Genomic DNA, 144,179 nt, shown 5'->3' on the forward strand with positions numbered 1-144,179 from the left:
TACATGTTTCGATGATATTTTTATGACAAGCGCGGTGCACGTTTCAATGATATATGCATGATGGGCGTGGTACATGGTTCGATAATATATGCATGATGGACGTGGTACAAGTTGCAATGATATATGCATGCCGGACATACATGTTTCAATGATATATGTACGATATGCGTGGTGCATGTTTCAATGATATATATATGTATGCCGTACATGATGGTACATGTTTCAATGATATATGTCAATGGGCGTGGTAAGACGCAGTTTTTATGTGCTAGTCTGCATGTATAGAATAATGAGCTCGTTACAGGGTGATCCTAATGCCAAATCCGGTACCATCTTATTGCGTTCATGATATAAAGGAAGCGATAACTTGTTCTCTTTACCAAACACTGTACATGTTTTCTGGTCCGTAATAATGCAGAGTGTTATGTTATCAGTTAGGGCCATAGTTTTGATATGTTTGCCGGACGCGATACATGTTTCCAGTTACGATAATGATTTGTGGGGGATCTTTGCCGACGTGAAACATGGTTTGTTCATTGTAAGCGCTATTATAGAAACAAAATGTTTACTTACCCCAAATTAGTTTAAACAGATTATTTTAGTTCGATTGTGTAGCAATACGTGAAAATTTTCTGACGGGGGTTTGAACCCACGCGGTCGGCAGTGCTTCGAATACTAGCCCAAACCGCCAATCACTTAGCGACGACGTCACTCACAACCCGTAATTGTTTATTCCAATCTTTTATATGGAAAGTACATTTTGTAATCATATCAGCATTATTTTTGTACATATACATGTAAGTCGAAAGCGTTGCTGGTAAAATTCAATGTTCACTTTATAATAGGATTTTTGTTTTAGTACTAAAAAACAATGGTAATTAAAATGTAGCTCGTATTAAATTCTTTGACAACTCTTGTTCTGTAAACATCATGATCGTTTATTTCATATTAACCTGATATCACGTAACAAAATACAAGTCGCGACAGATTGATTTTTGAAGTAATTACTGCTTTCAAGTAAACCGCGTGTGTTATATTACACGTGAAATATCCTTGTCGCGTAGAAACATGGCTAGTTCAAAACTTTAGTAATTAATACCAGTCAGGTTTTTAAAATAGAAATAAAGCTCGTCAAAATGGCGGAAATGAAAGATGCAGTTACGCTTTCAGTTGTTGTTGTTGTTGTTGTTGTTGTTGTTGTTTGTGTTGTAATTCATAAAAAGTCCGTGCATGTATGATTTGATTATAGATTTATTAATATCGTTCCAACTGGTTTTTTATCGAAAAATATAACTTTAAATATAATTGATAAAAATATAATAATAATTAAGCTAGAAGAGTCGTTAGTTCCCTAAATATGGTACAAATGGTTGAATTAACGGGACTTTTGTTATTTGTAGGTTACAATGTGTCGGCAGACTCTCTAGGCAAATTTTGTGGCAGAGATAACCCGTCGTTTGTCAGCACGGGCAACTACATGGCTGTCTCATTCAAGTCGGATTATAGTCTACCAGCAAAAGGATTTAAGGCACGCTACAAGTCAGGTCCAAGATGTAAGATTTATCATTTTAATATTAACTTTTGTTAGGTTTATGCACAATTCAATGGTAACAACGCCCCGCCATTAGGAAAGCGAAGGAAAATAGCTAAGTTGCACACGCTTGCAGGGTCAATTGTTTTGTTTTATGTCCAGGTAGCAGAAAGTGTTCTCAGTGTGAAAGCAGAGGTTTTATCATCTCCCCTTTAACAGGGGTTTGATATCAAAGTACAGCCAATTTCCCGTGTATTTGATAGCCGCCGTTACAATTGACTCGTGTATTATACAAATGAGCGGAGTCAAGACAAAACCAACATAATGGGTTTGCGACCAGCATGGATCCAGACCAGCCTGCGTATCCGCGCAGTCTGATCAGGATCCATGCTGTTCGCTTACCAATTCTATTACAAGTATAGAAACTGATAGCGAACAGCATGGATCCTGATCAGACTGCGCGGATGCGCAGGCTGGTCTCGATCCATGCTGGTCGCAAACCCATTATGTTGGTTTTGTCGTGACGCGGCTCAAATGTGAAGTAAAATTTAACTGTTGGCTAGGTTTTTACTCGCAGTCATGATTTTACCACGATGACATGATAAATGTGACGAGTGTTTTGGTCTGAATTACATGACTTTAATTGGTGTTGTTAAAAAGTGTTCGAAATCAAGATTGAAGCTAATGACAAATTCGAGTCGGCTTATGAGATATTTGATCCACGTGGTACAAGTGGCTTTCTTGTAGTTTATGCTTACACAAGATCGAAGTACTGGAGTTTGTGTAACTTTGATCTCCAGCAAGTAAGGTGGAGTTGATCCTCGGTGTTGCATTAAGTGTGTTACACCAGGCTAGCCAAAATTCCATATGCCCCTTAAACAGCAATGTAATGACATATATATTTGCACATAAATAAGAGATCCAAATAAGAGTGCATATTCGTGGACGCGATTTAGAATTCAAATCTTTTTGTATTTTCATTTAAGATTATATTGGTATTTTTATACAATGTGCTGTTTTGATTAATTAGATTTTGTTAATCATACATTATGTGTATAACATCTACACAATATAGTTTATAGCATTCTCAACAATAATAATGTACTTTAAACTTCCACCGTTTCAATGATTTCAAGCAAGGAAATAATTAAAAAAATAATTTGCTTATCTTATGACTTCAACGGATAAAGCATTTTAGAGTTCAAAACCTAATCCAACCGTCAGTTATTGTATAAAGTAGAATTGCAAGAGAAAACATTGAAAATGATAACATTGTCAAATTCGAATAATATACACAAATACTGTTCCAAACTAACCTAAATTGCTCACAATAAAACCAAAAGAGCAGATTTGAATTATTTTCTCCGCTTATGTTAGTTTAAGCTTTTTTAAGTGTTAAACTATTGATATTTATATAACATTGTTTTGTATATGAGTTTTATGGAAACATTTTACAATAATAAATGACTGGACTATAACCATTTGACAAGTTTATTTATCATTTGGAAAAGAAGAAAGAAATTTTATTGTAAGGCATAATATAAAGACGGCATAACATACTGATAGTATTATTGTAATTTCAGCAAGTCTACTTGACAAGGAAGATGATGAACAACAAGTCAATATGCTGGCCATTGTTGGTGCTTCTATCGGCTCTGTTGTTTTTATCATTGTTGTAATGACAATGGTATATACCTATATACAGGCCAAGAAAGCGAAAGAGATGCGGAGGAACCCCCATTTACACCGTGGTATGGCACGTGTCGAGCCATTTAGTTTTGGAGGTGGGTGGAGTTACCTTGACGGACCGGCTCCTCCAGCTTACGGGGAGATTTATTCATCCCCAATGTCACCCCCACCACAGTATAGTGAAATAGATCCAAATGTGAACCCCTCTGAACGTCTACCAGGTCGCCGGGAATATATGGCTGATAATCAGGCAGCTGAAACAGAACAAACTCAAGGAAATCAACGGGAGAGAACAGATACGATTGCAAACACACATTTTATGATGACAAGTAGCTTACGTAATATACAAGCAATCACTCATTCAGCCGGCAGACGGCCAATATCTGTAGCTCAAAGTACAACTGATTCCTTACAAACTTTAAACCCGGCTTTACTCAATACTGCCGGAAATAGTTCGGGTACCAATGACAATAATGCTGGTATCAATTTGCCAGGCCAAACTGATAGTCTTCCTTCAGCAGTTGCACCGATTTCAACTACTTCCTCTGATAGAGTTGGGGTCACATCTAACATTTGTCAAAATAACACACATACTCAATCTCAAAGGGAAACAACTGATGGCTTGTCTCAGTCCGCTCAAGATAGCACAGTTACCTCCCGTAATCTATCGGCGGATGGATTTGTCTCCCCTGGACCTAACGTGCAAGACATCGATGATAATATCTCAGTTGTATCAGAAATGTCACTTCCACCTTTACCTGTACAGGATACTAACTAGAGTGATTCAATGTTTATGTTTAATTCAGCGAGATCCTAGTTTAGACAGAAGCAAGATAAGCTTTGTTTTATATGGCGATGATGCCGCCCTTTTGCATCTGATACCATTTTAGAAAATTTTAATTTATCTTAAACACGGTATATTGAAGCAATTACATTTTTTTTTATCATCATTTTAAAGTGAAATAATTAACAAACAGACACTTTTCATGTCATTTTAAGAAGTTGTATTTCTATATATAAAGGTTCATTAATTAAGAAGTTGTATTTTTATATAAAGGTGAATCAAATATATCAGTACCAATTGATATATTACACTGGAATCAATACAGTGTACAAATTTTTGTGAATGTTATTGTGCCCATTATTTTCATTTAAACATTTTTTATAATTTTATTGTTCTGTAAATTTTCTTCGCGTGCTAATCATCTAACGTGCTCCAAATCTAATAATGAAATATGATTACAAGATAGTATCCTTCCTTCAGAGTCAGATTTGTTATAGCTGGTACCTGTAAGCGATATTAGATCGTTCTGTCTCATCATTAAGATATTTTGCAGACACTGTATTTTAAACCGCGTTTTATAATTTTTCTATGGATTGAAATTGCAAGTTTGTATATTCTTAAACCAGTTATGTGCCTTTATTTGTTATCATATTTTTACTTATTTCTACTATATAATCAAAGTTTATAGATTTGCATAGTTCTAAAGTGACTGACGTATTGATACATGTTATATTAGTTCTTACACTTGTTAAATGTTTTCAAGAAGTTTTACATGTTGTTATTTAGTATTATATATGGGGCTTTAAAATAATGTTTCATAAATGTAAGATTCAGAGTTGGTGTAAAGTATTAAGCTTTTAAGAAATCTACTAGCGTCTTCCGAGTGCTAAGATTTGACTTTTGTTTAAATATTTTATCATTATTTTAAGAGAATTTAGTGAGACGTTAATATTTTAAAAAGAAATTTAAAAAGCTATGAAGAAATTTAAGTTGAGCACTACCTTTATAAGAAATTTTAATTGCGTATACGAATGTATAAGAAAATGTTTTAATGTTTATACAGTTTTTAAGGTTGAAGTTAATATGACGAAATGTGCTTTTAATGTTTCAGATAACATTGTTATAGATGCTCTATGTTTTTAATATTTATTATGTTTTTATAATAACTCAAGTGTATGATGCATTGTTATGTTGAAAATAAATCAAAATGATATAATATATTCATCATGCTATTTTGTCTTTATATGTGAAGGTGAAGTTTGGCTGTTACATTAATGCTGGACACTTATTTTTCTCGGGCAACAGATTTTCTGATTAGACTGCAGCAGTATTACCGCATTTGATATATTATATTACTGCCTGCACCTGAATTATAACACAAGCTAATAATGTCGCCATTAACGACAATAGTATCTATATTGTTACTGAAACATTGTATACAGTTGGTGTAGGTAATCAAAAACATCTTATGAAAAGAGTTTTGGCTGAAATGATCTAAAAGTAACATGCTATATAACTAAAACCAAAACAAACAGTTTTACGTTGATGAGGCGCATTTATTTGGGTAACATGGAATCAGTAAATGCAATGATTCATTATACTGCTTTTACAAAACCTATTGAGATAGCAAATAGCTAAATTCATTCATTTTGATAATAAAGGACACAAAACATATGTAGTCTGCTGCTATAATCACATATTATCTATATGTGATAAGCTTGATTTTAATTTGTGATAACACGCATCACTGACAAGAGTATATAAAATTTGTCGTAATGAAGTTTAAATATTCTGTCAGAAAAACAGAAATTCGAATCGAATATCAACGTGCAAAAAGATATAACGTAATGCACAGCCTCCATGCCATACGTTTTTTGAAATAATTGAAATAAGTCAAACCACAAAATGATATGAGGAGTAAGAGCATTTGTTCCAAGGAAAGATATGGTTATTTCAATTAACTAATTAGTGACGTGAACGCGACAAAAGTACCAAACGAACATGTATTTTCTGCATGGTCACTATTTTTCTTTTTTTTTCTTTTACCTTAAGTAAAACTGAATTAGTTATTTCTAAAGTTACAGATAATAAAAGTTTTGGCTCGGTGAGATCTGAGATTTTTTATATATTTTTTTATTTGTAACGAATATGGGGTTCTGAATATAGTCACAATATTGAATTAGTTTGTAAAGACTTTTGTCGAAAACTTTAATTTGTAAAAATAACAACCCAAAAACTACAAATTCAGCTATGGTTAAGGGAGGATATGGTAGATTGACCTTAAGTATTTCGTATATGACAAACTGCATAAGATGTTTTGAAACCTTTTGACCATACCTATATCTAGATATCTAAAACAGTGTTATTTAATGCTGAATTCTCTAGACAAAGTAGCTCGAATATGTTGGGTCACTAAAGTAAAACATGTTCTGTGTAGGTATGGTTTTGAATTTGTTTGGATACCTCAGGAAATTGGTGGCATCAAAATGTTTCTCGAATCCTTTAAACAGAGACTTATTGACTTGTGTACTTCAACAATGGCAAGAACATATAACGAATTCTAGTCAGTGTTTCCACTTTAATAAATTTAAATATAGAATGATCGATACCTATTAGTAGAAATACCATTTAAACATAGATAGACGTTTTGTAATGATAGTTGTTACAACCATAAACTAGGCAGGCACAATAATAGCCTATCAACGTCTGTCTCCAATTTCTCCTTAAAGATAACATATATAGATTGTGACTTCCATGCTTTCTTAATATGTAAAAATGCAATCATATTCGCGAACATTAGTTATTCATTTTATATATTTGCGAAAAAGAACTGCATGGTCTCTATGTATTAATTTATAATACTGCACGTTTGTAACGTCACTTTTCATTCGATAATCGTGACGTTTATATTATTAGTTATAAAGTTTTAAATACACGGCTGCTATCAATTTATGAAGCAAACTCACTTTTTTCATTAAAAAATGATGCTTGCTCAATTACAAATTCGTTATAAAGATTTTTGACATGTTATAAGGCCATATATAAACAGTTGTTTGAAATATAACCCTCGACTAGCGGTTCGGGTTATATTTACAAACAACTGTTTATATAGGGCCATATAACCTGTCGAAAATCTTTATAACTAATCATGTACAAGTGACATAACCACAATAAAGAAGCTTGTGTTTTATATATATTTATTAACGGAATATATAAACAGTCATAAATATTGTTTTGTGACTATATTGGTAAAATTTTTGTTTGTATACTATGTATTGTTTTTTTGCTGAATACCTAAGAAAAAAAAAATATTTGACTTCGGACCTGTGGCGGCAACGTGCACTATTCCTCAGTTCTAAAGGTTGCCTTGAACAGCCTATATGTGCGCAGACACCTACCCCGCTTCTATTTCTTTCAGATGTAACATAAACATTCCAATTAAATATATAAATATTTGCAATTGCATAGTTCTAGATACATACCTTTTTTCTATAGCTCATTATCAATATTACAAAAAAATGCTGTACACTCAAGATTATAACACCAGTTTTTACATCTTGTAATACCAACTGAATGAGAAAACTTTATAGATTCTCCTAGACCTTGTCATCTTACACAATATGTGCCACTTATTATCTGTCGACTGAAAGTTGGTTGCCAGCCCAAATCGCCAGTAAGAGCTGATGACAGAAAAAAATTATATGTGCATAGGAAAAGGCGTAGCCGAGGGTAACAGTATTTTTACGAGGGATAACATTTTTACTGTTACCCACAAACCCATGTGTTATTTATTTTATTACCCCGAACAAATACTGTGATGATCTGAATTTGTAAACTAAATTAAAGTCTAACTGTAATAAAAATAAACCAAGAGTAGCAATAACTAAACTGTCCTTACCTTTCAAGTTTTAAGTGTGCTGTAGGCCTACTCGAGAAGCTGTTTTTCTTTTATTTATTTAGCAAGGGATGATATCTACCAGTCATAAAACATACAATAAGCGGTGTTTTATTTAGAAAACAAAATACTAACCCATTTATAAGGTTATGATCTGTGAAATCTGATCCTTCCGTATCCAGAATATTCTGCGCATGGTTTTTGACAAAGTGCATTTACAAAATAACGATGATATCCTACAGATGTCTGTCAACCATCTCTATCTGTAACGTTTCACTGGTAAAAAAATGTTAAATAATCCTTTGTTGCATGCTTTAATCGTTCCAGTTTAACAAAAAAATTATTCACATTACAATAACTTCCATTGAAAACGGATGTTTACTTTTTGAATATTCAACAAAAGATATTTAATACGCGAAAAGAACTCTAGGGTGCAAAGAACTCAATTTTAAGAGAGTCGTAGTTACTTTGGTGATGCCCTAGGCCCTACCGTCGAAAATAAGAATGAATCAAGAGAAAAATGGCGGCCATTTTATTTAGAAAATAGACCACGTGACCAGATTTTATACTGTTAGAAATACTGTTACGTTACCTATTTAACAGAACAAAATTCTTAGTCACGTGGTACACTTGCATTAACAGTAAGAATAACTCCCAGAGGCCTATGGGAAATTAATATTACGAAAAAAGTGAGGGGTAATAACACAGACTGACATGAAAAATAAAATCATATTTATCATCCTTCAATACGATAACTCACAAGACTAAACAAAGCTTTCATTTTGACATCATAATTTTACTGAAACTCCTAGCTAGAATTCCTCAATTATATCATATTCGACACATATTGTCATCAATGGCTACGATACGAAGAATAATATCATATTAACAGCAATGTCATCTATGGCTTTACTGGAGCATTATCATTTTCATAACTGACATATTATGTCATCAATTACTAGACTGGAAACAATATTATTATTATTATTATTATTTCTTATTATTATTATTATTATTATTATTATTATTATTATTATTATTATTATTAAGACAACATTCTTGCTGTTATGAAAACAGATTATTAGAAGGTCTTCAATGAAGTAGGCATTTTTTCTTTGTTGTGTCATTCTTTTTATATATGATACTATGAAACTGGTGAGTGTACTGTCTCCTCCGATATATATTTAAAAATAAATTCATATAAAGCAAAACAACCTTCATAAAACTGTAAAAAAATCATTATCATAGATAGTCCTAAAATGATCCACATAATTATAAGTAGGTTGGAATAAAATCTCTTTTTAAAGGAGTTTTTTTTTTCTTTAAGTTTGAGCTCCGGTTAACTGTATAATACATGGTTTGTATGTAAGATTGACCTTAATTCCACAAATAATATATATTTTAATGGCATGCAGCCTGTACATAAGATTAATTGCGATTATTAGGTTTATGCTAACACTTTTAAAAAAGATTAACCGAAAATACATTCAGGTGTTTAAATGTGTTGTGGAACATTTAATGTAGGTGAGTACATAATTATATATATTTGTTTATTCAGAATACATAAATATCATTTAATTTTATACCTATACGTTTTCTTGTCACTTTATCTGAAGAAAGTAATACAGAATGGCACTTCATACATTGTTTTGCTCAAGGCGCGATGTATGTTAATACACATATCCTTATAGTTCAAATATTTTACATCTTATAATAAAAAAAAGATCACACGAGTGTACTATTCTCTATTCTATTGCAATGAATTAAATCACTTTGGTTGATTTTGTTTTATTAAAGTTGCGCCCACACTCATCTGTGGACTTGTTGAAATATAACTCGAGCAGTTTTCCTCTTCCGAAAATCATACGCATGCGGTGCTTCATTTTGTATAGTGTCTTATAATGTTATATCGGGGACAGGACTGGTAAATAATTTGAAAGTAAAATAACCTATAAAATGTCATTTTGTTTTAATTATCACATTATTAAAACAGTTAAATATATATCTTTATCATTTACATATTCCTCTTAAATATAATGGAACGATTGAACATAGAATAAATTAAAGTGTGAAAGTTAACGGGTTTGTATTATTACGCAGAAAAAAACAAACTCTCTTCTCATGGACCTTTCTGTCAAGATTGCTACATTTAGTTACAAGATGAACATATGATATATGAATATAAATTTCTCGTACTTTGATCTGACCATTATATACCTTTACTATTCTTGTGTAACGCTTTATTGATATTCTAAATCGGGCACATGTTTTTGTTAACCCGATTTAACTTAATCGGGTTTTATTCAAATTCTGTGCTTGCTTTCATCGTACGTTTTAAAATAAATAACATGTATTTTACGGATGTCCGATGTTTTTTTTTTGTTACAGTTATTGTATTACTAAGACCATATAGTGTCTGATAATGGTCACTCATGCCCTTCAGTATATCATTCACATTATTAATGCCCTGCCCAATCCGATGGTATAAAACGGAACAAAAAATGTGAAGAATTTGTTGACATAAAATGAACGTACATAAATAATACCAACAGTGATGATTTATTAACACCTAATTAATATATAAGCATCCCACGTGTTCATTTTAATATTGCATCGAATATATATAATCGATTAGTAAAAAATAATAAAAGTACAATATAAGAAACATAAATGAGAGGAGGTCGAGTATTGAAAACAGCGAAGTTGTTATTGTATTTCATGTTTGACAAGTCTTTAACTTTCGACAAAGGTTTGTTGGTATAAACAGTACGTGTACCGTTCACCGATCATTATATTGGCTGATAAGTTTTATACATATTTATCCCTAAATCTGTAGATCTATATATTTGTTTTCATTATATATGTATCATGTTCAGCTGACAATATGCCGTATTTGATGTTTTATTTCTTATGTTTAACTTTTGTTAAAAATCATGCACATATGCTAAATATGTTTTATTGTTTAAGGTGACTTATAGGCCCATTAGGCCGGGTGTTAACTGATTGATTGGTTTAAATTTTCAATAAATACATATATTGTATGATGTGGCACATACCACTATAATAAACAATTTAAATGTCTACATTATGAAAAGCATAACAGTGGAAAGTATTATAATAATTATGATACTGTAACACGAAACAAAGAAAAGGATAAATAAGTGTGATTGGAATCAGGTTATTACATAATTATATGGAATCTTTATAAAAAAAATTAAAGCTAGTATTTCTCTTTGCATAGTTCATTCTCTGTATACAATAAACTTGATTTTCTATCATTTGGTACTGATATCGATATTGATATTGATACATGATGACGTGATAAAATATATTTATATGTATGTGATTGATCCAATATAAAATATGTTATGTTTCGTCCTGCTCTCTTTACAAATGCTTAGTTAATATGTTTTAATTTCTTATTTTTATAGTATTTACGACTTCAAATAATTTATAATCTTTAATTTTTCATCTTTAATAAATCTTGGTACACAGAACAAAATTCAGCTTTGTCACTCATTCAGTTGTACAATGACATAACTTCCTAGTTATGTATAAAAGCTATATTGAAATATATCTATCTATAATGACATATTTTGTAAACTAATCAAAATACTGTAAATTTATCATAAAAAATAAATCATTTATTAAAACTATACGAGACACTCGGATGAAACAATACACTAACTATTATTGTCAGGATTGCTTTGTTTACAGGTATGTGATGACAGTGATCAGTACCAGGGGTCTCTAGAGATTTCCTCGTCATGATGACGTCAACAATACTACTATACCTGCTCGTGCTCTCCATCACTGTTACCACAGGTACATCCTCCTTATATAACTCAACACCTATTTGTTCTAAGTAAATTATATTTATATACATGTATTATAATAAAATGATTGTCTGAAGTCATACACGTCGAGCGAGTCATTTATTTATCACCACTGTAGATTGTAGCCCGTCATGGGACTTAGGTTTTCCAGGTTTGGAAGCTAGTCCGCATCGGTAGCTTGTTCTACACCGCTATACCTCCTGGAACCTCCTGCCTGAAACAATGCAAGCCGGGACAGCTAGGTATCCCCGTCGTTTAAGTTGGTATATGACCTTTATTATGCAAATGTGACTCTAAAATATCAGCATGTGTCACTATATGTTTTCTGGAAAATATTTAAGATTCACATTGTTTGATTTTTATTTTCGTTTGCACTTCAGTGTATAGCCAGTGTGGTGGAACAGCTCTTGTCTTGACTGCAAACAGTACATACCAGAACTTTACATCTCCTAACTATCCTACATCTTATAGCAAGTAAGTTTTCATCGTATTATTATATATATCACTCACATAATATATACTCTCATACTGTTTTTAATCAATCTTTTATTATTTATATCTTAGATCAATAGGGACAGCATCGAAATGGTGATACAGGGTCAATGGTTCGATCCTAAGGCGAGGCGTAATTTCTTTGTGACTATTGACCTCATTCATTGAGTCTAATGGTTATGTGTCTCATTGCTAATTCGGTAATTATGAGGGTTAAGTCATCATTCACTTGCGAAGAAGCTCGTAACTACAACTTAGTTATCAAGGAATATTGGTTAGGTAGAAGGACAGTCGAGATATGACAAAAATCAAACAGCATTTATAACTGATATATGTTCATATACGATTTCGGCAACGTACAAAAGAAAACCATATTTCATTGGAAGATGGATTATCCGTCATCCGAGATTGCACATAGATATAATTGAGTCGTGTCATGACAAAACCAACATAATGCGTTTGCGACCAGCATGGATCCAGCCCAGCCTGCGCATCCGCGCAGTCTTATCAGGATCCATGCTGTTCGCTATCAGTTTCTCTACTTGTTATACAGTTGGTAAGCGGACAGCATTGATCCTGATCAGACTGCGCGGATGCGCAGGCTGGTATAGATCCATGCTGGTCGCAAACGCATTATGTTGGTTTTGTCATAACACGGTTTATATGCATGTAACAACAACAACAATTGTCTATTATTTAAGTCAACAGTCGTGTGAATGGCGTATAGAAGCAGACGACAGTAGTCACGCTATCAGACTGGAGGTTTTTGAAGCAGATATAGAGTATCATGCCAAATGTGTCAACGACTACGGCGAGGTATTCGATGGTAGGTCATATCTGCTGCTGATATAGTAATTGTCCTGTCTTGTTTTTTTTTTTATCTAAATTGACTGCCGTAAAAGCTGCAAAATCATTCAAGTCCTGTGAATAATAAAGTATATAAACAAAAAAATTAACAAAGGGGTGGGTTGACTTTGAAAGAAGCGTAGGATTAGTAAGCCATTAGCTTAGTTGAAACATATTTACTGACGGTCGATAGTGAAACAAGATTTTGAAAATTATATAATCACTTCTGAGCCAGCTTCACGGAGCGAGCCAGTACTGTTGTCATATGAAAACCAAAACTTGGGTAGGTCTCTATAACACTGCTGTATGGAATCAAACGCACTTTTGGGTCCCACAGCAAAGTGTGTAACGTACTTAGGGGTCCAACACCAAAGTACGTCAATTTTAACCACAAAAACGAGTTACACAAGTTTTCAACATCGGACAAACGGCCGCACTGTGGTCATAAAATCTAAATAAATAGAAATGAATGAGATTTATGTCAATGGTAAACTAAAAAAAAGAATAACAATATATTAAGTCGGATAACAATAGCAGATGATAGTAGATGGACCCAAAGTTCGTTTGAACCTGGGATGCGTTGTGACAGATTTCGAACCAGTAACCCATTGGTTGAGAGGCAGACATCTTAACTACTAGGGCACCGCTCCCCTTAAAATAGAGAAAAACAGAATCCCTAAAGAAAGCCCAACACGGCAAAATTGTTAAATTAAGTCATTCTTATATCAACATATTTAATATAGTTATACCTTTTTATAATGTATGCTTTTATAGGTGATAACGTAAACGCTACGTCACTAGGAACGTTCTGTGGTACGTCTACCCCGAATTACGTCACTACTGATAGCAACATGACTGTTACCTTTATCTCGGATTATAGCGTCACGAGAACTGGATTTGCAGCCAGATATATATCCGGACCAAGATGTAAGACTTGTAAATCTCTGTTACATCCTATTTCCTTTTGTCGGTAATGTTTGATAAGATAACGGTCGTTAGACAAATAATCTCAATGCAAGCGGTGAATAACGTTTCTGCACAATTGACAGTTAACTCTGTAGCTAAGTTCAAATGCCACTAATTTTGATAATCGCCCTTTCTGGTGAATTTAGTAGAATACTATTCTTTTGTTTAAATGTTGAGTTTTGCTGAAACTGGTGGTAAAGGAAAGTAGCTTGCACCACGGGATTTAATTGTAATTAAAGTCCGTGCTTACACTTACTGCATAAATTGATAGCCAGACTCAATCGAACCGAGCCTTTGATGTTGAAAATCTCAATTTGTTTGTACACCATTATTTGATATGTGTCCGGAATTTTATCGTAGATTTTACAAGATGAATTGCGCACGTGTACAATGATACGATATAAAAATGAAATATCAACAAAACACAAAATCATATCGTGTTCCCTTTCTTTTCCGTTTTTATACGATAATGTATTTGATTTATTAACTTTAGTTATAGACACATCCAATCGTCAGGTAGCTTTCATCATATGTGCTAGTACTTATGATGGACATAAGTATAAAACATTTTTCTCATTCAGAATAATTATACCCCCGCACAACAAAGTTGTAAGGGGGTATAATGGAATCAGCTTGTCCGTCCATCCGTCCGTCCGTCCGTCCGGCTGTCCGTCGGTTTTTTCTTGTCTGCCCAATAACGTAAGATTCCTTTGACCCTTAGTCTTCATATGTGGCATGGAGGTTAGTCATAATTAGTAGATGACCCCTATAGATTTTGAGGTCACTAGGTCAAAGGTCAAGGTCACAGGGGCCTTGACTTCAAAAAGCTTGTCCGCCAAATAACTTAAGATACCTTTGACCTACAGTCGTCATATTTGGCATGGAGGTTAGTCATGATTAGTAGATTACCCCTATTGATTTTTTTAGGTCACCAGGTCAAAGGTGAAGGTCACAGGGGCCTTGACTTCAAAAAGTTTGTCCGCCCAATAACTTAACATTCCATTGACCTACAGTCTTTATATTTGGAATGCAGGTTAGTCATGATTAGTAGATGACCCCTATTGATTTTGAGGTCACCAGGTCAAAGGTCAAGGTCACAGGGACTTTGATTTCAAAAAGTTTTTCTGCCCAATAACTTTAGATTCCTTTGACCCACAGTCTTCATATTTCGCATGGATGTTAATCATGATTAGTAAATCACCCTTTTGATTTTGAGGTCACTCGATCAAAGGTCAAGGTCAAAGGGACTTTGACTTCAAAAAGTTTGTCCACCCATTAACTTAAAATTCCTTTGACCCAAAGTCTTCATAATTGGCATGGATGTTGATTATGACTATAAGGTGACCCCTATTGATTTTGAGGTCACTGGGTCAAAGGTCAAGGTCACAGGGACCTTGACAAAAAAGCTTTTCTTCTCAATTGCTAAAGAATGTCCTGTCCGCAATGTATTGATTTTGACATTTTCTCATTTGAAGCACGTAGAATACATAACTTAGCAATGCACTGGCTTAGTAACCTCAGATTTGGCAGGGAGGTTGTCCTTGAGCTCTAAATGGCCACTGTTGATTCTGACAAAGTGGTATGCGGGGGTATTCACGCCTTGATAGTGGCAGTGCTAGTTATATCATAAATATTTTATATCTTTTCTTTCTTTGCTTTAATTTAGCTAGTCTATTAGATGACGAAGAGGAAGCAAAGGGGATAATGTTGTTTATCATAATTGGCGCAGCATCGGGTGTAGTTGTTATTTTAATTGTCACTCTGATAGTTTGTCACAAATGGAAGAAATCTAAGAGAGCAAGAGAAAAACAAGCGTGTCAAATTGAAGTACAACCGTTCCATGTAGCCAGCAAATGGAGTACTCGCAATCGTGGTATCGATGCCCCACCTATGTTTGGAAATGGAGGAGTTTCAACGCTTTCCCCGCCTCCACGATACAGTGACGTTGGGCTACATCCGACACCAGGAAATGCAGCAGGACAAACTGATGGGGTACCAAATACACGTTTCGTCGTTCCAGAAAACTTTCGAATGGCAACAACACAAATAGGTGGCACCACTAATGGAGTTCTTCCAAACGGAAATGCTGGTGTTGTTACGACGAATATTACAAGTAACACACAATCAGACCCCTTGCCGAATGACAATAACAGTCCTGAAAATCCAACCGTCCCACCTCTGAACCTGGCGGGCCAGTCGAGTTCCTCACCTGTACCGGCCCCAGCACCGGCACCTGTATTAACAAATCAACAGCCGCCTCTCATGCCACGGCGTAATGTTCCTGGTCAAACTCTCAGTGAAGCTCTGTCTAGTAGTGATGACGATTCAGATACAGATTCTGATGACTCATTTGACTATATAGAAGCATGAGAAGTTACTTAATCCAGTTTTGTTTATATTCATTATTACAAGCCTATCATACAGCTTAAATGGATTAACTTTATAATATTACGGCGTTATGCCCCATGACAAATCTACATTTTATTCAATGAAAATACAGAAATAAAATAATCTATATTTCGTTTCAAAGAAAAACTATCATTGACTTGTTATCATATGCTCTTAGTATCATTAAGAATCTTTAACAGTGAAACCAGTCTTTATCCTGCTATTGAAAATAGCATGTGATATCAGCTGATATGTGCTGGATTACGCCTTTCCGGATAATCCAGCCATTACTTCACATGGTTCAACAATGCGGATGAATATAAACGAAACTATTTTTTTAATATTTCTGTTTTTGTTGTATGTTAATGTGACTGTCTTCTTTAATGTACAATATAATAAAACAATTGTCTGTGTACGAATTTTAGCATGCAAATGAAGACCATGTGCAGTGTTTAACATTTAGAAGCACTACAAAATATATATTTTCCCATCTAATCCGGGTGTGCAAACAAACTTTTACCGTAATAGCTTCACGGTGCATCACAAAAGAGTAATCATCTTATAACAGATGATACATTTTTTTTATAAAAAAAGCCATCCGTGATGTAATTCGGCAATTTACTGCTAAATTTGGACTGCAACTTAAACCAATGTTTATTGATATTCGGATGACCGAAAGACCGAGTTAGTCTTGTAAACAGAATGTGTACTTTCGATATCGCTACAATTAGGTTGCAGACATTTACGATTTTTACGCTCATTTTTGATCGTGTAGAAATCAAAATAAGAACATAACTATCTTTCATTACTCCACTGAATAAAGAACAGAGCAATAAAACAAATATCACACATATTTACAACTTACGAAAATTCAACAAATATAATGCAATAGCACATGTATGCCAACAAACTATTTAAAGATCCTGTATGTTGTAATTAAGGATGTGACAACACTAAAGTGAAATTTTATATTTGTAAATAATTATTCTTCTAAAAAAATTACCAAACATCCAATAATATGTTGAATATGTACTGCAAATGTTTATTCGCATTATATGTAATCATTAAAATCTATGCATTCATTTGTTATTGAAACATTTGGCTGAGACTTTATCTGAAATAGATTTCTATAACCTTTTATTTACATGAAATGTAAATTCGAAAATATCTTTGGAAATAATGTTTTTTTTTTTAATTTTTGGTCATTTGGATTATAGCATCAATCATTTTTTTAATGGGAGTTAATGGTTTTTCAAATGCATTCCTTTTTGTAAAAGCCTACATATAGCAGGGGTGTTCAATTATGAATGTAACGAGGCTAATATCTCGCTTTTTAGCACGTCTTCCACGAACAAGGTGTATGTATCACATAGATGTAAGCTGTCATTTTATACAATACATGTGTAAATCATTTCAGCCAAGCTTTGACAATAGCTCGATTAACGCTATCTTCTCGTGTATACTAAAGCTAAAATGGTTGGGAAAAGGTCTCTTCCACTAACCAAAGAGGGTCCTATATCAAGAACCGCTGTATTATTGGTATACAGGTGAAATACATATTAAATGAAACATGTCGTGTTTATGGAAACAATGCACATTCATTTACATCTGTGACACAGTGGTGTAAGAAATTTAAAAGTGATGTGGATTAAGTAAAATATGATCCTCAAAAACTACAACTTTGCCAAAAATGGATGAAAAAGTAAAGGATTTGATTGCTTCTGATGCAAGATTTACAACAAAGTACAAAGCTAAATGCGTTGGTATCTCTGTAGGAGCCTCTCATGCAATTCTCAGACGTGATTTAAAAACGAGAAGGATAAGTGCCATATGGATATCCCATCTCCTTACAAAGAGCATTTCCTTTCTCGAGTAAGAATCTTCGAACAATTGTTAAAACAGTTCCCTTAATGCAACAATCGATCTTTCGCAAATATAATCACTGGCGATGAGACATGGGTTCACTTTTATGGCCCCAAGCGAAAGATACATGGGTAATATTACACCTTGCCTAGAAAAATGATCCATGAGCGTCAAATAGTTTACCAATCTCAAGGTCCCGCCATTCAAATTGCCGTATTAAAAGGTAAATCTGTAATGCCCAGTTTTATAAAGATAAAGTCCTTCGAAAATTAAAGAAATATTCAAAAGCCGTCGACAACCAACTGATCTCTGTGGTGTTAGGTTGTTGCATGTCAATGCTTCGTCACACAAAGCGCCCATTGTACGAGAATATATGAAACGCCCTCTCGCCAGATCTTGCCCATAGTGACTTTTTCCTAATTCAGAGGTTCAAAAACACCTTGCCGGAAGAAAATTTCAAACGCAAAAAATCTCGGTTCGGCTATTTTCCAGTGCCTGAACAGTATACCTCGAAAAGATTATGAAAACGCATTTAAAATTTGATTAAAATATTAAAACTAAGTATATCACATGGTGTAGAATATTCTAAAGGATTGAGATAATGATTTTGGCACTGTTTGTTAAGCATTTCTGAAAATTGACCCTGTTGAATTCATATTTAACACCTCTCGTATCAGATGCAAATCTCAGGTAACAAAAGTCAAACTTCATATTGTATCTAATAAGTCTGTTATTAAACATGTTTTTTGCTCAATTTCGGTAAGAAAGCCGACATGCATATGAATAACAAATATTAAACATTGACTGCAGACCATTTGAAGAGAATGATATAAATACCATGTCGTCTGCTACTGTGGGTGAACCTAGATCCACTCCGTACATGCAAATACCTAAACCACTACCCTATAATTCGTTGGTAAGTCCATTTTGTACGCAAGCTAAAAATTCGACGAACATTTGGCCCCCTGTCTTGTACCTTGAAGATCATCAAGCCATCTTGTTTTTTTATACAACCCTGCGTGTTTGTATACAAAGAAACAACGTTGAGTCAATTCGGCTCTTATTTAAAAGTTTAAACAACAACTCCGAACGCGAAACACCTTTTTAAAACTACCACTTCAAGAACTTTCATAACTACAGAGGTCAATATAATTGCACAGTAGTTGTCAATGTTGTCTTCTCTTTAACATCTCGTTTCATGTTGTCGGTGACGTAACTTTAGCTAGAATAGGAGACATAACGCCACTATTAGTTGTTCATATTGTAAATTGTCATCTCCACCCACTTTTCCTCTAGGACATGAACTAATGGCATCGTTCACAACTTCCTGCAAGACGATGACATCCAAATCCGCAGTTGACTGAATTTAACGACCAACCAAGTCTTCCAGTCTTTATCAAAAATTTTTTAAGGGGGGAAAATTTAAAAAAAATCCTCTTTTCCCAAAATGGTTCACTAGGTTTTAACTACATTTTAACCCTCAAAATCCATACATATAGTTTCTTTGTTTACCCGTCAACCATTTTCCTTTTTTTGGAAAATGTTTGATAAGAGTTGTTACAAAAAAAAACAATGGGGGACGCATTCATTTTTGACTCGGCATTATTTTTTTATGACTCGGCATTTTAAAAAAAATTATATAACAAAATCTACAGACTTTATAGTACAAAAAGAGTTTGTAAGTGATTATCGTATAAATGAGGTAGTACGTATGTCAACAAAGCAGCAAAGAAAACGTCAGAAGGTACAGATTGGTTCAAATTCAAGTGACACTGAATACATAGAAATAAAAATGGCGGCCAGCGCCGATGTAAACAATAAAAAGGGAGCGAAATCTAATTCACATTCACATTTCCATCAAACTGCATAACTTCGAACCCGTTTGGGGTTACTCGTGATCATCACGTTGGTGCCCAAGCACAGCATCCCAATCATACAGACCCACATAAGCTCTATCATGACTATATATCTGCTAAACTCGATTATGTAGTCAGTAAATTATCCAAACTTGATTATATAGATTATATAGAAACAGATATTTCCACAAATAGAATCCAAATTTTCGAAGCAAAATCACAAATCCAAGACGTTATTACGAGTTAAACTCTCGTCAATGACAAATATGACCCCGTCATGTAAACTCAATAACACACGATAAAAATATCCAATGTATACAGGGTGAAATAAAAGTGCTGACAGGCAGAAATATGACTTTAAGTAAACAATTTGCACAACTTCAAGATGATATCACAGATCTCCGGTGCCGTTCTATGCGAGACAATATGGTAATTTTGGGTATCTCTGAACATCCAAAACAGCTGCAAGATTCCATTGGCGGAGCCCCTTCAGTCCCAATACACCCACAACCTGAACCAATCGAGGTTGAAGAAAGTGGAATGGAAACATCTCTACCTACAATGGTCACAACTCCGAACTCATATGCAGGGGTTGCTGCTCCCGAAAATTGCTCTGATAAAGTGTATGTGTTTTGTGAGAAAGTTTTGAATATCAAAGACGCTAGATCCTGCATTCGCATTAATCGTGCCCATCGGTCTCCGAGCAATCCCATTACAGGCAAAACAAGGCCAATCATCATTAACTTTGACACTGACTCAAAAATCTTAGTTAAGGTTGCCTTTAAATCTGTTAAACTCAAAGACACCCCATATTCAGTGTTTGACCAGCTCCCGAAAGAAGTTCAAGCACGTAGGAAGCAGCTTATCCCGAAGATAAAGAAATTACGCGAAGCTGGAAACACAGCTTATCTTGTCAGAGATAAGCTGTACATTTACAATGTGCTTTACTCTCCCGATCCCAACCATACTACGTAGGACGGACGAGAAGAGTGTACCAACACTATAAAGTGTTTAGAATTGAGTACCGCTCAAGCCGGTGCTAGGGGGCGTGAGGGATGTTGCACTTATTCATTATCCCTCATGTACAGACTTAATCAAACCGAGTCTGCAATTCTTATGTTATTTTGTTGTGATTAATGATTTCGAGGGATCACTTTGTTTCCAGAATTTTTTATCAATCCTATCTTGGAATGTTGAAGGATTAAAGCAATATTTAACGGACAATGAATTCTTAAACTTTGTCACAAATTTTGACTTCATTTTTGTTAGTGAAACGTGGCAATGCATAAATGATGAATATTGTATTGATGATTATGTTTCGATATGTGTGCCTAGGCCTGAAAGTGTAGCATCAAACAGACATAGTTATAGAGGTCACGGTGGTGTTTGTCTTTATATTAGAAACATCATACAAAATAGCATTACTGTTCTTGAAAAACACACAGCTGGTTTTATAGTTGTCAAAGCATGTAAAGATTTCTTTTGTCTTGAAAATGATATTTGTATATGTTTTGCATATATTCCACCAAATGATTCCCCTTATTGTAGACTGCATTAATTTGGTTATTTTGAACATTTAGAACATTATATTAGAAAATACAACGATCTTTATAAAATGTGTGTCATCGGTGATTGAAATGCCAGAACTGCAGATAGAAATGATTTATAAGTGTCATCGAGTGTGTTTGATAAATATGTTCACACACTTGACCAAAATACGGAAGAGTGTCCATTACTTTTAAATATTAGGAAAAGTGAAGATATGATTTGTAATGCGTCTGGATTGAAATTGCTTGATATCTGTCGTACTTCTGAATTAAAAATTGTTAATGGACGAATTGGTGATGATGAGGGAATTGGTCGTTTGGCTTACTTGTCCAGGGGTAAGTATCTCGAAGCTATCGTTAGCATAACGACTATCGTATACCTCTCGTTAAGGTTTTCACCGCTATCTCGACGCTCTCGTAATTAACGAATAATCGTTTACATGTCCAATTATTAACGGATGCCTAGAGGTAGTCGTAAGGCTCTCGTTACTATCATTTTGACACAAAAGTAAGAAAGGTGCGATTTTAAAGTACATAAAAAATGAGAATTATATCATTTTATTGATAAAAAATGATGAACCGACATAAATATAGTATTGTATTTCTTTTTCTCATGAATTTTCACAGGCCCGTTATAGATTTTATTGTGTAAATTCACTTAAAGAACTCTTTAATACAGTTCCATAAAAAATATCATTGATTATTTGAAAGAGATAAACTTGTTTCAATGGATCTAATTGGCTCATTTTTTATTGTCATTTACAAAGTTTTACATAACATTTTAAGCCTATTTAGCATTCGGCACGATATGGCCAGTTATGAGTTGACGACCCGTAAAAATCCAAACAAACAAATTTTTTCTCACATATCAAACATATGTAAACTGTAAAGCCGTAAAGGTTCTTTACAGTTTAATTTAAGACTTATATTTGAATGCGGATGAAAGAAAAACATATCATAACTTAAACAGCGAAAGGAATAATCTCCGTAATGTGTAATTTTGCACAAGAAAATATAAATAAATATATGCATACATCATGCTGAAAATTCAACAAAATTCAAACTTGTTACAGAATTATATTTTGAAAAGTAAACTGTGACGTATTAATTACATCATGAAGAAAAGTGCATCACATCAGCTGCAAAAATCGGTACCAAAAAAAGGGATGTAATATATAGAAATGTTGTTTGTTTATCATTTCATAGTAACAAATATTTCACTCGCGAACACAAGTTGTTATAATTTAACTCGTTATATTTTAATTTATAATACAACAAACATCCTTTGTTTAAAACAAAATGAAAATTTATCCATATTGATTAACAGCAGCCATGTATATATTTAGTAAAACAGAGTTTTGACAGGTTATATGGCCGTATATAAACGATAACCCGATCTGCCAAGTGAGAGTTATATTGCAAACAAAATTATATCGGCCATGTATCCTGTTAAAAATCTTTATAACGAATTTACAATACTGCAGAAAAAGAGAGATTTCTTGATAAATTGACAGCAGCTGTGTATATAAACTATATAAACGCCAATTAAAATTGACTTACCAAACTTGCATTAACAAACGTGCAGTATTATAAAAGATTTTACTATACTGCACGTTTGTTACATCACTTTTCATTGGAAAATCATGACATTTTTATAGTTTTATATACACTGTTTCTGGCAATTTTCTAAGAAATCTCACTTTTTTTTCTCAAAAAAGGGAAGTTCGCGGTTTTATGAATTCGTTATAAATATTCCTGACATGTAAAATGGTTGTAGGCAATATAACCATCGCCTAGCGGGTCGGGTTATATTTCCAAACAGTCGTTTATATAGGGCAATATTACCTGTCAAAAATCTTTATAACTAATAATATAAACGTCATGATTATTCAATGAAAATCGACTTTACATATTTAATATATATTTATGCTTATGAAGTCATTGTTTTGCTCATGGCGTCTATGTTATGCGCATGACGTCTTTGCAGCTGTGGGATTTTAGAAAGAGTTGCTGTACATATGTTTGTCTAAAGGGTAAAATTTTATTATGTTTCGTGAAAATATAGTCCACATTTCAGTCAAACAGAGCGACAATGAAAGCAATATTTTCAAATTTGAATATTGACAGTATACTTACACCCAAAAATAGCCTGAAGATGCCCCCAGATTTTTTGACTGGTATTGATAAGAAAAAATCCGCCAGAATATTGGCTTTAACTATGTAAAGTGTTTAAAATATCTGACTACACTGGCAGCCGCTGCTGCTTTAGATCTTCAGTCTCTGCGGTTTTATATACAGTCGTTCTTCCTCTGTTTCTAGTATTGCAGTTTCTATGTTAAGTTCCCTCCCCGCCCCTCAATTTAAATCACGCCTGTTTTATTGGAACTTTCAACAGGGGTAGTTCCATTGACTGTTCTCTTTTTAAAGGAACCGTTTTCGTAGGTTTACCACTATCACAATTGATATTATCAAGGCAATCGGGATTTTCATCGCGAAACAAGTCTATATTGTTAGACGACAGACCGGCGGCTCCTGCACGTGTCGTGTGATTGTGTTCCGGTTTAGCATGATCGTAACCTTATATTCACCTTCGTCTACGCAAAATAATGATTCGGTGAATATTAACAAGAGCTGTACACAATTTTCGCGGTACATGTATTCAAATAACACAACGCAATCGTTAATAACTAACGAGTAAGCAACGAACGATTGCTTAACTACTGCTTTCGAGATACCCGCGCTAGTCTCTCGTTAACCAACCCTCCGTCAATCGTTAGCACGTTCGTAAACGCAAATATAACGATAGCTTCGAGATACTAACCCCAGTAACGGTAAAAGTGCCATTGATTACGCTATTGCATCATTATACTTATTTCATATCATATCTGACTTTATTGTACATGATTATTACACATTTTCACAACATGTTCCTGTACAGATAAATTTTAAAGTTAATTGTATAAAAAAAGATAAACATGTTAAATACAATAATGTACCCAAACTTATTTTGGATAATGAAAAAGTTAATGACTATAATAATGTTCTATTAGATGCTTTTAGTAAACTAAATAACATTGTTAACCAAATAATTTCCTCAAATATCACAATTAGTGAAGATGTTGATAATTTTGTTAATGTACTGTATAATGCTGTAATTTTGGTAATGTAAAGTATAATGCTTGCGTTTCATGTATTTGGTGTAAACAAACCTGTGTACTGTAATACAATAACAATTAATAAAAAGCATGATCATCCGTGGCTCACGAGCGATAGCAAAACTGCCCGACATGAGTTAAATAGAGCAAATCGTTGTTTAAGGACAAATGAAAATTATCTTGTGGTTATTGATAAACGGAGGTATTATAGAAAGGTAAAACGCAAAGCAAAAATTTTGTATGAGAGCAAACAAAAAAGTGAATAGCATAATGCTTCAAAAAGTAGCCCTAAGAAATTTTGGGATCTTGTACGTAAATATAAGAAGCTAATGATTTTTATGAACATTTTAAGTCACTGTTTTCAGATACTAACATTTTTAGCGACCAAGATGTGGAAAATACTGTTAATGATGAAACTTTTGTACATGCTATAGAGCAGTTAGATTGTGAATTTTCAGATGATGAATTTTATAAAAACGTCAGAAAAGTGCTGGTGAGGATATGTTAATTTCCGAAATATTTTTAGACTCTAAACATATTATTGCACCTTTGTTATGTAAATTGTTTAATTATATGTATAGTAATTGTGCGTACCCAGACTCGTGGACCAAAGGCATATTGGTCCCTGTACCTAAAAAAGGAGATCCAAATATCGCTGATAATTATAGAGGTATTATGTTAACCAGTATATTTTCTAAAATATTTTCTCAACTTTTAGATACAAGGGCCAGAAGTTTTATTGAAAATAAACAATTATTAACCGATTGTCAATATGGATTTCGTCAGAATCGTAGCACTATAAATTGTATATTTGTTTTGCAAAGTTTGATAAATAGAATTTTACATCAAGAAAAAAGAAACTGTATTGTGCATTTGTAGATTTTAACTAGAAATGTGTCCATAGGACACGGGTGCCCCCACCGCGCCACTGTTCTGTCAATTTTTTTACTAAGTCAAGGGAAATAACTCTACAAATATTTGATAAATCCACAAACGAAACCCCAAGTGCAAATCTAAAATATGCTGAGCAACCTGCCCATAAGGTTTAATGACTATGTCAAATCCAAATTGAAAATTGCAAAAAATTTCTAAGTGAAGGGCAATAACTCTAAAAATACTAAACGAATCCAGACAAAAATACCTGGTGCACAACTGCAAATGCTGATCAATATTCCTGTAAAGTTACATGACTCTAGGTCAAATACTTTTTGAGTTACGTGCGACACAAGTTGAAAATTGCAAAATTTTACTAAGTCAAGGGCAATCACTCTGAAAATACTAAAAATATCCACACGAAAATACCCAGGTGCACAACTACACATGCTGATCAACATTCCTGTAAAGTTTCATAACTCTAGGTCAAATACTTTTTGAGTTACATGCGACACAAGTTGAAAATTGCAAAATTTACTTAGTCATGGGCAATAACTCTGAGAATACTAATAATATCCAGACGAAAATACCCAGTTGCACAACTACACACGCTGATTAACATTCCTGTAAAGTTTCATGACTCTAGGTAAAATTCTTTTTGAGTTACGTGCGACACAAGTTGAAAATTGCAAAATTTTACTATGTCAAGAGCAATAACTCTGAAAATACAAAAAAAATATCCACACGAAAATACCCAGGTGCACAACTACACATGCTGATCAACATTCCTGTAAAGTTTCATGACTCTAGGTCAAAAACTTTTTGAGTTACATGCGACACAAGTTGAAAATTGCAAAATTTTACAAAGTCAAGGGCAATAACTCTGAAAATACTGAAAATATCCACACGAAAATATCCAGGTGCACAACTACACATGCTGATCAACATTCTGTAAAGTTTCATGACTCTAGATCAAATACTTTTCGAGTTACGTGCGACACAAAAGTGAACGGACGGACGGAAGGACGGACGGAAGGACGGACGGACGGACGTACGGACAGACGGACGGACGGACAAGGGTAAATCTAAATGCCCGCCACTAACGTGGGGGCACAAAAAGGCATTCGACCTTGTGTATAGAAATGGAATATGGTTTAAGTTGTTGAATTATCAGATGTTGTCTTAATTTATTAATATATTAAAAGCTATGTATCGATTAGCTACAAGCATAATTAAACGAGAAAAAGCATGATAAAATGCATGCTTGTCGGGATTGAGAAGGTTTATAAAGCTCCGCAAGATAAACTTTCTCACTAACCGGATAAAACTTCCTCATTCCGACATCATCCATGTATTCTCTATATAATAATGAAAACGGGCCCTTGTATTTACACCAACAGTATTGAAGACGGGCCCTTGTATTTACACCAACACGATGCTAGTGTGTAATGTCTTAAGTTTGACACCGTCAAACCCTTTGCTCCTAAATATCTTTTTGCAAAATATTAAGCTATGATTTTCGGAGTTAATTGATTGAGTAATTTAAAGTCTCATCAATGTACCCACTATAACAGTGACTTGCATTTATATACATTTCTAATCCAAATAAATTACTAACATCTCAATATTATGATGTACCTTCTTCGACATTGAAATTACGACAGAAGTCCCAAATATCTGAAAACAGTATCAAATAAGAAAGAATAATGTATGACAAAAAACTGCTCTGTTTACGGCAATAAAATATTCAGTCTGTCTGTCTTCTTTCAAACGAGTCTAGTGTTGGATTAGAAATGGAAATCCGTATAGTGGCCTCGCAAGTTTGTTTTGTTTGTTTCATTTTACGCCTTTTCCAAACAGTATTTCAGTCATATAGGCGAGTAGTTTCCTAACCATCATTCCAGGAGAGTTACACCAGTACTAGACTACCTTCCTCCGTGCTAAACTACCAAAACATTTCCCGGGGAGCGAAGCACGACAGAGAGGAACCTGGCAAGTAATCGGACGAATGGTTTTTCAAATTCTGAAAGCAACCGTACATTGAAAAAACTCCAAAAGTGTTAATTTCAGTGTCAATTTTTCTTAACCAATGTGCTCTAACCGAAATTCCCTAATTTTCTAATACTTAGAAAGTTATTCTTCAAAGAGTCATGAGGGTATTAATCGGTGCTAGAAGTCGACGTAATATGACATTTTTGAGAAACCGAAGTGAGAAATTAAATTATTAGAAAAATATAGTTTTTTTCACAAGGACCATACCGAGAAATCTTTTCATGTAAGGCCACCTCATAAAGATAAACATTTCTTCAAAGAGCGACTTTTACTGAACTATTTTACCTGTATTTAAAACTAAATCCGCGTAAATTGCCGTGTATAACTTGCTTGCAAACGGAAGTTATAGTGGACACTGGTGTGTATACTGTTCTATAACTATCCTCATCCAGAAATAATTAACACTATACATGTACTTTTATAATCTTACCAAATATAATTATGCTATTAATTGTATTTATTTTATGAATAATTTTTATACATTTCTTGCACAGAAATTAATTTATTCAAGTGTCCCAATTATCAAAACATAACTACTTATGATCCCCGTAGGATTAGGATGAACAAATTCTTATTAAATATCTAAGCTCAAGGCCATTTAACTTCTGATAAGCAGATTTGTTTTTATAGAAAATTGTTACTTAAGTCATGTTAACCTGACCTACAGAGCGGACCATTTTATTTCACTGTTCCTTCTTTTAAACAAAGACGTCGACCAGGTCAGGTTACGCATCTAATTATCTAATCTGTAGACATAGTGGCTCCTTGCTAGAAGATTTCAGGAGTTTACGATAAGTAGAGCCCAGTTGTCAGGCTTTGAACAGTCATATAAGTTGTGCAGTTTTCAACCATTTGATTTATATTTCATTGTTTTCTTTAGGGATTCTTATTTCTCTCTATTTTATCGCCACATCAGCGTTGTTTGTGCCGTGTGGAGGCTGTAAAAAGTCGCCCCGTACATTCAATCAGGGATGTTATATTTCCGATCCTTAAAGATCGTTCAGCACAAGATTATTGATGTGCTTGTGGTATTTTTAGTTTCAACTTTTAGGCATTTTCTAGTTGGGTGGTTCCAATATTCCTACTTGAATAATGTTGAATCACCCTTAGGATATGTTGCCTGCTTTTTAAATTTGTCTTTTGGCGTCTTATCTGTGATACGCAGGCTTCATAACCTCTGATCCCCTTTCAAAATTCCATTTTATTTAGTTCCGCCCATTGTTTTCTCGTTTAGGGCACACGCCTTTTTTTACTTGGGGACAATACGCCGCTTTTCATTGAATGGCACGGAAGAAATAAGAATCCCAAAAGAAAGCCCAACACGGCACAATTGAAAATGTTGCAGGCTCGGTTTGATTGAGCCTGTTCATGGACGGTACTGTCAAGTGCAAACTACCGACCACGCCCCCTAGCACCGGCTTAAGCAGAATTCAACATTTAAACATGAAATAGTAAAATTTTGAATTTAGAAACATCCGCAGATGTGTTCATACGGCAGTTATCATGGAACCTTCAATGTGACACTTCCGTGCCATTCAATGAAAAGCGGCGTATTGTCCCCAAGTAAAAAAAGGCGTGTGCCCTAAACGAGAAAACAATGGGCGGAACTAAATAAAATGGAATTTTGAAAGGGGATCAGAGGTTATGAAGCCTGCATATAAAAAGCAGGCATCTTAGCCTAAGGTTGATTCAACAGTATTCAAGTGAGGAATGTAAAATTACCATCGGATAAAGATCATTAGCATGGATCATGATATGCATTATAAAAAAAACAGATGTTTTACCTTAACCCCTTAACAAATGAGGTATCCATGCGATCAATATCTGTGGATTTGTAAGTGTACCAAAATAGCCATACTTTAGATGTATTAATTTTGCAAATTATCATACGTTTTATTGTGGCCTATTAAAATTACTTTGGCAAGGCAAATGTTATATCTTGGCCAATAAGAAATTCGTTGGAAGTGTCAAGTTATAATTAAGTGTCAAGTTATAATCATTAAATTATACTAGAATCTGACAAGATCAAACTTTTAAAACTCAGGACTTGAAACCTAGTTTTAAAAAAGGCACCAAGGCAATTACATTATTAACAGCAATACAAAACAAAAATACAAAACAAACAAAAAACACAAAAAAAACCCCAAAAAACAACAAAAAAAAGAGAGAGAAAAAAAGAAGAAAGTAAAAAACGAAAAGGGTAAGAAAATAATAAAAAAAACGGACGCAAACAATTAAATAAATACGCCGCAGTTCCTAAATACCTAATTATGTCAAATTATGATACAAAATAATCAAATCCGCTTTTCAGCGATTAAAAGGGTAAAATCTTGAATAGGCAAACGGAGTTGCAAGAAGAAATAGGTAATTTTGGTGAAGATAAATATATATGTAAGGAAGATGTATGGAAAGAGATATGTACAGTGTTAAGGGGTAAGTGATATTTTGTACAATAAAATGACTTCAGAATTTAAATCTATGTGACTGAATTATTTACATGTTTAAAAGTTATGCAGGTTTCGTGAACGAAATCATTGCGTTGAAACTCTTAGTCTTGCTCAGCATAAATTCAACGACATTATAACATAAAATAAAACAAAAATAAACAATTGGTTACAAAGATATATAAAGTTTTATTGGTGTTTATAATTAAATGTTATTAAAAGCAGGTGACTGTTTTATCATTTAAATCATTTAAGGTAGGGGCGTGTGTTAGATGACAGAGTGATTATGTCTCAGTCAAATATTCATTTCTACACATCATGCACATACTTAATATTGATAAAAGGCTGAGTTTAGTGAACTTAGCTTGCCTTATAATCTCCTGATGTCTCTTCTTTTTTTAAATACAATTTCATGTTAAATGTTGTTTAAGCGGTCGTAGGGGGCGTGTACTGCTAACAGCTTGCACATTTCTGTACCGTCCATAAACAGTCTCGATCAAACCGAACCGGTAACATTTTCAAATTTTCAGTCGTTATTTCCCTTTTCTCAATATTGTTGATCTTCTTTTTTCTTTTTTTTTTCTCTCTTAATTTCAGATTCATAAGATGTTTGGTTAATGTATGAATTATGAACATTTTAACCTTACGATGGTGAGATTATTCTTCACGCAAGATCAACTCATATATGTGATTCTCTATCATCTGATAGTGTGTACACATTTAGGTTTGTAATTTATTTCATCTCTATCATCTGACATTGTATATATACATTTATTTAGGTTTATTCTTTATTTCACGTCAGTCATAAGTTTTAACAATATTTTATTTATAATCCATACATTTACATAATAAAGTACATTAAATAAATGTTACGGATTGAGTAGGAAGCTTGTAAAGCATTTTTTTTATTTCATCTAAATCATTAAGACAATGATATATTGTAATTTATTTTATGTTTGTGCCATTGTGTTAGTGATCATTTACTTCTTAGATCTCATAATAAATTGAAATGTATTGTTTCATACAATATAGCAAATACTGTCTTAATTTTAACTACTTAGTTCACAAATATAGATAAATACCTTGATATGCTTTGTAGTTTTCAATATTAATGCATCTGTTTATTATTGTCACTATATTACTAACATGTTATATTCACTGTATAATCTTAGTTTTAACATTGTATTTTAGTATGGAGCCAGTGCACACCTAATAATTATGCGAACGTGTCGACAACAACAACTTATCGGGAGTTAACCAGTCCTGGATATCCATCAAATTATCCAGCGTAAGTATCTGAAATATTGATTTGTTTGATAAAATAATATAATACACGTACATAAAATCGTAAATAGTCTTCATTTTTAAATTTCTTATCAATAAAGAATAACGATTGTTTAGACAATTGAAAATGCTTAGATTATTAAAATTGTAAAGAGTTGAATTCTACAATATGTTTCAGGAATCTGGACTGTTTGTGGTATATAGAAACAGATAATAGTTCTTACGTTATAAGACTAGAATTCCTGGAATTTTCTACAGAGGATACGGGTTATTGTTTAGAAGATAAAGTTGTAATATATGACGGTATGTGCTATATTACACTTGTAATTGTTATAATGAAAATTGTGTCGTATTTATGCGCTTCATTACACCACAGTGTCTGTAACCGTGTAAAGATGTGTTTCTATATGATTACATTGTCATGATACAAATATAGCAGCTGGGATTGTTAACCTTTGTAAGGGGAGAAAGGGTAGGCAGGCTTGACCGTAGCTTGCAATTACCCCTCCAGTTTATACCTTGTGACACTTTAAGGCTTCCGTTTTTATCTATTTTGACTTTCTCCTAAACGTTAGCCACTTTTATCTTCATAATACCGATTTAACTGGTACGAAATAAATAAAAGTATGTCAAACAAGTAATTTGAATAAACATCTTATTATAAAAAGCATCATCTTGTTTATGTATATAATCTAATCCGTATGCTTTATTGATACAAACTGGATAATTATGATTTGTTTCTTATTTTGAAGGTGAGCCGCATTATTCGAATTATTTAGAGACATATTGTGGTAGGAAGATACCAGATCCAATTGTCAGTATAGGAGTATTGCTCACTATAAAACTACAAACTGACTCCTCGAAACATTCTACAGGCTTCAAGGCGAGATATATAGCAGGGCCCGAATGTAAGTTGTTTTTTATTTCAGTTAACCTATATACATGCATTTACGTGTGCCTGTAAATGCACCTTTCTTTGGTTTGTAAAACATTAGTTTAATAGTTTTCTTACCTACATGTTTTCCTTCTTCACCTTTAAAGTTCAATGAATTAATGTAATGTTCAGGTTGACGCCAGTTGTCCAGCAAAATTACATGTGACCGCCTAACTATAGACGATTTCGCAAAATATTCATTATATAATTTTATGATTTCTTTTCTTCAGTCGTAGGGATTACAATAGGCAGTTTACGGTCTGTATATATTTGAAAGGTTGACACAGTGGTAAATTTATTTAATGCTTGGAGGCACTCGGCGCTGTGTACTTTAACTTATATGTCGAACCGCTAAAATTTAGTTGTGTTGAATATTATCAGTACATTTAACATGAAATGTTACTGTTTGAGCAATATAAATCCTTTCCTTGCTCGTAGAATTCCTTCCATTTTGGTTTAGTAAATCCCGGTGCAATATAATAAAAGTCAGCACGTGGAACGTCACAGACTCGTAGCGATCTTTTAGTCCGCAAAATGTTTGTTGGCCGTTATAATTTTTGATTGGCAGGGATTCATTTTATTTACCCTTTGTCGTATCACAGTAACGTGTTATGGCTAAGAGTGTTGTTTTGTGTACTATTAACAATCCCATTAGCGTGTTTGATGCTGCCTGAAAATATATGTCTTTTTTATTGCTTCATGTAAATTTTGTGACACCTTTTGTGTTCCTTCCTGATTTATTTTTCTTAAACGGTAAATATCCTATACCCATAGTTATATTTATTAATTTTTCCCCTTTCCCAACTTATCCGTGTGCCGGCCCGTTTGGCCTTTCCTTATTTTGTTCTATGCCCTGCTTGGAAACTTGCTGGCGGTCCTTTATCACCCGTTTTATTAGGGGATGCGTTCATTCGATGCCGCATTACCCTTGTTGATCTTTCTTATATCCTATAGATCTGTCACTATAATATATAATTTTGTACTTTTTCCGGAATGTGTACAGAATAGCAGACAACTCATAAAAGCAATTTCGATAGACCAGATTACAAAATTACAAGCAAAATATGTATTGGTAGCATTAAGATAAAAGACAACTATATAAGTATAATTGATATCTTTCCTATCTTCAGGTTTTGCACACACAAAAACTGTAAAAAAAAGTTATGTTTTTGTATCGACAATAATATTTCACAAATTTTCAACATTAAAGTTTGTGTACATTTCAGCGGAGTTATATTTTGACGATGATTCATCAGATCAGACAACTACTACTGACAACTCCGTGTACGTGATCCTCGGTGTTACCACAGGGACGGTGTTGCTGGTTGTTATAGTGATAGCTGTTGCCATTAACGTGTACAAGCACATGCAAGCTAAAAAGCTTCATGATTCGCCTCAATCTCCATCTAACAGACTGTTTTCAGACGCTCGCGTTCATCCTCTTGTTTTCAATGGTCAACAATACAACGATAGTAATACCAACGCATTCAACACTGATAGCCCTCCCATATATTCGGAATTACCGCCTCGTCCAATGTCACCGCCTCCAAGATACACTATGTTTGACACAAACACATTCCGTCGTTGACAATATCCAAAACGTGCAACACGGAGAAACATGTTTTATGTTATTCATTCATTTAGCTAATGTCTGTATGCATGTATATTTGACTATGACATTTGAAGATTTGCATTATATGAAACTGAGCAGAAGCGTCCAACAGATATGTTGTTACATTCGATAAACTAAACAAGATAATCTGGATTATAAATTGATTTCTAAAAATACAAAATAATGATTGACGACAATTATTTTGAAAATATGGATGGCTCACGATATTACATGCATATAAAGGGTTTGATAAATTGCAGTCAATTTATCTGAGATGTTTGAACGACTGCCTTGCACTTAATTTAACTTCTTTAATATTATTGGGTAAAGAGAGCAACATATTAAATCTAAATACATGTATATGTATATGTGATACTAGTGGCTCAAAATATTTTATAAGTTTGTCATAGTGAAAACGACTGTGTTAGACATTTTTACAGATAAAGATGAGCGCCGGAGTAAAAATTGCTTTGCTCTATAATTTTTTGTTTCTTTATGAATAACTTTGAAAAAATAAATCATTACAAATACGTTTCTTCTATATCACTAGTAGATCCTAGAAACCACTACATCTATATTACAAAAGCGGCTGTCTAAGGATGTAAAGTCCACACGTATTTTTTGCCTGCTTTCTAGCTTAAAGTATCACATATGAAACAAACAGAATCAACATTATGTGAGCCAGTACTTTTTTGGAAGTTTGACTTCCTGTAAAATATATAGGGTAGAACTAAATATATGAGGCATTTCTATTGGTCAATTTAAAATTGGTCGTTCTAACATTAGTCAAATAATGTTAAGCATCTTCCTTTACATCATTCAGCATCTTCCTGAAACGTAATTTGTCTAGATTGCTGAATGATGTAAAGGTGTTTCTAATTAAAATTCTCAGATATTTGAGATCTATGAACCGTGCGTTCTCTCTTTAAGCATTTTACATTTTCAACTGCTTGTAAAATGTCATTAGATCTCTTGTACAAAAGCTTATTCAACATTCGAATTTACCGATTAAAATGTCATTAATAACTCGGTAAATTTGAGATATATTAATATGTACACGGATACGTCAGTAAAAATACCTGAACACGACAGTTATATTAAGAAATACATTTTGCAGTGCTTCCCAGATTTAACCATATCTTTCTTTTGATTGTAGCAGGAGTATTTTAACAAAATATGTTAATAAGAATGAAGGCTACTTGAAACCTTAAAGTGCCCCACATCAAAGAGTTTAGTATATCGACAAAACGTTATTTGAAAGAGAAAAAACAACAACATAAACTAGTTTTCTAAGCAGACCAAACAAATACTAACAGTATATTGTCTTTAATCAGCTGTCGTCGTCGTTATTTATCTGTTGTCTTGTTTTCCGTTTGTTCATCTAGTTTATATACTTTTAGATATATTTGCAACGCGCCTGTGAGATCTATTAAAGACTTGCTGTTTTGTTGGGTTTTTTAGGTAAAAATTTGATATGGTTATCATATGTTTTTAGTCCCTCACATATATTCATGTAATTTGGCGGTAACGTCTGTACACGTGTCAGTCCGGCAATTCGGGCCGTCCCTTGTATGTTACCCAGAAATAGTGAAAAACAGAATCCCTAAAGAAAGCCCAACACGGCAAAATTGTAAAATGTTGCAGGCTCGGTTTGATTGAGCCTGTTCATGGACGGTACTGGAAAGTGCAAGTTACCGTCCACGCCCCCTAGCACCGACTTAAGCAGGATTCAACATTTAAACACAAAAATGGTGAATTTTGAATTTAGAAACAGCCTCAGATGTGTTTATACGACATTTATCATGGAACCTTCAATGAGACACAGTAGTGTCATTCCATGAAAAGCGGCGTATGGTCCCCAAGTAAAACAAATGCGTGTGTCCTAAACGAGAAAACAATGGGCGGAACTAAATAAAATGGAATTTTGACGGAGGATCTGAGGTTATGAAGCCTGCATATCACAGACAAGACGTTAACATACAAAATTCACAGCCCGTTCAATATAGAACAGTATGCAGAAACTAGGTCAAACGTAGCGGATCCAAATCTCTTCATTATGTAAAACTATGATAATAAATAATAAAAAAACGTTTCTTTTCGTTAAATCCGCTTTTAAGTGATTAAAAGGGTAAGGTCTTTAATCGGGCAAAGAAAGTTGTAACAAAGACACGGGTAATATCTATATAAATGAATATAAAAATAAATATGAAAGATGTATGGAAAAAAACATACAGTGATAAGTGGTATGCGACTTGTCTGATAGTAAGTTCTTAGTCTATGAAGTGAGTCCTATACATGTTTATCATTTTCACTTTACGGCATTTAAGTTAAGGTCGATACAGATATTTGAAAATTTCAACATGGTGAAAACTATGCAAAATACCATTATCAGCACTCTTATAACGTGAATAGAAAGGAATAAAAATAAAACTTACTTTCAAATGTGTACGTATATATCGAATATAAAAGTTTAATGACATCAATTATTAACTTTACCTAAAATAGATAAATACAGAATCCCTAAAGAAAGCCCAACACGGCAAAATTGAAAATGTTGCAGGCTCGGTTTGATTGGGCCTGTTCATGGACGGTACTGGAAAGTGCAAGTTACCGTCCACGCCCCCTAACCCTAAACCAAATGAATATATGACTATTATATATTGTATTAGAATTTACCTAATAAATTTCTGTTTCTTTAATATTGATCTTTTTTATCCTGTCTCCTATATTTTAAAGTCTTTATGACTTGGGAAAGATGCAAAACTTTATATCACTACATAGCCGTACAAACTGATGACTACTCTCTCAAACACATCCCTGGGTGACAACACTTAAATTTCTGTATGGTGTTTTGTCGACTCCAATATTTTTAATATTTATATATTTACCGGGCGAATGTGCACATTATAATAATATAAAAAATAGATAAAGAATAAAGGGTATTTTATTCATTTATTTATATATGTTAGTCATCACTCAAAGATTAGTTTATGAAGTTGTCATAATAAACACGACTGTTACTGTCTAAGTAAACAATTCTAAAAGTTAAAAAGGATCAAATGAATACATATCAATGGTGAAAATATCCCGCGTGGAAAGTTTCATCGTCTACAGCTGCACTTTTGACATTCATAAGACAAACATAAATAAAGATAAATCAATTTTTTAGGTAATATTTGAACCTTGTAATTTACAACTGTCATTACTACATTATTAATCGTCATGGATGTCGTCAGAAAAGAACTTGTTTTGTTCTATAAAAAATATCGCCAGACGCGTTATTACAAATGTCTTCTCTCTTCACCAAATAAAAGAGTCATGTTATAGGGACCAGAACGGGCAGTTATAGAAACCATAGTTACTAGGCAGTCGTCCAAAGATATAAAGTAAAAACCTTTATTATGTACTGTTAATACATGAGGAATATTGTAAAAGTGTTTTTATTGCACATCGTTTAGGAAATATACTACGGAACAAGTCCAGCTCAAGAATCCAATTATAAAGTTATCGATAGACTGCATCATTTCACAGTGCGCTTTGAGCAACAGCAAATATCGTATACCTGAATTACACACAATTTTGATACGCTTTATTAAAGTGTATACTTTTAATAATAACACAAAATATCTGTTGTAGTTTCTCAAAGTATACAGACATTTTTTTCAATTTTACATTGTATAATAAGGAAGAGTTATTACTGTTCAAACCGTTACTTCTTTCAGCTTTTAACACCTGGATCTCATAAACATGATATAAGGAAATCTTTGGTCTTGACAATATGATATGATTAACGGAATACCTGCAGGTGGAGGGTTTTTGATGAGTGTTACCGCTATTCTTGCATTAAAGTATATTTCCGCGTTTCGTTCTTTGTTTTTTTAAATTCCGCAATGTTTTGATTATAAAGTTAACGGGCTGTCATTGCAGTAGGCTATTTTGGCAGCCTAGCAGCCTAGCTGCCTGAAGTAGTCACTCAAATCACCCTGCAAAAGTCGCCCCATGGGGTTAATGTTTTTTACTCCATTAATGTATACCTGCGTTTGCAGTTTTTATACAAGAAATCTTGAAAATCGCCCGTTGTCAAATTTAATAAGTATTTTACATGCATATAATTTTAATCCGAAATGATCTGATAGCAGACGAAAGGAAACCTCCAAAATTCTCCTACGGTTATAAAATACCTACATTGAAAGTCGAATTTACTTGTACAAAAATTGTCTTTACTATTTTGTAGTAAGTTATTACTTTCACAGGTTATAGACTACAACATAGTGCTCATTCTCAAATAATTTTAAACTCACACGATTTGCATGTCTTGAATACCTATGTTGGATGAAATGTGTCTCTTTCTGAAATGTTCACTGTGCACCATTTTCCAGTGTTTAAAATACTTGTCGTTTTTTAAGGTAGACATATAATTTCATACATTAAGCATAAAAAATCATATTTCATATAAGAGGGATGCTATTCTAGAATAAAATTCAATGAAAGGAAGTTTCAGTTAAAATGTATATTGAATTACAGTTCGCAGCAGGTGCAAACCTTAGCCCTAAAACTACCATCATCATAATAGCAGTAAGTCTTGTCTTTAAGTTATTATATGGGTTCATATAAATTGGGCGTACCTTTTATAGTGATTATTATGTAATTTTCTTTTAAGATCGACAATAATGTTCAAATTAGTGATTGTAGTCTTGATGTGTGTGGGGTTTTTTGTATCGTCAATATAACAATGACGACTTGCTTTGTTTGTTATCGTTGTCGACTTGGGAGACGTTTGAAAATATTACTTTAACGCGATATATAAAATACTTATAGAGACGCAGTAATCGGCTTTATACAAAAAGATGTTTAATCAAACAAAGCAGAAAACATAAGCCGTTACTGTTCCTTCGTTGATGTAATTGAGTACATAAATCCGGTCATGACAGTGTTAAATTCCGTTCTTACTTTGCCTAAGTCCCTGCAATGGTTTAAGATGGCATTAGTTCCATCAGAATAAATAGTTTTATGTTAAACTGTTTGTTTTGATAAGATGCCTGATACTTGGACATTGTTATCATCATTCAATCATTTAGGAATAATTGATGAGCATATAATCCTGGTTTAAAACATTCAGTACACTTTCAGTACACTTACCTTAACATTTATAAATTTGACGGATAAATTGTTCTAATTATTTCTGGACGTGAAATTCTACATCCATATGCTACATTCATCTAATTGTTTATACTTAATCAAGTTGTGTGCGAATCCTCATCGGATATTCTGAAATTATATATATATACATGTATTAGATATATATAACAAAACTAACGACAAAAGTAGGAAGATCATCTTAAGTTAGGAGAGCAATTCACGATAGAAGATGGAAGTGTCAATAAATATTTGGCAAGGAAGGAACATCGGCAGACAATTCTTATTATTTCTTTTTATGTTGTTCGCCTTTTTCGAAACAGGTGAGGTATTGGTTATTTAAACTGTCTTGGTTAGTTAACGACTGTTTGTTTATTTTCAAAATTAACCTAGTCTCAAGTTTTGTTTCAAGATCCTCTAATGATATAGCTCCTATATGTATAGAGTAGACATACATGAAATTGTTACATTCAAAATTGAATCCGTTTTCCTTTACAATACTCTTCTTCCTCGATTGACTGTTCACACTGTGAATAGAAATATGATTGATGTTCATAACCATACTGTTTTCTTAGCTGTAAACAATAATATCATATAAATTAATTATGCATATACATACTGGTATATATGAAAATTTGAATTACAGTAAACTGTCAATGTTTCCGGAGTTTGAGATTTCTGACAGCTTTCCCGGACAGTGACCAGTTCTCCTCGCCCGGATACCCTAGTTCATATCCATCGTAAGTCGCTTTTTACCTGTTTTACCTGTTTCATACACAACGTCAAACGTTTATTACTAAATCATATACATGTTTATACGCTTATAATTACAAACTTGCCTCGAGACTCTCCACTGCCCCCATTGTTTCTTTCCCATTAAGGTCAGAGACAATGTTTTACTTGTGGACTAAACGCCGCTTGTAATGGCACGGTACGATTTTGGCGCAATTTCCGCCGCATGAACATACCTGCGGATGTTTCTGAATTCAAAAACTTCATGTTTAAATGTTGTATTATGCTAAAGCCGGTACCAGGGGCGTGGACGGTAATTTGCAATTACCACTGTCTTCCATGAAAAGGTTCCGTCAAACTGAGCCTGTAAACTTTTAAATTTTGCCGTTTTAAGCGTTCTTTAGAGATCCCGTTTATCTCCTTTTTTGTTATTATTGTAAATCTTATAGTACTTCCATTATTACTTTTTTCTATTTCAAATTAAGATTTTTCAAAAAGAATTACAAAGGCAATACAAAGTATAATCACTATCATTTTCAAAATATAAAATAATTAAGTACAATATATATAGTACGCAGTTCATGTTTTAATGTTTAAATCTTAAAGGCCCATTGTGCTTTAGACATTTGCAATCATTTTTATAAGTCAGATTGTATTTATTTTTGGTATGTTGTTTCAGTGTCCGAAAATTTAGTCATTGTGCCATATGTTGCTTGTTTTGCTCTGTTCACAATTGTTTTTTATTGCTATAATAATAGTTAATTAGTATTTTGTATGGAAGTTAAAATACTATACTATGTTTACATTTTGCTACCTTTATGACAGATAACTGCACGTTCAGTGATACATTCTTCAGTTGTTAGATATCTAATATTCTCGAAATCCTTTATTTAAAGATTATTAAACACATAAAAACTAAAAAAAAAATATGGATTTCTGAAGCAAAATGTGCCTTTAACAATTATCATTAGTTTTTGGGATGAAACAATGTATGATGAGGTCAATACATATTTAGGTAAATAAAATTAATGAAAAAAAAATCCACACAAAAGTAATATTTGCAAAATACTTTTTATGGGGTTTTAATTAAATTTATATTTTTCAGTCGATCCTCCTGCCAGTGGAGACTTTATGCTCAAAATGATTCGCATGCAATTAGGCTTGAGATATTTAACACTGATATAGAATACGACCCATTCTGTTCCTTCGACTACGGCCAGGTATTTGATGGTACGTGTATAATATATATGTTTGTATGCTGATTCCTGATCGTTGCTAGTTTTTCGAAGACTTTTTCTATATATAATATCTTATTTCTATGGTGGCTGATTTATGCCATGTCGATTTTTCGCCTACGCCCCTCCCCCATCCCGGAAAACACGGAAAATACGATAAAGTGAAAACGTTGTCGTACTTTTGCGATGCGTCTAGCGAAGCCACGAGGATTGTCGTGTTTTTTGCATAACGCCCCGACAGAGTAGTAGCGAAAGGCGAAGACATGATAATACGACTAGGTAATAACTTTGTCGTATCAATCTGTTTTCGTCTTGAGCCCCGTGGAGCCAAAGTTATACAAAGTTTTACTACGTCGTATTTCTGTGTTTTCGTCTGGTACAAAATATGACATGGCACAAATCAGCCACAATATATTGCATTTTGTAAAAGTGTAGAAAACAGTTTGAAAATATTGCAAACACGATGCCATTTATGATAAATGTTGTACACGAGGAGAGAGGCAAGCGTAATAAAGTAGTTTTGTTGGCTAGTTTGAATATACATATTTAGCTTTACTCCCATGTCTTATAGAGGCTAGATAACCTGCAGAATACATGCTTTGAAAAATGATTTTATGAAGTATACAATATACACACAGAAATATCAAATGAAACTCCTCAAAATAAGTATATGTTATGCTGTTATGGTCACGTTGATGAGTTATGTTGTTACTTGGAGAAATGAAGATATATTTCAAACCATTATAGATCCATTTTCTTCTAATATTACTTACTTGATTTTACACCTTATCTTTTTATGTTAGGTTCAGCTCCATTGTATTCAACTAGCTTGGGAAAGTTTTGCGGAACACAGACGCCAACTTATGTTAGTACTAATAGCACAATGACGCTGGTGTTTGTGTCAGATTCAAGTAAAACAGCACCTGGGTTCCAGGCCAGATATTACTCGGGATTAAGAGGTAAGTTATCCCGATATTATTATATACTATGGTGATTGTATCCGTATACTTCAATAATGAACGATCTCATTTTAAAAACAATTTTCAATGATCTACTTACTGAATTATCCAAAATAATCGTGAGTATAATAATGAAATTTGAAAATGACATGTAACTTTACTTCCCCTTTCTCCTAGGATAGTTGCATCCACCCCCTCCCCCAATACATTTGTATACATAATATTTGAATACCAGTAAAAGATCTGATCTGCTAATCATGACGTCGAATAACGATCGATGAATTATTAAATCTGTGTACGGTTTATAGTGTTTTAGAAGAACTTGTATTCAGCATAACAGTTTTCTCTTTTTATTACAGATGATCTTTTAGACGATATTGACACTGAAGCTAAATCGATTGACCTCGCAATTGTTTTAGGTTCTACTCTGGGATGTTTGGCATTTTTAGTATTGCTCTCAGCAATATTTGTCCTGGCATACAAATATAAGCAAGCAAAAACAAAATCTCAAGTACGACAGCGTCCACGACTTCCTCGACCTATATCGTCAATTCAGGTACGACCTTACAATGACGATGACCGTTGCTTTATCAATCGTCAAATGCCTCCAGCTTACGAAGCAATACAAGGTTCTTCCAGCAGCGAACCACCTGGATACACATCCGGCAATAACTATGAACGTTCTACTCAAAACGATTCCTACCCTACCAAATATTCTGACGAGAAGATTCCCATGAAGAAAGTAGCATTTGGAAACAGTGATGATATGACTTCTAATGCCATCACTGGAAATACTTCAGGTGTCCGCGGAATGCCAGGAAGTAAAGGGAACGTTGTATCGAGTGACATCTCCGCAGGAACATCCGGTACGTTACAAATATCGAATCATAAGGCCTTAGACATAGGTAATGGTGACGGTGGCAAACGTTCCCTGGATGCTGGCCCAATACCAGAGAAGATGAAAATACAATAACTAATTCATGTCAGCACTGTTATCCCTATCATAGAAACAGCGAGTGCGTTTTAATGCTCATTATTATATTTGTGAAAGCATTTTGTTACAGTAAAAGTTTTTGCAATTAAACAACGAATTACATTTGTACTATAATCAAGAGCACTGACCAGAAATTCCGAATCTACATGGTTATCAATAAAGGAAGGGATTTATACTGAAATCGCAACAGAAACTGGCAGATACTAGCCTCAAAAATACATTTTACTTTGATTTCGATGTCATCCTAGCGAGTTATTATTAGGACAATGAACTTACAGATAATCCTAGTCTCAAGAGAATTTAAATGCTTTCATTTTCGTCGCATATATGCATATTGGCTTAAACTATTTTAACAGGTTTTAGTTACAATTATTTTTGTTTATCTTAAATACTAGGGGGAAATAAGTGCTAAAAATGTTATGAATATGACACATTTGTATGCATTATGTTAATTGACATGTGTAATGTATATGGATTTTTATATACGTTCAGTCTGGCTCCATACTTATACTGCATTATACTTATGAACTATTTCGCTTAGTGACGGCGTGGCCGAGTGGATAAATTTGCTGGCGGTTTGGTTCAAACCCCGTCAGTGGCAAGCCGCTGTTTCCGCGAGCAAGAAGCTTTACCCTGCATAGCACTGGCTGGTTCGTGAACACAGCTGAAATTGTTTCAATAAGCTTATAGTTTCCAGCAGAATAGAACTCAGATAAATTCATATAAACACATTTATTGCTAATGTTATATAGTCTTGTTGGAATGAAAGGAAAGATTCGCTCTGCCGGCACAAAAACTTAAACAATGAAATGTTCGTACCTTCGCGTGTTAAAATTTCGTTATTTCGCCTAGAATGTTTCGTATTTTTTGTATCTACGTCCCGAAAGGCGAAAGTCGAAATAACGACAAATAAGTATGTTTTCGTGTCTTCGCCTTTCGACTTTCTGGGCGAAAACACGAAATGGCAGAAATCAGCCACTATAGAATGTAGATATAGCTTTAAACTGGCTATAATTGCGGCTAGCCCATACAGTTTAGAGGTTGAGGTATTTCATCGTCTTTTATTATTATCATTAAAACTTGTATTAATTATCATTACAATTAACGATATGTAATGATTTAGAACCACATGTAGATGCTTTAAATATTATTGTGAAATATCTATATGAAGTAAGAGGAGTTGAGCTGAAATAACATCAAACCAACTTATTCACTGTCATTATTTTGTTGGAATTAAATCTTTACAGAGAGTGCTATTTTCTATTACCTCCCTTTATTAAGGCAACATATCTACATTGTATTTGTTTTGCCAAATTTTTTATTTCATCATAGTGGAGAAATCAGTGTAGAACGGTAAAATATAAAGAAATTATGCACGATTTTTTAAATAATGTTGTACATGTATCAACCGCTATTCACCTTTCAAAATCATGATTTGGTAATATATTGGATTGCTAAATTTAAAACAGGTTACGAACACGTCAAAGATGCTGCTCCTGCAACAGTTACAACCAATAGTAACATTGTAAAATCCGCCAAATCTTACAGAAAGACGCAATATATACCGTGAGACAATTGGTTCGCGTTAGCACGTGTTTCTGGTATTTATTTTGAAGAAAAAAATAATCTAAAGTTAGGAATGATGACAGCTAGGTGGATACCTCATTTGCTTACCGATGATCAATGATAATGCAAAGACATTATTAAAACTGTATCCAAAAAATACCTAAAAGAGCTTTGATAATTTAGTTACTAGCTGGTGATGAGTCAAAATATTTGAGTTCTAACAGAATCTAGGCATCAAGAATGCAACCATTGATATGATTGCTTATATTTTATAAGGTGTGAAATAAATTTTCATATTACGTAAGTGAAGTTTACTGTGTCGTTTATGAAATTAAAAGGCTAGTTTACAACATAAAACATGCTGTTTGAGACGATAACGCGTTTTGTGAAAAATTTACAATAACACGTCACTTCATTTTCACGATTTCATATTGAGTTTTAAACACTTAGAAGAGAATTGAATTACATTTCATGTCAATAAAAATATTTGATTTAATTGTTACTTTTCACAAATTGATTTATCTCTAAAGGTATGATAAATATACTTCTATTCCGTTTGTTAACTACTCATATTATTGCATATTTTAATTAGATTTAAAAACGGTCGAAAATTGGAAAGTAAATAAAGACCCAAACTTGGCGACATTATAAAACAATGAACGTGGCTGATAAACATGAACTCTCCCTTTATAGCAGGGCCCGAATGTAAGTCTTTTTTATACATATATAAATGTGTGCGTATTCATGCACTTTTCTTTAGTTTTTAAAACATTAAAATAAAATAGTTTTCGTTACCTAAATGTTTTTCTTTTTTTACATTTGAAGTTTCAATGAAAATAATGTAATGTTCAGGTTGACGTCAGCTGTCCGTTAAAATAGTATGTTTCCGTCTAAGGATATGACCGTAAAGACGATTTTGCAAAATATTCATTATATAATTTGATTTCTTTCGTCAAGGGGAGAAAACTATGCAGTATTCAGTCTGTTAAATGTTTTGAGGGTTACTTTAGTGATGCTGTGTACTTATGCTAATATATCGAATTGCTGATTGTGTTTGAATATTTTCAGTACTTTTAAGTTATTGTTTTAGCATTTTTATCCTCGTAGAATTTATTCCGGTTTGGTTTAGCAGAGTTGTAGTGACCTCATAGTCCGATGGCTTCGGCCCGTGACATATTTGTTGCTTGATATAATTTTTTCATTGGCTGGTATTAATTTTATTTACACTGTTTCGAGTCACAGGAACATGTTGTGGCTAAGAGTGTGGTTCTATGTACTATTAAACGCTTTAAAAGTTACAGTAGCGTGTTTGCTGCTGACCGTTCCAAGGTGGTGGCCTTCTATGTTCTTTAAGATGTAACAGTAAGAAAAAAGTTTTCTATGTTTGTATCGGCAATAATATTCTACACTTATCAAACATAATTGTTGTGTGTACATTTCAGCGGAGTTGTATGACGATGATGATTCATCAGAACAGACAACTACTACTGACAACTCCGTGTACGTGATCCTCGGTGTTACCACGGGAACGGTACTGCTGGTTGTTATAGTGATAGCTGTTGCCATCAACGTGTACAAGCACGTGCAAGCTAAAAAGCTTCATGATTCCCCTCAATCTCCATCTAACAGACGGTTTTCAGACGCTCGCGTTCATCCTCTTGTTTTCAATGGTCAACAATACAACGATAATAATACAAACACATTCAATACTGATAGCCCTCCCATATATTCGGAATTTGCGCCTCGCCCAATGTCACCGCCTCCTAGATATACCATGTTTGACACAAACACATTCCGTTGACAATATACACTACGTGCGACACGGAGAAACATGTTATATGTATTCATTCATTTAGCTTATGTCTGCATGCATGTTTATTTGACTATGATATATATATATTTGCATTACATGAAACTGAACAGAAGCGTCCAACAGATATGTTGTTGCATTCGATAAACTAGACAAGATAATCTGGATTATTAACTGAAAATACAAAATAATGATTGACGACAAATATTTTGAAAATATGGATGGCTCACGATAGTACATGCCAGTAAAGGCTTTGATAAATTGCAGTCAATTTATCTGAGATGTTTGAACGACTGCCTTGCACTTAATTTGATCTATCTTCTTTTATATTACTCGTTAAATGCGCTGAAAAAGAAAGCAACATTTTTAATCTAAATACATGTGTATGTATAAGTTATAGTAGTGACTCAGAACATTTTATAACTATGTCATAGTGAATACGCCTGTGTTAGACATTTTAACATATAAAGATGAGCGCCGGAGTACGGGGTACATATATCCCGCATAGATAGCTTTTTGTAATGACTTGACAAGTTTGTATTGTCTTCAACTGAAATCGTACAGTAAATAAGTGTAAAATAAAAATTGTATTGCTCTATAATTTTTTGTTTCTTTATGAATAACTTTGAAAAAATAAATCATTACAAATACGTTTCTTCTATATTACTAGTAGATCTATAACAAAAGCGGTTGTCTAAAAATGTAAAGTCGACATGTATCTTTTGCCTGCTGTCCAGCTTAAACATATGAAACAAACAGCATCAACATTATGTGAGCTAGTACTTTTTTTCGACGTCCGTCTGAAAACAGTTTGACTTCCTGTAAAATATACAGGGTATAACTGAATATGTGTAGCATCTCTATTGATCAATTTAAAATTAAAAACTGAAATAAGGGAATCTCATTGGTCATTCTAAAATTAGTCAAATAATATCAACGAAATACGTCTATATTGCTAAATGATGTAAGGGAGTTTCGAATTACAATTCTCAGATATTTGAGGTCTATGAACCGTGCGTTCTTTCTTTAAGCATTTTACATTTTCAACTGCTTGTAAATGTCATTAGATCACTTTCAACATTCGAATTTTTCGAGTTATAAATGACATTAAAATGTCATTAGATCTCTTGTACAAAAGCTAATTCAACATTCGAATTTAACGAGTTTTAAATGACATTAAAATGTCATTAGATCTTGTTACGAGCCAGGCGTAACGAGAAAGAAAAGCCAGCAACAAACTTGTAACAATAACAAATTTATTACAGAAAAATTATTAAAGAAAAATAAAATAACAAATTATCTTTACAAATACCTGAAGTCCAAATAAAAATTACAAATGTCTAGTCTGATCCTGGAATAATCCTTTTTCAATAGCACAGTTAAATCCAAGTTAAATCCAAGAACACTTTAGAATAAATTCCCACAATAAAATCCACAAGAATAATTAATAATCCAAGCTCCAATAAATCACTTAATTTCCAAGTTGAATAATACTCCAAATATATTGATGACTTAAAAGATCACTGATGACTAAAAAGGTAACTGATGACTTAAAGATCAGATTAATGAAAAATGTCTCCTTATATATATATTAACTAAGAAGTTTCTAGAATAGTCTTCCATTTACTACAGTAATCATAATCTAGCAACTTCAACAATAAAGATCATTCCAGAAATTTCTATCTAAATATAATGCATGAGTTTTCCACAACAGTTAAGAACTTTCTAGTACATACATGTAGTTTATGTTCTAAAAATAGAACAATGACAATATTGGAAATACCAACTGGTCAGATATAATCTATATACATGTAATATGTTGCATACATAACACTTCCCCTCTTCAAGAAAAAGAAATATTAATGAAATGAATATTTCTTTTACATAATTTCAAACAATGTAACTTACAAATAACATAGGAGAAATGTTAACAATTTTATACATTCATATATATGTGTATTACAAACAATAGCAAACAACAACAAAAACATAACCAATCATATCATATAAATGCTACTACAAACAATAGCAAACAACAACAAAAAAAAAATAATCAATCATATCATATAAATGCTAAATTTAAAATACTGCAAATAACAGTTTTAGACACGTGAAAGTGCATCAGGGATCAAATTATCTTTCCCTTTAATGTGTCTAATGTCAAGACTATATTCTTGCAAAAATAAGCTCCACCTCAACAACCTTTGATTTTTGTTTTTAAGTTTATGCAAGAAAGTGAGGGGGTTGTGATCACTAAAGACAACAACAGGCAACTTTGAAGAAGTTAAATAAACTTCAAAATGCTGAATAGCAAGAATAAGAGCAAGGCACTCTTTCTCTATAGTAGAGTAATTTTTCTGATGTTCATTAAACTTTTTAGAAAAGTAACAAACAGGATGGTCAACACCATTGTTGTCTTCTTGGATCAATACACTTCCAGCACCTATGTCACTAGCATCTACAGCTAACTTAAAGTTTTTATTAAAATCTGGTGCCAAGAGAACTGGTGCACTCTTAAGTATGGCTTTCAGGCTGTCAAATGCCATTTGACACTTGTCATTCCAAATGAATTTGTTTCTTTTCTTTAGCAAACTTGTCAATGGTTCTGCAATAACCGAAAAATTATTACAAAATTTACGATAATACCCTGCCATACCAAGAAATCGCATCAGTTGTCTTTTACAAGTAGGCACAGGAAATTCAGAGATAGCTTTGACCTTAGCTTCTATTGGTTTAACTTTACCCTGTCCCACTACATGTCCTAAAAATGTTAAAATTGCATGACAAAATTCACTTTTTGCAAGATTAACTGTCAATTTAGCATCACTAAGTCGGTCGAAGAATGCTCGTATAGTTTTGAGATGTTCCTCCCATTCATCAGAGTAGATGATTGCGTCATCAATGTATGCGTCACATCCGTGTAGACCAGATATTACCATGTTTATAAGCCTCTGAAAAGTTGCTGGTGAGTTTTTCATACCAAATGGCATAACTTTATATTGATACAAGCCGTCTGGTGTTACAAAGGCTGATATTTCTTTAGCTCTATCAGTAAGTGGAACTTGCCAGAATCCTTTTAGAAGATCAAACTTTGTTACATACTTTGCTTTTCCAATTTTGTCAATACAGTCATCAATTCTTGGTATAGGAAATGAATCAGTTTTTGTTACAGAGTTCACTTTACGATAATCTGTACACATTCTATATGTTCCATTTGATTTCGGTACAAGAATACATGGAGAGCTGTAATTGCTTTGACTTGGTTCAATAAAGTCATTATCCAATAAATACTGAACTTCTTGTCTTAGGTACTTTTGTTTTATAGGATTCGTTCTATATGGATGTTGTTTTATTGGTTCAGAGTTTTCAAGAATGACGTCATGATGTATTTTGTCAGTCCGTGTGGGAATATCAGGAAATAAGTGTTCATATTCATAAATAAGCTGTTTCAGTTCATCTCGTTTCGACGGTTCTAAGTGAGCAAGTTTTTCATCCAGATTTTTTAGAATATCAGAGTTTTCAAGCTTTGCTGAACCAGGATCAGACTTTTCAAAATTTTCACACCTATTAGATTCAATTGAACATTGATTTTGTGGAACAGAGTTTACAAAAGATATAGGTTTACTAATTTTGCTATCTCTGTCAAAATATTCTTTTAACATATTTATATGACACATTTGCTTTTGCTTTCGCCTCCCAGGAGTATTAATAATATAATTAAGGTCACTGACTTTCTTTTCAATAGTATAAGGACCAAAGTATCTTGCCTGTAATGGTTTTCCAGGTATAGGTAAAAGAGCAAGTACTCTATCACCAGGGTTAAAACTTCTTTCCTGAGCATTCTCATCATACCTTGATTTCATTTTACTTTGTGTTGATTTTAAATTAAGCCTAGCTAACTTACATGCATTAGTCAACCTATTTCGAAAATCTGATACATACTGAAGCAAATTTAAAGATATGTCATCTTCAGACAGGAATTTCTCTTTAAGAAGTTTTAAGGGTCCTCGGACAGTGTGACCAAATACTAATTCAAAAGGGCTGAAGCCAAGAGATTCCTGAACAGATTCTCCTACAGCAAATAACAATAAATGGATGCCTTCATCCCAGTCTTTTTCCGTGTCAAAACAATATGATCTAATCATATTTTTCAGAGTCTGGTGAAATCTTTCTAATGCACCTTGACTTTCAGAATGATAGGCTGAAGACCTATATTGAGTAATTCCTAACTCATGCATGACCTGCTGGAAAATACCAGACATAAAATTTGACCCTTGATCAGACTGTACTGATTTAGGTAAACCAACAAAAGTGAAAAATTTCACAAGAGCCTTAACAATAGTTTTGGCTTTAATATTCCTTAAAGGAATAGCTTCAGGGAAGCGCGTAGAAGCACACATAATAGTTAATAAGTACTGAGAACCTAATTTAGTTTTTGGTAAAGGACCTACACAGTCAATAATAACTCTACTAAAAGGTTCATCAAATGCAGGAATAGGCTGTAAATGTGCTTTAGGTATTGTCTGGTTAGGTTTTCCAACCATCTGACAAGTATGACAAGATTTACAGTACCTAGATACATCTGCTTTAAGGCCAGGCCAATAAAAATGACTGAGAATTTTATGGTAGGTTTTATTAACACCTAAATGACCTGCCATGGGTGTTTCATGAGCCAAGCTTAATATTTCCTGGCGATATGATTTAGGGACCACAATTTGGTGATTAACTGTCCACTCCTCTTCAGCAGGGACATCGGGCGGTCGCCATTTTCTCATTAAAATCCCATTCTTTTCATAATAACAAACAGGGACTTGTAAAGCTTCATCTTCACTAAAAGCCTTTTGATAAAGGACTGAAATCTCAGGATCATTTTGTTGTTCCTGGATTAGCTGTGACCTTGACAGTGTATCATGACCTTGATCTTTAGATCTTGGTGTAGAAAAGTCAGATATTGAAAAATCTGTCTGAGTTTCAGGCAGAGTAGGAGTGAGAGAAAAATTTATTTCATTATCAAAAGACTGACCTATAAAAGTATCAGCTAAGTCAATATCTGAACAATAATTATCTTCTTGAATGGCCTTCTCAACCATAGCTCGAGTAACTGCACACGAAGGATAAAGGTCAGGAATTTCCTGCTCAATGGGGTCAGGTATCTGATCCACACAAGGAGTGTCAGTTACAAGTGGATTAACCACTACCTTATCTCCAGCTAAGTCATTACCTAGCAATAAATGAACACCTTTAAAGGGTAAGAAAGATCTTATACCTACAGCCACCGGCCCAGTTACCAAATCTGAGGACAAATAAATATTATGGAGAGGGACATTAGAAAAACCACACTCTACACCCTGAATAAGGACACTAGATCCAGAAGAAGACTTCTCAGAAAAAGGCAGTGTATTTGCTAAAATAAGAGATTGAGAAGCTCCTGTGTCTCTTAAAATCTTAATAGGAGTAGGTGGGCAAGTATCACCGATAAGTGACACGGAACCTTCCGAAAGGAATGGTTCATAAATCTCCATTATAGAATCAGACTTGGGTTCTTTGACCTTCAAAATTGCATTGTTATCAATACAAGACTGAGGTTCAGACCTTGAAGTGGTAAGACCTGTGGGTTTGGCCTCATCACGTTGCTGTTGCCTCCTTTTTAAGGTAAAGCAATCAGAAATAAGATGTCCAGTTTTCTTGCAATAATTGCATGTAGGACGAGATAAGGGATTATGACCTTTATGTTCATCAGATGACTTTGGTTTGGGAGTATTTGACTGACTAGATGAGCCAGATAAATTACCAGAACTGAACTTGGAATTAAAATGTGAGGGTGTGGACTTCCCTTTATTTATAAATGAGACTTTGTGGGTTAAAGAATAATCATCAGCTAGACGGGCAGCTTCTTCTAAAGTTTCTACCTGTTTTTCATCTAAGAAAGATTTAACATCAGAGTGAATACAACTTTTAAACTCTTCAACTAACATGAGCTGTCTGAGCTTTTCATGATTTTTATTTATTTTCTTAGATAGACACCACCGATCAAAAAGTTGTTCTTTTTCTCTTGCAAATTCGACATGGGTTTGACCAATTTCTTTCTTAGAATTTCTGAATTTTTGCCTGTAGGCCTCTGGTACTAACTCATAACCTTTCAGAATTAATTCTTTTACATTATCATAATTAGAGCTTTGTTCGACAGTAAGTTGTGTATAGATTTCACGAGCTTTACCAATTAAGACGCTCTGTAAAAGTAATGTCCAGTGCTCTCTTGGCCATTTTAAATTTTCAGCAACCTTTTCAAAATGAAGAAAAAACTTATCAACTTCTTTTTCTTGGAAAGGTGGAACAAGCCTAATATTTTTAGTGACATCAAATTTTGAATTGATTCTATGTTCAAACTGATTTGCTCTCTCTTTGATTTCTAATTCTCTCATTTTAAACTGAAATTCTCTCTCTTCTCTTTCTTTTTCAAACTGCCTTTCTTCCCTTTCCTTTTCCATCTGTCTTTCTTCCCTTTCTTTTTCTAACTGTCTTTCTTCCCTTTCTTTTTCTAACTGTCTTTCTTCCCTTTCTTTTTCTAACTGTCTTTCTTCCCTTTCTTTTTCAAACTGCATTTTTTCTAGTTCAAATTTAAATTGTAATTCAAGCTCTTTTATTTTTATTTCAGAAATTTCAGAGTGTTTTTCAACAATCTGAGAAAGTGCATCTTCTCCAAAAATATCTTCATCCACAAAATAATGAATCAGAAGATTTTTAATTTCTTGTTTACGCATTGAAGATTTAATTTCTGATAAATTATACTTTTTTGCAAGATCGAGCAAATCAGTTTTCTTAGCCAAATCTAATACCTCCTGGGAAGGTTCAGCTACAAACTTTTCTAAATTAAAAGACATGACTGCTTGTTGCTGGTTTTAAACTCAGAAAGTGATGTGTTTCAAAAATTTCAAAATGAAAGGTACACTTAATAGAACAACTATGATATCAACTCAGATGAGTAAATACGGTAATAATAAAATGTAAAATAAACAGTAATAATTTCCAATATAGTAGCCAAAAAGAAATATTCATTCCCGGACGAGCCCCCAATTTCTGTTACGAGCCAGGCGTAACGAGAAAGAAAAGCCAGCAACAAACTTGTAACAATAACAAATTTATTACAGAAAAATTATTAAAGAAAAATAAAATAACAAATTATCTTTACAAATACCTGAAGTCCAAATAAAAATTACAAATGTCTAGTCTGATCCTGGAATAATCCTTTTTCAATAGCACAGTTAAATCCAAGTTAAATCCAAGAACACTTTAGAATAAATTCCCACAATAAAATCCACAAGAATAATTAATAATCCAAGCTCCAATAAATCACTTAATTTCCAAGTTGAATAATACTCCAAATATATTGATGACTTAAAAGATCACTGATGACTAAAAAGGTAACTGATGACTTAAAGATCAGATTAATGAAAAATGTCTCCTTATATTAACTAAGAAGTTTCTAGAATAGTCTTCCATTTACTACAGTAATCATAATCTAGCAACTTCAACAATAAAGATCATTCCAGAAATTTCTATCTAAATATAATGCATGAGTTTTCCACAACAGTTAAGAACTTTCTAGTACATACATGTAGTTTATGTTCTAAAAATAGAACAATGACAATATTGGAAATACCAACTGGTCAGATATAATCTATATACATGTAATATGTTGCATACATAACAATCTCTTGCAAAAAAGCTTATTCAACATTCTGATTTACCGAGTTATAAACGACATTAAAATGTCATTAATAACTCGGTAAATTTGAAATTTTGTCCAGAATAACTAGATCACCAGTAACGCTCACGATCCCTCCCCGGAAACTCATGTACATGAAAAAAGAAATACCCGAACTTATTTTGATGCAATCAATAGATTACGTTCGGAGTTCATGATATTATTTGACTATTCATTTATTCAATAGTATTGATTTTATTATATATATGCATATTGATGAAGCATATATTAATGTGTACAAGAATACGTCAGTCTAAAGTAAACATACCTGAACACAACAGTTATATTAAGAAATACATTTTACAGTGCTTCCCAGATTTAACCATAGCTCCATTTTGATTTTAGCAAAAGTATTTTAACAAAAGAAGTTAAAAAGAATGAAGGCTACTTGTAACCTTTAAGCGCCCCACATCAAAAAGTTTAGTATATCGACAAAACGTTACTTGAAAGAGACAAAAACAACAACATAAACTAGTTTTCTAAGCAGACCAAACAAATATTTACAGTATATTGTCTATAATACAACTGTCGTCTTTGTTATTTATCTGTTGTCTTGTTTTCGATTGTTCATCTAGTTGATATACTTTTAGATCTAACTAGAACTGCCACTATCATGGCGTGATTACCCCCGCATACCACTTTGTCAGAATCAACAATGGCCATTTAAAATTCAAGGACAACCTTCCTGTCTGAGTTTACTAAGCCAGTGCATTGCTAAGTTATGTATTCTACATGCTTCAAATGTGAAAATGTCAAAATCAATACATTGCAGACAGGACATTCTTTAGCAATTGAGAAGAAAAGCTTTTTTGTCAAGGTCCCTGTGACCTTGACCTTTGACCCAGTGACCTCAAAATCAATAGGGGTCACCTTATAGTCATGATCAACATCCATGCCAAATATGAAGACTGTGGGTCAAAGGAATCTTAAGTTAATGGGTGGACAAACTTTTTGAAGTCAAAGTCCCTATGACCTTGACCTTTGATCCAGTGACCTCAAAATCAAAAGGGGTCATCTACTAATCATGATCAACATCCATGCCAAATATGAAGACTGTGGGTCAAAGGAATCTAAAGTTATTGGGCGGACAAGCTTTTCGAAGTCAAAGTCCCTGTGACCTTGACCTTTCACCTGGTGACCTCAAAATCAATAGGGGTCATCTACTTATCATGACTAACCTCCATTCCAAGTATGAAGACTGTGGGTCAAAGGAATCTTAAGTTATTGGGTGGACAAGCTTTTTGAAGTCAAGGCCCCTGTGACCTTGACCTTTGACCCGGTGACCTCAAAATCAATAGGGGTCATCTACTAATCATGACTAACCTCCATGCCAAATATGAAGACTGTAGGTCAAAGAAATCTTAAGTTATTGGGCTGACAAGCTTTTTGAAGTCAAGGCCCCTGTGACCTTGACCTTTGACCAAGTGACCTCAAAATCAAAAGGGGTCATCTTCTAATCATGACTAACCTCCATGCCAAATATAAATACTATGGGTCAAAGGATTCTAAAGTTATTGGGCGGACAAGCTTTTTGAAGACAATGTCTTTGTGATCCAGTGACCTCAAAATCGATTCGTCCGGTCACCTAATGGTCATGACCAACCTCCATGCCAAATATGAAGACTGTAGGTCAAAGGATTCTTAGGTTTTTGGGCTGACAAGCTTTTTTAGTCAAGCCTCTGTGACCTTGACCACTGACCTTAAAATCAATAGGGGACATCTACTTATCATGACTAACCTCCATGCCAAAAATGAAGACTAAGGGTCAAAGGAATCTTAAGTTATTGGACGGACAAGAAAAAACCGACGGACAGCCGGACGGACGGACGGACGGCCGGACGGACGGCCGGACGGACGGACAAGCTGATTCCAGTATACCCCCCTTACAACTTTGTTGTGCGGGGGTATAATTACTGCAAATCGGCTCTTACTCTGCAGTTATTAGTGTAGCCGCTTTTTCATGAAGAAACCAGTGCTGATAGTGAAAATTATTGTGATTGGCATATTTTAATTAGCCAGGTCAGGTGTTTCTAAAAGGCTGATAACACTGTAGCAATTTGAGGATACATTCAAATTTATTACATAGATAATGCACATGGAGCTCAGCTTGCAGAGACACAGTAACTTTTTGATATCCTTTTAACTCTAAGAAAAATGTCAATTATTAATTGCTGACTGTTTATATTTTCTAGAAAAAGTAAGCAAAACATTATTTTGTTTCATATGACAGGAATGAATTGCATTAACAATCCTAGGTACTGTTGAAAATTCATTGTTTTACATGCCAGATTAAGTATTTGGACCCCATCCTTGTTTGTACGTGACTGCTGGGGAAAAATAATGTTATGCTTAATTAAAGAGGTGACACTTTCTTTTTTTTTTATCTGATATCGAGTTGTGTTGAGCCGATTTGCAGTTATGTATGGGTAAGAGTTCGTATTAAGACGACCGTAGGGAGTCTTATCGAACTCTTACCCATATAACTGCAAATCGGCTCTTTCGGAAAATATTGCAAACATGATGCCATTTTTGATATATGTTCTACACGTGGAGAGAGGCAAGCGTAATAAAGTAGTTTTTTTGGCTAGTTTGAGTATACATATTAAGTTTCACTACCATGGGGCTGGATCACCTTTACAATCTACGCGTAGAAAAATGAATTGATTAATTAAGTACACATATGAATATCAAATGAAACTATTCCTGTAGGAAAGGATAATTTACATAATTACATATTATTTTGTATCAGTTAAGTGGATTAGTCGAATATAAATTATTGCAACATAGAGAAATAAAGAAATATTTTCAATCGTTATTGATCCCTGTCCTCGTAATATTACTCTGTTATATTTATAATCTATTTGACACATTATATTGTTATGTTAGGTTCAGCTCCATTGTATTCAACCAGCTTGGGAAAGTTTTGCGGAACGCAGACGCCAATTTATGTTAGTACTAATAGCACAATGACGCTGGTGTTTGTGTCAGATTCAAGTAAAACAGCACCTGGGTTCCAGGCCAGATATTACTCTGGATTAAGAGGTAAGTTATCCCGATATTATTATATACTATGGTGATTGTATCCGTATACTTTAATAATGACCGATCTCATTTTAAAAACAATTTTCAATGAATTCAATGATCTACTTACTGAATTATCCAAAGTAATCGTCAGTGTATGGGTATAATAAAGAAATTTGAAAATGACATGTAACTTTACTTCCCCTTTGTCCTAGGATAATTACATACACCCCCACCCCTCCCCTCCCACAATATAGAAGATCTGATCTGCTAATCACGGCGTCATAACGATCGATGAATTATTAAATCTGTACACGGTTTATAATGTTTTAGAATAACAAACTCAACCCTTTATGGTTGTATTCAGCATAACAGTTTTCTCTTTTTATTACAGATGATCTTTTAGAAAATATCGACACTGGAGGTAAATCGATTGACCTCGCAATTGTTTTAGGTTCTACTCTTGGATGTTTGGCATTTTTAGTATTGCTCTCAGCAATATTTGTCCTGGCATACAAATATAAGCAAGCAAAAACAAAATCTCAAGTACGACAGCGTCCACGACTTCCTCGACCTATATCGTCAATTCAGGTGCGGCCTTACAATGATGATGACCGTTGCTTTATCAATCGTCAAATGCCCCCAGCTTACGAAGCAATACAAGGTTCTTCCAGCAGCGAACCACATGGATACACCTCCGGCAATAACTATGGACGTTCTACTCAAAACGATTCCTACCCTACCAAAAATACTGACGAGAAGATTCCCGTGAAGAAAGTAGCATTTGGAAACAGTAATGATATGACTTCTAATGCCATCACTGGGAATACTTCAGGTGTCCCCGGAATGCCAGGAAGTAAAGGAAACGCTGTAACGGGTGACATCCCCGCAGGAACATCCAGTATGTTACAAATATCCAATCATAAGGCCTTAGACATAGGTAATCGTGTTGGTGGCAAACGTTCCCTGGATGCTGGCCCAATACCAGAGAAGAAGAAAATACAATAACTAATATATGAGCCGCGCCATGACAAAACCAACATAGTGCGTTTGCGACCAGCATTGATCCAGACCAGCCTGTGCGTCCGCGCAGGCTGATCAGGATCGATGCTGTTCGCTTACAAATCCTACAACAAGTAGAGAAACTGATAGCGAACATCATGGATCCTGACCAGACTGCGCGGATGCTTAGGCTGGTCTGGATCCATGCTGGTCGCAAACGCATTACGTTGGGTTTCGTCATGGTGCGGCTCATTTGTCAGCACTGTTTCTTCTATCATAGAAACAGCCAGCGCGTTTAGTGCTCATTATTATATTTGTGAAAGCATTTTGTTACAGTTAAAGTTTTTGCAATTAAACAACGAATAATTATCATCAAGAACACTGACCAGAAATTCCTAATCTACATGGTTGTTATCAATAAAGGAAGGGATTTATACTGCAATCGCAACAGAAACTGGCAGATATTAGCCTCAAAAATACATTTTACTTTGATTTAGATATCATACTAGGGAGTTATTATTAGGACAATGAACCTACAGATAATCCTAGTCTTAAGAAAAAGTAAATTCTTTCATTTTCGTCGCATATATGCACAGTGGCTAAAACTATTTTAACAGGTTGTAGTTACAATCATTTTTGTTTATCTTAAATAGTTTTGTTATTCAATGCTGGGGTTAAATAAGTGCTAAAAGTGTTATGAATATGACACATTTGTATGCATTATGTTAATTGACTTGTGTAATGTATATAGGTTTTTATATACTTGCTACACACTTATACTGCATTATACTTATAAACTATTTCGCTTAGTGACGGCGTGGCCGAGTGGATAAATTTGCTGGCGGTTGGGTTCAAACCCCGTCAAACCCCGTCAGCTGCAAGCCGCTGTTTCCACGAGCAAGAAACTTTACCCTGCTGAGCACTGGTTGGTTCTATCAGGGTCTTTCAAAGACCCTGATTCCATGAAGACATTTGAGAGTGCTTCAATAAGCTTATAGTTTCAGAATAGAACTAAGATAAATTCGTATAAACTAAATTATTGCTAATGTTATATAGCCTTGTTGGAATGAAAGGAATGAAGATATATCTTTAAACTGGCTATAATTGCAACAAACACATACACAGTTTTGAGGTTGAGGTATTTCATCAACTTATAATATCATTTAAATTTGTATCAATTATCATTACAATTAATAATTTGTAATGATTTAGAACCACACATAGATGCTTTAAATTATACATGTGAAATATTTATATGAAGTAAGACGAGTTGAGCTGATTTAAACAAACAAAACAACAACAAACCAACGTATTCATAGTCATTATTTTGTTGGAATTAAATCTTTACATAGATTGCTAATTTTCTATTACCTCCCTTTATAAAGGCAACATATCTATTTTGCCTTTTTTATTTCATCATAGAAGAAAAGTCAGTGTAGAACGGTAAAATATAAAGAAATAATGCACGATATTTTTTAAATAAGTTTGTACATGTATCAACCGCAATTCACCTTTCAAAATCATGATTTGGTAATATATTAGATCGCTAAATTTAAAACAGGTTACGAACACCTCAAAGATGCTGCTCCTGCATCAGTTACAACCAATAGTAACATCGTAAAATCAGCCAAATCTAACAGAAACACGCAATATATACCGTGAGACAATTGGTTCGTGTTAGCACGTGTTTCTGGTATTTATTTTGAAGAAAAAAATAATCTAAAGTTAAGACTGATGACAGCTAGGTGGATACCTCATTTGCTTACCTATGATCAATGAAAATGCAAAGACATTATTAAAATTGTATCCAAAAAATACCAAAAAGAGCTTTGATAATTAAGTTACTAGCTGGTGATGAGACCAGAGTCAAAATGTTTGAGTTCTAACAGAATCTGGGCATCAAGAATGCAAGAATGCAAACGCTGATATGATTGGTTATATTATATAAGGTGTTAAAATGAATGTTCATATTACGAAATGACGTTTACTGTGTTGTTTACCCGCCCCCCCCCCCCTTCTCCCACGAAGTGGTGTGGCAGGACTGGTCTATACGGTTTAGCATACAAATAACACTCTGCTTCAATCAAACATTTATTCACGGTTTTGTACATCAAAATGACATTCTATAGGATCTCTAATATTTATGGTTCTGAAAATATATAAATATACATATATGAACAGAAAATATATATTATCAATTCAGTTCATCATATTATTAATTATTACATATATTATTATTATTTACATAAAACATATGCAGGTCAGTGGTCCCTTTTAATCATAATTCATCCATATTCATTTATCAAAAATATAAGATATGTTATCAAAATACAAATTACATAACTTTTTTTTCTAGAATTACTTTTTTACACTATCCCAACACTGTGCCTGGTCCCTTTGACTTACACACGTCTCTATCATACATATCTTTACAAATTACTCAGGTTCCTCACCAAACTGTAAACCTTTATATTTATCTTTCTATCACACATATCTTTCTTCTCCAATACTAAAACTGGTGCTGTTAAACAGGAACAAATTAGATATTAAGTATTATGCATTTAAAGATTTGAGATCCGAAACTAGTTATATTAGTTAAATTAGAAGAAGAATAAGAAGTTCGGTCATTGAAAATGCCATCTCAAAATGTCAAACATTTACAAGGTATAAATTTAAATAAAAAGCCAAAATAAGTGAACATTAAAATACAGGAATGATTTAGCAATACAGCATAATATATTTAATGTAAGAAATTATCCTTTACTTAAACATTTAACTACATGTAAAGATAAATATCTAACCCACGCCAAAAAAACCGCCTTTTCCTCACGCTGACCAAATTCCCGCTCTACCTCCAAGTAGAAGAGTATTCAACATTAATAAAAATTAGCGCAAAGATACGAAAACATCAGAAAGTAATAAATAACAAAAAGATGTATTTCGGACCCTACTACAGTGGCATATTGTGAACTTATGTATTCCTTTAAAACAAATCAAAAATTCAAAATGAATGACGTGAAGTACTGTAGTTTTTTAGCTTGTGATAAAGTTATTGTGGTTATTCTTTTATCTTCTTCATACAACAAGCATGGGAACTTTGTTAGCTTACATAAACATTTATAAAACGCCGTCAAAAAAAATAAGAAGCTTGGTATAAGTTTTCAGCTCGAAAGTGAAACATAAAAATAAAAGATATTTTGCTCTCTAAAATACATTAATTATGATGAAATTAAAAGGCTAGTTTACAACATAAAACATGCTGTTTGAAACGATAACGCGTTTTGTGATAAAATGAAAAATTTACAATAACACGCCACTTCATTTTCACGATTTCATATTGAGTTATAAACACTTAGAAGAAAATTGAATCACATTTCATGTCAATAAAAATATTTGATTTACTTGTTACTTTTCTCAGATTGTTTTATCTCTAAAGGTATGATAAATATACTTCTATTTCGTTTGTTAACTACTCATATTATCGCATATTTTAATTAGATTTTAAAATGGTCGGAAATTGGAAAGTAAATATAGACCCAAACTTGGCGGCATTATAAAACAATATACGTGGCTGATAAACATGAACTCTCCCTTTATTCCCTATTGTTATAACTAAAGCTTTTCTATTACAATTTGTCTGGTCGATGAATTTTCTTTAAAAATCAATTTTTAACCAATAATTGTTAATGTTTATATACGTATGAATCTAAGTAGTTTATTGTTTCATATAAGTGGGCTTCCGAAGAATCAATTCTCTCCTCCAATCCTAACAACCAATCAAAACGTTCCGTTACAGTCACGTGATATTATAATTCTTTCAGCGTTATATCATTTGCGATAACAAAATTAAGAACTACAGTTTTTGAAACTGTGAATGTCATTGATTTAGCTCTAACAGGAATGTTTTAAAGGATTACTATATTACGAAGGTATTTCCTTTGTTATTCTTAACTGTTTAATATAATACAATTGACTATTATAATTTTGATTTTAATTAAATTCAGACCATATTATTTTACAGATAAAAAACTGTTAAGTCATTTCATTATTGTCGAAGAGATAAATTAAAATTTTGATATCAAAATAAATTAAACATAGTGGACATTAAAGTTGTAAAGTAACTTACGAGTGTGAAGATATTGAATAATATGTAATTGTCAGAAATAAATAGCTGTGTCTATGTATATATGGTTATAACACAATTTTTTATCTTTATATAAAAAAGCTAAATATTGTACACATTTTTTTTGACGTTTTGTGAAAATTAAGTAAATCACAGAACAAATGATTAAATAGAACTGAAAATTTAGGGAAACAAAAAGTGGAAAATGTATCGGAAAACGACAGGGATACAAGTTGTTGTCATTTTCATAATTTACCCTAAGTGGATTAGTCCAATGTTCTATAATTACATTACGATTAAGGAAATATTTCATGCGGTAAAATCTTATTTACGGAAACGATAAAGGGCCTCCATTAAGTGCGATCATGAGGTTAAGACGACTGATTTTTGTTCGATTTGTTCAGAAGTTTTTACACAAATCTATTCATTTTATTTAGAAACACTAAACTATATTTTTCATTCTCAGTCACTTTTCTCAAAATGCTCGAGGTTTACGTCAATTTGTATCACAAAGGCAAATGTTTTACAAAAAGATGAAATGATACCTTTTTGCCTAGACACAATCTTCAAGCGTATCGAGAAAAGATTCGGCCTTTTTTTAATCTTTGTGAATAAAATAAATTGATTTGTGTTAAAAGGTATATTTTAATCGAACTTAAATCAGTCGATTTACACTTCATTATCTCACAAATTGGAGCCTTTTTAACATTTCCGTACTTTATTCAATAAATAATAAGGTCTTGCAGGATGCATAGAAATATTTCAAGATCTAAGTCTATATGCTTCCTACACTATCGAACTATAATAAAATTTCTGTATAAACAAAGATGTGAGTTCTCGAAATAAAAGTTCAAATGGATTTATAACCATATGGTGACTTTTGTTGCTTATTCGCATTTATAGGGTTGATGATGATCAACCATATGGCTTCTTCACATCATAAAAGTTGCTATATTTCATTTAATTTCATGACTACACTTTGTATAATCATACCTGAAATAAGTTTGAAAATACTTTAATGTCACTAATTGGCCAGTTCTAACATATATGAGCCGTGTCACGACAAAACCAAAATAATGGTTTTGCGACCAGCATGGATCCAGACCAACCTGCGCATCCGCGCAGTCTGATCAGGATCCATGCTGTTCGCTATCAGTTTCTGTACATGTAATAGGGTTTGTAAGCGAACAGCATGGATCCTGATCAGACTGCGCGGATGCGCAGGCTGGTCTGGATCCATGCTGGTCGCAAACCCATTATGTTGGTTTTGTCATGACACGGCTCATATAAGAAATGCTGGAATGTTTTCATACTGGCAGTCTACTGTAAGCAATGTTTTGGTTGTTCAGTGTCATCAATTCAAGTGATAAATAATGATAAGCCGGTGCCAGGCAAGGGCCGTGGTATATAGTGCATCTGTCACTTTTTATTATGAACAGACTCAGTAAAACCGATCCTGCTATCCCTTGGTCTTTTGCCATTGCTCATTAGGCATATCCTATTTCCAAGTCCCAACATCTTCCCAGTGTTTGTGATTTGTATAGCTCTACATTTGTTATGAAGTATGTGTTTTGTATAGGTTTATATTTGCTATGTATGTAGATGGAAAAAAGACTAGTATATAATCAAACAATTATCTGTGGAGTGATTTGTTTTTTCTTTCAAGCCTTTATTTTGTCTGAAATTTTGCAAAGCCTTCTTTAAGATAACCTTTAGTAAGTTATAACCTATACCGTGGTACATTTTATTATCGTTAAAATATTTAAAGTAAATGTGTTTAATATATATAAAAAGGGGACCGTCATTTTAAGTTCTAATTAAATGGATTGTTTGAAGTAACGTATGTGTTTGCTCTACATTCACAATGGTCAATACTATGTTTAAAAAATGCAGCGTTTTAAATCTTGTCATAAGTACAATAAGTATTGTTATTATTTGTAACATCAATATTTATAGCCTTCTTGGCCAAATGGGTAAGGTTGTTGTCTTCAAATCACTAGCTTCATGCCACTGTGTGTTCAAATCCAGTCAGGGTTCGAATTGAGTCTTTTATGTAAGGAAGCTATCGAGCTAGCTTACAGAATGTCAGTGGTTCTACTCGGGAAGAAATAATGCACTGATGGGAACCCCCAGTAAAACTGGGAAGTTGCCATTAGATCTTTAATGTCGCTCTGACTTACGAGGTCACAAATAAAACGGCCGCCGCCCGATTTAACGATATTTACAAAATCGTCGGTTTTAACGATTTCGCGAACGTCGGGCAATTTTGAATCTGATACCTTGCGTGGTCATGAATGAAACTGTCGCCGGGCGATTTTTTGCCGATTTGATTTTACAGACATCATCGGACGGCGCCTGTGCGATTTATGAATGGATCGGACGGTCGCCGAGTGGGCGCCGGGCGTAAAGGCGTGTCATTTTATGATATTCTCAATCAGTCAGTGGTCAATATGCCAGCGAAGAAGACAATTAATCGAGACAAGATGAAGACCAAGCAAAAAAATGCAACAATTGTTGTTTGCCTAAACCTTAATACTAATCCGCGTAGACCTTCTTGCTCGACCATAAAGTTCATGTTAAATCCAAAAGAATTCATTGATACATTTAGGTAATTACAAAAATCTGAAGTCGTAATTACAACAAACTCAAGCCGCACGATCGCCGTACGACAAAACGGCGGGGCCCGGGCGATGTCCATCCGGATGCCTTGACAATCGGACGGTGTTTTTGTATCAAAAACAATCATCCGATCAAAAAAACATCGCCCGGGCGTCGCCCGGCGACCTGGCGATCACTGCCAGATGACTGTTTCAAATATTATTGTACGGCCGCTGTTAGCTTTTAAGTAGTAATTAAAACACGACGGCCCGCCCGATGACCAAAATTTTCAGCTACTGCCGTCCGATTGGCATGGTGGCCGGACGGACATCGGCCGATATTACGATAGTTTGGAAAAATAGACGCCGCCCGGCGGCAGTTTGTCATTTGTGACTTAGGCATTATTATAAAGTTATTAATTAATAACTCGTTAAGAAAATATCGTTATTAAAATATATCAGTCCGTTATTTTCTTTGTTTTAATTAATTTGTAGTATGCAAGTTCATGAATCAAATACTAGCTGAAGTCACACCCGGCTTAAACATTTTATCGAAACTCGACAAAGTTCGAGCCACATATTCGAGACCGTACCAGAAGCAAGTGTCTTGTAGCTTTAAGGTTGAGCCTATTTTTAAAAATAAATTGATCATACATTAAAAAAAGATATATTTTAAAGATTATTTTTAGAATGGTGTACCATAACGTTTATTTTATGAAAATTGAAATTTAGTGTATTGGTAACCAATATACTAAACAATGCGTTTAACGTAGATAAATAAATGAATGTTTTTATTTGTAAAGTTGCCCATATTGACGCGCGGTATGGTGGGATTATATCGCCATTGTTTGTGTTGAAATGAAACATTGATTATTGTCTTAACATTTCTTTCATTGAATATTTAACACGTATTTCTGCCGGCGTTAATAAAAAGATAAAATAAAAACGTGTCTGTAATTCAAAAATAATTCACTACTCTATTGAAATAATTGGAAAAATTCAATTCTAAACGTTTTTTGTTTGTTTTTATTAGAGTAACTAAATAAGTGAAAACCAAAATGTATTGGTCGGTCATAGTAGACTAACAATAACTATATAAACTGATGAATCATAACAATAGTCTATCCATTTATACTGAAATATAAGATTTGATAACTATTCCTTAATTTCAGCATGTTGTTCAATCTTAAATTGATCTACTAATCTTTAAATCAGGTTATGTTTTCTCTTCAACTTCCATTAAAAAAATCAAGCATAAAAAACGAACATAATAGAACAAAATACAAAAAAAAATAGCTGTGATGAAATAGCTTTAATAATTCTGTGCAAAATCATGTTTTATTTGCCATTTTTTGTTTTATATTGATTACTGTTTTTAATGATATTTACATTTGACAACGCGCGCGAGACTTACGGCATGGTTATTTTCCATCAAACCATTTAACTACCATTGATTTGAGAACTTCATGATAAATATTGCAGTTGCAAACATATCATTGATTTATAGTTGTGTATTGTTTTCAGACACTTAATGGATATAAAAAGTTTATATGGGTTCAAAAACTTCCGCACTTGTCTCATACAGAATTTCGCGGCTTTTATATACATTAGGGAAAAAAACCAATTAGAACCGGGGGGGTTCCTCTATGATAGACATGACGGAACCATAGCGTGTTTAAGGTACAAGTCTGGTTACCTCTTGTAATGTACTAAACTATATCATTTGAGTGCATGATTATATCTTATGTGTCCCTAAACAAGTAAACAAATGATCCACTACATTATGTTAATAAATCAAAATTGTAAAACATTGCAGGAAATGAAAAAAATAATGCTTGTTTAGACACCTACTGCTGGTGTAATCGCTCGGTGAGAGACCTACTGCGGTTATTGACCTCGCTATCTCAATTACCTAGTGAGTGGTGTTGCTTTTCGCTCGGTTATTGACCTAGTGGTTGTGTTATTGCTCAGTTATTGACCGAGTGGTGGTGTTATTGCTCAGTTAGTGACCTTGTGGTGGTGTAATTGCTCAGTAAGTGACATAGTGGTGTTGTATATCGCTCGGTTAGGGGCATAGTGGTTGTGTTATTGCTCAGTTTGTGACTTTGTGGTGGTGTTATTGCTCAGTTAGTGACCTAGTAGTGGTGAACTCGCTCGATGGGGACCTAGTTTTGGTGTAATTGCTCAGTAAGCGACCTAGTGGTGGTGAAATCGCTCGGTAGGGACCTAGTGGTGGTGAAATCGCTCGGTAGGGACCTAGTGGTGGTGTAACTGCTAAGGTAGAGACCAAGTGGTGGTGTAATTGCTAGTTAGGGACCTAGTGGTGTTGTAATGGCTCAGTTAGTGTGACCTAATGGATGGGAAAATGCTCGGTAGGGACCTAGTGGTGGTGTAAATGCTAAGGTAGGGACCTAGTGGTGGTGTTAATGTTCGGTAAGAGACCTAGCGGTGATGTAATCACTTAACGAGAGACCCAGCTCTATTTCAGATCTACGTTATGTTTACACATGTATACATAGATGTATGAAAAACTATCTAGTTAAGAAAGTGACATTCGGATCCTATATGAATCCATATATCAAATGGTTCTATTTTTGAGTCGTTATTTAAAAAAAACTAAAATATTTTTGCAGTTTCAATAGCCAAAAGTATGCATAAAATAATATGTAAAAGTTTATGTAAATACAAATACGCATGAATATAAGATTTAGAAGATTAATATATAAGACAGTATGGACAAGGTGAAGTTACAACACTTTTATCTCCGTCAGCAGGAGATCATACAAATGTTCATTAACACCTAAAATACTGTTTATTGTCAATAAATTACAACATGCAGACAGATTAATCACTCCGTCTTTTTGTCTCTTTCAATGTGCGTGATTATACGAGAGAAAAAGTGTGATAATGATTAAGGATCGCAAAATTTAAGATTGAGAAATATGCACATACAATGTTTCTTGATACATGAACGATTTAACTTGGAAGTTATATGTTTTATCCTGTATCTGATTAAATACGTAGATTAGCAGGCCACTGTTAAATTTGACAATGTGTTCTAACTTATAGGACAAAAAAGATGTATTTAGCCAAGCTTAGATACTGTTAATAAATATCATTATTGAACAGATGTTGCGTATTTATAAAATAAACATGCACAAATCCGTTCAAAATCATCTATCGATAAGAAGACCATTTTAAGACTAATTTAACTAAATATATGGATTTCATACGGGGAACATGTTCTCCAGAATATTTAATACATTATATTTTTAATTATTCCATTATGAAATAAAAATAAAACGTGTGGTTTAACAGTACTTTTTTTATAATCTAATAATCCAAAAGTAATGATAGCTCCAGAGGAACGTTTTATGCAATGACCCCAAATAACCGTTAAACTTAGAGAATATTGTCAAGTATTTCTTTAAATAAATAACGATCTTTTTTATGGCATTTTTGGAAGCTTATCATTCAGGTTTGAAATTGGTAAATGTTAGTTTACGGCGGCTTTTATGCTATTGTATAAAAAGTTGTTTTTTTATTGTGCATGTACTTTTGACATAAATGATTTAAAAATGATATTTTATGAAATCTTATTGGTTTAACCTAGCGAAAATCTGTAAAATATTTTAACACTTATTACGTATTTTGCGGGTTTTATTGATATGTTACACAAAGTAATAATTATGCTCAATGTACTATAGAATATACATTAGCACTAATCCGTTAAAAGATTAATTATATTGCTGACGAACACCTGTTTGCACAATACAGTTCCGTTTTGATTGGGTTTTTTTTGTAGCAATAAGTCACGCAGTCTGAAGACCAACGCATGCTGTTATACATTTGAAGTTGTCTCACTAGTTTCTCATATTGATATCGCGTATGTCACATAGATAAAATTAATGTTATATAGTAGCAAAAGTCATCCAGACACATCAGACATAGACTGCACGTGTCTATTTACAAACCCACTTTGATGTTTATTGGATTATCACGTTAAATATTTCTCTGTTAAGGAATTTAAATTAAGTAATATTTACTTAATGATAAAGTAAATAGAAAAGACAAACGATCAATTTAAGTCTACATTTTTTTCACACATTAATTTGAATCATTGTATTTTTTCCCCCTCTTTCTCGTATGAAAGATTAGTTATTAATGTATTTGTAAAACGTCTGATGTAATCTGTATACACGGTTATTAAACTGATAAGCCTTCGTTTGTCTAAACATTCAATTAGACAGGCAATTAAAGGCGGCGAGAGTATTTGTTTTCTTCAAGAATCGACTCAAGATGTTTAAACTTGATTTAATCGATAAAGGTTTCTTAGTGTATTTCATTCTTACAACAGTCTAATTGTTGCATAATATCTTGTATACTCCTGAACATGTAAATAATGTATAGCATGCGGCTACATGATAAACATTTTAATATTAATACTGTAGTTGTATTTAATGATTTTCAAAAGCGAATGAATTGTATATTCTAGGCATTAATAAAAAAAGAAAGAAAATTAATCAGTTAAAAAACTAAAACCGGAAGTCGGCAAGTGAATGTACATGTATATGCTATTATATTCATTATATTTGACCGTGTAAAGATATCAGTATAATTAATACATTTAAAGAGAGAAAGTCCAGTCTTTATTCAAATAATTAATATATATAGATAGTTTATTCATATGAGACGTGTACAAAATTCACATGGTCACAAAATATATACATTCAAATAAAATTAATAAACATCATGCACGTAAAAATCAAATTTTACATTATTTCGTAGCAAAGTGTCATACAATTATACAAATACATCTTTGAATTGTACTAATATATTGGTATTAATTTGTTTCTCAGGTCGTAGTAGTATTTGTATATGATTCTAAATTCCTATCATCTTCAATGTCAGTACCAAAAATATATAACGTTTAAGTTGTGAATTCATGCGTGAAGTTGGCGTTGTGAATTCAGTAAGTTGAAATCGTGAATTTATGAAGTTGAAATCGTGAATAAGTGAAGTTGAAACCGTAAACTTATGAAGTTGAAATCGTGAATATTGAAGTTGAAATGTCCTCACCGGTCTTTCGTAGAAATAACATAATTTTTAATTTTCGTTAATGTCAAAAGATTCTTTAAACAAATTCTGCGACGACACGCGCAATATAGTTATGCTATATATCGTAATTGAAAAGTCTTTATTTTAACTAAGTATTAGTATAACTATTTAGCCAGTGTCTGTTTGTATAGTGAAATTAATTCAAGGCACGTTAAAGCCACCTTATGCCACAGCCATGAATAAAGTTTTCATATTACAGAAATGACAAACATGAGTTATATAATGATTTTAGACTTGTTACATGCTTATCATCTGAAGAAATTAGCGCTGAATGTGACATTGTCTGTATGAAATTTGAAAAATGTAAACAAGGTAGTTTTTTTGACAACTGTACTAAATACAATAGATTATAACTGTACGCAACATAGACAAAAGATAGTGCAGGTTATTAGTCAATTTCGTTAACTTAATTGATATTTTCGTTATATTCAATTTGGCTCATTGAGGACAGAATAGAACAAATATTTTATTAGATTTGCATCAAAGTTACATCATCTAAATATATTTACAAAATTGATACATTTACATGTATTATTATACAGTCAAATGATAAACCAGTGTTTATAAGTATCGAATCGCAATAACACATACATTACATTAACACATTTACATTTAATACAGTAACATGATATTTTAAGCATTTACATAATATCTGTCATTTTCTATTCTTAGAGTATTTGACAACCAGTTTTTTATTTGTTTGGGTCGTCAGACAAATAAATAATGGTAGCGAAATTTCAGACACTGATGTGCTTATTTGCAAAAACCGATAGTAGTCCAAAATCCTGTGTGTGTGTTTGGTTTATTTACCCTCGCCACAGGAATGAACCATGTGGGCGAGCATAATTATACTTCATTTAAAACGTACTATATTTATATGGGAACTAGTATTAATTAAACTATAGTTTTATCGGTACATGTGTTACCCAAAATCCTCGAAGCGGTTACTTCCCTTTATATGTACACTAACGCCGAAAAATTAAGGGGAGATCACTGCGTAAAGATTGTCAAATGACAGGCGCATTAATTTTCAAGCCTTCTCGGGAAAGAAAAATAGTTCTCGATTGGTTGAAGATTTCTAATATTGTGTTATTCTTTATAGATATAAATGCTTATATCAAGCTCCATGATTATTTACATCAGTGTAAAACAAAAAATATCGAAATCAATAAGGGTTTCAAACCCTAATTTAGAATAATGTGGTTTTCTTCAGGCTGATATATCAATCTTCACCGTAGCCGAGGGGTTTAAACACTCGCTTAGGTAGCGAGAGGTCAGGAGTTCAAATCCAAGTTTAAGGCAACTCATTTTTTTTAATTGTTTAAGCAAAATAAACATTGAATTGAATATCAGTGCTGAAATTAGTCTTATAGCCAATTTACTACAGTTATAAAACTGGAAACACTTTACAAAAACAAATCGGTTTATAATCTCACAACCTTCACCTTTCCGGCATTCTGAGACCCAAACAAATTCAGCGCCTTCTGTGCTTTGATTTCTTTCCCATTAAACAATCATCATATATTAACCAAGTCTATACGCATGCTGTATTATTATATATCTGTTTTGGTCAATTTAAACCAATATTTGATAATTTTATCCATCTCATGATTATAAAGAAGATATAGTGCAAGTTCACTGCATACAGCCGTTGAAGATTTCGTTGTGTTCTTTTTATTCCCCTTATTCTTATTAAGTCTTATTAAGATTTATTCTTTCAATGTCCTTTGGTTTACCGAATCCCTATATTTCGGATGCATAATTAAAAAAAAGAACCAACAAATGATTCAAATAATTGACAATTAATTTTATACTTGCGACAATTAATAAGTAACACATTTAAGGCTTTCAATGCTTTACCAACTAAATGCTCCGGATTTAGAACAAAACTACCTGTATAATTAAAAAGTGTACCCAAATAGTTGAAATTATTTAAATTTCAAGTCTTAAACATTTACATAGTTACTTAATAAACCACCGCGCGTCCTAAATACAACTTTTGTTTTATCGGTATTTACTTCTAGAATTCACGATTTACAAAAGTACATAAAAATTACATTCCCTTGCCTTAAGAAAAATGTCAGAATAGTAATGAGACAGTCTAACACAATACTTAGAGTGACATTATGCTCATATTTTCATAGTTGAGCTGATTGACTTTATATTTTTTTAAAAAATGACTGTTTAAATGATGTTTGACCAACTGTTTATAATATCTGGCTTTAATATAAAAAGACTGCCCCACTTGTTTTTATAAATTGAACGTTATAGGTAAATTCTAAATAATATTTACATAAATTTCGTTTGGATCAGGTCGCTATTTATTGTTTATGCAAAGTAAATAATTAAATCCAAAGGAATTATGGCAAAATGAAAAATTATTTTGACTCCCACCTGTTCACTCAGTATGTACCATTAGATGGGCATAATGTCACTCTAACTTTTTAGAAAAAAAAATAAATTTGTAACGCAATATTATGTTGTAATTTACTTTTGCTCTTAAAATACTTTTAAAACTCATTCGGCTTAGAATAGCGTTCATTTTCAATACGCTTTATATTCTGTAATTCATACATATTTCTTTTCTTTATATGCACTTTTTCATATTTGTCGTATTCATATAGAGTATTAAACTGTAGACTGCCATACAAAATACTAGATCACTATGACTGTACTAATTGCCAGAAAGCAACAAAAGAAAGATAGTTCAGGTAATTGGCCAATGAGTAACATTTTAAATACAATAAAAGTACACCAAAATTAAAAAGCATTTGAGAAATAAAAATAAAAGCATTTATGAGGCATAATTGGCCTTTATGAGGATTGAAAAGGACACCTTGAGCTGTTTCTGGGAAAACAATTATTCACCATAAAGGTCCCGCATAACAAATAGAATATGGTCGGTAAATAAAAGTTCCTTGAACTGAGAGAAACTATACACGAATTGCAACACTGATAGTATAATTTTCCTTTATTTTTTTCCATTTTGTTTAGCAATATTAGCATTATACTTGTTACTACTATGCTGTGCCTACGATACAAACGTAACCAGTTTGTTCAGCAAAACTAACCGGAAAACTGTGCAAAATTTAAGTGAATTCATACATCTTAAAAAATGTTAATGTTAATTACTCTAACACGACCAGCGTTTTTCCCTATTGAATATAAAAGAACCAAAAGTGTGTGTAATTAAAATAAAATCACAGTTGATTAAGAAATAATTTATGTCCCAAACTGTGATTTTACCGCTCAATAGAATCACTGTTTTGAGTTCGGATGCGAGGATTTTTTGTAAAATATGTACAGAAACAAACCAGGCGCAATTTAGCTTAATGTCAGCACTTATTTGATTAGAAACTGTTTTTGTAGCATGGACGTTTTTTTTTTAAATGTCCTAAATGTCATTTGGTTGTAGGCACTGTAAAACTCGTTCCTGATTAGCACTAATGAAAATTTTTATCATTATCAAGTGCCTGAAATGATAGCAAATAAATTTAAAAAGCCATCTTAAGGCATTTTATTCTGAAATGCTAATTATTTGACGTTGCGAGGGATGATCCAGAATTACACGGAATTTGTTAATAATTCTGATAAATTTCATGTTGTCTTCATTAGATTTATACATACGTTAAGTTGGATGCTCATCTATTTAATTGCAAAATATCATTGATTTAATAGGGTCCAGTTACCGCTTTAAATAACAATGGAAATACCACAGCGGCGCAGCTCACAAAAGACACTGGTATAAAATTAAATCTAGTCCGAAACAATGTAATGCTTAGATATTACGTCATTTGAACATACGATACACGTGGAATCAAGTTTTTTTTATCCGAAAACATTGAAATAAAGGTGTCCAGAAAACGTTATAAAATATCTTAATGTGACAAAAGGAACCCGCCACAAGTATGGTGTTAGTAAAACAAAAGTTTTCGAGATCTAGACGCTTTTTCAGAAAGTTGGACTAATCTTAAAGATCCTGTATGTTTTAATTGAGGTTGTATATACCACACTTAAGTGAAATTATATAAGATTTAAGATTTTATTCCAAATACATGTGGGTATTATACCCATGAGCACACAGCATTTATACAAACATACATACATACAGAAACATAATATCAAGGTCATTAAACATATATAACATATATTTAACATTTATATATATATTTGAGTCATAAGTTTGCTTTAATATGAACAGAACAACATATTACAGCAAGGTTTAAATGAAGCACAGGTTTTGCATAATGATATCAATTAAGTACCATTACATTTACCTTCCTAGGTACTATAATTTACAAGTATTCAACATTTGTTCTTAATTCAAACATTTAAAAGATAAACATTGATATTTCTTTTATAACATTATCATTCTGAAATGTTAACAATTCAATAAATATAGGGAAATTTGGTATATACATTTTTATCCATATTTTTTTTTCTCAAAACATTGTACAGTGCTCATTCTAATAATACATGAAATTCATCTTCTAGTTTTAAGCAAATATTACATTTTCTTTCATTATAAGGAATCGCTTCAGGTTTATGCCATCTACCAGTTTGTACTTTTAATCTATGCGAAGAAGTCCTGAAACGTGATAAAGATTTCCTAAATTTTTCAATATTAACCATTGACAGATATGATTTAAAACCAAAATCACAAAATAATACATAACTTCTTGCTCTTGGTGAATCTCTTAAAGTTGCATACCAATTTTGTATAAATGTATCTGTTAATCTTTGTTTTACTACTGCTAAAAATAATTTTTTTCACCAACGCCCTGATTAATCCATACTTCATTGAAACCTAAAGATTGTAACAAAATCATAACAGACTTAGCCCAGGACATTGAATTCGGTTTAAGTTCTAAATCTCTACACATACGATGATATACAACTTTGACATATTTTGTACTACTTAACTGAACAACTTTTAACCAGTATTTTATAACATTAATAGCTCTAATTGTTTTTAAAGATGTCCTTCCAAGTTCACCATAGATACAATTGTTTTGTGTTTGTCTTTTAACTCCCAACAACTTCTTACAATACTTTAAATGTATATTTTCTAATACATGACTATCAAGTAAACCCCATATTTGTGATCCATAGTTAAGAATTGGTAAAATAAGTTTATCAAATAAATCCAGTTTATGTTAACTGACATACAAGGGAATCTTATCAGCTCTTTTCAAGTTTAAACAATGCCTTCAATGCTTGTCCAGAGAGTGTTTCAAAAGTCATATTAAAAGATCCACCAACAGAAAAAACAATGCCTAGATATGTAAACTTTTTAACTATTTCAATTGACTGACCTTTATAATAAAAATTCAAATTCTGTCTAAGTTTACCCCCTTTTTTAAAAATCAAAACCTTTGTCTTTGTACAGTTAACACTTAATTTCCACCTATCACAATATATTTCCAATAATCTTAATCCTTTTGCAGATGATATAGTGATTATGTCTGAAACAGAGGAGGGCTTACAAGCCATAATCACTATATCATCTGCATACAATAATAAAAATATCTTTAAAATACCTAAGTCAATACCTTCAAAACCTAGAAAATAAAAACGGCGAAAGGGATTCGCCTTGTCTTACTCCCAAGTAACATACAAACTCTTCACTAATAGTATTATTGTATTTTACTCTTGATCTTATATTATCATACATGGACCTAATAATATCTAACATTTTACCTCTCACTCCAAATTGAATTAATTTATACCAAATAACATCTCTTACCAAACAATCAAAAGCTTTAGTGAAATATGTATATTATTATGCTTACAAAACAATTTTCAAACATCGACGAATATGTAAAATATGTACTGCAAATATTTGATCATAGTATATGTAATCATTAAAATACTTGCATTCATTTCTTATTGAAAAATTTGACTTAAACTTTATAGAAAATAAATTTTTATTACCTCCCTTTATTTACTTGAAATGTTAAATTCGGTAATATCTTTATAAATAATGCTTTTTGGAACTTACAAAATTGATAAATCTTAATTTGAGCATCATATTTATGACAGTAAACCATAAAAAATTTGTGTTACAGGATCTTTAAAGATGACATATATAGTTTTCGGGGTAGAATAATGCGCATGACGTTAACGTTCTCAGTCTTTGTTGCTCTAAAAGACAAATGTGCTGTCGCGTGCCGCTAGCAGAATTTTAAAGCGATTGTTCCAAAAAATTATAATTATGAATTGCATATATCTCAAACTTATTTTAAACTATTTATTTTACTTATCTAAAACTTATGATTGAAATTAAGTAAATCAAAATCGATAGATTCATTTTCTGTCTAATCTAGGATTTGTCTTAGCATGCACATTTTTTATTCAAATTTATTAATCTTGCTGGACTACTTTCTTTTAAATTATTCCCGTACACAAAATTTAGGGGAAAGTCTTTTCAATTGTAATGTCAAAAAGAGGAAAATGTATATAATAAACAGTAAAATCAAGTATTTTTTCTATAAATACAGGATTTTTTATCTTGTGGTATGAAAATTATCATATTTCACTGGTGGCTACCGCCGCTCATGAAATATTAATTTCCATACCACTTCCAGATATTGAATAACCACTATTTATTTGAAATAGGGCACACTTCTTTTGAAACAAACGTGCGTTATCAGAGATAAGCGCTATGTAATATTACCAATAAAGCATGTGACTGGCACAAAATAGCCGAGGATCATCAAAGATTAATCAACGTATCACGTGATATTTAATTAATTAATATACTGAATTCAATATAGTTTGTCGTATCAAAAAAATATTACCATGTCTCACATTATTATGGTCATAATTGTATATTATAACTATAGTAACTGTTAGAGATTTGACAGCAAAATCTCCTTTAATTTACCACAGATGTGGTGGATATGTATTTATCTTTGTTACATCCATTTCTTGTATAATTTTATGCTCTTATTACATATTTTTTATGCATGCATGTACAATCGTATTGTTATTTCAATGTGCTGTTCACATATGATTCACTAATAAACGTTCGTTATGTTAATGTTATATGCTGTGTAAAAATAATGTTAATGTTATGTTAATATTTTGTTATGTTATTATTTTATGTTGATATTAATGTAAATTTTCATGCTTATGTTAATGCTTATGTTAATGTTATATTATGTTATGTTATGTTAATGTTATGTTTATGTTATTGTTATAATGTTAGTGTTTATGGTTATGGTTTTTATTAGTTTGGGTCGTCAGACCAAACAAATAATGGTAGCGAAATTTCAGAGTCTAATGCTGTTAATTGCAAATGCTTAAAGTAGTCCACTTTTTTGAAGCGGTTACTTCCCTTTATATGTACACTAACTCCGAAAAATCAATGCGTAAAGATTGTCAAATGACAGGCGCATTAATTTTCAAGCAAAGTAGTTCCCGAATGGTCGAAGATTTCTAATATTGTTTCATTCTTTATAGATATACATGCTTACAGTAAGCTCCATGATTATTTACATCTGTGTTAAACAACAGGTTTAGCGTCGAAATAATAAGTTACAAACCCTAATTTAGAATTATATGGTTTTCTTCAGGCCGATAACATATAAGTCCACCGTGGCCGAGGGGTTTGCACGCTCGCTTGTGAATCGAGAGGTCTGGAGTTCAAATCCAAGTTGAGGCAACTCATTTTTTTTTTAGTCAAATAAACATTGAATTGACTATCAGTGTTGCAATTGGTGTTTTAGCCAATTTACTGCAGTTAAAACACTGGAAAGCATTGGTGGCACTTTACAAAAACAAATTGGTTTAAAATCTCACAACCTTCACCTTTCTGACATTCTGAGACCCAAACAAATTCAGCGCCTTCTGTGCTTTGATTAATGTTATGTAAATGTTTATGTTATGTTGTGATGTTATGTTATGATGTTATGTTATGTTATGTTATGATATGTTATGATATGTTATGTTATGTTATGTTATGTTATGTTATTTAAAAGAGCATGTATCAAATGTATATTGTTTTCAGTTGAAATGACCATTAGAAGTTAAAGTGGAAGTATGAAGAGCAACGATCAATGTTTTTACCTGTTGATATGGACAGTTACAGCAGCTACACTTGTTTTAGGTAAGTTATACGTGATGCAGTTATAGACCAACAAAATATCTACAACATGCATGTATATTTTTTGTTTTCAATTCATTACAGTTAGTCCGTACCAATTACAACTTGGAATCTTAATTATCAACCATTCAGCAAATTAACGCAGACATTTGTTTTACTCTCTATCCTATATTTATACATATAGCTCAAACTATGACCAGTTCTGAATTAAAATTCTTTTTTTCCCCCACATTATGTTACTGCCTACATTAACCAAGATTATACATGTATATTGTATAATTATGATGTCACATTTCCGTGGCAATGTGTGTTCTGTATATAAACACTGTTTTCGAATAGAAAGAGTACTAAGTATAGGTTGAAGTTTATTAGTACGTTTTTACAAAATTAAATTGGTCAGGCGCGTCCAATTTAATTTTGAAAATTTTAACCAGCTATTTCAAAAAGGCTGTTTCAAAGTTGCCGATTTACAAAAGTAAATGTGTTACGATTCATTTGAAATACTGCAATCCTATTGGACAAAAATATTTTCAAACACTAAATGATTTTAATCAAATACATAATACGAAAGTTTAATTACAAAACTTAAGTTGCGTTGATAGTGTGTCAATATTACTAACTACAGTTTCACTTTATTAACAATTATAAACTCAGAACATTTCACATTAAATAAGATTGCTTCCTGTGATATATTTACAAATATTAAAAAAAATCATTGTAATAATTACATGTCATTATTTAAATATATAGCCCCGCGTTTTGTAATATTGATCTCTGTTCGTTTTCATATTTTATTTTTTTAAACTTCTCCCAATAACAGTTTTATCACGCTTGTATTGATCTTGTTTATTGAGCATTTTTATTTTTCATTTATTTAATTCAAAAATATAACTTTCAATCATTTTAACATTTAACAACATTGAATAGCCCGTATTGTTTTAATTGTCAATACTTTCTGAGTGTGGTAGAAACGTTCGTGTTACGGCTATTACCTCATTGTTTATTTATTGATTACAGTATTAGACTATATAGAAACACGTCAATATATAGTGCTAGTCCATTGTTCAGCTATTTAAAATCCACATTTACACTGATAAAGCAAATTAATAACGCATATTGACAAAGTGTTAGCCATTCTATAATTATGAAATTCAAATCAATATAGAAATGACATTTCACATGATTTTGTTTGCGATCAAAAGAAACAATAAACAAAATTATACCACTACAACGTTATAATAAACGTATGTTTTATGTTGTCACGTGATACGTCTGTAGATGCTTAAACTCGTCAAGATAGAAAAAGTGCAACAAAAGACAAGTTTATAATAACTTAATGTTTTACAACACAAGTTACATGTAAATTCCGTTTCTAGTTGCAATTTTTTAAAGGCACATTATACCTCAAAATGCTTCTGTGGAAAGGGTAAAGATGTGTTTATTATGTAAGATGCCTGCTGCTAGATAAAAATAGTTCTGAATGTGAACTACTTTCTCATAAACGTAGCAAAATGTAAACAAAGCAGTATTTTGACTCCCATACAAACTAATAGCTCTTTAATTGTACTAATTGTGAAAAAGCAAAATAAGCAAAAATGATTATGGTGATTGGTCAATAGATACAGATAAAATTGATGACACTGTAACAAGACACCACAATAGAAAACCTTTTGAAAGATATAAAACAAAAGCATTTTTGGGGCATAATGGACATTTAAAGAAAATATTCCCAGAGCTTATCAAATATTCTTATAATTGTATTTTGAAATGTTGCGATGCCGTATGTTGACTTTGATTAAAGCACTTAAAAAAAATAATAAATATTATAGACTTTATCAATACTTACAAACAAATTAAATCCTTACTTTAATGTTAAAATTAAACAAATTTTATATATATATATATATTCGTAGACTTTTGTATAATGAATATCAATATATAAACATGATTTCGTTAAATATGTCATTATTTAATACATTCTTTTAATTATTACAGGACAACATACAGTAAAGAACGCAACATTGATAGCGTCCGATACACTTTTCTCGTCACCGGGCTATGTTGATTCTCTAGAATATGGATTGTAAGTATATGATGAACTGACTATACGTATACATGCACCATGTTCCGTCCAATCATTTAACTTTTGTCATCACTGTTATGCAGTGAAAGAACAAAATAATTTTATACACAATTTATGTTATATGCCCGAACAAAATCCGGCGTATAATGTTATGCACCTGGTCGTTCGTACTATACACAGCTTTTTTTTATCCAGTAGGAAAATACATATGTACTTAAGAAGCACTGACTATGTACCCACATATTTACTTCTTGATATTTAAGTTCAACTACAATTTCGACAAAAAGTATGTTTCAATACATGAAAATCACCCTGAGGTTACAATAAATGAGAATTATAAGGTACAAAAAGTCTTCATTGTGCTTTATTGCGGCATCTATTGTTCCCTGCGGTCTGGAGACCGCAGGGTATTGGTACGCGTTTAACTTTTGAGGCATGGAGGAGCACGTGACCTGTTTTCGGTACATGGAGGAGCATGTGAACTGTAAACCGTACATGATTGGTTACTTGACCTTTTTGAAACCCTAGCTAAATATCGTTTGCCGGTACGTTACGGATTTACCTCTAGGGAATTAGTCCGAATTGCACCTCATTAAGAACAAAACACTATTACGTGATATTTCTAATTTTCTATAATTATTTACCGTTTAAGGTGGAAAAACTTGAATGATGTGTTTGAAAATTATCAATGTTTCTTTAATATCTATCTCAAATTTTACAAAAAATAAATTGTTTATACTGAAAATCTACAAGATTAAAATATACGTAGTGGCATCTAATAAATAGAGATATTTTATGCGTAAACTTGTGTGTTCACTTTTTTTTGCTCGGAATTATTCATAAAATGGTAGGCTTATTTAATAATTTTCTTAAAATAAATAATTGTTTTATGTTCGACCTTCTCCGGTCTTCAACGGTCACCATCACCAAAGACCTTCTTCTATATTGATCGATTATTGTCAACTATATTCCTGATGTAAACGTTTATTAACCCCCCCCCCCACACTACAATGTTGAAAATAGTTAAATGAAATATCTTTATATCATTAAAAATGTTCCCCGCAGCAAACCATTTTACTTGTATCTGTATTACAGATGTGTAAAATGGTTAACAAGGACTGGCCTGAGTTTACCAAATATAGATACAACAACAATAACAAAAAGTTATATAACCTTTTTCTGTGGTCTTAAAGGCCTTGATATATAAATATAAATATCTTGATAGGCACTGGCTAAATATAATCAAGGTACAGTTAAATAGAGCAGAAAATTACAAAACCTTAAAGCACAGAAATAAAACAACAAAAAAAAACTAGAAATTTGGATGCCCCCGCATGCAGCCAAAATGTCAGAGGTTATAATATTTTGTTCCAAATTTGTTTGCACAAAGCATTTTTTTCATTTTAAGTTCAAAGCCCTAAAAACTTTTCAATGTTAACACAAACCATTTTCATACAATGTTCAAGGCACTGAAATTATTCAGTCTTAACCTTTTGAAAATAGCATATTGCATATTTGCAAATAATGGCTACAAATATTTCCACAAAAGTATGAGTGCTGAAACTGAAAATTCAAAATTTTTCCAACATTCAGGAAAGAAAAGTTTGTCCAAAATCATTGAAGCACGACCAAATTCAAACTCAAACTGCTTATTCCTAAGATGTATCTATATTATTTTCAAAGTGAAAGGGACATAACTCTGCCAAAAAATCATCGAACCATGACCAAATTCAAACTTGACCTGCCCATTCCTTTGACATATCCATATGTCAAATTTGAGTTGAATATGTAAAATATGATAAGCAAGAGCCCCCACCCGACCCAGTAACAAGAGCCAGTGGCAAGGAGCCTAAGAGGACCCTTGTAACACTGATGGGTAGATAATGGACACAAACTGTAAATTTCATATTATATTCAAAGTAAAAGTGGCATAACTCTGCCAAAAATCATCGAACCATGACAAAATTCGAACTTGACATGTATTTTCTCATGAAATATCCATATGTCAAGTTTGAGTTAAATGTGTTGTACTGTTGGGGAGATAATGGGCGAAACTGAAAATTTCATATTATTTTAAAGTAAAAGGGGCATAACTCTGCCAAAAATTATGGAACTATGACAAAATTCAAACTTGACCTGTATTTTCTCATGACATATCCATATGTCAAGTTTGAGTTGAATGTGTTGTACCGTTGGGGAGATAATGAACGGGAACTGAAAATTTCATATTATTTTCAAAGTAAAAGGGGCATAAATCTGCCAAAAATCATCAAACCATGACGAAATTCGAACTTGACGTGTACTTTTAAATGACATATCCATATGTCAAGTTTGAGTTGAATGTGTTGTACCGTTAGGAAAATAATGAACAGAAACTGAAAATTTCATATCATTTTCAAAGTAAAAGGGGCATAACTCTGCCAAAAATCATCGAACCATGACCAAATTCAAACTTGACTTGTATTTACTCATAACATATCCACATGTCAAATTTGAGTTGAATGTGTGCAACCGTTACTAAGATAATGAACGGAAACTGGTGATGACAGAATGACAGAAGGACGGAAGGACGGAATGACGGAACAGGGTTACACTATATGCGGCGGGGGCAAAAAAATTGAAAATGCTGCAGGATTGACTTGATTAATTTAAGGCATTTTATGGACGTTTTTGATAAGTGCACGCTTCAAATATCACAAGCTTTTAAAGCATAATTAAACAGTCAGCAATGGAAATATTGGAGTTTTGAGTTAAAACATATCCGCAGATGTGTTCATGGGGCTATCATCATGGAACCACCTTTCTGCTTGGATGCATTTATCAAGGGCTTGTAGAAACATCACAGTTAAACCTCTTGGTAGTTCATTTGTGATCCTAGTTTGTGTAGAGTGTTAGACCCTCGAATACAATGCTCATGATAGAAAATTGAATACGCGATATCTCTCACGACCCCTAGCACCGGTTTATCAAGTCGTTAAGTACTGAAATGAAATATAGGACAGAAACAAGAAAAACATTGATGCAAAGGGCGTAAAAGCAAGAAATGCAGCAAGTGAAGATGGACTAGTAGACATCTGTTGACCAGATATTCTTATAAACTTTTCAAAAAGTTAATTGGTTTTTACCATAATTGTATATCATTTATGAATGGGCAGATAAAAGTCATTGTTCATCATGAACTTTGGTAGGCATGCTAGAGATTAGAATTCTGAAAGTTTTTTTTCCACAGGAACTTAAAATTCTATCAATATTAACGATACTATCCAAAATATACAGGTCTATAATATCCAAAATATACGCTCCTATATGGTATAAGTTTATTTATATTATAAAGAGGCTGTTTTTTTTTGATATTATCAATAATATTTGTTATTTGTTAGAATTTCAAGTTCATGTGGTATTTTCTTTGGAACATAAAAAATAGAAGTCAAAATGAACAAAGTCTGTTAATTGATTGAATTTGATTTTGAGGTCAATGTACTATTTTAATAAATTACTTTAAAAACCTCGTCTGACCCACCCAGTGTTTACATTCCTATCAATAAACCCACAACAACTCAGAAAGTTCCTTGTCACAATATTCGGCAAATGTATATTCCACTCAAACTACCCTTCACAGTTACCTAAAGATACTTGAACAGCGAATAGGTTTTTTAGTATACTACTGTTCGCAAAACGTCAAAATAAAAGCAACATGTAAAGTTATGAACTAGGTCTATTTAAATATTTACGGTAAAATGTCATAAGTGAAATCAGGGCCGTAAAAAAGAAAACCGGAGAGACCTACGGAAAAGACAATTTCAAAATAATAATACTATCATACAATGACCTACATATTTTTTTCTATAGATTTATAAAGAGTGCAATTAATTGTTTGAATTTGTTTCTGCAAAATTCTCCAGACATAGAAAGACACGAATGACCGTTTCGTTAAACTAGAACTACTTCTATGAATAGATTTTCGGACTTTCACAATGTTAAGGTCATCATTCTATTTATACGTACAGCAGTGACATACGTAAAAACCCATTTGATTAATAAAAAAACACAAAGAGCGCGATTAATTGACGGATAAGATAATTTTATTTGAATATGTATACATTGCGAAATTATCCAGTTCTATTCATATCGCGACATTTCATTTTTCCTCAAACTAATCGTCATGATCGGCTTTTATGACAGACGAAAACGCCCGAGAAGTTGCAATTGCCCTTTCACAAAATCTGATTTCATTCCATAAGAGGCGTTGCGCTTCGCGCGTACGCCAAAAATATAAAAAACACTGTAAACCTGTACTCCTTGGCCGTTTTACACGAATAATATCAATCTTGAATAATAATACTTTAGGCCTAATCATAGCATTCTGGTGTGGGTATTTGCTATGTCTGTTTATACATGTACATGTTAGTAACTGAAATGACAAACACTTTGAGAGGCAAAGTCCAATTTTTTCTTTTCGAAAAAATATTGTTTTATTACAATCTGCATTAATATAAATAATTTTAACTTCAAAAATACCGATCTTGGGAGCCTTAATATTTTACGTGTACCTTTCTGGCAAAAATATAAATTGATCTCGTTTAGTCACGTCTTGATGAAGAAATCTTGAATTCAACTATACACATGATCAAACCTGCATAAATAACAAACTAAAGTCATAGAATATGTCGCTGTAACATATAAATGAATGATTTTATTTTCAGTAATACAACACGTGACTTCCGTTTCCAGACATATTATCCTAACCATACACTACTTTTAACGGTTGTTGAATTTGTACTGGAAAAAGAAGATAAAAATAAAGCATGTCTGTACGATAAAGTCACCTTATATGACGGTAAGGTTTTTTTCCCCCTGTATGTTTCTTGCTTGCTTTAATGATACACATGGACTTGATTTGGAGCTTATTCTTATAAAACTATGGATTTTATTTTTTATTTAAGTTAGATAATTTGTATCTAACCGTCAACATTTAATATCTATAATTGTGACATTTAACATTTTATATTACTAAGGCGTTTTCAACGCAACATGGAAAGTAAAAAATGTAGAATATCTGATATACATGTAATAAAGAAAAATTGATAATTAGGTTGCGTTTATGTCATTTAATTAGACCTTAGAGTCGAACAATTTATGTATATGTTTGTCTAAAAATTTATTTCGGACATTGCTCATAATGGTCAGTTGTCTCTCACCGCACATTCAAATGAACTAGACAAAATACATATTAGAAACTTAAAGTTACATTATGCCCATCCAAGGGTATATAGTAAGTGAACGGGTGAAGATCAAAAAAAGTTTTCATTTTGCCATAATTCCTTTTAATTTAATAATTAAGTTCACATAAACAATAAATAACGTACAGATATAAATTAAATTTCTGTAAATGTTCAAGAATTAACTATAACGCTTAGTTTATCAAAAGAGTTGGGCAGTCTTTTTAAATTTTAGGCAGATTTATAATTTTATCCTAAACAGTTTCCAATAAAATTGTTGGTCAAACGCCGTTTTAACAGTCAATCGTTTGAAATATAAAGTCAATTCAGCTCAACTTTCCTATAAAAACATGAGCATAATGTCACTTTAATGATATTTGTAACATATAATATTCCATTTATTCTTTGTTCTAATTTTATATATTACAGTCTACGACGTTTTACCATCTTGAGTATAATCAATGCCTGTTATTTCTCTTAACGTAATTACTTTCTGTTTACATAACATTTACATATAGGTTATGATGACACTGCACCTGTTTTGGCAATATTGTGTGATACCATACCCAGTGGAACCTCATACTCGACGACAGGTGACACGGTGTATGTTGTATTTTATTCAGACGGTACAAACACATTTAAAGGTTTTCAAATGTCAGTAAAGTCTGACGGACCAACTACAACAACGTCTACAACTACAACTTCAACCACGTCGACTACCACACCAGCCACCACTACGGCGCCGCCAACAACAACTGCAGGAGCGACCACTTCAAATTCACAAAACAACAATTCCGGTATCTATACTGTTTACATAAAGTATTTTTCAACAAATCCATTTAACACTTGTATAAGCAATTAATTTTAGATGCTAATTAAGTCCATATTGTGGCCACAAAAAAAGGCGATTTCAAAATCATACAGATACGAGTGCCAATTGGTGTGTTTTTTTTTTATTAAATTAGTAAATATATATAAGAGTGGCATGTGTATGGCCATTTACAAACAACGAAAATAAATAATTTAACATGACACCTGGCCAATTAGACCTAAAAGTATCCTTAAACATATATAGATTATAAATGTGACATTTAATTATAATTGTACTATACACATCATCAATATAAATGATGAATAGTCATGTATGATAAAAAGCAAGGTATATTTCTATATTGAATGGAATTTAAATTAAAGACTGAATCTTTAATATAGTCTTTTGTTATAAAGAAAAATGATTTTCAACAATTAAACCAAGAATTCTATGTTGTCAAAATTACGCATTTTCAAGGCGAAAACTTGAGGGTACCACACAATCAGGCAAAAGGACAAAAGCAGATTTGCTTTTTTGTGGTGTTTTTTTTTCTTACGGTATTATAATCCTGCTTTTTCATTGCATTTACATTGTTGAAGTTTGCGCTTTGACGCTATACTGAATTTTGAATAATATTGACATTTATTTGCTATTACATATTGCAAGGTTTCTCCATTTCTATTGATGTTCGCATGCGCTTGTACAACTGGAGTGCGAAAATGCAACAAAGCAAAAATTCTACAATACGAAAAAAAAGGAAATAAAAATACTAAAATGTTAATATACGACACAAACTTTGACTTTAGCCATTACATGTTTAAATATTGAATAATGTTTAAGTCGGTGCTAGCTAAAGCGGGCGTGGGCAGGTTCAGGCACAATCAAACCGAGCCTGCAAAATTTCCAATATTGTCATTTTGGACTTTCTTTAGGGATTCTATTTCTCTCTATTTTATCGCCACTTCAGCGTTGTTTATGGGGTGTCGAGGCCGAAAAAATCGCCGCATGCATACAATCAGGGATGTTATATTTCTGATCATTATGGATCGTTCAACGCAACATTATTGTTTTGTTTGTGGTATTTAAGTTCTTTTAATTGTTTTTTTTTGTGCTCGGGTGGTTCAAGTATTCCTTACTTGAATATTGTAAAATCACCCTTAGGATTTATGGACTGCTTTTTATATTGGCCTTTTATAAGCTTTTCTGTGATATGCAGGCTTCATACCATCTCAAAATTCAAAATTCAAAATTCCATTTAGTTTAGTTCTGCCAGTTGTTTTTCTCGTTCAGGGCACAAACGTTTGTTTACTTGGGGACCATAGCTACTTTTCATGGAATGGCACTTACGTGTTACATTGAATGTTCCATGATCATAGCTGTATGAACAAAACTGCGGATGTTTCTTAATCAAAATTAAAAATTTTACCATTTCATGTTTAAATGTTGGCCTTTTTAAGCTGGTGCTAGGGGACGTGTTCAGTAGCTTGCACTGTCCAATATTGTCCATTTATAGGCTCGATAAAACCGTTTTGAGCTTGCTTTCTTAAAGGATTTATTTCTCTGTCTTGTTGAATTTTCGTAGTTTTACAATTTTGCATTTTCTCTGAGAAAAAGACACTTCATATAAAATGTAAGAACATATCACATGTGTCGTACTGTCGCACGCCCTCCATTTGCCTCCTTTTGCATTGAGACTGTCATATCTTCGTATTTTTGCATTTTCGTTGCAAAAATAAGACACCGTTTGATCTAAATTATAAACAACCTTAATAAATTGTACAGTTATGCCTTTCTGAGTTATATGAGGTTGTAGTTTGTTGACAATGCTCAGGTTGTATATTATCTATATTTCAGGAAAAGGTGGTGATTCTGAAGATTCAGGAAGTGGTTTCATGATTTATGTGATTGTCGGGTGTTGTGTGGGCGGGCTTCTCCTGATTATTTTAATCGTTATTATCGTATATTGTTTGATGAAAGATAAAAGGCCGGTTACACCGACACCTGGATCAGGTGACAACGTGAAACGCGTGCTCTGGAGCAGATCAAATACAACAATAGTTCAGCCGCTTGATGTAACAAAAACCAGGGTTCCACCTGGAGAAGTCGTTCAAACAAATATCTTTGACCTTGAGCTTCCGACAGCAGAAGGAAAAGCGAATCTTCTACCACCGCTGAGTTCGAAGATGCAGCCCCCACCGAAGGCTATTTCCTTTGGTGGTAACGTTGAGTTAAGTTAAGATGCGTGTTGTAAATGACTTTCCAGGAAATGATAAAGACTTTTTTTTCTGTTTTTTAGGAACACCAGTTTGGATATATATTTTTTTCGGAAAACAATTGCACATTGATAATAAGGTCTGCGTGGGAAGATAGGTTATTTTTTGTGTTTTGCATCCATTCTTTTGCTCATGTTTTGGATTTTTTGTTTTGCTTTTGTTTTTTGCCCAGTATTAACACAATTTCTACATTTTTATTCAAACCAAGTTATCCAATACTTGTTATACATTTTTATGTATATTTTTTCTTATAGTTTTTTGTCTATGATGTTAAAACGGACATAATTTTCTTTATCATATTTTATGCTCACAACCGTGTTTGTTTGGTGCCGTGTGGCGGCTGTTAAAAAAGTCTTCCCCGTACATTGCAATCAAAATGTTGTTATATTTTCATCCTCAAGGATTGTTTCGGCGTTCAGTTGTCGGTGTCCCCTCAAAGTGTCCAGCCTTCATAGACTAATGGTTTATATATTTATTTCCACTTTTATTTTAATTTTTATACCCAAATTTTCTTTATCATATTTTATGCTCACAACCGTGTTGTTTGTGCCGTGTGGCGGCTGTAAAAAGTCTCCCCGTACATGCAATCAATGTTGTTATATTTTCATCCTCAAGGGATTGTTCGGTGTTCAGTGTCGGTGTCCCCCTCAATGTCCAGCCTTCATAGACTAATGGTTTATATTTATTTCCACTTTATTTTATTTTTATACCCAAATTTTCTTTATCATATTATTATATATCTGGGCATTCTTTAGTGCGAAGTATCTTTCTGTGATAATTGATATTGATCATGTTGATAAGTCTGTGATATCTTGACGTCTTACTTCAATTATGTCTGCAACTCCTTGGGACTGTAGTTTTTATGTTTGTATTTTATTGATTGTGTCTAAACATGTAAGTGTATGCGCTCTGTGTGTATGCTAACCACATAAAAAATTGTTTCCGATTATTAAGCCAAGCAACAGTCACATAGGTTTGTCTCCGGTAAACTTGAAACATGAAAAAGAAAATATTACATTGAACTACTTCGAGGCTTTAAATGAAAAAATATAAAAAGATGATAATGAAATATTCTAAATAGTAATTTTTTTCTATTGCTAAAATGATTTAAGCTAACAACGTTTCAACCGTTTTCATTTGTATGCCAATTGCCCAATAAATGATTATTCTGAAAAATATGTATGGCTTGAACGAATGATCTGAAATATTGCAGAGAAGAATAAACCTACATTAAATAGTAAACCCAAGGAAATTAAATATCTAAGTCGCTGCATGTATTTACCTCGACACGATAAAAGAGGAAATGTTTCTTCATGTTTGTGCCAATAGATGATTATTTATTTGCATATGTATTTATGTTATAGTAATATTGAATGGATGTATAACATGTGTTGTTTTGATTGATGCATTTTGTTTTTTCCCTTTTTTTATTGTGACTGGTGCGAACCAATTATTACTAGGCTATGTAGATGGTAACGCTCAATAGTTTGGTTTGTTCTTTATTTTCAGTCTGTGATATACTTGTACATAAATTAAATGTTTTAGTTTTGATTTGATGTTAAGATTTTTTATCACATATCACAATTTCGCTTCTAGTGTGGTACCACGGTTTTTCAACCAGATTGTTATGTTTTGTTATTTATTCATTGTTTTATATATGTGACATTTATCAGCGAACTTTGCTGACATTCAAGCATAAAATGTGTAGCTCAATACAAATCGATTTGTGAATTAAAGACAAAAGGTAAAGGTTAATCTAAAATGATAAACATCATTGTTTTGTTTACTCAAATTATTCAATATGATACATTGCAATTAAACTCACTGTCTTACCAGCAAACAATAAATATTATACTTAACATTGGTTTTACGCCATGATCAGTTTGTTATACAGTAATATCAGCAGTATAGTTTTTTACTGCCCTTTTAAAACTTTTACTGAAAATAAATATTTATTTTTGGTTTTGGGAGTAAAATATTGGGGAATAATTTACCTGGAAATTTTTATACCCGAGCCGTTTCCGAGGGGAAATTTTTATCTTGCAGGTTTTTTAAAAAACCCCAAATCTGTAGGATTAGTTGTAAATGATTAAAACGTCGTAAAATTTTTTGATATTTTGAAATATTTTAAATTTTGTTTGATTTCAAAACATTAAATAGGTAATAAAACTGTTATTTCATGGGTATTTGTTGAAAAGTAATTTGTTGTCCCGAGGCATCAGGGATGACATTTGGAACTGGCAACTGGCAACAGTTCCAAATGTCATCTCTGATACCTCGGGGCAACAGTTTGGACTGTTCCACAAACACCCATGAAATAACTGTATACTGTCAATGTTTGTTTATTTTTAAAGAAAAAAATATTTTGAGCTATTTTATTTTTTCCCCATCAGTTTTGGTTTGTATATCAACTTGTGTGAGTTTAAAAGCATTTTGTTTTTTTCTAGCGTGTGAATATAAACGAAATAAATCAGTATTTATTCACATCAACGTGCTTTTATTTTCTTTCACCTACAACAATGAGATGTCATCATCGTTTTTTATCTGTTATTTTTAAAGATTATACGATGAAAGGAAATGTTTTCGAGAAAACCCCATTAAGAACCTGCTTGTTTTTATGTTTTCTGAAATATTAAGCTGTCTGGCTCAAAAAGTTGTATGTTATGATAAAACATCACAGAATGAAAAGAGAACCTTGCATGATATAAACATGCTAAAATGCATAAATACTGAAAACATACCTTAAAAGTTGATAACTTGAAAAACGGACAAAGCCCTTCCGGACGGGACGAAAGCCCTCACATTTAAAAGTGACAGAGGGACAAAAAAATTATGTAATTTAAATACAAAGAGCTTACATAAAACAAAACCTCCTATCCCCGCCCTTTTCCCCTTGCAATTTATAGAATATATTCATCAGGAAAACATCAAAGGAAATACTGCTAAACTAATGCTATATGATTAGTAATAAAATATGAATAAAGTAATTGTACTTACATTATTTTACCAGTGTTTTTATGTTTTTATGCCATGAATATCATATCATTTATGTTTCAATCAATTACCGACAAACAATACTGATTTGTCTGACCCTGCATTTTAAAACTTTATCTTTTGATATCCTAGTGGCCTCACACAACATAAATTGGGGATGGGGCGGGTTTGTCCTACCAGTTCGTGGGAGAGCTTTTCTCTTACCTGAAAATTTCATCGGAGAACGTTTTCTTTCTTACTTGCATGTTTTGTGCAGAGGTTTTGTCCAGTTTGTCATTTTAGATAGGAGGAATTTGGGCCTGCACATGATAACTTAGATGAGCTGAAGGATTGCTTGTAAATTGTGAGCAATCTAAATAATGCGATTAAAAGTTTAACGATCGGTATGTTTATATATATACTATAGTAGATAGTAGTATGTCCAGTTACGTTGATTTAGACTGTCATCGTGTGATGTATCTCCAAATTACGGGTTTTTCTTGTGTTTCAAGAAAGACTGTTATAATTAAACATTACACTGATGCCAAATTGGTATGGGGTACAGATTGCCGGAACGTTGAAATGGCATATTTATGAGCCAGTTACAGCCTACATTAATTAAGTGCTTTTCTTTACTTTTATTAACTTTAAGTCACGTTTAGAACATCTTAGTATTTTCAGCACAAAATATTGTTCTTTACTACTTGAAACTATTCGAAAGACAAAGCAGTATGTATGAAACAAAAGCAAACACTCGTTATTTCTCCTAATCTATTTGTGTGTATTTTTATTTACTATTACCATGTAAACATATTTTACATGAATGACCATACTTATAGTTTGATAATATTACTAACATGATATAACAGAACAGGAACGTGTCCAATTTTGCAGCACTCCTGAGATAACGCTTTCTCCTTAAACCTTGAAAAAAACGCTTATTATCAAGAAATGAGTACCTATACTATCATAAAGTAGATCTTTTGAATAATGAACTGATTGATAAATCTTAATCTCTTCTAAAAACAGCAATTCATCTGTAAGCAAGAGACATGTCTATTGTACTTGAGAGCATATTTAAACTATTTAAGATATGCTCAAGATGTTTAAGAGTTCTGATACGGTAAGATGTGTTTGTACCTGATGAAACTAAATCAGACTGAGCTTGGAGTATTTCGACTTGGAGAACATACTGTAAGTATTTATATCTCTTAAAGGTTCATTTGTGAATTCGAAGTAGACTGATACAATCACTTTGTGTGAGATATTGGAGGAAATAAAGGTACAATGTATTTGTGTCTTAAATTTTGTCGACGAAGCTTAATTAAAAAACGACACATGTTTACCTATATTTGTAAACAAAATAAAGCAAATGATACTAGTTTACTGAATTAGGATGTTTAACGTTTGATAAGAGATTACCAGTGAAAATGTCAGGACACTAATCAGAACATATGTTTCTAAAGGCAAATTACCTAAGAATGTAAATAATTAAACATAACTTTTTTATAACCAAAGCACTAGAACCAACGCAGCTAATTCGTCACGATCCCGGATCTTGATTACCCGCCAACACGTGTTACTGCATTTATCAGCGATAAAAATTTCCGTAGAATTAAAGAATTATTAATACACGAGCTATGTTCACTTTAGTTACCATGTCAAATCTTTGTGTGTGTGTCGGCCATTATCAAACTCTGTTAAATCTCTACTTTTCAGTTGATGAATTATGGAGATGCACTACTCATGTCTTCTCTTAATATTGTCCTTCCAAATGTTAACATTTGTGGCAGGTATGTATTTTGAAAAGAAATAAAACTTAGAATATGATTTTAAAACTTTGGAAATAATGATTTATCACAGTTATCACAAATGATTTTTTACAAATATCTATATCTGAAATTTAACAAATTTTTACACATTGTATTAATTCATGTCAATCGTATGTCAAGTAAATTGTTATATAAAACACATTTAAGTATATAACTTTTAGATAAACGAAAATTGCATTTGCAAAATTCATAATTGTCTTTGCTCAGCAAGATGTCATACACAAAAATCTGTCTATACCTAATTAAAGCAACATTGCTATTTTATGTATATAACTATAACAGGACAGTATACAGTAAAGAACGCAACATTGATAGCGTCAGATACACTATTCTCGTCACCGGGCTATGTTGATTCTCTAGAGTATGCAATGTAAGTATCCCGTTTATTGAAAATGATCCCAGTTTATCTGATATACCTTACAATTAGGATAATCAATACCTCATGTTATTTTCGTGTTCCTTTTGTTTGTCTTAAATTAAATGATTCACTTCATAATCTTTTCAAACTTTACATCATAATTTAAGGATCACACTATTATTCTCGTTCCCTTATTTTTTTCACAAAAATTATTCCTAACCGTTATACGCTGCTAAATGTTAACAGTCCGACAAAAACATAATAAGGCAGTCACTATACTTTTTTCTCTGACCGCTGTTGTCATCGTGAATATTATATTATTTAAAGGTTCGCTGACCGTTATAAATGAACAGAACAGCACTGTTCTGTTATAAATGAAGAAGGAACAATATATGTAAGCTATTGTGCAATTCATTAAATCTTAAAGTAAGAAGAAGTTAACTTAGATAGGTTATTGAACTTCCTACGTTATTTTTTATGATTATGGTTACATTATTGTGTAGCCCAGCAAACCTATCAGTTACTTCATATTGTTTCTTGTTTATTTTTTTATTTTTTTTATTTTTTCTGGGTGAGGGGGGGTATACAAAAATACTCTTAAAATATGTACACTTGGTGAATAATAATACGAATTAACACTGTGTTAAGTTTCAAAGAAACTTTCAAAAGTAACAACAAACTTGTTCATTCGTTGTTGTATTAACTAATTCAATGTTCAAAAGGTTTTTGTTTTAATATACTAACCATACACTGTTTCTCACTGTTATTGAATTTGTATTGGAACTAGAAGATAAAAATGGCGACTGTTTGTACGATAAAGTAACTTTGTATGATGGTAAAAATATTTTTTTAATACATTTCCGTGTGTGTGTGTGTGCGTGCGTGCGTGCGTGCGTGCGCGCGTGTGTGTGTGGGTGTGTTGTACTAGATGATGGAAAAGTAATCTGCAAGGTGCTGCAGTGTGGATAGTGTTTTTTATGTTATATCTTAGTGTCTTAAAGTTTCACTGTGTTTGGAGAATAAGGATGTGAATTTTGACTTTTAATTGTTTTTTTCAGTCTGATCTTTGAACATTAAGTCACCTATCATAATAATATCTATCATTTTATATAATCCTAGGTTATGATAGTTCCGCGCCAGTTCTAGCAGAATTATGTGGAACTATACCTGCCGGCACGACATACCAGACATCTGGTGATACGGTGTATGTGGTATTTTATTCAGACGTAACAAAGACATTTAAAGGTTTTCAAATGTCAGTGAAGTCTGATGGACCAACAACAACAACGTCTACAACTACAACTACAACCATGTCAACAACTAGCACAACTACAACGCCTACAGCCACGACTACAACTAGTAGCACAGCTACAGCACCTACAACCAGGTCAACAACTAACACAGCTACAACACCTTTAACCACGTCATCAACTAACACAGCTACAATACCTTCGACGACTAAAGCAGAGAGCAGCCAGACAACTTCTCCTAAAACTCTATCAACACCTTCTCCAACGTCAGTCCCATCGACATCACCAATCATCTCAACTAAGGCTACTGCTCTAAAAGCAACAACTGCACCAATCAGCCAGGCTTTAATGGACATATCCCAGCAACAAAAGAAGCCTGGAACTTTACTATTACTTTTATTAAAATTAAACGAATAGATTGTGTGAACTGTAAAGAGTAACGATGACTGAAATTGATGAATAAATATATGATCATCAGACATGTTCGCAATTAAATAAGGTTTTATTTTCTTTCGGATTAATACTTACTAACTTAAATATTGTGTTTATAGATTACATCAATACATACGCTACTTAAGGATGAGAGTTTGTCTTTAATGGTTCAGGTATAAAAAAAACCAGCCGCCGTTTATCACTGTGTGTTCTTAAACGGCGACTAAATGGGTTCGAATAAACTATATGGGGTCTATTAGACTCTTAGCTCCAGGAGGCGAGGTGGTTTTGACGTGTTGCTTTGAAGTTTGTAGCACCCGAGATTCATCTTTCCTGTTTCGGTGACATATCCCGTGCACCGTAAAACCAACCAACAAAGGGAAAACAGCAATACATAGGGAAAAGTCTAACACAGATTAAGGAAATATGCACAAATTTATGTGTGTTCTCCTTTAAATAACATACTACATTTTAAGTCCAACTTAATAATCAAAGTTGATGTATTTCCTGCAGAAATGATATTAAGAAGACAATCATCTATAATGTCGATATGTTACATCTTGAGTTTTACGGACAATATGTTTGATTTCCTTGGTTTAACTTTAAAAAATGACTTCCATAAAGCAGTGTTTAATTTGGCTTAATTTAAGAAATGTAATTTTAAAAATTAGATTATAGGGAGATCTTATTATTGTAAACTGAGAAAACAATGTTAGTGCACCACAATTATCACGAATCACACTCCAGACACACAGTGATTTTTATGATCGTGTTGAGTTTTTTTTTTCAAGATATTTTCTCTTTACGAGCGCATATGCCACATATATCTAATCAGGAACACGTATCACTGTATTAGACTGACAATCTAGCCATTTTTAATCTTACATGTGGTGTTCTGGCCTTCGAAGAACCAACACATCCTTGTCTCCCTTCATGTGAGAAATATTAATGTAATTATTTCAGTATACATGTATAAACTATAATGAAGATTAGGTCTGCAGAATAATAATGTTTCACCTATGGTTATGCTATCAACATTGGTTAATATGTCTCTTATTTTTACAAATATGATTAACTTTTAGTCTTATAATTATAAAGTATGATGAATGTGCAAACACACTAGTACATTGTGTTGGTAACTAGTGTAACAAATACCTGTACCTTAGTCAACACATTGTGTTGGTAACTAGTGTAACAAATATCTGTACCTTAGTCAACACATTGTGTTGGTAACTAGTGTAACAAATACCTGTACCTTAGTCAACACATTGTGTTGGTAACTTGTGTAACAATTACCTGTATCTTAGTCAACACATTGTGTTGGTAACTAGTGTAACAAATACCTGTACCTTAGTCAACACATTGTGTTGGTAACTAGTGTAACAAATATCTGTACCTTAGTCAACACATTGTGTTGGTAACTAGTGTAACAAATACCTGTACCTTAGTCAACACATTGTGTTGGTAACTAGTGTAACAAATATCTGTACCTTAGTCAACACATTGTGTTGGTAACTAGTGTAACAAATACCTGTACCTTAGTCAACACATTGTGTTGGTAACTTGTGTAACAATTACCTGTATCTTAGTCAACACATTGTGCATTTGAGCCGCGTCATGACAAAACCAACATAATGGGTTGCGACCAGCATGGATCCAGACCAGCCTGCGCCTCCGCGCAGTCTGATCAGGATCCATTCTGTTCGCTATCAATTTCTCTACGAAATAGGGTTTGTAAGCGAACAGCTGCATGGATCCTGATCAGACTGCGTGGATGCGCAGGCTGGTCTGGATCCATGTTGGTGGCAAACGCACTATGTTGGTTTTGTCGTGACGCGGCTCATTTATTGCTATACGACACACCTATAACTGACACATTTTCAATACAAAGGTTTCCTAACAATTATACAATTCTTAACTTAAAGAAAGCGTTTTCTCTGACGTCAATGTAAGAAAAGGGTTGTTCATAATTGAAAAAATGCGTTATGGCAAGTTAAACCCTCACAAAAGACATTAATAGTATCGGGACCACTGCACTGCGTTGCAATCGAATCCACTGCCGTCTGCGTTGGAATCAATTTTTGTCATTTTTTTATAAAAAAGCATAACAATTTTCAAAAATTCCAAATTATGGTTGTTTTGTGCAAGTATTATACATATGATATAATGCTGATGTATTAAGGGGCCGTTTTGCACACATTTGTACGTTTTTTAACCTAAAATAGGCAAAAGTGGCGTCTCCACGGTAAACTGTACATAAGTGTTAGTACAAATAGCAATGTATAGAACCGTGTGCGTGTAATAAAATGGACACGAACATATATGTGGGCTCCAGTTTCACTAGGTGTTTCCGGCAAAACATTAAAACATAAAGTAAAATTCAGTCATAAACTTACCGACAACAGCTAACGGCCATATTTCATCCATCGCTCTTGCGACGAAATCTCCAACGCTGCTCCGATGGACCCACTGCTTCTGCGAAAGCTATGGCCAGTGTGATTATTATGTTCTTTGTTTACAATTGTATAAATCATTTTACTAGTCTACGTAATGTTCTTATGGTGAAATTATTTTAACAATTTAACAGTCCCGTTTTTTTAAATGACAATTTTGTTCTTAATTGTATTAATCTTTTATTTTCTCGTATGTATGATACATTATCATGCAGCAAAATTATATTAATATAAGACATATTATAGTTAATTGCATTTGCGTTTATACAGCAATCAAGTTACAGAAGGAAAGAACGGATGTTTGCGACTGGTTAAGGTCGTTGACTTCAAACTACTTGCCCCTCACCGCTGTGGGTTCGAATCCCGACAGGGACTTTGGATCCTTTCATGTGAGGAACCTATCCAGTTAGCTTACAAAACGTCTGTAGTTCTACTCAGGTGCCCGTTCGTGCCTGAAAAAAGCACGGAAGGACATCTGAGGTCTTCCTCCACCAGTAAAGCTGGAATGTCACCATATGACATATACTGTGTTGGTGTGACGTATAACTCAATTAAACAAATTAAGTATGAAAATTATGTCTGAACTTTCCACAAATGGAACATAAGTCATTGCGGACACATTAATGTATGTTAAAGAATACTTTGAATTTGCATATAGCTGCTGGTATGTCCATGAAATAACATGATTGGTACCTAACAAACGTAAAAGCATTAAGATTTTAAAACGACAGCTTTTACAGAGATTGCAACCAAAAATAAGTTTACTTTAAGGCATCTACTTATTGAATGATAAGTCATTCCAGGTAGATGCAAATTGTTTTACAAAAAAAATTTTCTTCTAACGTTTCAAAGATTTTCAACTTTGTTGTGATAAATGTTTCCGACGAATGATCCTTTTTTCCAGATTTTTATGTTTCACAACGACAGGTGTCAACTGCCGTATGGCAGCGGTAAATTATTTGCCCCAACTTCACTTTAGTTTTGTTCTATTTTTAATTGTCAAACAACACGATCCATTAAACCATTTCGACATTTTTGTTTCCAAAAAGGGAACAGTCTTTCCAAATATGTACAACAATTTATCTAGGCTCTCAATCTTTGTTTCAACCCTATAATTTTCCCCATTGCAAGAATCTAAATTAATTATTTTTGCAAGTAGTAATGCTGAAAAACTTTTACTTTTTCTTCATCTCAAATTATTTTGTTTACAATAAAATTTTCTTTACCCCTAATATTTATCTGATCATTAAACAGACGATATTCCATCCCAGAATTAAAAGTATAATTAAAAAAGGTGACAATAGATAATCAATTACACTGAATCCTCAATTTCCTGATTTATGAATGTGCATGAAGTTTCAGTTTGCTCAACGGGTATGTTGATCTTTGACTTTTATTTCTAATGCTTCAACAGTCCAGTATACACTGTTTACGGCTTTATTACATTGATTTCTTAATTTGTTTCATATCGTTTATCAGATCAGTGGTTCAAAGAAGGGGGGGGGGGGGGGGAGAGATTATACTCTGTGCATATCTTTGCATCTCTGGGACTTTAACAATGTTTATTATATTCACTGTTAGACACTTTATTAGTGAAAAATTACTGTTATCCAATACCTTATTTCATACTTATTACAACTTTATATCAGGATTGTATCAACTGAAACATTTATTACTCTGCTACATTTTAATACCAACCAACTTATAATACTGAATACAAATTAAATCCAAACGTGTACTAGACACTTTTTATGTAATATGTACATGTTGAGCACGTAAAACAAATTGTCTTTACACTTATGTTCAAAGTTATAACATTTAGAATACAGGTGCGCCATAATACGTTACATTCCTACATCATGAGATATATTAAAAAAAGTTTAAAAAGCAATTCACAAATTTATTCAATAATAAAGCAAATATTATAACAGACGTTAAAGGGTGTGAAGTAGAACCCTTCATGTAGTACGTGCACTTGTCATCCAATTAGGACCAACTACTTAATACCCCTGAAGACCAATTAAGACATGACATTTATGATGAGATAATAAATAAAATATAATCTGATAAGGAAATTGTAAATAAAAACCATAAATTTACAGAGATATGTTTGTCATAATCCCATTAGTGATGGAAATAGCTTCAAAGTTGATTTTTTTTTAAAATAAGATTACCTAACAATATTTAGTTGTGTTTTTTGTGTTTTTCTTTCTTTCCGTGTTTCATTTCTTCTTAATATACTGGAATTATTTCCATATTGACTGGATATATCCTATTGAATAATTTTCAAGGAAAAGTATTGTTTATAAACATTCGATGTGTCATTAGTACCAACAGTTTCTTTTTACAGAGTTTGAATTTCTATCAGAGTTTCCAAAACCCGTTTTCTCATAGATTTAAGCAATATAGAACAATCTTACATACAGAATATAAAATGTTCTATAATAACATAAAGGCATCATTGTACAGATCATCAATTTTGATTCAAATAGCAAGCGTTTTGGCGATACTTGTCTTTAAGCTAGTTGAAGGTACGTATCAAAATTTAAAGGGAATATATTTTCTTCTTTGACACATTGTAAGAAAACAAGGATTGATTATTTTATTTCTATTTGAATGACTTACTTTTTTCTTTATCAGTCCGTTTAGATACTTTTTAAAAGAAATTATTGCATGACTCTAGTTATATAAACGACAAAATAGGACAAAATGTTGTACCCAGTAACGATATTTTCTTGAGAAAACGTCAATTGCCATGTAACAGTGATAATCATGATGCAATTTTATTTATAAAATGCAATAAGTTGATATCTTACATTACATGTAGTTTAGCGGAATTTGTCAGATATAAACTGTATATCGTGTGGACTTTATCATAAGGAACTATGCTATCCTTTTAGGACAACATACAGCTGCCAACGTTACAATGACTGAAATATTCTTTACCTCTCCTGGATACGCTGATGGTCTAGAATATGGAAAGTAAGTTGTTGTTATCTTTCATACATTAACATTTTCGTATTGTGGGTAAATTAAGCCAGATTTTTATATGTGGTATTGCCTGTAAACTTATATTTAATGAGAGCTTAAACAATGAAGTGAAACGCTCAAAGAACACTACAATCCCAACATTCAGCCGATGCCTCGCCTAAACGTAAATCATATTACACACAGGAATAGCGGAAAAGGACGGATGAAGGCAAAGTTATGAGAGGTATCAAAACAAATAAAGGGAAGGGAACAGCGTAACTACTGGTGCTAAAGAATGTCAAACTGAAACTTACTTTGAACTTCTTTTTGTTTTGTTTTTTTTTTGAAACTGAAAAATTACTCTTGGTCGAAAAATAATATTAATCAAATTCCAAAATCAGGGAAGAAGACAAGCGCCAACCTTTCCCTTGCTTGTACTATGTATAAGTAATATACCACCATGCCTAATGACAGAATTTGTAATTGGACCAGTATTTTTGGTAGCTTGATAGAAAAGCAAACTGGATTTTGAAGAAATCACAATACTATTGGCCATGTGTCTATTTTAACTAATATAATTCATACAAGCAAAGGGTGTAAGTTATCAACCGTTTTGCTTTCATTGATTATCGATAAGCATTTGATACACTCAATAGAATTGCGCTTTGGAAAAAGTCAGATAATAAAACTATATCAACAAAAATGTTCATTTCTGTAAAATCTCGTTATTGTAATGTTACATTTTGTGTTCAGGTAAACAGTTAATTACAGTGAATAACATGTAATAGGGTTGTGTTCTATATAAGACATTATAAGGAAACTATTGTTATATGACAATAATTTTACCTGTGATTTGTTTAATATAATTTCAAAATATGAAATGCTTATATATATTATGTGCACACTACGTCACCCATATGATAAGATTGCTTGCAAAAACCTGCTTTAATATTCTGAACTATAGAAATAATTTGTTGTTTAGTAAGAATACTAATTTAATGGTATCACACTTCTACTTTATAAATAAATAAGGAAAACGTCTAATTATTGTACATAGTTTTTATATTTTAACAAAATGATTATAAATTGTGTCACCAATGCTTTATAGCGTACTTTGATTAATTGTATAAGTTTAACATTTTACCTGTATCTTCTTGTCTAACTTATTATTGTTGATTAATGATTTTGAGTAAAACGCATTATTTACTGCGGGATAAGACAATCAATTTTGCGAGTATCAAATTATTGATTGTTAAGTAAATAAATATACATATGCTAAAATTTGTTGTACCCATTTTCTGTTTAATAATTTATTGCTAAACATTGGTTATTTACATTTTTGTCAATTTAAGGAAACATATGTTCTTTTCTCCGTAAATAAATAATTGGCTGCTCATCTGGTTGATTTTCTATATTGAGGCAGTTTTTTGAGTCGTAATAATATGAAACCAGACTTAAAAGCACAGAAAATGATGGCGCATCGAATTCAGCTTAAACACGTTGTCTATCTTTTTAAATGGGTACCATTTTGCATTGGACTCAACTTTTTTTGTTAATCACATTATTTACTGGATTTTAGAAAATGACGACTTTGTTTTACTTGTGCAATAAAATTTTATATAGAACGGCTGTGTACTTATTTTATGATATTGTGTGTAGATAGATGAGACACAAATACAAACAAAATAATACACCAAGAATCATGTCAGAAAGTAGAAAAACACTTTTATGTGATTCTATAAAGGTATTGCGATACACAACAATCAACTTCATCAACTGTGTTCAAAGTTGACATCTGTACTCATGTTTATATGATGAAATGATTGTCAACCTAAGAAATATGATAAAAGTAGAAATCAAAAAGATCAACAAGCTAGCACTGTAATTAAAACTATTGTAATATCTGTTCCTTTCTCTCTCTATCATTTCAGCAACATGACACGAGATTACCGTTTCCACACACTCTATCCTGATCACAAGCTACAGCTTAGAGTTGTAGAATTCGAGTTGGAGGACGGAGACAAAAATAACGTTTGTCTTTATGACAGAGTTCTGATACATGATGGTACCCTTTTATCATTTCCATTTTTGCAATGTGATTAATTATATCGTTATGGCTTGTCAACAACATAAACATTTATTTGAAATTATTTAATCCAAACATATAAATATGGATTTATGTTCGAAAGCTTCATATTCGAACATGATGTATATTTTCACTTTTTATATTATGTTTGATTATATTTCTATAACATAAGAACGTATACATGTCTCAACTTCAGGATATAATGGGGAATCACAAGTATATACTGGCAGATCTTTGTGGCACTATTCAACCTGATACACTTTATCAAACATCAAACAACACGGCGTATATTGTGTTTACATCCGACAATACTAATACATATAGATGGTTCAACATTTCTGTTGTTTCTGATGGTCCTTTTTTATCATCCACACAACTACCATCCATTGAGACTTCATCGACATCACTACCATCCACTGAGAGTTTTACCGTGCCACTACCATCCACTGAGAATCCATCCGAACCAGTAACATCCACTGAGACTTCAGCCGCAGTTTCAACTACAATGATAAGCTCTCCTTCTGTCACTTCTAGCACAACATCTGTGTCATCCTCAGTTTCTGTTAACTATACGACAGGTACTGATTCTATTCATTCTCCTTCACCTGTTTCTACTACTTCACAAACAGCAACTCCCCTCACAACATCCGTTTTATCATCAATGTCTAGCTTATTGTCCGCAAATTCTGCGTCTCTACCTTCATCCGCACTTATCACAGAAACTAAAACATCCACAACCGAATCGTTTACATTAACACAATTACCAACAACATGAACAAACATTCCAACGGTATCTACAAATTACAGAAGTACATTCACAACATTTCTTTCAGCAACTTCAGATGACAAAACATTCTCCTTATCAATCAGTACAGTTACCACTGTTACTGCAGACGATAGCACTACTACCACAGAATTATTTTTAATCATTCCCACCACCACTGATAATAGTTCAACAAGTTGCTTATCAAACATGTCAACAACAATGGCAACCACCTCAGTTAACAATCAAGACAACACAACCACAGGTATATCTGATACGATCAAATAGGCTTTCTGTTTGGCAATTATTTTGTTTCAGAACATTTTCATTCACTGTGCTTGGAAACAACAAATACAAGTAAATGTATGTTAATAATGAAATAGCAGAGCAGATAAACTAATTCATCAATCATGGGGACACATCTCGTCTATGTTTTGTTGTTACAGGCCAGTTTACAGCTCAAAACTTTACCAGGTCATCATTATTCGTTTCTTTAAGCTTCATACATGTATATACATGTAATAATAAATCATCATGTAAACGATTTGTACTCTTTAATGCTATAGTATATGCCATGAGACAATAATGGAAGAAGGAAAACAAGAAATATTTAGATTAACATACTCCTGTGTTATTTTTTATAGGTAACAATATAAACGATAACGGATATACAGTGTGGGTAATTGTCGTCTGCTGTGTGGTAGGATTTCTTCTGATGTTGGTGATATCTGTCGTGGTGATTACTCGCTGTTTTAAGAGGACAATACCTGTAGATCTACCCTCACGATCTGTACACCCGACTGATCACGTGACCAAGTCGTCGTTTTAGAATGAATCAGAGTCACACAAGGACATAACTGCAAGTGTTGAAAAGGATCCTGAAGCATGAAAATAGTTAAAGTGGCCCTTGGTAACAGTAAAACGAAACAATTATATTTTTGTGTTGCCCGTTTTTCTGTGTATGTTATAACAATAAATATCAACATAGCATAAAATACAGTAACTTTATTCTCTAACTAATTTAGCATTGAAATATATTGTACCAACAAACAACAAGTTTAGCTACAACATATAAGGGAATATTAAGAGAACTTCAGTTGCCCTCATGTTTGTTGATTGTGTGATGAAATGTTTTTAGCATGCCGATTTAGGAACGTTTTGCTATATATGTGTAACACATACTAAAAATCATTTTATATAAAGATGAACGTCCTCGTTCTTCATGATGATTCTTACATTACTTATTTTAAGAAACGCTGTAGTCATCTTAAGTACGAGATGAATGGAGTTCTGAACTTGGGTTAGGGTTCATTGAACGCCGACCTCCTTGTTGATTTTGTTGTTGTTTTTTTTCATATTTTGGGGTATTCAATATTTAACTTAATTGTGTCATTTTATACATTATGGGGCAGCAGATAATTGCTATATTATTCTTTGTTAGGTTTCAACTCTTATCGTCTAATTATATCGATCTGATATGTAAATATGCTTAGTTTTGTACATGTATATCTTCTGTCTTGGTAAAACTTTACGCATCATGTTTAGCATCAAACTTTTCAGTAATGTCTTCTGTTCTATTTCGCTCCCGTCGAAGCGTTAAATGGGATATGAGTCGAAATATCTTAGTTTCTGCACGTAACTGAAAGGGTTAGTATTGTACAATATGTAACACGGCTACTAAAACCCCTCGTCATGTCGGCTACTTTGCCTTCAATCTCCAGCTTTAATGCTGCCTTTATTACATTTCACAAGCAATGAATTAAATTCAACTGATTATTTATTGTGGTTGATAGATTACATCTCAATGCATGGGGCATTTGATATATATATAGATTGATTAAAAGTGCGTTTAGGGGGCAGGGGACCTAAAAATGAACAATTTTGTATTTCAGTGTGTCCAGAAACACAATTCCAAATATTTCAAAATCTGTTTCACAGGCAGATAACCAGTTGCACAGCATTATTCAATGATATATGACATACATTGAAGAAAATAATAGTTTGCATGCATTGCTCCTTCAAAAAATGACTGACAGCAATTTATATTTACCCCCACCCAGCCAAAATCACACCTAAAATATACCTATATGGGCAATCTTCATGAAGGTGCAGCATACTCCAGAATCCGCCCGATTCCTTTAAAAATATCAGTAACACACAGTGCAAGCTATGGCATTTTCAGAAATGACCAATAAAGTGTCTGTCATACGTTTAGATTTTTCACAAAATTTATCTGAAATTTCTTACTTGTTTGGCGCCAACTGTCAAAGCTTGATTTTTAACTTTTTCACCTCCATTCGGAGAGTCAGAAATACATATAAAGCTACCAAAATGCTTAGTTTCGGGTAAAAACCCAAAAATACTTCTCATTTCCTACACACAAACAAGAAAGAATTACAATGACAGAGAAATATCAGAAGTTATCAGTACCTTCAAAACACCATGTCTGAGTTATTAAAAAATTTGACCGGGGCCATCATTCGAATATGTCCCCTGCCCCCTTAAGATTTTTTATGTGATTCGCATTAAAGCGTTTCCTTTTATTTTCTTAAAATATGAAGTTTTTCGCATTAAACGTTAACTTCGAAAAGTGTGTATTGCGGTTACTTTGTATTTAATCAAAGATTTAAAAAAGACCCTATTTCAGGGGAAGTAACTATTACAATGACCATGCCTGTTATATGATTTACTTAATATCAAGTGCCAGGAACCTGTGAGATGGTCATTTTTCTGTATTCCACCTTCATTTAAATACCATAAAGTATTTTCAGAGTATTTAAAGTCTTTTGGAAGGAGATTCTAGCAAGAAAAACAATATTACAGCCACATTTAATGTCCCAAAATGAATTTTACAGCAAACCAGACCCCATTTACTTTGGCATACAGCTAAAAGTGCAGTAAAGATACCACTGTTGACTTATATGACATTATATACATTTGTAACAATTGAAAGTGCTCAATTATGCATTATTATGTCAATTTGCACAATATAAAACTGTTTAATCTGGATAAATGTGCACATTCTGTGAAGTACAGTTTTTGCCAAAAATCCAAATTTTTATTACCTCCCTTGACTTGAAAGTCTACTTACTCTACACAACTTGATAAATCCTACCAGTCACTTCAAATTTTGACTAACAAGTGTAGAAGGAATGTTTATGGGCACATTTGGTTCAATTCCAACACATTTTTTAAATTTGAAAATTTCCTTAAGGGGGCAGGGGACCTAAAAATGAACAATTTTGTATTTCAGTGTGACCAGAAACACAATTCCAAATATTTCAAATTCTGTTTCACAGGCAGATAACCAGTTGCACAGCATTATTCAATGATATATGACATACATTGAAGAAAATAATAGTTTGCATGCATTGCTCCTTCAAAAAATGACTGACAGCAATTTATATTTACCCCCACCCAGCCAAAATCACACCTAAAATATACCTATATGGGCAATCTTCATGAAGGTGCAGCATACTCCAGAATCCGCCCGATTCCTTTAAAAATATCAGTAACACACAGTGCAAGCTATGGCATTTTCAGAAATGACCAATAAAGTGTCTGTCATACGTTTAGATTTTTCACAAAATTTATCTGAAATTTCTTACTTGTTTGGCGCCAACTGTCAAAGCTTGATTTTTAACTTTTTCACCTCCATTCGGAGAGTCAGAAATACATATAAAGCTACCAAAATGCTTAGTTTCGGGTAAAAACCCAAAAATACTTCTCATTTCCTACACACAAACAAGAAAGAATTACAATGACAGAGAAATATCAGAAGTTATCAGTACCTTCAAAACACCATGTCTGAGTTATTAAAAAATTTGACCGGGGCCATCATCCGAATATGTCCCCTGCCCCCTTAAGATTTTTTATGTGATTCGCATTAAAGCGTTTCCTTTTATTTTCTTAAAATATGAAGTTTTTCGCATTAAACGTTAACTTCGAAAAGTGTGTATTGCGGTTACTTTGTATTTAATCAAAGATTTAAAAAAGACCCTATTTCAGGGGAAGTAACTATTACAATGACCATGCCTGTTATATGATTTACTTAATATCAAGTGCCAGGAACCTGTGAGATGGTCATTTTTCTGTATTCCACCTTCATTTAAATACCATAAAGTATTTTCAGAGTATTTAAAGTCTTTTGGAAGGAGATTCTAGCAAGAAAAACAATATTACAGCCACATTTAATGTCCCAAAATGAATTTTACAGCAAACCAGACCCCATTTACTTTGGCATACAGCTAAAAGTGCAGTAAAGATACCACTGTTGACTTATATGACATTATATACATTTGTAACAATTGAAAGTGCTCAATTATGCATTATTATGTCAATTTGCACAATATAAAACTGTTTAATCTGGATAAATGTGCACATTCTGTGAAGTACAGTTTTTGCCAAAAATCCAAATTTTTATTACCTCCCTTGACTTGAAAGTCTACTTACTCTACACAACTTGATAAATCCTACCAGTCACTTCAAATTTTGACTAACAAGTGTAGAAGGAATGTTTATGGGCACATTTGGTTCAATTCCAACACATTTTTTAAATTTGAAAATTTCCTTAAGGGGGCAGGGGACCTAAAAATGAACAATTTTGTATTTCAGTGTGACCAGAAACACAATTCCAAATATTTCAAATTCTGTTTCACAGGCAGATAACCAGTTGCACAGCATTATTCAATGGATATATGACATACATTGAAGAAAATAATAGTTTGCATGCATTGCTCCTTCAAAAAATGACTGACAGCAATTTATATTTACCCCCACCCAGCCAAAATCACACCTAAAATATACCTATATGGGCAATCTTCATGAAGGTGCAGCATACTCCAGAATCCGCCCGATTCCTTTAAAAATATCAGTAACACACAGTGCAAGCTATGGCATTTTCAGAAATGACCAATAAAGTGTCTGTCATACGTTTAGATTTTTCACAAAATTTATCTGAAATTTCTTACTTGTTTGGCGCCAACTGTCAAAGCTTGATTTTTAACTTTTTCACCTCCATTCGGAGAGTCAGAAATACATATAAAGCTACCAAAATGCTTAGTTTCGGGTAAAAACCCAAAAATACTTCTCATTTCCTACACACAAACAAGAAAGAATTACAATGACAGAGAAATATCAGAAGTTATCAGTACCTTCAAAACACCATGTCTGAGTTATTAAAAAATTTGACCGGGGCCATCATTCGAATATGTCCCCTGCCCCCTTAAGATTTTTTATGTGATTCGCATTAAAGCGTTTCCTTTTATTTTCTTAAAATATGAAGTTTTTCGCATTAAACGTTAACTTCGAAAAGTGTGTATTGCGGTTACTTTGTATTTAATCAAAGATTTAAAAAAGACCCTATTTCAGGGGAAGTAACTATTACAATGACCATGCCTGTTATATGATTTACTTAATATCAAGTGCCAGGAACCTGTGAGATGGTCATTTTTCTGTATTCCACCTTCATTTAAATACCATAAAGTATTTTCAGAGTATTTAAAGTCTTTTGGAAGGAGATTCTAGCAAGAAAAACAATATTACAGCCACATTTAATGTCCCAAAATGAATTTTACAGCAAACCAGACCCCATTTACTTTGGCATACAGCTAAAAGTGCAGTAAAGATACCACTGTTGACTTATATGACATTATATACATTTGTAACAATTGAAAGTGCTCAATTATGCATTATTATGTCAATTTGCACAATATAAAACTGTTTAATCTGGATAAATGTGCACATTCTGTGAAGTACAGTTTTTGCCAAAAATCCAAATTTTTATTACCTCCCTTGACTTGAAAGTCTACTTACTCTACACAACTTGATAAATCCTACCAGTCACTTCAAATTTTGACTAACAAGTGTAGAAGGAATGTTTATGGGCACATTTGGTTCAATTCCAACACATTTTTTAAATTTGAAAATTTCCTTAAGGGGGCAGGGGACCTAAAAATGAACAATTTTGTATTTCAGTGTGACCAGAAACACAATTCCAAATATTTCAAATTCTGTTTCACAGGCAGATAACCAGTTGCACAGCATTATTCAATGATATATGACATACATTGAAGAAAATAATAGTTTGCATGCATTGCTCCTTCAAAAAATGACTGACAGCAATTTATATTTACCCCCACCCAGCCAAAATCACACCTAAAATATACCTATATGGGCAATCTTCATGAAGGTGCAGCATACTCCAGAATCCGCCCGATTCCTTTAAAAATATCAGTAACACACAGTGCAAGCTATGGCATTTTCAGAAATGACCAATAAAGTGTCTGTCATACGTTTAGATTTTTCACAAAATTTATCTGAAATTTCTTACTTGTTTGGCGCCAACTGTCAAAGCTTGATTTTTAACTTTTTCACCTCCATTCGGAGAGTCAGAAATACATATAAAGCTACCAAAATGCTTAGTTTCGGGTAAAAACCCAAAAATACTTCCTCATTTCCTCCTACACACAAACAAGAAAGAATTACAATGACAGAGAAATATCAGAAGTTATCAGTACCTTCAAAACACCATGTCTGAGTTATTAAAAAATTTGACCGGGGCCATCATTCGAATATGTCCCCTGCCCCCTTAAACATTGTTGCGGTTACTATACATTTAACCAGCAGAAATTTCTACAAAAAAAATCTTAAGACAGTTTTATCATAAAAGAACTTTAACGATCCGCGCAGTCTGATCAGAATCTATGCTGTTCGCTATCAGTTTCTCTACTTGTAATAGGGTTTGTAAGCGAACAGCATGGATCCTGATCAGACTGCGCGGATGCGCAGGCTGGTCTGGATCCATGCTGGTCGCAAACGCATTACGTTGGTTTTGTCGTGACGCGGCTCATATGGTTAGGTATTTCTATATTACATAAGATAAGATAATTGGATCAAAAACCAACACAAATTAAGTATCAAAACATGTTTCGCTTTATTCAGCTTCCTCAGTTGATACATAAATAAAAATGACGTAAACGTACAAAACAAACGTCTACGTTAATAGACGTCACATTTGGCGCGTAAAAAGAACGTTTTTTCTTTGGGGTCCTCCTGGGCTCCTTGCCGCTGCGTTCATTGAACGCCGCCTTTCCTTGTCGATCTTGTTTATCATATTTTATAATATTACATTAAGTAATACAATAAAACATGTACATATGTATGTATAAACGTAATTTTTTAACATAGCATAAATAATTTTCGAAAAGAATTACATAAAATAACTGGATCAAAAGATACATATATTACATAAGCAAATAGAAAAATGTGTGAACTTTCCTATTTTGAGCAGGAGTGGTCACAAGCCACTGATGATAAAGATTAATCAAAATATTGCTGAACGAAGGTTGATCTAGTACAAATGTCTGTAACTCAGTTGTTTGTAAAACACGCACTATTCTGATAAAAATCATTTATACATTAACCTTAACGTATTGGTGTATTGGTTTTTGACAATATAATATAGCACTTTAAATGAATAATCTATGCATGTGCATGGTCCCATGATAAAATGATGCATTTTGCATTTTAAAAGCCTTTGTAGTATAATTACATTGGCCGCTAATCAATGTTTATCAGCAACAATTAATTATAAAACAATGATTTTATTACTGCGTAATTTTTGGGCTGACCAATAATAAACTTGCAGCTGATTTTCTCAATAGTAGCATAGTAAAGTCGGAACTTCAGAACTTTTAGTTCTAATACAAGACCCTGTACTTATTCATTTGGAACGTATAGGGCACATCGGCTATGATTCGTAGTATGGAGTAGAATGATTTATCACACACCCGTGCCGTTTTTGCGACTCCGTAAATATGGTATTGCACGGCCGTGCATATATTTTGACGTGACGTCATTAGCGTTATACAAACATAGTGTAATGACGCGCTAAATGTTAGCGTTATACTATAGGCGCGTAATTGAAAAATGACGTATTTCTCTTTAAACGGTCTTTATTTTTTGGTATGTGATAAATAGAATATTAAATTCGTGTAAGTTCATTACTGAATTTACTGCACTCGTTGAATAAAATAATATTATGCTCGCCAGAGGCTCGCGTAATATAATTTTATTCAACTCGTGCAATAAATTCAGTATTGAACTTACACTCATTCAATATCCTCTATGTATTTATTAAACAATAATTTGTGAACGAATTGCTGAAAAAGGGGACAAAACATTCTTGATTAGTGTTTTGGCCATCTTGATCAATCACCGTTTTGTATACATTTAACAAAAAGAATTTTCCCAGCTTCGAATGTTTCAAGTATTAAGAGATTTCAATATTAATAATTATTATATTTTATATAAGTGTGTCCATCAAACCGTTTTACTACAATTAGATCTCTGAATAAAAGGGAATGGAATAATAAACAGAACGTTTACATGCAGAAAACAGAACGATATAAATGCACTCTGGAATTGACAAGACAAGATTCATATTTAAAATAAACACTTAAATAAAGCTACAATTGACTTGCCACGTATTTCAAAGTCAAGAAATTAAAACTAAGTATAAAGGCACCAGTGAATTGTCGTGGTAAAAGAAACTTGGTAAAACTAAATTCCTCAGGAGCAATAAAAAAAGCAAAATTCTTAAGATAAAAATGACAGACCCAGTTTGATTGCGTTGATAACGTCTGTCCATATTAGCTATTGTAAGGTACACCATCCTTCACGCCCCTAGCAACAGCTTAAACGATACTCAATCTTCATCACAATAAAGTACATGTAATTGAATAAAGGTAGGAAGGAAAACCTAATACTTTCTGCATTATTGGCGTTTGGGACGAAAATTTTATTGGATTCTCCTTTCATTTAAAGTAGGATTAAAGTAAATGTATATTAGCCATATTGTGAAGGTTGAATGTCTACATGTATGTTTCAATTTTATATAGACAACTTTATAACATGTATGTTCGTCAGGAGTAACGTTATGGAAATATTTCAATACGAATAAGTTTTCGGGTGTTTCATAAAAAGTCCTGAGTGTATCCTAAGTCCTAGGACGTACGACCACCATTAAGACTTGACTTAAGAACGTGTCAATAAACGTTTTATCCTTTCTTAGAGACTGAAGACTTAAACTAACTTTACTGTACTGAGAAATACTTTATTAATCTTTTTTCATGTTGGCTATCAACATTGTACAATATGTTTAATGGTTAATGAAATGTATGATATGTTATGTAATGTTATGTTGTGTTAATTGCGTAATGTGTTTATGTTCATTTATCCTGTCACTTGTATCAATTTCGGCCCGATAACAAGGTGCCGTATATTTTTACTGATCTACGGCACTTGATCACGTGGTATGCATGTTTGCCGGACTACTTTTCAAGAAAAAATATAAAAACTGTCGCTAAATTTTCTGTGTGAAGAATAACGAATTTTGGAAACGTTAATAAAACATTGTTTGTTTATTTTATTTCACTCTATAATTTTTCAAGCGAAATAAAAATTATTAAAAGTGAAATAAATGTAAAACTTAACTTGTTTGCGACATTAGAATAGCGTACTTGATTTGATTGTTTGCACGTGCTGTTTGGCGCTACATTGTGACGTCACGTAAACAATACTTTCAACGTCTGTACAGCGTTAACGACTGAATAAAAGATATTGGTGTTCGAATTCATTTTCTTAGTTAGACCATTTTCTTTCATTCTAGATAGTTTTCACAACAAAATTCGACAAAAAATTGTTTATATTTATCACATTTTTTCAAACAAAATGGCGCCCTCAATGTGAAAATACACAGGGAGATACTAAGACCGGCGAGTGCATTGTTGAAGAATAATGCAAGCTTCGGGCCTTCTTTGTTTATATAGAAACATTTCCGATAGTGTGATTAACGTTTGTTTGCCTAATAAAATTCTTTAAAAGAATGGTGACAGGATAAATAGAATAATAGATTGGTGCCGTGGATGGAGAAAGTTTATTTGGCTCTGCTCCGGAACTTATTGGGTTCGCCTTCGGCTCACCCAATAAATTCCTCCGCCTCGCCAGATAAACTTTCTCCATCCACGGCACCATCCTATTATTCTCTATCTTCATAGTTAGTCAGAAATTAAAGGTGTCATATCAGAGCAGTCAAAATTTAACACATTTTCTTTGAAACGCAAAATTGTCCTTACGATTTTTCTATGAAAAAAGAATGTTTGTATATATTCTATATATACATGGGTGAAAATATTATCTAAATACTTCATTATAATTAAGCCAAATAACAACATTTTGTTACTCAGACTAGATCAGACTTACGTACTAAAAATATTTACAAAGTTTTTGCAAAATATATACAGACAAGAAAGAAATTTCCAGTCTACAATTTGATCATGAATTGAACAGTGTTAACACCCCTCATTAAATTGTTTAAACGCAGGAAATCTGTATATATTAGTGTTTATTTCTTCATGAATACATATTGTTTAAGTAACACGTATGATATAATTTGAAAATCAAAGAGAAAAGGAAATGTTTATGTTCTATAAATGACGATATAACTTTAGGTAAAATTGTTGCTTTTATTTTTTAATTTTACATATTTTTTTTCCAACCAGTTAGCTGTTAACTTGACAATTATTGTGTATCTACTGATAAATGAACTGACACATTTTTTGTTAGTGTTTTTTGAAGTTTGTTTTCTCATTATTGCCTAAATCCGTGTTAAATACTACTATCAATTTTGTTTCAAAGTACAGATTCTTAACATGAGAAAAATCTTGCACAAGAACGTATATTTTATATAAATAACAAAAGACTTTTCAGTGTATTCATGAAAGATATAGTTATGGTTTTCAACTATCTGAGACTAATTAAATTGTTTAGATACATGTAGATATGTGATCATGCCGTCATATGTCGTCATCGTGTGGCGAGTAATGAATATGTTTAAAACTAATACACCATTCGTGAACAGAATACATTCTTTTTCAATCTAAAGCTGGCAACTGTCGTTAAGTATCTTCTATCGTCCAAAACAAAACTATCAATAGGCTTTGGCTATCTCTTTTGTTCCCGTACCAGGATTATATCAAATATTAACGTGTCCTCAGAATTCCTTTATAAAGTAAATTCATTTAGATCGGTGGAAAAAATAGGTTGACAGCTTCACCACAGATATAATGTTAGAATAATGACTTTTGATATAAAATATTTAAAGATTGCCATTGATCGAAAAGGGTGTTATAGTCAAATTTTGAAAAGAGTAAACCACGCTGCCACAATATTGTTGGTACCAAATGTAATTTCAGAATATATTGTTTTGTATTACAAAGGTAGTTAAACATTGTAATATGGTTTGTTTGAAATCGTGTTAGAATATTTGATCAGTTTAGAATAAGAAGATTTTTGTTTTTACGGTTTAGTGAGTAAGTGATTTTAGTGGCATTATTCTGGTTTATTAGAGAACAGACGGACGTGCAAATGGAGTTATTACGTTATGTTGCCTGCAGTTTGTTGGTAGTTTTCTTGATGGTAACACATGTAAGAGGTAAGTCCGAAATGTATTTGATTTAAAAGAGGGAAATGTATCCAACTTGACGCTTTTTAAAGCATTAAGATGACGCCTTTATAAAAAGTTAAAACTAAATTAATAAATTAGATCCTTTTCCATAGAGGTTTTCATATATTTTGGTCTTAAACATTAGAAAATTTAGAATATTTTATAAACAAATAAGTGATAAAATCGCAAAACTATATTGTTTCAAAAATTAAAATATTCGGTATTTAACGTTTTGAGATAAAGTTTTCTGCTATCAAAACTTACTATATAGCAATTAATTTGCATAGAAAAAAACAAAACTTTTAACATAGAAAGGTAATTTTATGCACATATGAGCCGTTTCATGACAAAAGCAACATAGTGCGTTTGCGACCAGCATGGATCCAGACCAGCCTGCGCATCCGCGCAGTCTGATCAGAATCCATGCTGTTCGCTTACCAACTCTATTACAAGTAGAGAAACTGACAGCGAACAGCATGGATCCTGATCAGACAGCGCGGATGCGCAGGCTGGTCTGGATCCATGCTGGTCGCAAACCCACTATGTTGGTTTTGTCATGCCGCGGCTTCTATTACAATAAATGAGTTTTGCGCTTAGAAGAAAAAATATTTTGAAACATTTTAAACATCTGACATGAAATAAGAAGATAAGTAAAGATTTTTTTACGAACGAAGGTAAGTCGTTAATAAAACAATACATTTATTGGACTGCAGCGGAGGATCATAAATATGTATCAAATAGGAATTTCATACGGGCGCCGCGGCAGATTGGTTTAGGTCGTTGTCTTCAAACCCACTTGTCTCTCGCCGCTATAGGTTATAGCTGTGTAACACCGCACTTTGGGGTCAAACGCACTTTGGGGTCCGACCCCAAAGTGCGTTACGTACTTTGGGGTTCGACCCCAGAGTGCGTTACGCACTTTGGGGTCCAATTTCGACCCCAAAGTGCGTTAAACAGGTACATATGCATTTTTTAACATCAGGCAAACGACCGCACTTTGGGGTCAGAAAAAATTAATGTTTATTATGTTTTAAATAATATATTGTAGTCAAAGCCAATGGTAAACAAACAATCAAGATATTAAATAGACACAAACATGTGCCCTGAATAATAGTAGAATCAATAGGGATTTAAATGGTCTTGATTAGTAAGTGAAGAACTGTCACCAAATAAATCACCAAATAAAGAATTTGTATCAATTATTAAGCTTAAAATATTTTTTCTCAAATTTTCCATTTATTTTAAAAGAATGTACACCTTTCATTAAATCCATTGTTTTTAGCTAAATGCATTATTTTCCCGTTTTTATTTACACATTTTATAGAAATATGATAGTCTTAGCATAGACAAAGGTATAAATTCTGGGAAATCTTAGACATTCAGTAACAAATGTGCCTGATAATATGTTGAAAGAGCCATTAATTCAGCTAAATGTGACATATAAGAAACTTGACTAGGTGTAGATGCGGCTTTAAGTAGTAGTCCGTACAGGCAGTACTAAAATATCAACTATTTAAGTAGTCGCACATTAAGAGCGGAGCTTCAGAATAATGTAAAATTCTCACTGGGGGTATAAAGGGGATTGTGGGGTATCGATCCGCCCGAGTGTTAAAAATAACGTTTTAAAGGCCCATAATGCTTTTATTTGATTTTCTTAAAAGCTTTTTTATTTTGATGTTCTTCTATATTATCCAAAAAATACACATTGGCCAATTACCTGAACCATCTTTTTCATCTGTTGCTTTTTGGCAATGATGAGTACAGTTATAGTGAATTAGTATTTTATATGAAAGTTAAATACTACAGTGTTTTGACTTCTTTTATGACAAATAATTTCACATTTATCGCTACTTTATTCAGGTGACAAGCATCTTACATTTCTCAGATACCATTATTTTACCATTATAAAATTCATGTTTGCTGTTTCTAAAGAAGTATGTAAGATTTCCAATAAAAAAGTATCTGGCGAACGGTTGTCACGGAGCTTACAAAAACCCTTAAGTTTGTTGATAAGCTTAATAATGTATTTGTAAAAATCACTATTTATAGTCCGATCGAAAAACTTGATGTTTCACCAGAACATTGCAATAGAGTATATTTATAGTTCTTTGGAAAAAAATATTAACTGCATTTTATTTCATTTCCAACATATTTAAAATGGGGCTCAATATGGCACCAAAAGTTATCAAGTAAATGATAAGATCGCAGCATCTTTTAATTCTAGGAATACACAATTTCTGTACTAGAGTATTTTGAACGGTGGCATAAAAGTGACATATGTAATTTTTTTTGATACTTTTTTGTTGTTCGTACATATTTTTTGTTTGTTTGTCGTACATATTTTTTTTAGTTTTGAATACATACTTTTTTTAGTTTTGCATACATATTCTTTTTTAGTTTGCATACATATTTTATTTTAGTTTTTTTGTACATATTTTATTTTTGTTTTTTCGTACATATTTTTACATGACGCCATTTGCAAAGTAGAGGTTTGGATAATTACACCATTTGTAAAACACCATTTTCAAACACTTCGCCATCTGTAAATTACAGTACCCCATTTGCAAATGCCATTTTCAAATACCAACATTTTCATTTTTGGAGGTATCAAAAAAATAACAACACTTTCGTATATATATATATATAATATATTATATATATATATATATATATATATATATATATATATATATATATATAAATATATAGTCCGCGGTAATCCAAAGAAAGGTTCTGCATATGGTCAGGATGTGGTTAACATTTGTCACAAGGTGCCTTAAAATCCTTCATGGGGTTTCGGAGATAAGGAGCGGACATGAAACCCAAGTCTTTATCCTTTGACCTGAAGGTGTGACCCCGACCTTGAGCCGGCACACCTGGCATATAAGTTCTGCACATTATCTAGATGTGCTAAAGAATTGACCTAAGTTTCATAATTCTCAATTCTCAGGGGGTGGGGTTGAGTGGTGCATATTCATGGAATAATAACTGATCACCAATCAACAGCCCTTTCCAAATAGACACTTATATAATAGTATATAATAATAAAAAACAATAATTATATAAAATCAAATAATATAAAAAATGGGTCGAAAAGGGTCGGCCGAAACCAGACTTGCACGGCCGAAAACGACTGGGCCGATTCCAAAAATGGGCCGAAATGTGACCAAACCACTGTGCTAGTTTTATACTCACCTATGGGCTGTTATGAGATTTGAAGGCTGTTTTGATTGGCTAAAATATGTATGAAAAACAAAATTAAATATGTACGAAAAACAAAAATAAAATATGAATGCAAAACTTAAAAAAATATGTATGCAAAACTGAAAAAATATGTATGCAAAACTAAAAAATTTGTATACAAAACTAAAAACAAAAAAAATGCAAATGTCACTTTTATGCCACCGTAATTTTGTTATATGAACACAATTTTTAGATATTTCAAGTGGTAAAATTAATGAAACTTTTATCACTTAAGCATCATGAAGTATTGACCGCCATCTTGAACTCCACCTCAAATATTCCAATGTCGCAGATAGAAAATTAGCCAGTACTCAGTATTTAAGCAGAACTCAGATGACACCTTTAGACCTCTTAAACCCAAAGTGCGTTGATATGTAGCATATTAACGCACTTTGGGGTCAAGTTCTCGATTTGAACCCCAAAGTGCGTTGGACCCCAAAGTGCGGTGCGAAGTTTAACGCACTTTGGGGTTGGACCCCAAAGTGCGTTTGACCCCAAAGTGCGGTGTTACATAGCTGTGTAACACCGCACTTTGGGGTCAAACGCACTTTGCGTTACGTACTTTGGGGTCCGACCCCATAGTGCGTTACGTACTTTGGGGTCCGACCCCATAGTGCGTTACGCACTTTGGGGTCCAATTTCGACCCCAAAGTGCGTTAAACAGGTACATATGCATTTTTTAACATCAGGCAAACGACCGCACTTTGGGGTCATAGAAAAATAAAGTTCATTATGTTTTAAATAATATATTGTAGTCAAAGCCAATGGTAAACAAAAAAATCAAGGCATTAAATAGACACAAACATGTGCCCTGAATTATAGTAGAATCAATAGGGATTTAAATGATCTTGATTAGTAAGTGAAGAACTTTCACCAAATAAAGAATTTGTATCTATTATTAAGCTTAAAATATTTTTTTCTCAAACTTTCCTTTTATTTTAAAAGAATGTACACCTTTTATTAACTCCATTGTTTTCAGCTAAATGCATTATTTTCCCGTTTTTTATTTACACATTTTTAAGAAATATGATAGTCTTAGCATAGACAAAGGTATAAATTCTGGGAAATCTTAGTAAGACATTTCAGTAAAAAATGTGCCTGATAATATGTCGAAAGGGCCATTTATTTAGCTAAATGTGACATATAAGAAACTTGACTAGGTGTAGATGCGGCTTTAAATAGTAGTCCGTACAGGCAGAACTAAAAATATCAACTATTTAAGTAGTCGCACATTAAGAGCGGAGCTTCAGAATAATGTAAAATTCTCTTTGGGGGTATAGAGGGGATTGTGGGATATTGTTCCCCCGAGGGTTAAAAATAACGTTTTAAAGGCACATTATGCTTTTATTTGTTTTTCTTAAAGGCTTTTTTTATTTTGATGTTCTTCTATATTATCAAAAAAAAAAACACATTGGCCATTTACCTGAACCATCTTTTTCATCTGTTGCTTTTTGGCAATGAGTACAGTTATAGTGAATTAGTATTTTATATGGAAGTCAAATACTACAGTGTTCGTTTCTTTTATGACGAATAATATCACAGTTAACGCTACTTTATTCAGATAACAAGCATCTCACATTTCTCAGATACCATTATTTTAACATTATAAAATTCATGTTTGCTCTTTCTTAAGAAATATGTAAGATTTCCCATAAAAAAGCCTCTGGCGAACGGTTGTTACGGAGCTTACAAAAACCCTTAAGTTTGTTGATAAGCTTAATAATGTTTTTTGTAAAAATCACTATTTATAGATCGAAAAAAATTTTCACCAGAACATTGCAATAGAGTATATTTATAGTTCTTTGGAAAAAGACATTAACTGCATTTTTTTTTCATTTCCAACATATTTAAAATGGGGCTCAATATGGCACCTAAAGTTATCAAGTAAATGACCGACAGAACGGGATACTTTTCGCATCATCTTTTACTTCTAGGAATACACAATTTCTGTACAAGAGTATTTTGAACGGTGGCATAAAATTGACATTTGTTTTTTTTATACTTTTTTTTTCGTACATTTTTTTGTTTGTTTGTCGTAGATATTTTTTTACATGTGGTTTTGAATACATACTTTTTTTAGTTTTGCATACATATTCTTTTTTAGTTTGCATACATATTTTATTTTAGTTTTGCATACATATTCTTTTTTAGTTTGCATACATATTTTATTTTAGTTTTGCATACATATTCTTTTTTAGTTTGCATACATATTTTATTTTAGTTTTTTTGTACATATTTTATTTTTGTTTTTTCGTACATATTTTTACATGACGCCATTTGCAAAGTAGAGGTTTGGATAATTACACCATTTGTTAAACACCATTTTCAAACACTTCGCCATCTGTAAATTACAGTACCCCATTTGCAAATCCATTTGCAAATACCAACATTTTCATTTTTTAGTATCCGCGGTAACCCAAAGAAAGGTTCTGCATATGGTCTCGTTGTGGTTAACATTTGTCACAGGTGCCCTAAAATCCTTCATGGGGTTTCGGAGATAAGGAGCGGATATGAAACCCAAGTCTTTATCCTTTGACCTGTAGCTGTGACCCCGACCTTGAGCCGGCACACCTGGCATAAAGTTCTGTACATTATCTGGATGTGCTAAGAAATTGACCTAAGTTTCATAATTCTTAACTTAGGGGGTGGGGTTGAGTGGTGCATATTCATGGAATAATAACTGATATAATAAAAAAAACAATAATTAAATAAATACATATAATATAAAAAAAAATAGGCCGAAAAGGGTCTGCCGAAACCAGACTTGCCCGGCCGAAAACGACTGGGCCGATTCCAAAAATGGGCCCAAATGTGACCTAACCACTCTGCTAGTTTTATACTCAACTATGGGCTGAGATTTGAAGGCTGTTTTGATTGGCTAAAATATGTATGAAAAACAAATATAACATATGTGCGAAAAACAAAAATAAAATATGGATGCAAAACTGAAAAAATATGTATGCAAAACTAAAATAAAACATGTATACAAAACTAAAAACAAAAAAATGCAACTGTCACTTTTATGCCACCATAATTTTGTTATATGAACACAATTTTTATATATTTCAAGTGGTAACATTAATGAAACTTTTATCACTTAAAAGCATCATAAAGTATTGACCGCCATCTTGAACTCCAACTCAAATATTCCAATGTCGCAGATAGAAAATAAGTCAGTACTCAGTATTTAAGCAGAACTCAGATGACACCTTTAGACCTCTTGAACCCAAAGTGCGTTGATATGTAGCATATTAACGCACTTTGGGGTCAATTTCTCGATTTTGATCCCAAAGTGCGTTTGACCCCAAAGTGCGGTGCGAAGTTTAACGCACTTTGGGGTCGGACCCCAAAGTGCGTTTGACCCCAAAGTAGGGTGTTACATAGCTGCGCTAGCGTATTCGAATTCTTCATGTGAGAAAGCTGTCCAGATAGCTTATGGAACGTTGGTGGTTCTACTCGGGTGCCAGTTTAGACATCTTAGGTCTCTCTCTGACATTTAAGCTGGCCATATAAACAGTATATGACCATATTTACTGTGTTAGTGCGGCGTTAAACCAAACTCAAAATAAAAAATGAATAAAGAAAAAAAAATAAATAAATAAAAAATGTTCAAAATGGGAGTACTCGTAGCAATAAATACGTCGTGTCCGAGTCTACGTTACATTTCGCATCACAATACCTTTATATGTCGCTTAATTAAAACGAAATTCGATAATTAATTTTCGAAACAATTACTTCGAACAGGCTTTTTTATTTTAGCATTCATAGAATTGGAATTAACATTCTAAAACATACGATGTAACTAACTATTCAAATATGTTCAACATCTGAGCCGCGTCATGGCAAAACAAACATAATGCATTTGCAACCAGCATGGATCCAGACCAGCCTGCGCATACGCGCAGTCTGATCAGGAGACATGCTGTTCGCTTACAAACCCTATAGCAAGCTATAGCAAGTAGAGAAACTGATAGTGGAAAGCATGGATCCTGATCAGAATGCGCGGATGCGCAGGCTGGTCTGGACCCATGCTGGTCGCAAACCAATTATGTTGGTTTTGTCATGGCGCGGCTCATTTATTATAACACTTTTCATGTGCACAATGTTATGTTTTCAGGACAGAACGAGACTGTTAATGTTCTTGATAACGCTGTCACCATAAATTCACCAGGATATACGGATGGTGCTTATGAAGCGTAAGATTTTCTTAATTACTCATTACCTTATATAGTAGGGTGTTCTACTTTGCATATTTACTTTATTACAGAAATCCAGTAGAAACACGTGTCTTCATTAAATTTAACTACTGAAGTTTTACGAACGGAAACAGTATAGCAAAACACTTAATTTCCTAAAATATAAGTTAAATCATATTAAAGTATATGATTATATATGTCTGTGTCACGGTTCAGAACTGTTGACTATTTAGGAAGCGACCGGATAGCTTAGTCGGTAGAGCCGCGGTACGGTATTCCGAGGGTCTCGGGTTCGAGTCCCAATTAGGCTGCACATTTCTCACCGTGTGACATCTTGGCAAATAGTTTGATGAATCATGATCATTCTTTGTTTTATTGTTTCAGAAATGTTAATTACGACTACATTGTTTCTACTAATTTAACAAACCATACACTTGTGTTAAAAGTAACAGACTGTGAATTGGAGGGTTTTGAAGATAAGGGAAAGGTTATATGTCACGATTACGGTACAGTATATGATGGTGAGTTTCCCGACAGTGTCTTGGTTAGTCTACTACTTACACAATGATTATAAATCCACAAGTCGGATTAAATTAATTACATTTTGTAGTAACTTTTAACTTAGAAAAAAAATCAAATCTGGAATTACAAGAAAATCAGTGAACTGAGCTGGAAAATTATACAGGAACGTAGGTCACGTACAAAGTCTAGCTTAAGTAAAAAAAGTATTTCACTCTCTAAACTGTTCACACCGGCTGTCACAAAATTAAGTTATTCAACTTGATAAATTTGTTTTTGACTTCCATGTAATATTATACAGTATACGCTGTATAACGAAACTTTTATTACAATGTTTTTGATAGGAAATTCCAGTTCGGCGACGAAACTTGGCGAATTTTGCTGTTTGACCACGCCCACACCAACGTTTGAGTCAACAGGTGACACAGTGTACATTGTATTTATATCAGATGCTGCGACACAGTTTAAAGGCTTCTCTATGACAGTAGAAGCAGACGGCGGACCTACTACCACATCCACCACATCCACCACAACGACCACATCCACCACGACAATAACGAATGACGTCACGAGCGTTGTCACACAGGCATCAAGTAAGATACCACATTCTAAAATGTGAAAACGATATTTACGTCGTATAAATACAGGGGCTGATTTATACAGCAAACATATTCTCATATTCTTTCAAAATCATTTTGATGGAAGTAGGTTTCAATCGGACAGAGCTGAGTGTTTCAAAATTTAAGTAAAAAGAAAATTATCTTACCAAGCAACTAAAACAATTTATCATACACCTGTACCGATTTTGCGACTCCGTAAATATGGTATTGCACGGCCGTGCATATTTTTGACGTGACGTCATTAGCGTGATACAAACATAGCGTAAAGACGCGCTTAATGTTAGCGTAACACTATAGGCGAGAAAATGAAAATAAGATTGTTTTTATTGTAAATATTTCTTATGCTGGTTATGTGATAAGTAGAATATTTTATTCGTGTAGGTTAATTACTAAATTTATTGAAGTCGTTGAATGAAATAATATAATATTCGCGAGAGGCTCGCATAATTTTATTCAACTCGTTCAATAAATTTAGTATTACACCTACACTCATTTAACATGTTTAATACACTCTATTTTTAGTGCCCGAACAAAACAAAATCTTACATACTTTAGAATATGATAGTATATACCGTGTTTTTTATTTTTATTTTTTTATAAATTACTGAGGAATAAATCTTAAGAAAATGACATCTACCACCTTTATTTATTAAAAATTTAAAAAGACGCTAAGTTAGCTAAGATACAGAACAGACAATCAAGTTTATTCAGGATAAAAACATCAAGTACACCATAACATAATCCAATCACAATATCACAATTGAAACGATGGCCAACAGTAAACATTTAAAACGACATTTTCTTATAATTAGTCACTAGAACAATTATCTATTATGTGATTTAAAACTGAAACTTTTATCAGATGATCTATATATTTACAGCTGAGAGTTCGAAGGACTACAAATGGATTATTGTTGGCAGTGTGCTTGGAGGAGTCAATCTGATTATAGTTATTGTTATCTTTCTCGTCTGCTTTGTTAAGAAGTCAGGAAGTTCGAGCGTTCCAGGCAGCGCGAGCGTAACCAACAGGAAGTTGTGGAGCAGATCAAATACAATCGTAGAGCCAATCACTACAAAAGACGCTCTACCTGGAGAAGTTGTTCAAACAAATATATTCGACATGGACTTGCCCCCGGCTGAAGGAAAGGCCAACCAGCTCCCGCCCCTCAGCAAAAGCCTTGCTCCGGGACCCAAGGAAAACAGCTTTGTTCTTGGATAGGACATCACTTTAAATAGTACACGTGTTAACTTTACAAATGGATTATAATAATCACTGTGATATATTGTGTACTGATATACAAGACAAACTGTCTATGGGTTTAAAACATACAGAAACATAACTAAAAATCTGTGAATACAAGTTATCTTAAATAAGTTAAACGTTTAAATAAACATGTAAGACGAAGGCATGTTGTAAATTTATATATCGATTGATTATCACGACAAATCTCGTTTGTAAATACGTGAAAAAAGAGAACATGCCTTTGTTTCGAGTGAATAAATATAATTTATTTAACTAAAGAATGAGAATTTTAATATTTTCTAAGCTCAAATATCAAAACTGGCATTTCAATATGAGATATTTGTCAAGATAAACATTTTTCTTTTACTCTTACTTCGCATTCAATATCTTTGTCTCTCATGGCTAGTCAGAATTTGCAACATAAGGTGTATAATGACGACGCCATTGCGTACCGATGGAGTCATAAAAATCTTTTTCCGTTTTGTTTTGTATTTTGCTATATATTTTAATGAACAGGACGGGAATTAGTTTTGAACCGTGTGATATGATTTTTATCTCATCGACATATTTTAGTATTTCACCGACACGCATAATATAAATTATTTGTTTAGATATCATATGAAATTGTATAACCATACCTGGTAGGTAACAGTTTAAGCTGGCATGATGCGCTATTTTCACCACCCCGAGTTCTTCCAATATTTTGGCAATGCCCTGTACCTCTCTGTGACTTGCATGTACCGATAGTGAGTTGGTTAGAACTATTCAGTGGTGGTGGCGTTGATAATTTTCACTCCGGATCAGAGCAGTAAGCCACATTGAATTTATCAGAGCACAGTTCAGACACCGCATATATGGAAGTATCGGACTATTTTATATCCGTTTGTTTCCATCTTAGCTGTACATTTCGTTGTACTCGGAAACCGGAACCGCGTGTCCTCTTTTGCAAACGTAATGTAGTCATATATGTACAAAATACCGGTTGGGACATTTTAACTTCTTGAATTCTCGAGTTGATCTTAATGAGTTCATACTTTCAACTTCGCGAGTTCACGATTTCTTCTTTGCGAGTTCACGATTTCTACTTGGCAAGTTCAAGATTTCTACTTCGCAAATTTTACTTGAAATTACACTTTGACTTCACGATTTCAACTTCGAGAATTAAAAATTTTACTTCGTGATTGCACGATTTGAACTTCGTTGCTCGTATCAAAATACAAAGCTTTATAAAGTTATTACAATATTATATAATGTATGTGGCTTGCAAAATTGTTTTTGTTTGTTTAAGTTGTTTAAGTTGTTTAAGTTGTTGTTGTTGTGTATTACGACGTCAACTATAATGACATTATGTGTGTAACATTTCACAACATACTTGAAACTGTTTTAGATTTTATGTGATATTAAGGTTTCTTTATATTAGCTTATTTTTTCCATAAAAGTACTTTTAGGTTTTATATGATATATTTTTGTACATATAATTGAAGGTTATTATGCTTAGTAATTATCATGTTTAATTAATGCTTGAGTAATTTTATCACTTACCGTTTGTGTCAATTTTATATGGTAATATAACGTAGATTAATGTGTTTCCTCTACCAAGTTTTCTATATATCCTGCTTTAGTAAACATGTATGTACAGCAGACATAAACATTGTATTGCATGCACTGTCCTTTAAAAAATTCGAAAAGGTTACCAATCCTTCCAATTAAAGGGAGAGAACTCATGATTATCTCCTAAATTATTATAATGAGATGGGTGTGCATCATTAAGTGTTTGTATCGTGGATGATACAGAACATAACAGAACAGAACAGAAAATTTATTTTGATACACCAGATTAGTAAAAACGTAAAACAATTTTGCGTATCTCCTTAGAAATAACATAGGCGCCATTTTTAATGTATCTTTATGGCAGTTTGTTTTCATTCTGGGCCAGAATCACCATAGTTATTGATTGTTAATTAGTAAAAATTATATCTTGAAAATACCTTTACTAATCTTCTAATTCTGGTTTGATTAAATATGACTATAATATTAATTCCTGTATGGAATATTTAAGGTATTTGATACCCCAGTATCTTAATTTACTTCAGAAGATTTATTTAAAACATGTTCTCAACTCGGGTTCCAAATAAGCTAGGGTATTTTAGATTTTATATGTAAATAGTAAGTCATCATTTTAGTCTCTTAAAAATCTTATAGATTGGCAATGTGCATTTATATTGTATTGTGTATGTATATTAAATGTATACATTGTTGAGACTCTAATAAAAATTAACTAATAATAAACATGTAGATGATATTTTAATGAACGATGATGATTTATTATTAATATAGATATATCAAACATCAGAACAAAACATTTCCAAAATATGACCTGTGTTTTTGTCATTTTCTCTTATTTTCTCTTAGTTAAACATTATTATGTCAAAGTGTTCTGATGTAGGTAATAATTTGTTTCCCAAAAAATGAAAGAAAAAGAAATCCGGTGGTCCTATGGTCAGTATATGAAATGTAAAGATGTGTGTGTGTGTGTGTGTGTGTGTGTGTGTGTGTGTATGTGTGTGTACGTGAGTGTGCGTGCGTGTGTGTGTTTTAATAGAGGTGGTGTGAGGAGATGTGGTGGAGGAATGCTGTGTGCATGTTCATGTGGAGGGGATGGTTGTATCCTATTATCCCGGCACTAGTAAGATATTTGCATAATTTCATAGTATTAAATAGTTTGACTTAAGTTTGTAACTTTAGTGTATTTTATTTTCACACGTATAGCTTGCTTTCAGTCTTAACATTTTAACATATACCTCCATGTGAAGCTTGCCGTGTAATGAAACATTTCTAGAAGTATCCCTGTTTATATCATGATCATCAAACATAAAACTGTTCTCATTTACTTAGTGGCATTTTATGCTTGTTTAAATATTTTAAGTTTTGTACTAGACGCTAATTCTATTGTTTAGTTGAAATGTGTACATGTATATCATTTAGCTTCGCTTGTTCTGCTTATGTGCAGGGTGTTTATTAACAAGGTGTTTTAATAAGTAATTAAGTTTTACTAAAAGGAATTAGCAAAATTAATGATGTTTAGATGCTTTGAAATAAAAAATACAAAACTCTTTGAATTTTAGTTGCTTCTCTTAAATGTCCCTATCCTTAAAACATATTGTTTTGTGCAATTTGGTCTTATTGGATTAATTTACCTTTATCAGTTACCCTCAGCTTTATCGGGCACCTCATCAATAAAAAATGAAATGAACTGAAAAGAAAAGAATATTTTTTTTTCTTTTACTAGTTCAAAACTATTTAACTGATACTCTTTGAATCGAACAGTCCTTGACTTGCCTTATACTTTTTTGTAAGATCAGATACTGCTATTCTCTATTTCCCGCAGTCAATAAGTCAAAATAATTAACACAAAACACTAGAAACGTTTTTAAGTCATTTTTATAAAATCATAGAGAAATAACTTACCTATGTTTACCTGCTTCAATGTTGTTTTCCTTCATATTTCCTCCCTAAAAGAAGAATAGGGCCCGCCCAGTTCGCAGAGTCATGAGTTCTAACAATTAAATCACGGTAACCAATAATGTACCATTGGTCTCAGCACTATTTCGCACATGTATATTAGAATAAGATGCCAGTATATAACAAAATCATCCGAGGCTTTATGTTTGTTTCTTTATGGAGATTAAGGTTGCAAATTTGTCCTTCAAATGTTTGATCTATAAACAACATTGTGAAATTAATATTAATGATATGAGCCGCGTCACGACAAAACCAACATATTGAGTTTCCGACCAGCGCATGGATCCAGACCAGCCTGCGCATCCACGCAGTCTGATCAGGATCCATGCTGTTCGCGATCAGTTTCTCTACTTGTAATAGAGTTGATAAGCGAACAGCATGGATCCTGATCAGACTGCGCGGATGCGCAGGCTGGTATGGATCCATGCTGGTCGCAAACGCACTATGTTGGTTTTGTCGTGACACGGCTCATATATTATATGTTTACATTTGCTGAACAATTGCCCTTACTCTGCTGGTAACCAGAAGTGATTAACGTACGTAACCGTGTAAGATAATGTTGATGGTCCAAATTGATAATATCGTGATATAATTCAGTTCAAGGGGGAAAACTACTAAAATGTTTAATTTTAGCCTTGTATCAGTTATTTCCCTTCTTAAAAAATAAATCAATATATTTTTGAAGTTAGTATTTTTGTGGAAATGAAATACTCTGAATCCCAAGAGAACATATATCTTCTGTGTATTGTATATATTATAAAATAACATATGATATAAATGCCCTTATGTTTTTTTGTAACATTATAATAAATTGTAAGGTAAAATAGTGGATATTTTACCTATTAAAGGGACAATAAACGGAGTTACCTCTTGGGCTTCAAAAAAAAAAATATGCGAGCCTCTGTCGAGCAAATATTATTTTATTCAACGAGTTTAATAAATTCAGTAATGAACGTACACGAATATAATTTCTTTTTATCACATACCCAAAATAAAGACATTTAAAAGTGCAAAGAATCATTTTTTCACTGACACGCATATGATGTAACGCAAACATCACACTATGTTTGTATTACAAAAAAAAGATGCCACGTCAAAATATATGCACGGCCGTGCAATACCATTTTTAAGGAGTCGCAAAATCGGCACGGCCTTGTGATGAGTAAATATATTTCGCCGTAGAACTAGAAAACAAGCATTCTACAGTTCCATTAACCTTTATAACGGTAATGTTGAAAATCTAATCAAATATTGAACGTAAGTGATGATTTTAAAAGGAGAATTCCATGTTAACACTAAAGTTCGTATACGAATTTTAACATGCAAACGAGGCCTATAAGTAGCCCGTGTATGCGCTCAGGGATCGAAACACCACAGTGAAATGCCTGATTTCCCCCATCTAATAAGGGTGTGCTAGCAATCAGTTGCCATTATTCCTTCACGGTGCATGCGGCAAAGAGTATTCAGCTAATGAAAGAAGATTAAATTTGCATGACATTTGTATGAAAACATCCGTTATATACCGTTGGATTCGGATTGCTACTTAAAGACTATGTTTTTGTTTTGTTTTGGGGACTCGATATGAAACACATTTTATTAACGAAATGTATCTGTTTCTGTTTTATGAAATTTATAAAATGCAGCTTTAAACTTACACTTATTCAATATTGTATCAAATTGAACGTTAATGACGTCGTGTATACTGACGTCTTAAGTTTGGCGCATTTGTGACGTAACACCATTGTTGACATCGCTAAATTAAAAACATTTGACGTTCATGTTGCTAAGCCCGAGTAGGAGAAAAGACGGCGTCGTGGACAGTTATTACTGGGGCAGAGAGCAGCGCATGTATGAAGTAAGATTATAAATATTGTTAAAATTTCAATCTCCATTTGCAAATATGTTTCAGCCCTATATTGCAACTAGTGTCGAGGCATATAGACCAATCTAGTAGTTATACAGCCGGTCCTGGAGAATCATTTCGTATCTATCTAAGCATTTGCTGTCATGATTATTTAATGAAGCAAGAATTAATTAATCCTTTGTTGGAAATATATTCCCTAGCAACATGAATAGTAAAGTAGTTAAAACGAATCCTACAGTTAACGTATAGACATTTCGGAAGTCGGATTGCGAATTTACTTGAATGACTGAACATTAATTAGATGTGTCGGTATTAAACCAATTTGAGGTAAGCCGTTCTGCAATTTGCATTTTTCAAGAGCTTATCTTAAGATTCATTTGTATGTTGAAATACGTTCCATTTTGTCTTATAGAAAGTAAAATCATAGATAGGAATACAATTGTGCTGTTTCAACCCATATTCTGTGAGGTAAATTAATCTCGGAGTCACGGCAATAAGACATTCAACATTTATTGATATTTATAAACTAAATATCTGATTTTTTTTAAAAATTATATATTATTGAAACCATTTGATTTTTTTAATATGTTTGTGTGTCAAAACATTTCATTTGAATAACATCAGTACATTTGAGGTAAGCAATTGCTCTTGAATTTACATTATAACGGTATTAATACAGATATGAAATGTAAAAAAAAAATTACACACAAAAAAAAGAAAAAATAATTGGCAGCGGTGGGATTCGAACCCACGCCTCCGAAGAGACTGGTGCCTAAAACCAGCGCCTTAGACCGCTCGGCCACGCTACCTTTTGGATTTTAAGCGATGCAATATACAGAGTGATTTAAATCAATTTTTGTAAGTATAGTGCACACTTTTATGTATATCTAATTCACTACTCATATTACCATTAAACTAGCTGAGTGCTCTTCTTGTACATCTTGTTATGTTTAAAACCGGTTGTTGTCGGTTTCAACAATTAATTATCTCTATGTAAATAAATCGTTTTTTATTAAGCAATTGATCTATAATGAGTTAAACTTTATAAAATGTTATCTAGGCAAAAGAAAGGTTAGGGGGGAAAATCATTGTCTTGAAAGTAAATTTTAAAAGTGTGAATCTGGGGCGGCTGCTGAACCGTAGACCTTTCAATTAGAACTAACGTCTTTCAGTGATTTGTAATAAAATACAAAACAACTTTATTGTTGAGTTGAGTCATTCATTGTTTTTATTAAAACCGTCGCAATGAAACAAGATTCTATATCTTTATTTCTCTCAAATCTGAAATCACGCAAATTCAGAAATTAATAAACATTCCGTGTCATACAGCGACGTTTCAAAGATTAAGAAATCTATTTCATATACAAAGAGTTAGTAGATGGTATTGAATGCCATACTATTGTGTTTGATATGAAAGCGACAACTATAAAACGCTTAATTATTTAAGACATGTCATCTGCTAACATTAACTCGATATGGGTTTATTGAAATACGTTTATGTTAGCGTCTTTATCAAAAGTCGATAGCTCTACGTTAACAACCTGCTTGACAACTGTAAACTACATGTGCAGTCACGTGCATCAAAATAACCAATCAAACTATCGGTAAATAAAAGGTCAGGGGTTAAAATAAAAATGGCGACAGCTGCAGTTATGTCAGGTCCTGTAAATTACACAATGTTAAATACGGAAACGAGGGTAAGAAATAAATATATTTTAATATCATGAAATGATATCCGCGTGGAAATTATCGTTTAAACGACCAAGGGGTTTTTACCGTATTGATTCTGTTTTAGCTCGGTGAGGACACCATAGGGCCAGGGCTCTCTGAAGACTTACGAAAATTCTATGAAAAGACAGATTCATTTAACGACAAAGCAAAATGTTTGGAATTATTAAATTCTATAAGTTTAGGAGACACTGTTCAACGGAGTACGGTGAAACGCCCATATACAGCCGCCCCAATGCTTGGTAAGACACCATTTCTATTAAACCAGACGACACTTAAACCGTATATATTTAAACGACAACGAAACAAAATATTTGTTTAAGTTTTCATTAGAGCGCTATACACTAAACGATTATAGATTAAAGACCTGTATAATATAAACTATATGTTTACAATAGAACTTTAGAATAGATCCTAATCGTATTGTATGAATAATAATTTTTTCAATTACAATAGTTATTGAATTGACCATGTATTTTAGAATGTATTTAAAACAATATTTCATATGGCAATGATTATAAATGTCGTGTTAATTACATATAGTAAATAATGGATGGTTTCAAAACAGGTATAATATAATGTATTTTAAAGTACTATATTTGCGATTTAACAATCCATAAAGCAAACTGCATGTATACAATAAACATAAAATATACGTTATTTTATCATTCAAGTTGCTTTTATTATTGTAAAAAATCTGATAAACATTTAGCTTCATGAAGTATTAATGTATATTCTACTTAAATATGCATGTCTTCCAATAATCTTATGCAATCGCCAATAATTACATTAGAGCATCGATTGTATTTATTTAATTAATATATCATTTAATGATATTAATATTGATTGTTTAGATCTATAAATCAGATGGTTATGAGGTATCTATAGTACAAATCAACTATATAATGTTATAATAAACAGATAATGTTACAATATATCGTGACTATTCAATAATAACGTCATCTCAGCATTAAATCAAACAATATAAATATTTGTAACAAATGCTGAAATCGTGGTTCAAAAATGATTTCATTTATTTCCATGCTGCTTTGATATTTCACGTTATATTTTAAGGGGATATATCAAGTTCAATTGGCGCCCCTTACGTACAATAATCCTCTTCTACATAGCTTGTATTATTCTATAATTTAATAATCGTTTTATCCAGGAGTCAGTCTGCCAACTGATTTAGAATGTATGATTTTTGTCGGGATTTGAGAGAGAGAAAAAAGCGACAAGAACGCACACTCTAACTTGTGTTCTGTTTAAGTATTTGTAAATAATCATTGCACAATTTATTACAACATAAAAGATTCATGAAAGATATTGTGTGACAAGGTATCCGTGTGAATCACAAGCTGGATTCGAAACTTGTTTGTCGTTACAAGATTTATGAGTTTTAAACAATTAAAATATTTCTTAATGTAAATATTTTGTTTACTCCCCGGCGTTTACATTAAGTTTTATTTTCAGTATTTATAATAGCTCGATAATCTTCTTATCTGTGATAATCTATTAATTTTTCTCAAGAAAGGATTTCGCAACACAACCTTATAAAATTGTAATAAATCCCAACGTTTCAAAGATTAAAAAGTAGAGCCCTTCAGATCTTGTTATAGTGAAATAAACGATTGTATAAATTAATACAGGTTGTAATTTATTCATGTAAACACGCTAGGGGTAAAGTGTTTATTTTGCACTTGTTAAGAATAGAATATTAATGAGATTTCGAGATTAGAGAGTGTTTAAAACATATCATATTTCAGGTGCAGACCACTCGAAAAATTTTCTCAGTCCGTATCAAACATCATATAACAGAGACTACCCCCTTAAACAACCTATAGATACCGTCGCTCTAAGGTAAGTCATGTTATTACACTCTTTTTTAACTTTTTATACTGACCACTCATCTTTTTGGAGATTTCTAAAAAAAAATACATATGTAAATATCATTATAAAATTATGACGAGTACATAAATGTATGTACTGTTAGTAATGAAATTTAAGTTGGTCGTAGTTAGACTTTTAATGTAATATATAGAGGAAAATGAAATAATATATGGCAATGCAATGGAATAATGGCGTTTATTATATACTGGTAAAAAGATCCGTCCGGTTGGCTCATTAGGTAGAGTGTTGGACTGTAAATAGAATGACTCGTTCATTGTGACTGATCACGAAATCATTTCAACGGTCATTCGCACTGTATACATGTAAGCTACCAGTTCCTTGTCAAAGTGAAGGCAACCAGTACTGGTAAATGACTTGTCAGCCTGCCGGGAGCGATGCGGTGGCTGAATTGTGATCTGGTAAATTAAATATGGCTAACTGCCGTGATCCGGAGTGAATATCTCCACCACATAAATTCATGCTGGTTAATCTATTATAATAAATAAAATAATAATAATAATATAATATAAATAATAATAAATACCACATTTATATAGCGCCCTTTTCATTAAAATGTCCAAAGGCGCTTTACATCAATCATATATGTCTAAAACAATATAAATGAACAGGATTATGAACATTAAAAATATTTTGCATTAACTAATTAAAAGTATAAATTATGGAATTATTTTTACATATTAATACAATATAACTTAAAGATCCTTAAAACTCACTTTACAATATTATGTCATACATTAAAATTGTCTTCAATATATAAATGTGTAAGAAATAATGTGCCTTTTAACATAAACTCATAAATAAATATTAAAAGCTACTTTAAATGCATATTGATGATTTTCATTGTTTTGTTGTCATACTTTACAACAGAAAATATATGAACGATTGATAAAAGAATGAATACAGCGACATCAGACTAAAAGAATATTGAACCTAACGAACCTGGATAGCATGAGTACTGCTACACCAAGGTCCAGTACCGAGGGAGTCAGATACCTCCCCACAGCGCATGCAGACCCCCAGGATGACATCACTATTATCACCACAGGAGGAAAGGGCCACGCCCCACACCTTAACACTAAACATTCTTGAAATCTGACCCCTCTGCATTCACGAGCCATATATTATATAACACATGTAAATTATTATGATAAATCAATGTTAGTTTTTTTTTTTTTTTTTTTTTTTTTTTTTTATTTAAAAAAAGAGAAATATTCTGTGCTTAAAAATGCTAGCAATGGATTTATAATAATAGATAAGATCTTGCTAAATCATCGTTATAAAACAATAGAAATACTAAATTGATTTAAAAATTGTTTGTTTAAAAAAAAAACTTTTTAATAAAACTAATGTTCAAATAACAGATACTTCGTATTCACTGTTTATAAAATTCATTCATAACAGTCACTGATTATTTTCCATAAGCTAAATTGAAGTAGTGTGTTTAAGATGTTTTTTGAAACTTTCTACTGTGTTACAGTTTTTTAGATGACTTGGTAGTGAATTCCATAGCTTAGGAGCTGATGCCGAAAAAACTCCTTTCACCAAATTTCAGTTTAGTTTTTGGTTGCACTAATCGTACAGGTGCATTTGAAGAGCGCAGATTTCGGGAAGTGGAATAAACTTGAATCATTTCCTGCATATATGATGGAGATTGTTGTTTCAGTGACTTGAAAGTATGTAATAAGATCTTGTAATTCACTCTATATTCGATTGGCAGCCAATGAAGATCTTTCATCACTGGTGTAATATGATCTTTCCTAGATGTACGTTTAATCACACGGGCTGAAGTATTTTGAACAAGTTGAAGTTTTTTCATGGTTCTGAAAGGAGCGAGATGGTCCCCCAGTTAAAGTAAATTTATACACATTTGGTTTCTTTATATAAATACTGTTGTTGTAACTATGATTTTTTCGTTGAAACATTAATTTTTTTTATTTATAAAGACCGATGACGTCACAAGGATTTGCCCCACAAATGGGCCCTGGGCCAGATACCCACTATGAAACCGAGTTTAAAAACAAGCCAGCGAGACCTGTAACACCACTGAGACCTGGTTCCAGTTCCGGTAACAGAGCCAATAACCCACACCCACCACAGGTACGATATATAAAAATCTTAAAGCTATATCATGTATATATTCTTTTACAATATTTGTGGATGTAACTAGTACACATAAATTTAAACGGATGAAAACAATAATGTATTTTTACCATTAAACACTTTTAAAGTATTCAAATTCAACTCGATAAGTTTAAAATATAAAAAATATGAAAATGAATAAAAAAATTGACCCCGACGAGACTCGAACTCGCAATCTTCTGATTCGAAGTCAGACGCCTTATCCATTAGGCCACGAGGCCATATTCTACATATTCTATGACTGTATTATTTCGTTTAGTGTAATTTTACTTTCATGCAATCGGTTTTGTTGTAATAATAATATCTGTCATATGTTGCGGTTCGGACCGGAATATCCGTCCCGAGGGGACCCTCCCATTGGGCGGTAACGAGGCTTGCCGAGTTACCGCCCATGGGCGGGTTCCCGAGGGACGGATATTCCGATCCGAACCGCAAACATATGAAAGATATTTTTTCATGCATATTCTGCCATATTATTTCATATTTAAAATGGTTTACCTTAATATGATTTATGTTCATGGAAATAAAAGTCATTTCATCCATAACTATTTTCTTACAATAGCGTATGAACTTACAACTTAAATAACAACGGCGAAATGACGTCATCCTAAGGCATATTTCCCTCCCAAAACGACGTCATTTTAACGCGGTTCATTCATAAATGGCGCTAAAATAACGTTGTTGTTTGGCACGCGACTCATCTGGCACCCCCTATGCCAGATGAAAATTCAGGCATGGGTAAAACTCACGGAAACGCCAGTCTGCTATGCAAGAAACAATGTTATTGGAATGATGTTCTATTTCCTTCATCCTCCTTTTCCAGTCATTTTTAGTATGGAAGTTTCCTCGTGGAGGCTGGAGGAATACAGAGGGTGGGCGTTGGTCAGAGGAACTCACTGATGACAAAATCAAGCAGGTTCATAAACGACTTTGCCAGTCCACATATCAAACCGATTTCCTGGGCTCCCCTCAAGGTAAGTGTTTAAATTTACTTATTAACAATTTGTGTACAGAAAATGATATTGACCCGGATGATTCACTGGATATCTAACAGATGATCAATGTCTGTAATTAAGGGAAGTGTGTATTGATCTTTTATCAATACTGTCATTGACAACACAACAGAATGACACAGAAATAATTGACATCCTCAGTGCAGGAGTATAATTGAACGATTAATTTAATGTTTCCATGTAGATTGAAGTTACTCGTTGCCAGCAACCAATATAGATATATTTTGTTGAGAAAAAACAACTGAACATATTAATACACTGTTCAGAAACCTGGTTTGTTTGAGGTTTATATTGACAGATGACAGATGTACACTTGTTTGTACAGTTATTTTGGATTTGAATCATAGTACAGTACTAGACCGCGTTTAGACGATAATCACTGATAATCTCTATTCTATTGTTCAGCTTTGTAAATTTTATAAGTATACATTATCTTACAATCAGGTTTCGATCTTAAGTCAGCGTATTCGCTGCCGCCAGACTGGAAAGAGAACGTACCATACACGCTGGACTCAGTTCAGAGATACTGTTACCAGAACCAAACCAATCCAGAATCACTTCAAGTACCAACCAACAGATACGGTAGTAATACGAAGAAACATATACCTGCAAGTGGAACTAGTAAGTGAACATACTTCTTTACATCCAGTTTAGCCCTTATCACGCGAAATCTTTTAAATAGGCTCATCCAACTTTCAATCCGGACATAAACCATTCATCTTGTTGAGGGAAAGTTTCAGAATATGTGCTGACTGAACTGCGAGCAGTGCAGACCATGATAAGACTATACGGTGATGTCTGATGATTGTGGTCTGCACTGGTTACATGGGTATATTCAGTTGCCGCTTTAAGTCATTATGTATTAAATTATTGGCTAGGACGCGATCCCTTCTGTATGTTGCTGTTATTACTCTGCTGCCAGTAGATCTATGCATTCCCCTCATTCTAGATACATTGCTATCAATACTCCATATATTTAATAAGTCCATCTACTAGGACACTTTTAGATCTTGTCTAGGATATGAAAGTCAAGTGACAAATTTGACCGAATGTATTCAAAATAATTCATATGTGATATTGACGTTAGCCTTATAATAAGCTCACCAAAACGATAATATCAAGCATGCAGTTCTAAACGGCGGAGGAAATTATTGTTAAGAATACAGACATGTTCATCAGTTTCGCAAAATATATAGATAATATTGAACAATACAATGTTCAATACTATTGAACGATTTGAATACAATCATATTATTTCATGCTTTCCAGTGTTTTATTACAATTTATCACACACCCGTGCCGATTTTGCGACTCCGTAAATATGGTATTGCACGGCCGTGCATATATTTTGACGTGACGTCATTAGCGTTTTGCAAACACAGTGTAAAGACGCGCTAAATGTTAGCGTTCTACTGTAGGCGCATCAACGGAAAATGACTCATATTTCACTTTAAACGGTCTTTATTTTGAGTATGTGATAAATAGAATATTAAATTCGTGTAAGTTCATTACTGAATTTATTGCACTCGTTGAATAAAATAATATTATGCTCGCCAGAGGCTCGCATAATATAATTTTATTCAACTCGTGCAATAAATTCAGTATTGAACTTCCACTCATTCAATATCCTCTATGTATCAGATGGTTATATTATGATAAACCACTAGTGGCATTTATAAAATATAATTTTCACTGTAGCCGGACTAGATATCTGAATGCGTATGAAAAGAAAATCATAACCAAATGGAATAACAGGCAGAAATAAATGCTGTCATACATAAATTTGCTTATTTAGGAAAAGAAAGTCAATGTCATCATTTATCATGTTAAAAATTAAACAAAATTACAGTAATTTAACAGAACTATATTTCAAAACTTATGATGTGACGTCATGATATAATGACGTCACAAAGGAAAATGTGCGACGTTACGCGGCAAAACTGTAAAGAAATACTTAATATAACTTAAAAAGCATGAAATAAAAAGAAAATTTATTTGTTTTACATATAAGATTGAAATATATTTCATTCGTGAACACCAGCTATTATATTTTCACTCGTGGCTACGCCACTCGTGAAAATATTGCATCTGGTATTCACTCAGTGAAATTATATTTCAATCTTACATGCAAAACAAACAAATATCCTCTATTTATGTGAGCCTTTGTGAAGCGTAGTTTTATTTTATTCTACCAGTTAAATAAATTTCGTATTTAGAAAATCTAAAGTCATACCCATGTAACCAGTACAGACATCTCCGTCTTGTCTTAAGACATCATGTTAATTTTTGTGCAGTGCAAAATCATGATGTCACGTCAATATATACAGTACGACTGTGCAATACTTTTTTAATGGAGTCGCAAAAGCTGCACGAGTATGAGATAAAGATTATTAAAAAAAAATCTTACATTTTGTACGCGTTTTAGTTATCACACTTTCATTCTCAAGATCGACCGAAAGCATTGTTTCCCGTTATGCATCAATTGTTCGGGAGCTGGATTATCCCTTTCAAGTTTCAAGAACATACCATTACCAAACCATTGATTGATTGATTGTTTATTATTTGATTATTTCACGCCGGAAGGCAGACAGTATGGTGGATCAAGTTCAAATTTTAAAGTCGTATGGTCGAGCTTTTATCACGTGATACTCTAAAAGATGAAGAAATCTTGCCAGAACTTGTTGGCGTATAATGACAACAATATATACATGTATCTAATGTATGTATAACTCATGAATTTGTTGATATCCAATTTATTTCAGTTCCAACGGCATCACATCGGCATAAGCATATACGAAACCGAACAACGTATGACCGCCATTATAATGACAATTCAGATGCTGTTACTCAACAAATCCGAGAAGTCGGACACAAACTAGGAGCCGAAGCTATCCGAAAATATTACGAGACTGCTTCCGGTGAAGGTAATTCAGCAAATTATGTGTTTATCATTTTTTAATTTTACTAAATATTGTAATGCTTTTGCTGTATAATGTCATTTTTAAGCACGCACATAATTTACTAAATGGTCATTCATTCCTAAAGTGTCATGAAGAAGGAGCATATATATGTAAGTAAGTGCACAATGCACTTTTCAATTCAAAGTTTTTTATCAACATTAAATGCATGCGTTGTACCATATTAAACTAAATCATAACAGCAGTTCTTTCTTGTGAATGTAAATATTTCATACTTACTGTTAAACATGTTTTCTTTCTGCCGTTTTAACTATTGACACATGACTGGAAAATATTGACCTTACTTACCTCATGAAAATCAAGGACATACCTTAGGTAGATCTGTGTAATGTATTTAACTTTTGTTAATAAAGCAATTAAAGCACGAAATTAAATCAAATGACACCTATCGTGAACACAAAATGTGAAGTTTCTTTAGAAGATGTAAAACAATTCGAATTAAGTGATCAGTGACCTAGTGATAAAGGTATCTGTCTGTGTTTCTGTGTGTCTGTCTGCCAACTTATGATCATCATCTCGACCACGTTTCCCCATACGACAGTGATAATGGTTAGTTCCAGGAAGCGGGTTCGATTGGGTTTTCTTTACAAATAAATTTGAATGGATAATGTTCACACTGGACAGCTCGAATTATTTCGAAACTTACTTCTAACTGATGATTTATAACAGACTGTTTTCATTTTACTCAGAAACAGATTTAGTATAAGGAGGTCAATATTTTCCCGACTTTATAACTCACCACTGCTCATGCTGTTTTTCTCTCTGGCTTGCATGACGTGTTGATTTGTTGTTGTTGTAATCATGTTATACTTTCAGATCGAGTCATGGCCAAACGTATTCTAGAGGCTTACGGCGGCCAACGTTTACCGCACACACCAAACCAAACACAGGTTCCGTTAGTTGCCCGCCCGCCGTCGGCAAGACCTCCGTCGGCAAGACCGCCGACTAGAATGTCACATAGGTCACATACACCGGCTAGTACGCCTGTCACTCCACCATATGTGCCCATGGCCCCTCCTAAAGACCCCAACACTAGCAGACTGTCTTTTAACATTTATTCTCCACCACAAGCCTTGCAATGATTATTATTGTTTCACCTTGTTAATTATACTTTAGTCAGTTAGGAATATATTGTTCACAATTATATTAAAGTTACGAATTGATTGTAAAATTAAATCTATGTTTTACGTGATAAAAATGTCAGTGCTTAACATATACAATTTAAATGCGTTAAACACATGATTAGATCTCTTTAATAAATTATTCAAAAAATTGACATATGAGATGTTTTCATTTTCTTTTGAAATTTCAAAACGTGTTTGGTATTTTATAGTATTTTAGATCTGTTTTCATTTTCGTTTTATTTTCCCTTTTTTACATTGCATAAAAAGATTATTTTGCTATTTATTGTAGAAGTGCTGTTTTATGCTAATAAAGACTTTCATAGTTGATAGTCTATAGAGATAAGTAAACAGGTGATTGTTGTGTAAGAATGGCACAGCGACTGTCAATGTAGGACAGTTATTATAAGTAATGTTAACCTTGCTTTATAATAAAGCAATCAATGATTCATTATTCATCTTCATGATTTGTATTTAATGTACAAATACAATTATTTATTGCAATTTTATCATGAAATTGTATAAGTCTTAATTCTTGTCTAGATGTCATTTTTTTGAATCTCTTAAATTGTATAAATTCTTATAAACATATGAACTTTTTTTTTAAATTTCAATGTCAGGGCGCGTTGCTAAGCGACCAAGGACGTCTTCGTTTCTGCCACCGATAGCAAGCACCGTGAAGCGCCCTCACTTGGTCAACACTGATCTATGTCGAGTGTCGCAATGGGCGGGGCCAGAGTGAAGAAAGTGATAAAATTTTATGTGTTTCTTGTTTGCAATATTATTCTTATTTATTATGATATCATAATTATTATCTTTATGAAATACTGTTTCTCAATGATACGACTACTTGCATATTCAAATACTGTTAAATTTCAAAATTGTGACACTTACATGCCATGTTGATAGCATGAAAACGTGAAGTACCATTGCGTACCTGAAGTTGACCTGAATGTCTACACTTTAGAGTGCAGTCTCATTTTAGGATTTTGTTTCTCGTGTTTAAACTTGACATATCAGTTTGAAATTCTAGAAATCATTATTCAAGATATATACAGGTGTATGACTTTTAAAACTTCACAATTCTTTAAAGTTTTGAGTGGAGGCATTTTATTTCATGTTTTCGAAACAAACTTTCATTAAAGGGAACAATGTTTTGAAGGGGTTATTTTTTTATTTAGAATACAGTATTAAGGTTTATTTTATGATTCTGACGTTGTCTTGTCAGTTAACAATTGTTAATTTGCTCCTGATCTGAACACAATTGAAGATCATATACTACTACAAACAATTCTGTAACTTTATTTCGGCTGGAATTGGATTTGTATATTATATATGGTACTTCAAAATTAAGATATAAAACATCACACGTATTTGTAAAACCCAAATATTCAGATTGCGTTATTTTGCTAGAATTGTATTACTTACCTTTATATAGGCACAGTTTGGATCAGATATGGAACACTTTAATAGAAAGAGAACATATAGTGTTTATTTTCCCAGTATTGTGATTGTGTATTCTGTGATATTTACCTGTTATTGTTGTTAAAAACCAAATAGTCTTTTTTCATGTTGAAATTATAACTGTATAGCGCATTTAAAATAAATCTAGCATTTTTTAAATTCATAGTTCTGCTTTTTTTTCTTTCAATGGTTCTTATAAAAACAGCATTATTGTTAATGGTGTACTGTCATAACATGTTTATTTGGTGATGTTAACTTTTGAGTATAATACTTTAAGACATAATGTCGTTATCAAACCAGGGACAATGAAATTTGAAAGCATGGTGGTCATAATATTCAGAATAAGGGATTGTGTTTGATACATATCCTTACTGTCCTTGTGGAGAAACATTTTCGCTGACAGACTCTGACTCATTGAACATACAAATCTTGAATGAACTGACGATCAGGGTATACGTTTTTAGCTAAGTAATATTATTATAAACTTGTCTTGAAAGAAGAACACTCACTGAACAACAACGTGCTGTTAATTCATTTTCCAGATACGTGTTCATATGGAGTTCTATAATTCTATTAACGTGCAGATTTGAGAATGTTTATTTACATAAATAAATCTGTGAACGATTAGATATATGTAGTAACTTTTTTGCACTAAACAGTTTTGGATTTTTAGCACACATTTTTAAAATATTTAATTAATATACCTGCAGTTGATACAGAGAATAAATATCCCCCTACTATATAACCTCTAGTTTGGTACAGTACACCGTAGGACATTGACGTTAGAATATGAAATAAATCAACCATTCATACTGAACTTTGTATAATCTGCACGTAATTGACGGGAAGTTTACACGGGTAAACATAATTTCATGACATAGCCTTTAATTATGCAAAATCTGAAATAGCAATATCCCGTCTTAAAGTAGCAACTCTTAGTCTAAATATGATTTATGTATGAATTCATCGACTACCCCGAACATTGTACGGGATTGAACTAAGTTCTTCGACCGGACCGAATTTTGTAGAACAACATATAGATACTTTAAAGTGGCTTAATACAAAATAAAAACATACTTTCATTGTCTTGCTCTGTCACATTTCTCATTTGTCCGGTATAAAGTTATAACTAAGAAGACGTGTGTGTGTATATTATATGTTATTTTGGTTTTGGAGTGATATATATGGATATATTACCTGTTAAGATTTTATAACACCCGAGCCGTTAGGCGAGGGTGATATTTTATCTTGGCAGGTAATATATCCACATATATCACTCCAAAACCAAAATAATAATTTTATTACCCTTCCCCTGCCGAGTTTAGACGATTTTTTAAAAAAGCATTGCTGTTTCAAATGAAACGTCGAAATAAGATTCCCTTTAGGGTACCTCTTCG

The 144,179-nt window shown here is 32.9% G+C and overlaps 8 protein-coding genes, 2 long non-coding RNA genes and 2 other non-coding genes across 16 annotated transcripts in view; 10 read left to right on the forward strand and 2 right to left on the reverse strand.

Annotated features, from left to right (window-relative positions):
- Positions 1-5,225, forward strand: part of LOC132712935 (uncharacterized) — a 5,718-nt gene extending 493 nt beyond the window's left edge. Inside the window, exons 2-3 of the mRNA XM_060695370.1 lie at positions 1,401-1,553; positions 3,115-5,225. Coding sequence (XP_060551353.1) covers positions 1,401-1,553; positions 3,115-3,998 — 1,037 coding nt within the window. The 3' untranslated portion in view covers positions 3,999-5,225. The remainder of the gene's footprint in view (positions 1-1,400; positions 1,554-3,114) is intronic.
- A 4,124-nt stretch (positions 5,226-9,349) lies between these two features.
- On the forward strand, positions 9,350-16,731 carry LOC132712950 (uncharacterized). Its single transcript, XM_060695389.1, has 6 exons — positions 9,350-9,423; positions 11,617-11,724; positions 12,116-12,209; positions 12,929-13,053; positions 13,848-14,000; positions 15,706-16,731. Exons 2-6 carry the CDS (start codon positions 11,667-11,669, stop codon positions 16,407-16,409), a joined length of 1,134 nt encoding a protein of 377 aa, XP_060551372.1. The 5' UTR covers positions 9,350-9,423; positions 11,617-11,666; the 3' UTR covers positions 16,410-16,731.
- A 13,390-nt stretch (positions 16,732-30,121) lies between these two features.
- On the forward strand, positions 30,122-31,506 carry LOC132712936 (uncharacterized). Its single transcript, XR_009623383.1, has 3 exons — positions 30,122-30,206; positions 30,815-30,941; positions 31,409-31,506. It is a non-coding gene; the product is annotated as an uncharacterized LOC132712936 (long non-coding RNA).
- Positions 31,507-31,628: 122 nt separating this feature from the next.
- LOC132712944 (protein tolkin-like) lies at positions 31,629-47,072 on the forward strand. The gene is made up of 4 exons (XM_060695383.1): positions 31,629-31,648; positions 31,680-31,804; positions 32,254-32,409; positions 46,112-47,072. Exons 1-4 carry the CDS (start codon positions 31,629-31,631, stop codon positions 46,468-46,470), a joined length of 660 nt encoding a protein of 219 aa, XP_060551366.1. The 3' UTR covers positions 46,471-47,072.
- A 10,064-nt stretch (positions 47,073-57,136) lies between these two features.
- On the forward strand, positions 57,137-58,996 carry LOC132712937 (uncharacterized). The gene is made up of 2 exons (XM_060695371.1): positions 57,137-57,286; positions 57,660-58,996. Exons 1-2 carry the CDS (start codon positions 57,211-57,213, stop codon positions 58,271-58,273), a joined length of 690 nt encoding a protein of 229 aa, XP_060551354.1. The 5' UTR covers positions 57,137-57,210; the 3' UTR covers positions 58,274-58,996.
- A 3,042-nt stretch (positions 58,997-62,038) lies between these two features.
- On the forward strand, positions 62,039-88,912 carry LOC132712951 (uncharacterized). The gene is made up of 6 exons (XM_060695390.1): positions 62,039-62,196; positions 78,117-78,215; positions 80,208-80,295; positions 84,999-85,132; positions 86,033-86,311; positions 88,180-88,912. Exons 2-6 carry the CDS (start codon positions 78,149-78,151, stop codon positions 88,560-88,562), a joined length of 951 nt encoding a protein of 316 aa, XP_060551373.1. The 5' UTR covers positions 62,039-62,196; positions 78,117-78,148; the 3' UTR covers positions 88,563-88,912.
- A 3,768-nt stretch (positions 88,913-92,680) lies between these two features.
- On the forward strand, positions 92,681-93,873 carry LOC132712953 (uncharacterized). 2 transcript variants are annotated; one of them, XR_009623385.1, is made up of 3 exons: positions 92,681-92,765; positions 93,291-93,364; positions 93,686-93,873. It is a non-coding gene; the product is annotated as an uncharacterized LOC132712953 (long non-coding RNA). The 2 variants fall into 2 exon arrangements; XR_009623384.1 differs by lacking the exon at positions 92,681-92,765 and adding an exon at positions 92,776-92,853 and having other exon boundaries at positions 93,686-93,869.
- A 625-nt stretch (positions 93,874-94,498) lies between these two features.
- LOC132712952 (integumentary mucin C.1-like) lies at positions 94,499-95,591 on the forward strand. The gene is made up of 2 exons (XM_060695391.1): positions 94,499-94,596; positions 94,881-95,591. Exon 2 carries the CDS (start codon positions 95,015-95,017, stop codon positions 95,426-95,428), a length of 414 nt encoding a protein of 137 aa, XP_060551374.1. The 5' UTR covers positions 94,499-94,596; positions 94,881-95,014; the 3' UTR covers positions 95,429-95,591.
- An 18,570-nt stretch (positions 95,592-114,161) lies between these two features.
- LOC132712938 (tolloid-like protein 2) lies at positions 114,162-128,155 on the forward strand. Of its 2 annotated transcripts, XM_060695373.1 has the most exons (6): positions 114,162-114,226; positions 115,124-115,209; positions 122,582-122,660; positions 123,045-123,181; positions 123,524-123,772; positions 124,681-128,155. In XM_060695373.1, exons 2-6 carry the CDS (start codon positions 115,143-115,145, stop codon positions 125,016-125,018), a joined length of 870 nt encoding a protein of 289 aa, XP_060551356.1. In that variant the 5' UTR covers positions 114,162-114,226; positions 115,124-115,142; the 3' UTR covers positions 125,019-128,155. The 2 variants fall into 2 exon arrangements, with proteins under 2 accessions (XP_060551356.1, XP_060551355.1); XM_060695372.1 differs by lacking the exon at positions 114,162-114,226 and having other exon boundaries at positions 114,946-115,209.
- A 2,128-nt stretch (positions 128,156-130,283) lies between these two features.
- Positions 130,284-142,945, forward strand: LOC132712940 (testis-expressed protein 26-like). Of its 3 annotated transcripts, none has more exons than XM_060695376.1 (8): positions 130,284-130,419; positions 132,224-132,398; positions 133,923-134,016; positions 136,011-136,164; positions 137,030-137,180; positions 137,664-137,840; positions 139,982-140,143; positions 141,939-142,945. In XM_060695376.1, exons 1-8 carry the CDS (start codon positions 130,342-130,344, stop codon positions 142,058-142,060), a joined length of 1,113 nt encoding a protein of 370 aa, XP_060551359.1. In that variant the 5' UTR covers positions 130,284-130,341; the 3' UTR covers positions 142,061-142,945. The 3 variants fall into 3 exon arrangements, with proteins under 3 accessions (XP_060551359.1, XP_060551357.1, XP_060551358.1); XM_060695374.1 differs by lacking the exon at positions 141,939-142,945 and adding an exon at positions 141,014-141,646 and having other exon boundaries at positions 130,288-130,419; XM_060695375.1 differs by lacking the exons at positions 130,284-130,419; positions 141,939-142,945 and adding exons at positions 131,975-132,125; positions 141,014-141,646.
- Trnal-uag (transfer RNA leucine (anticodon UAG)) lies at positions 131,156-131,237 on the reverse strand. Its single transcript has one exon. It is a non-coding gene; the product is annotated as a tRNA-Leu (tRNA).
- On the reverse strand, positions 136,355-136,427 carry Trnar-ucg (transfer RNA arginine (anticodon UCG)). Its single transcript has one exon. It is a non-coding gene; the product is annotated as a tRNA-Arg (tRNA).
- Positions 142,946-144,179: the final 1,234 nt, after the last annotated feature.

This window comes from Ruditapes philippinarum, unplaced genomic scaffold (genome assembly GCF_026571515.1).
Source record: "Ruditapes philippinarum isolate M1 unplaced genomic scaffold, ASM2657151v2 ctg848_1_1_1_1, whole genome shotgun sequence".
NCBI classification, from domain to species: Eukaryota; Metazoa; Mollusca; class Bivalvia; order Venerida; family Veneridae; genus Ruditapes; species Ruditapes philippinarum.

Coding starts and splice junctions, on each gene's coding strand:
- LOC132712944 (XM_060695383.1), top strand. CDS start 31,629: ATGCTTAGATTATTAAAATT. Junction 31,649..31,679: donor ATGCTTAGATTATTAAAATT/GTAAAGAGTTGA, acceptor AATATGTTTCAG/GAATCTGGACTGTTTGTGGT. Junction 31,805..32,253: donor TAAAGTTGTAATATATGACG/GTATGTGCTATA, acceptor CTTATTTTGAAG/GTGAGCCGCATTATTCGAAT.
- LOC132712952 (XM_060695391.1), top strand. CDS start 95,015: ATGTCAGTGAAGTCTGATGGACCAACAACAACAACGTCTACAACTACA.
- LOC132712937 (XM_060695371.1), top strand. CDS start 57,211: ATGACGCTGGTGTTTGTGTCAGATTCAAGTAAAACAGCACCTGGGTTC. Junction 57,287..57,659: donor ATATTACTCTGGATTAAGAG/GTAAGTTATCCC, acceptor TTTTTATTACAG/ATGATCTTTTAGAAAATATC.
- LOC132712940 (XM_060695374.1), top strand. CDS start 130,342: ATGTTGCTAAGCCCGAGTAGGAGAAAAGACGGCGTCGTGGACAGTTAT. Junction 130,420..132,223: donor GAGAGCAGCGCATGTATGAA/GTAAGATTATAA, acceptor ATTCTGTTTTAG/CTCGGTGAGGACACCATAGG. Junction 140,144..141,013: donor CGAGACTGCTTCCGGTGAAG/GTAATTCAGCAA, acceptor TTATACTTTCAG/ATCGAGTCATGGCCAAACGT.
- LOC132712938 (XM_060695373.1), top strand. CDS start 115,143: ATGGAGTTATTACGTTATGTTGCCTGCAGTTTGTTGGTAGTTTTCTTG. Junction 122,661..123,044: donor ACGGATGGTGCTTATGAAGC/GTAAGATTTTCT, acceptor TTATTGTTTCAG/AAATGTTAATTACGACTACA. Junction 123,182..123,523: donor TTACGGTACAGTATATGATG/GTGAGTTTCCCG, acceptor TGTTTTTGATAG/GAAATTCCAGTTCGGCGACG.
- LOC132712950 (XM_060695389.1), top strand. CDS start 11,667: ATGATGACGTCAACAATACTACTATACCTGCTCGTGCTCTCCATCACT. Junction 12,210..12,928: donor TATCCTACATCTTATAGCAA/GTAAGTTTTCAT, acceptor CTATTATTTAAG/TCAACAGTCGTGTGAATGGC. Junction 14,001..15,705: donor ATATATATCCGGACCAAGAT/GTAAGACTTGTA, acceptor GCTTTAATTTAG/CTAGTCTATTAGATGACGAA.
- LOC132712951 (XM_060695390.1), top strand. CDS start 78,149: ATGAAGAGCAACGATCAATGTTTTTACCTGTTGATATGGACAGTTACA. Junction 78,216..80,207: donor AGCAGCTACACTTGTTTTAG/GTAAGTTATACG, acceptor TAATTATTACAG/GACAACATACAGTAAAGAAC. Junction 86,312..88,179: donor TTCACAAAACAACAATTCCG/GTATCTATACTG, acceptor TCTATATTTCAG/GAAAAGGTGGTGATTCTGAA.